A 142,853-nucleotide genomic window follows, 5' to 3' on the forward strand; every position below is an offset into this window, starting at 1 on the left:
AGAAAGAAAGAAAGAAAGACAAACTGGGATTAGTGACACAGTCCCACCTGTAACTGAAGCACTTGGCGGTGGAGTCAAGAGGATAACGAGTTCAAAGTCATCTTCAACTATCTATGGAAGTTCACGGCCAGCCTTGTGATTTCCAGAGGAAACAATGACACTCTTCAAAGAGATTCTGTTAGGAGTCCGAGAATTTGAATCAACACCAAGGATGTTTCCCTTCCTAGACAGGTAACAGGTGGGAAACAGGCACAACAACTGTGGAAAGCAGGCACAATGACTGATAGTTTCTCACCCAATGCAGGCACATCCCGGAACAAGCATCTCGTCCTTCTTCAGACGGTGTTTCATCTCTACAAGCATCGTTTGCTTGCACTGTGCATTTATAATATTTAAATTTAATTTAATGTAATGCAGATGTCAACTTGAGGATTGACATCAAGAAGGTAACAATGACCAATCATATATTGCTCGTCAAATATGTCTAAGGACCGGTGCTCCGCAGTCTAGAATTAGCCTCAGAAGGAGGAGGCATGCTCAGAATGGCCATTGGCTAACATGACTTGAGCATGACCCCCCAGAGGGAGCAGTTGAAGAACCAGGGCTTGGAGTTGAGCAGAATCTGATGGATCTTGGACGCATGTGCAGGGCTTGGCTGTCAGACACAGCTTTTCTAACCAGCTCAGAAGTATTTCAGCAACATGGCAGCTACATCACTGGCTCCTGGCCGAGAACTACCTTGGGATTAAATGCTTAAATGTCAACTCGAGGATTGAAATCAAGAAGGTGACCATGACCTTGAGATTCTTTATGCCCAATCATCACCCATTCGACCTGTATCTCAGGGATAGTAGGTGCTAAACATGAGAGAACAAAACGGCATGACTAACACGCATTAAAAATCACACTGCTGACATTTCCTACGTGTCATTTCCAATGGTTTCTCAACATCCTTCAGAAGTGCTGTTCAAACTCTGTGATCTTCGAGATTGCGTTTAGATCCGTAATGTCTCACCCTGGGCTAACACTGAGATTAGTGTTTGGTGGGAAGTGGCACATCTGCTGGGGACCCAACTCTGGCAGCTGCTGCCACCTGTAAAGACCCCATATGACGGTCACACAGCTTTTCTGAGCAGCTCCGGCTGTTCTCTTGGTACAGATGTAGAAGGACGCTTTGGGTCTTCCTTGGGACTGCACTCTGCTTCCGTTTCCTATGTGTGGATGTTAGGTTCCAAGGAAAGGCCCCTATCCTGCTTCAGGAGTGTAGAGCCCACTGTGACTGTTACCCAGCCCTGGGCAGTCTTGGCTTGTATAAGAGAGTTGGCTCAACACAGCCGGAGGGAGCACACCAGTAAGCAGTGTTCATCCATGGTCTCTACTCCAGGTTCCTGTCCCGAGTTCCCTCAGTGATAGACTATTATCTAGAAATGTAAGATAAAACAAACCCTTTGCTCCCCAGGTTGCTTTTGGTTAAAATATTTTAACTCATCGATAGGAAACAGAATAGAACAAAGCCCCTTTATTAAGTTACTGAAAACCAAGATCCCAGGCACAACTGTACATGATTTTAAGAAGAAAACCGATTATATTAAAATATGTCAAAATGTTAACATTTTTTTCTATAATAGTATATTGCTTCTTTATTGATATACATCAAGATCTGGCAGAGTGGCTACCTAATAACAACTGTAATTTGAAACATCCGCAACAACCAACTTTTCTGGAGAAAATAATATTTCCTACTGATAACTGGGTTGTTGATACATAGTCTCCTGATTTTGTGGTTTGCTGTCTTCAATCATAAGGAAAAAACTGCTAAGCTAAATGTCAGAGGGTAATAAAAAAATGGTTCACCAAAATGTACACTGTTTGTTCTCAGCCAAATTCTGAGTGTCCCTGAAACAAGTTTTTCTATCCTAACATAAACATGTCTCAAAAGCCAACACCTCCCTGGAAAGCCCCACCCCATGCCCGAGAGACTCAAGCCTTCAAGCCACCCACGTGGACCTCTAGCTGTCTCTATCTATGTAGGACATCTGGGGTAAGAAAAGGGGACAATAGTTGAGCTCCAGGGCCCAATATAGAAAGATTCAGCGTTCCCTACCTAGGGGTTCTTCCCACCAAATCTGAGTTGACTTTTTTTTTTTTTAACCTTATCAGCAAAGAGAAACCCACTTCTAGGATTGAATGAAACAGATGGGTGTGCTTTTAAGTAGTACAGCATTACGGAAGTGTGTACCAGCGCAATGTTTTCTGCGCTTGGGTCCCTAGGGAGCCAGCAAGAATGCAGCATCAACCCAACCCCAAGAGCTGGGCACAGTTAGGCGCGTCTTGAACCCTTGGAGAATGGATAAGTCTTTGCAAGTCAGCCTCAAGGCTCGGAGAACTGCTGGCTTCAGGAACCTCGGCCGGCCTTTCAATGACAGGTAGGAAGACTCAGTCAGCCTTGCGGGGCTCCGGGACGCTTCCGGGCAGGTGGCGGGAAGGTGGGAGGGCTGTGGCCGGCGCGCCCCTGTGAGGCGGGGCCGGCGAGGAAGGTGCGTGTGGCGGGCGGGGCCTAGGGAGGGGTGGGGCGGGGCGGGGCGGGGCTGGAGTCCCCGTCACTCGATAAAACGCCGGAGAGTCTCCAGAGAACAACGGGCTCATTGAGCGGCTGCTAGCTACGGGCGTGGGGGAGCTGCCCGACAGAGAGCGCGAGCCGGCCGGGGGTGGGGCCGCGCGCAAGGGCGACCCAGGCCAAGTGGCCACAGCAGCGCGCCAGGGAGCCCGGCCCCGGCCCGGAGCCCGCGCGCACAGAGGCCGCAGCAGCTCCGCGGGTCCCTCCCACCGCGCGCGCCCATGGCGGTCGCCAGCCAGTTGTGCTTGCTCTACCTGTCCGCAGGGCTTCTGGCCCGGCTGAGCACAGCTTTCAACCTGGATACCCGGGAGGACAACGTGATCCGGAAATCGGGGGATCCCGGGAGCCTCTTCGGCTTCTCGCTCGCCATGCACTGGCAGTTGCAGCCGGAGGACAAGCGGCTGTGAGTTCCCCGACTCTTCCCATCCCCACCGGGGCGCCACGCCGCGCCAGAGAGAGCGAGGGCGCGCCCTGCTGCCGCCCGTCCCGCGTGCCCAGAGCTATCCGCCGGCTGGCGGGGCTCGGCTTTGCTCTGCCTGGCTCTGCTTTGCCCTGCCCTGCCCTGCCCTGCCTTCCCTTGCCTTGCCCTGCCCTGTGGGCTCGCACTTCTTCTTCGGCCCAAGACTTTTGAGATCCGGGCTCGCTGCGCCCTGCACTCGGCGCCTCCGAGAAGCGAGGAGAGCCGAAGGGACAGACCCCGGGCCAGGCCCCGGGAGACTTGTGTCTCCTCCTCCCCCGAAGTGTTTTCCGCCGTTCTCCACTCCGGGTTTAGTTTGCAGGGACCCCGGCAGGTGGCACGCTTTGCTGAGCCTCACGTGTGCGCCTGGGATAGTGGTGGGACGTAGGGTTGCGGGAAGTCTTTCAGGGAGATGCAGGCCTTTCTCAAACTCTTCGGCCGTCTGGTGCCCTCCCCGGTTCGCGCGCCGCGTGGAAGTTGGGAAACCACTTTTCGCTCTCCTGTGTGACTTTCCCTGCAGAGTGAGCTCTCCTGCAGGAGATTCTTTCACATGCTTCTTTAAAAGCACCTGTTCCTCAGAATTACTAGATCAGCTGTGAAAACAGGCTTGTTGGAGTCGGTGTGCTAGCTCCCCCTCCCAGCTCAGAGCCGCAACATCCAAGGATCCTCGGCCCCAGTGCTGGGTGGGTCCCACGGAGGAGTTAGAGCAAAGTGCTCCTTCTGAGAAGTGACTTAGAAAAGAAGGTTTGGAGGTGACAGTCAACCCACAAGTGCTTCTTCCAGGAGAAAGCAGCCGGCTCTCCCTTTTAAACAGTGTTGGCTCCCACATGACCCAGTTCTTTGATCAGGAAAGATTTTCTGGAGCTTAGTCGCCCAGTCACAGTGGGGCTACATTCTTGATCCATGCTCATTCCCACAACAAAAGGTCCTCCTCCCCACCCAGGCCTTGAGTTGAACCCAGGTCCTTCCAGGACCAACAGGCCGGAGAGAACAGAGTGCAGCCCAGGGGAAAGGAGAGGCCAGAATGATTTTAAACTGGAGAAAACCCCCATTTCGGCCATTTAACAACTTTAGGGTTTGGTATATTGTGGACTTCAGAATCTTAAGGTCAGATTTTTCTGATAACACCAGCTAGGTGAAGCAGAAGTCTACTGTGGGTGGGGTCGTCCCAGGCCGGGAGGGGACCTGACTTTGCAGGCCTGGGCAGCCTCTGCATTCTCCCGAAAATAATTGTTGGTCAGCTGTAAACCTGAAAGTGAGAGTTGGTTTTTGTCAACTCAAAGGGATGACATTTCAAGTCTCACACCCTATGTGAGAGACACACACATTTACCCGCAGAGGATTTGAATTTACTTCTGTAGCAGTGACTGTGGGCCGACAGAGGGAAAGCATTCTTGCCTTTAGCATTCTGTCAGTATCAGAGACTACAGAGACTGGCTTCCTGGACAGACATTGTAATGGGGGAAAACTGAGGCAAGAAATGTCCTGGGGACAGTGATTTCAAATTGTGCCTTTAGCCAGGAATCTCTGTTGTCATTAAGGCAAGCTAAAACTTGTCACGACTCCAGGGCGTCTTTTCTCTTACAACTGTTCCAGGTCCTCCCGAGATGAAGGCCTTTCTTTAAAAAAAAAAAAAAAAAGTTTATAGAGCACTGTTTCTCAACCTGTGGGTCGTGTCCCTTTCACAGGGATCGAATATCGGATACCCTGCATATCTGATATCTATATTATGATTTATAAGAGTAGCAATATTAGTTATGAAGTAGCAATGGAATAATTTTGTGGTGGGGGTCACCACAGCATGAAGAGCTGTATTAAAGGGTTACATCATTAGGAGTGATTTGAGCCACTGCCATAGAAGCTGACAGATGGGAGCAGACTCCTCAGATGAGTAGAGACCCAGCAAGGGATCCTGTGTCCCACCCTAGGACCCAGAGGCAGAATCTATCCCAGGAGTCTGTGGGGCTCACCTTGTCTTAAATTCTCCCAGGTTCAAGAATAGCATTGATCATCTCAGGAGAGTCAGCTTGCACAGCCCACATCAAGCCCATTGCTTCCCTTTACAGAGAAGGATGTGGGTCTAAGTGACAGCCAGTGAGACTGATGGGACTCTGATTCTCATTTGCTTTGAGCTGTGGTTTCTTCCCCTGTAAAATGGAGGTGTTTCTGCTGAATTGGGTTGTTGTGGAGATTAACAGAACATACAACCTGCTCAGTGTCTGCCTGGCATGGACACCTGCTGGTTAAATGGAAGCTGTCGATGGTGAGGAAGTTAAAAGTAGAATCTCTAGCCCGTAGTGTTAGATGCCGGGCGCCATACAGGTGTTGTAAGCATTTTGTGATTCTAAAACCGCCTCGTATTAAAACCGAAGGCTCTTGTTTTAAATTAATACCCTAAACTCTTCGGTCACGTTTATGAACTCCAAAGCCACGTAACTTTACTCAGCCTTACGATTCGTTGCAGGATCAAACTTGTAGAACATCTGACTTCGAGGCAGAAGATATGTGGGCCCATTAGATAAATGCACAGCTACAGAGAACCTACCATAACATAAGGGTTTGGCTCTTTTCCTTTTCTTTCTTTCTATGTATTTATTTATTTTGGATTTTAAACTTTCTATAATGCCATCTATATATTCAGGAACACCTTTAGTTAAGATTCTATAGGAAAGAATACGGTGTCTGAGAGCCCCAAGACACACTGGGTGTTGCTGAACCTTTGGGGACTGTCACATTGGATTAGATACTTTAAAATTTCCAGGTTTCCTGAGATAAATTACATAAGACTCCAGCAATTATTAAGCAGACAGATGAGTGACTGGGGTTGGGGATAAGCACTTTAATCCTCCGGTCTAGGTGGGGCCCAGTCATCTCCATGGAAGCTATGTGGTGATGACTGAATAAAATCTATCCTGTGACTCACTCACCTGGCTCTCTTCTGGGAAAGAGTGGATCTCTGTATGATCACCTGGGAGGAGGTGCGTTCATGGAGCAAGGCCTGCTTCACTCCTGATCCCCATTTCCTCCTTTCAGTCCTTAGGTCTCCTCACTATTCTCTAAGAGCGTCCCAGGTCTACTGTTACTTTTGTTCTCCCTTGGTATTGATCGTTGGTTTTACTCAGTCTTGTGATATAGCTAGAGATCACCTAGTCCCTTTGTCCCCTTTGTAGATGGGGAGACAGAAGCTGAAGGTCATGAAATGCCTTTCCTGAAGTCTTACAGCTACTTAAGCGGAATCTTAATCAAAGTCAGGTTATGAAGGTGGCATTTCTGGCTTGTGTTATGCCATTCGTAAGAGGAAACAGCAGAAACGACCTTCAGATGGGGAAGAATTGGCAAGCCACTGAGTTGGAAATGTATTCTAGTGTGTGGATTCATTGAACTGCCTCCCATGTAGGTCAGGGCTATCTATTTAAGTATCGGTACACAGACTCTCTTCCTATTTACCCCTATTCCAACTGGCTATGGATCAAGCTCCTCCTAACTGAATGACTGTGACCGCCTCTGTCCGGGGGTCAGAGGCAGTGCACCTAGGCATTTGCTTCCTTGAGCTCATTCCCTCCAACAGAGTGAGTGCCATGTGGCTTGGGGCCATCTTCTAAGAACCGCTGTGTCACCTTGAGTCCCCAGAGTAGGGAGAAGAAACCACAGTCGTCAAGGAGACTTAGAGAAAATAGTAGGAACAATACATTTCCATTTAAGATTCTATGGTACGTGGCCCCCAAAACCTGGATTTAACATATTTCTGAGACCAATATAGCAATGAGTTCTGTGCTTTAATTAGGAACAGTGGAGCCAAAACAAATAATATTTGCTTCCAGGTGCGCACAGAACATTGGTTTGCGCTGAGTCAGCCCATCTTAAAAAAAAAAAAAAAAAAAATCCCAAGAACTATTCTACCCTAGAGCAATTTCTTCATCTCTTGAATGTGGGCAGCACATGTCTGGCCGTTCTGAGGTTTAAGCTTTATTCATCTTGAGGGGATGATGTAATCTCTAACTGGGCTATAGGTTCTGTGAGGGCCCTCTTTGCCAGACAGCACCTATCTGTGTCCTCCAAATACAAAGGAGTCAAACCATACTCAGTTTAACTTGTGAAATCAGCTATTCTTGCTAAATGTGGCGGGGGCTGAGGAGGGCGGCGCCCTGCCATGCCATTCCTTGCTCAGGGGTCTGGGTCTGCAGTCCCTAGGGAAAGGGAAGCTATAGGCGTGTAGGCGTGATGCAAGGAGACAAGGGGGTTCTTGGTTTTCCAGTTTAGTGACCAAGTCCTCAGCTAAGAGGTTTTTTTTTTTTTTTTGTCAGTGATTTTTTTTCCTAAAGATAGATTTATTTATTTATTTATTTATTTATTTATTTATTTATTTATTTCATGTATATGAGTACGCTGCTGTCCTTGACACGCCAGACGAGGGCATCGGATCCCATTGCAGATGCAGATGGTTGTGAGCCACCATGTGGTTGCTGGGAATTGAACTCATGATCTTCGGAAGAGCAGCCAGTGCTCTTAACCACTGAGCCCTCTCTCCAGCCCTTCTTCTTCTAATTACGCATGTCTTTTGCCCTGAAGGCCGGCATTAGAGCTTAACCTCTGAAGACAAGCTGCCCTGAGCTATAGTGGTTACACAGAATTTCCTAAGTTGCCTGGTTGTATGAGTCTAGCCAGAGACAGAACTAGAATCAAGCTCCTGAAAATAACTGGGGAACCAAATGGGAATGCATGCAGGGGGGTACTTGGGAATTGATAGTGAGGAGAGGAAAGTGGTCTTGTGTAGATAGATGTTTTTTGCAACCTACTTTTAATAGGATTCAACCTTTCCTCTAGCCCACCACCAGCAGAAGTAGTAAAAGAGAAAGGTTGACATCATCCTACAATTAGGATATGGGGGAAGCAGACCTATTTAGCAATAGTTCTTTGGAGGAGAGCTCAGCCTTCTTGGGCAGCAGTTCTCCCTTAGCCAACACTAAATACGATTCAGCGGCTGCAGACCAGTCCTCTAGGCAGGCAGACACCAGGCAAGCTGTAGTTCAATCCTGAAGAAACCAGTAGGCTCACCAACTGGCCTAAGGAGAGGCTGCAGAGGCAGCAAGAGGCAGCAGGAACCTCACTTGGGTGAGTTTCTCTCAATGGCGGTGTTACCACAAGTTGAGCTCAACAATGCTATGCAGTACATGCGTGTCTTTAGCAAAGAATAGCAAGGCGGAACAAACCAAAGTTCAGTGCTCGTCTCCCACTGTCTGTGAGGTCATATTTATACTCCTTCATTAAGCGTCCTTTCACCAGTGTCTGCTTCAGGAAAAGAACCTTCCATGTGTTTGCTTTAGCAAGACATCCTTTCACCTGTGTGCCCCAGCAAACCACCATTTGCCATAACTAACTTCCCAAAGAACTAGAAGTTTCCATTTAATTCTTGGTTATGTGTAACTTATTAGGTGCACTGTTAACTACCTGTTTAATCTTTTGGGGGCCCAAGAGTCAGAGAATGGGAGTCTTGGGGTTGGTTAACACTGCTCTGGGGCTCTGAGATGAGTGGGAAGACTGTGTACTATGAGGATGGGGTATGTGGCCAGCTGGGTCCTCACTGTATCTTCCTCGTGGGTTTGGGTACAGCCCTAGAGTCAAATAACTTGATCATTAGTGGTTCTTCAATGTCTGGTCATCAGGGTGACTCCTGGGGGGCTCTTCCATATAAAGTAGTCTCCTGAGATTGTCCCAGATCAGTGGCATCAATTTCCATACCTGTGACCCCAGATTCTGCTCCCACAGAGCTCTGGGTTTGAACTAGAGACACATCCCTTGTGTGTTTGAAGGTAGTTTGTGAGGTGCTGGAGAAGAACAGAGCCTGGGGCTGGTTGGAATCATCCTGTTCTGTCCTTCGCTACCATGGCCTTGTGTAGGATTTTAACCTTTCTCTCTCATAAGGGCAAGGACAGTCTTAGGCACCTTACATCAGTTTTGGGCAGAGGAAACATCGCGTTTGTTAAATAAACCTGGAAACCCAGGTGAGTGTGGCAGCTTGGTCTTAGTCCTACCTCTGGGGGGAGAGCGTGCATCCTTTTGGCTTTGATTTGGCTCGAGTTGATGGAGTTGATGTGTTCATTCCCCTTTCCCTCTGTTCAGCAGTTACTATGCACTGGACGGACTGTTTTCCTCACAAGTGCTGTCTTGTAGCCGTGATGCCGTCAATAAATCCCTGTGAGGTCTCAGTCCTCCTAGGAGACAAGTGGGCAGATGTGTGGGAAGGCATGAAGGGCTCCAGCACAGCCAGGTGACTGCAGAGAACACCCTCGGAGAGCAACAGGGCTGGGCTCATTAGGATTGCCGGCCGTCTGATGGCCAGGATTTGTCACACCTCCGACTGTGAATGCCCCTCCCTATTTGGGGTGGGGGTCCTGAGCCATTTACACCCTTCTTGCCAGTGCTGATTTGTGTTTCAGAGTCCCTCACGTTTATCGAACATTGATAGGAAGGAACTTGCGCAAATGGTGCATCTAATTGTTGTCAACGCAAGGTTGAAGGATGCATGGGAAGGTGAGGAAGCTGCATTTTCTGAGGTTTGTTAACCTGGAATTTGGCATTTTCGAGCAGCGATCTCTTAGAACTTAGAGGCTGATTGTGAGTGAGTTAACAACAGGGGCAGGTAGCTGGGCCCAGTTCCTACTCAGTCCCTGTCCGCCTAATGGCAGGATGTGATAACTAGCATTTCACCCAGTCCGGGTCTTCTGTCATCATAAGAAAGGGAAGATATTCAAATCTACATGGTGATCCTGTGCTGATGTGTTCCAAGGATATCGGCTTTCATGGGAGCAGACCCTCCCCACATCACCCTCACCTGTGTCCTAGTGTCTGACTCTCTGGTCATGTCGTTAAATCCCCAACAGACAGGAGCCGTTTCTAAACCTTCACATGGGCAGACTGCTGAGAAAACGTTCTAATCCATTAGGAAGTTAATTAACCTAGGACGTTAATTAAGAAAGAAAACTGCTCTGCTCTCAGGGTGTAGAGAGAGGGACCACTGGAGATGTGTGTAGAGGGCCAGAGGGGGTAGGCCCAGGAGGGCTGTTCTCGTGCTTATCTATCAACCGGGTGGCTATATTTTCATGTCCTACCATCTGAAACTTCAGAAAAGGCAAACAACCCCACATCAGACACAGTACAGGAAAAACGCTTCAGAGAGAAATGCACCTTTGAGAGTAGAAGGGAAAGCAATCCGTAGGTAATTTTAGAAGGATGGCTAGGCGAGCTACGTGGAGAGCAGACACTGAAGGAAGCACAGGGTTGCCCGTTTACCAAATCTGCTTGCCGATACCCACGTCACGTCACGACACGACGTCAAGACTGTTTCTCCTCGCTGACAACCCTATTCACTGGTGCTTGGATTGTCTTCATTATCTGAGCACTGACTGTCACACAGACATGATAAGCACCTCAGACCCAGAGGGGATGTTGTTACTCTAAGACTCCTCAGCCAACTACCTGCTTTGCCTTTCTCTTCAGGACATGCTGTCTTCCATTAAGAGCAGCCTTTATGTTTCTTCTAACTCATGATATGAAGTGAAGTAGAGGCCCTCAATCACGTGACTTAGAGGCAGATGTGTGGAATGTGGGTTGAGTATGAGGCTCCTCTGTTAATGCTTTTGCTGAAGCGAAGCCTCCCTGCTGCTGATAAATCTGTCAGATGTTGGCCTAACCTATTGCTAATAGGGTATACAGTGCTTGTTTCTGTAGAACAAAGGTGTCAAAGCAATTTTCCAAAACTACCAAGGGACCGAAGGTAGAGAGGAGAAAACTTTGGACCTTGGGGCATTTACCATCCACACTGTACCATTCGTGAGCCTGGAAATACAGAGATGGGTCTGACCCTTCAGAGCCCTTCTAGAGAGGCTCAAGAGCAGAAGTGTTTCCAGAAGTGGATACTCCAGAGGTCAGCAGAGCGCCTCTTAGAGATCTGAGAGGCATCCTGATACCAAGGACCTTGGTAAGGTCATCTCAGATTCCTGTGAGATAAGGCTGCCTAGGAAGAAAAGCCTTTTTGAATGCCTGCACTGTGTTTACAAAGGGCCCAGGCTGCTGCTGAGAAAGAATTGTGGGGCTGAAGAGCCATCCTACCACTCAGAGAGTGCACTCAAGAGGGAAGCAGGAGAGAGGTTGGTCCAGCTCTCTTACACACACACACACACACACACACACAGAGTCACCATACCTCTGGCTTAGCAGAAGACTGAAGAAATTTTTCAGTGCCCCAGGATAAGAAAATGAGGTCATGTGTGTGTGTGTGTGTGTGTGTGTGTGTGTGTGTGTGTGTGTGTGTGTGTGTTGAGTATCATAGGTATCATCAGAATGGAATATGTTCTGGACCTGTCAGAGTAATCATGGCCAACCCATGCTGGTTTTTCTATAGCTGTGAATCATGGACTAGAAAGTCACTACAAACTTAGTATATACCAGGCACTGTTCTAGTAATGGAGCTGCTCCAGACAAATGCCCCTGTCCATCTTCTGCTGGAGAAGATAAACAATAGACAACACAAGAAGGTGTTTTATGGTAGGCAGCAACACAAGATAGAGTGGAGAAAGGGGGTTAGGAGTGGGGATGGGGTAGGGAATGGTGGCAGTAGGTTAGTCAGGCATAACTTCACTGAAGCAGATGTTAGAAAGAATAGCTTGGGAGTGTGGAGGTGGGGAGTGGGAGAGAAAGGCAAGAGGCCCATGCCTGGCATGTTCAGGAAAAGCCAGGCGAACACGAGTCTGCTTGGAAGCCTGTCTCGGGGCTTCAGGAATCGATCTATTCTTGTGAAGTAGGAGGCCATTCAGCACTGTGAGGAAGGTTTTAAATGATCATCTCTGGCTGCTGCCTTGAGTAAGGTCTCGGTGAGATAGAGGATGAAGAAGGGCGTGGCCGCACGCCGCTGTAATCCCAGCTCTTAGGGGGTGGAAGCAGGAGCTTCTGTATGGTTCAGAGGGAGCCTGGGCTACATTGATCCTGATTCAAAACGACAAAAAGAACAAAAATGGAAAGAAATGGTACTGATTAGGAGGGCTCTGAAATAATACACGAGAGATGACAGTTCGGACCCGCCTATTAGCAGTGAAAACAGAGAGCTGGAGCTGACCAGAGTGCTACATCCCTGAACTCTAGCACTCAGGAGACTGAGGTAAGAGGATTGCCAAGTTGCAGTCAGCTTGGGCTGCATAGCAAGGAAACAAAAACAAGTGGATAGCTTCTCCCTTTGAGTTGAGAGTCCAGTCAGCAGGGTTCCATGTGGACAGAATGTGAGTAGAGGCACAGATTGGGAGAGACTGTACCCCAGGTTTGTGAGCAGATGGGAGAATGCGGTGATGAAAAGGTGTGGGGAAGACAGAGGGATGGATTTGCGGGTCAGTACAGGAGCTGTGTTGGGTTTGAGATCTCTAGACAAGCACATGTAGTTATGGGTAAGCAGTTGAGTGAATTTGAAGTTCAGGTGCAAGATTTTGGTGGTGGGCGGCTAGAGCAGGTCTGAGAGACCTGGGTGACTGAGGTTTGCTGTACAGGAGAGCAGAGCCCCGTAGCCTCAGGGAAATGGCATCAGAGAGGCTTTTGTTTGTTTTGTTTTGAGATCATTAGAGTGTGCAGGTTTGCTGAGGAAGGTTCAGAAGGAAAGGAAAGTTAATGAGGGAGAGCAGATTGCAGCTGTGAGGCCTGCCAGCAGGGGGTCGCTCTGTGATTGGGGGACTTGGCCTTGTAATTGGAACACCTGTGGCTCCTTGCAGTAAGAAAGGAAAGGAGAGTGAAAGGCAAAGGGGCAGGTAGGTGGAAAGGGGTCTGGGAGGCATGGGATTTCTCCTCGGGCCCATGAGCCTGGGTTACTCGATACTTAATAGGGAAGCTTGTCTGGTGTGTTGTCAACTCGATACAGACCTAGACATATGTGGGAAGAAGTCTCAATTGAGAGATGGCCTCCGTCATCAGATTGTCTTATAGGCAAGTTTGTAGGACATTTTCTTGGCTAATGACTCACGAGGGAAGGTCCTCCCTGTGGGCAGGGCCACCTGTGGCCAGGTGGCCCAGGTTTGTATAAGAAAGAAGGCTCAGTGAGCCTTGTTTCTCCATAGTTCCTGCCTCCAGGTTTCTGCCGAGAGTTCTTGCCCTCTGTTATGGACTACAACCATAAACTGAAAGAGACCCTCGAGTTACTTTTGGCCATGGTCATCATCACAGCAGTAGAAGGCAAACTAGGACCCTGGTAAGAGTTAGCCCATGTTGTAGAGGCTGATGGGACACTGACTCAGTTCTAGCGCCTTGACTTTCTGTTGGTCTCTCTCGACTTCTTCATCCATCACTTGTAGTCCTGGTCATGTTGCCTCTAGGGTTGTGAATACTGGAGTTCTTCATAGAGGTTCTCTCCTATCCAGTGAACACCAGTCTTGTATTTCCCTTAAAGTTTAGATGTAGTCCTTCTACGGGGGAGGCCTTGGGGATGAGGCTAAAGGTTATGTTGCCTGGGTAGGGTTATAGTTAGAGTTCACAGGCAGATGGAACCTCCTCAGTGTCTGCCATGGAGGGAATATAGGCTTCGAAAGATGGAGAAATAGGGACAGGTTAAACATGTTTGCAGGTCTTCATTTCCCTATGCTATATTTGACTTACAGAGAGAGACTCATTTGAGGTGTAGGGAGAACTCCTCCTGAATGGAGGTGGCTGTAGCTAGAGAGTTCTGGCACTGTACAGTCTCCATGGTTCCTTCAAGCTGAGGTGGTACCAGGATGTACAATGGTAGTCACATACCTTGCGTTGTAGAAGTGAGTATGGTAACCCTTTGTGACCAGGCCAGTCCGGGCCTTGCTTCCTGGGCTACGTGGCCCAGTTGGTAATCAATTTACCCAACACTCACTGCTGCTTAGCACATTGAAAACCTCCCCTGTCCCCTTGCGGGAGCTGACTGCATGCATACTGTTCTTTTAAAATGGCTTGTGACCTTGTTGAGCTGCCAGAGAGGTGGAAAATGAGGACGAACCAGCACTTTGGTTCTGTCTTGCAATAATTTTCTTTTATTTTCCAAGACAGGGTTCTACTGTGTATTCCTGGATGTCCGGGAACTTTCTCTGTAGACCAGGCTGGCCTCAAATGCCAGAGACTTGCCTGACTCTGCCTCCTGAATACTGGGATTAAAGGCATGGCCACCACACCCAGCCTCCTGCTGTCATTTTGAACCTCTTTATTGAAACGGGCCATTAGTAATCCAATAAGAGATCATGTCTTTGAATTACGTAATGAATAATCAGGATATGGCATCCATTCTCCTGGGTCCAACACAAGATATGGAAACGTCTTCCTGAAGTGGCATGCTGGTTTGTTGGTTTGAAGTTTTTAAACCCAGTATCCTTAAAGTGCAGGATGGACTGTGTGAATTTTTAAATGGGAAACGTAAAGCTTTTAGTGTCACTTCCAGCTCCTGACCGTCATTCTCTGCTGTTAACCACACATGTTCACCTGTCCTCACCGTTGGGTCATTGAGTGTTTTCCTGAAATGATTTCAGATGCACTGGCCAGTGTAACCTTTTTCTGAAGACAGATGGAGAAGACCCCTCCCCCAAAGCCAGTGAGTGGCAGGAGGCAGTAATGAGCCGTAAAGTTAGGTGCCTGAGGCCTCATCCATCTGACCCACTGCCTGCCTTCTGATGGAATAGCCAATCTTGAGAATTAAATGTAGGCTTTATAATCAGACCTTTAGAGTGATATCTTAGTTCTTAAAATGTCCCCACATGGCGGCCTAGAACGGAGCGCAGGCGCACAGGCTACTCGCCTTTTCTTTCCTCTGCTGATTGGCAGAATTCCGAGCAGCCATGGCACTTTGCTGAGTCGCAGAATTTCCTCAGGCTCACACTGGTCCAGCCTCTGCTAGTGTGGAGTGTTTGCACAGAAGAGAACACTCACCATTTCCTTGCCCTGGCCAAATCCCTTGTGTATGGAAGTACTCTGAAAATGTCTCCTGGGCGTATATGTCACTCTTAACTTGTGACCCTAGAAAGAGCAGGTATTTCTAGGGCGCTTTGAGTTGATTTAATTCCTTATAAACGTCCATGGCTCCTAGAAAGTAGGAGTGGAATGACAGATCTTTCCAATGGGCCTCATACGCGTGTTAAAAGGATAAAATGAACCTCATGACTAAAAGTTTCTCACCTTAACTCTCTTAAGTACAGTTTGGTAGTGTCGAGTATATTCACGCTGTTGTATACTTCATGTGTATTTGGGTGGGCACGCACGCACGCATGCGCACACACACACACACACACACACACACACACACACACACACACACGGTGTATGTATACATGCAGATGTGTGCGTAAAGAACAGAAGTTGCTGTGGGGGTCTTCCGTTCCTTTCTACCTTATGTTTTGGGTCAAGGTCTTACTGAACCTGGAGTTGACCATTTAATCCAGACTAGCGAGCCATAAGGAGCTGTCTGTCTCTATTCCCCCACTACCGCTGGTGTTGCTGGAATGCACAGTACCTGGCTTTTATGTGCGTGCTGGGTATCGGGACTCAGGTCCTCATGATTGAGCAGTAAGCACTTTACCTGCTGAGCTGTCTCCCAGCTCCTCCACCCTGGTACTTTTTGTACCAAGTGTTTAGAGATGACGAATGACCACAAGGACCATAAGGTATTAGCAAGCTAAACTTTAATTCAGGATAGGGTGTCGAATTACTTATCTGCTACTGTGTCCAACATAGTGGCCGTGCAGTTCCACCTAATAATACCTTTATAGTAGAAGTTGGAATTCAATCTCATACTTGATAATGTGTCCCGCCTAATTGATAATGGTACTGGTTGGATTGTGTGTCTGGCCCTTCCTGTGGAGGACACCGGCGTCCTTTGAGAAACTAGAAGATTATGTCTCGACAGGTTTTTAATTGTGTTGAAGAAAAAATTGCATTGATTAAAAAAACCTAGCCACCTTAGCAGCTGGTTGGTCATATCTTGCCGCCATGCCTTCCTAGCTCTTGGTGGCTTTGAAATGAAACTGAGAGTACATTTAGTTGCACACTCAGTGTTAAGCTATGCAATGTGACAGGGACAAACTTAGGGGGTCAGAGGTTGAGAGAAAGTACCTATTTCTTCAGGGTTCTAGCAGCTGTCTCTCAATAAGGCATCTTTAGATTGTCTAGCAAGCGCTTTTCTTACTCACCAGCCCCACCCTACTTCCTGTAGGCTGTGTTCATTTATTACCTGGGAGGAGCTTTCTTTCTTTATCCGTTGGTTCTCCTGGGCTGATTTCTCAGAAGCTGTTGGACTCTGTCAGGAAGAACATCAAGGATTCCGAATGGGAGGAACTCTGAAGATGGGCTGGGCTCAGGCTTTTCTGTGTTTTCTTAGAACCTTGACTTGGAGTTTGACACTTGTTGCTCCTTAGAAATGAAAATGTAGCTTCAGATACATTGAAGCCCAAGGTGCAAGGCCCGGGTGTCCTGTTGTACGCTGAGCAGACATGTCCTAGTACTGTTACCTGATAATGCTTTGAGGAAAGCTTGTTGCCATGAGAATTATTTACCACCCGCACAAGTTGTGGGTGAACTTGGGGTCTGCTCTAAAATGGAATCACCGCCCTTATGAAGAAATGGAGGCCTACAGCTTTTCGAAGTCGTCATCATAGTTTCCGACAGAACTGTTCCCACAACCTCCTTTGCATTCAGTCTCAGGAATGGGATGACAGATTTTGGGGATGATTCTTATGCCCTACTTAAAATGATAAAATGAACCTTATGACAGTAGGAATTGTACTTCCCACTCAGGCCCCTCCCCACCCTCAGCCCTCAGCAGAGGCACACTGAACCTCTGTGCCCTGCCTTTATAACGTGTCACTGTACATTTAAGCAGATCTGCGCAAGCCCCAATAAACTTCTCTCTCCTTGAGAGTTGTGGGGTGACAGGCGTTTCCTACTTAGGAGGTAGGCTTGGATTTGCCTTAGGATGAGGAATGCAGAAGTCCCAAGTGTGTCTGTCCTGTTGGTCCCATGCCCTCTGATACCTTTCTGATCAGGGAGTCCTCCCCTCCCCACATAGCTTTAGATTAGATCAAAGGTGAGGCCTGACTCAGAAGCTGACTCACTCTGTGCTCAGTAAAGTCAGCTCCTCCTATGGGAAGTGATGACCCAGGCAGCTTGGGCAGTATCCATGGTTTTCAAAGACAACTTTAGGACTCCACAGAAAAGTACTTGCCAAGCTTTGGCTACAAAAACTAGAGCTCCATGAATTGCCTGACTCTCCTATAAGGGGGAGGTGAGAGACGAGGACCTTGTGTCAAATGTTCATCCACAGTTTAGCTGCTCCCCAGAGTGCTACTGCCCCCCCCCCCGACTCACTCAGAAGTGAGCTCCTCTCTCCAGTGCTGGGTTGTGCTGTGCCACATTTGACTGTGGTACAGCATCGGGACGCCTGCCTCTTAAAGCACCAGCATTTATTTTCTCAGTATCTTTCAAACTGTGCTTTGCATGTGTGCTTCATTGTTAGGGCCAGGCTGTCAGCGCACAGTGCCTGTGCAGAGTAGGGCCGTGTTTACATGCGCTTAGTGGGTTGTCATGCCTCTGGGATGGCCCATAAGAATTAATCTGTGACCTTTTTTTTTTGCCTGGAGCTGACTTAATGGAGATGGCAAGTATAAGCCTGTCTTATTCAATTATAAGGTTTACCTCCCTCCACGGCCTGTGCTATTTTCTTTATAAGATTTCCAGCGACTCTGTGTCTGTTGACAGACAGTATATTTTAAATTACATTTTTTTTTAATGCATCCTAGTTGTATGGTACAAAGAGTTTGTAAAGTGAAAGTCACACTCTCATGCTTGGTGTATAGCCACCCTGCTGGTCCTAGAGGCAGCCATTGTTTTACCAGTTTCCTGTAAAGGAAAAATCAAAACAAAACAAAACAAAAAACATGGTTTGGATGTGGTTTGTCCCCAATGGTACTTGTATTAAGAGTGTGGCCCTCTGCAGGGCAATCAGGCATTATTTCACTTGGGTCACTACGGTCCCCACTAAAGCGTTTAGATCACTTCACACGATCTGTGTCAATATCTAGCCAACAGTACATACGCTCTTGGACCTCCCTAAGTATTTCTGATTATGGTCTTGCTCTACCTGACTGTTACGGTACAGATGACAAGGTGCAGGCTTTCTGGAAATAGTAGCTATTACAGGCGTGTACCACATTATCTCAGTAATAATAGGCCCACGGACAACTAACCCAGGATATATGAGTGAGTAGTACTAGGTGTGAAGATACGGGAGTGCTTCCATTCCAGTAAATATTGCTCTGGACAGCTCGAGTGTCCCTCTGCACGGCTGTGTCCACTCCGCATGGGAAACTCTGACCCCCACCACCCAGGGGCTAAGGGGAAATCATCTGTCTGCAGTAGGTAGCCTCTGTGCTGGCTAACCGGTTCCTAAACCACTCTGGTGCCTGAATACTTTGTAACTATCCAAGTGCGGTAGAGTAGTAAGCAGTGTAATTGTTTAGATGACTTTATTTGGTGTTTGTCACACTGGCGGAGAGTTTAAATCTGCTCAAGTTTCTGGTCACAGCATTCTACTTCTAGATCTAGGTTTAAGAGAAAGAGACCCAGCTGGGGGTGTAGCCTAGTGGCAGAGCGTTTGCCTACTGTGTGCAAGGCCTGATACTCAGCATAGCAAAAAAGAAAAATCCCCCAAACCCTCTTGAGTTTTCTATTTTACTGGGTGCCTTCCTGGTCTACCAAAGCTTGAGTATCTGGTCTCTGGTATTGGGACTCACTATCTAGTCATCCCATCACCGGAGGCTCACACATACTATCCAAGATGGTAGTGTGTATGTTCCCGGCAGGGGGTGACAGAAACAGAGAACAAAGCTAGAGGTGTGTGCCCACCATGCCACCTCTTAAGGAAGGCTCTCAGAAGCAGTCATGGACGCCTCATAGCAGGACCCAGTGTGGCCTGCCCAGTGGGAAAGGGGGCTTAGAGGATTTGCCCTCTGGGCAAGCTATGTCCAGCTAGAAGCCTTCTGCCATGGAAAAAGAGGGAGTCTGTACTTGGCATGGGCCGGCGGCCCCTGGCAGCGCTGCTAACTGAATTGCTTCTGTTATCACAGTTAGAAAATAAGCTATGTGGCCCCATTAATTTCCTTTTTAAAACACTGAAAAATATGGATTTCCTAAGCTTCTAAAAGGTAGTAAGGCGGATATGGCACTCAGCTGGCTGTGGGCGTGTTAGATATAATTTTATCTCTTCCTGGTTTTTATTAAAAACATTTTACTGAAAAACGATGAAACTTAGTTATTTTCTCCTTTGCAAGTGAAATATGATCTGTTGTCAACATCTACTAGGAAAACTTGATTAACACTGATCGTCTTGCTCCTGTGAAGAAATGTCCCGGTCATTACATACTTGGACATAAAATACTACAAATGATAAGTAGTTATAAATGACATATTCCCTTAGTTGAAGTTTGCTAGGCTGCCGCCATGTGTCAGAGTGAAGGCCACGGTACAGCTTTCCAGGTTGGTTCCTTGAAAGGAAAATTCAGAGACTGGGCTCATGTAAAAGACCAGTGTGATCTGAGGACTGAAAAGTCAGGCATCTGATCTCTCACAAGTCTAGGACATGATTCAATTCCACATTTGACGGGCTCTGGCAGCCACTCTGTGAACCTGAAATCCCTGTTGCCTGGAGACAGTCCTTACAATCCTATCTTCCCTTTTCTGAAGTCAGAGTTTTGATCTCCGCCCTTGGAAGGTGTCTTGCCGTTCTGAGTTGACTTTGTCATCTAGGAACACACTTTCCAATGATCAGTTTATTATTTTTAATAAAGTGATAAATAAGCTAATAAGCAAATGAATAGTTTTTAAGGGGACTAGTTTTAGATTTACACTTTGACGTTTGTGTTGAGTGGAAGTGGAATTCTTGCCCCCTTTAAATATGGGCTGGAGAGATGGCTCAGCGGTTAAGAGCACTGACTGCTCTACCAGAGGTCCTGAGTTCAAATCCCAGCAACCACCTGGTGGCTCACAACCATCTGTAATGAGATCTGATGCCCTCTTCTGGTGTGTCTGAAGACAGCTACAGTGTACTTATATATAATAAATAAACAAATTTTTAAATATGGCTAGTGTTTATTCTGACTTTCTTATATCTTGGTATCCCTGAGAGGTGACAAAAGTCCTGATTGTCAGGAGATAAGAAGCAAGTGTTGGTGGCCCAAGGTCACATCAAAAACAGAGGTAGAGCCAGAACTCTGTCCCCCCAGCCACGCTTCCATTTTAGTCTGACCACTTGCACAGACATTCCATTAATTGTGAGTCAGTGGCATGTGAGTCATTAATTGTGCGTGGTGTGAAAGCCCACCCCGGTGTGAGGTAGAGGTTTCTGACTGCCGAGTTGGGTATTATAGTTCATAGAAACAGGTTTGGCCTTGAGTGACCCTTTCGTCTGAGCTCCATTTCTGTTAGTCAGAGACATGCCTGTAGGAAACCGCAGGTCAGGTAAGAACTAGAACCCGCAGGCTTAGTTGGTACACGTGTTCCATGGTCACCGGCACCTGGGGCTAGTTCCAGCATGCTTTTCCAGAGAGAAGGGGAAAGGCTCTTAATTTTTGAAAAGGCCACTACCAAATTACTGGTCTTGTGATCTAGTTAAAGGCAACAGGCAATTTCTTGGAGCTCCTGGTGAGAATTAAGCACTTAGTAGGCCTTAATTATAATCGCCTCTGGTAAATAAATATTAATCGGGATTTTTGGAGTGATGCTGTCAAACCAAACAAAAAGTAGACTAGGGATTTAGTGGTTCGGCACACGATGTGACTGCTGGGGAGTGCTGGGCACAGTGTTGTTTATCCAGCCGTGTGACTGGGTAGGTTCTTGTCCTCTTTAACCTCAGGTCCACCTCAGGGAAGTGGGAGGTACTGGTGGTGTCCACTGGGTCAGAGCAGAGTGCTGATTGCCTTCCAGGAGCATGGACAGGATAGCTCGAGTTGTTAGCGCCCGGAATAGCTTATTGCCCTTGTTTGGTGGTGGTCTGCTTGTTCTTGGTGGGTGGTTTCTGGTGTCTGGAATGGAGGTCGTGACTTATCAGCTTCTGCGGAAACGTGAAAACCTGGTAGAGGTGAACAGATTTGCTGTTCCACAAGAGCTCATACTTGTCCAACTGGATCAGCCAGTTAACATGGTTAAAAACAGCTTTTTTTTTTCCCTTCTCCTTTTCTGGTTTTAATTGCTGTTTTGGGCTCTAGAGGTTATTAAAAAACTGGGCCCAGATTCCTGCCCTCAAGGAGGTGATCGTGAGTTAAGTTGGGGTGGGGAGATGCTAGAGCTCACATTGAGAAGATGGGGTGTGAAAGGCAGACTCACCGGTAAGGCCTGCACCCTGGGGGTGGTTAGAAGAAGCAGTTCCCGTGTGTGTATTGGGGGTGCTGGATATCCGGAATCAAGCAGAGGTTCACTGCTTGGGTGTGCCTAGGAATTGAAGAGAGCAGGGTGCCTAGGGTGGATGGCAGGGTGTGGTTCCAACGAGGAGGGATGGCTCCCAGTTGTAGCTGGAAGGGGGTGGCTCAGCAGGAAGAGCCTTGGGCTTGAAGACCTACCCATGTCAGGAATGTCTGAGTCTTGGGTCCTTTATCTGTCAGACGGAGATGTCTGTCCTCCAGCTGCTTAGAGATGCTCCGATAAGAATGTATGTGATGCTCGAATGCTGTACAGATGTGGATAGTTGGTGCATTATTTGGGCTTTCTGCCAGCCATACCTAGAAAAGTCACAGAGATGCATGTGCCTACATTGATCTTGGATGCCAAGGAGATGCTCAGGGCCACCCTGGGTGCTGTATTCAGGGACGAGAGTTCCTGCATCGGGTAGCTGATGGCACTCTAGTACAGGAAAGATGGATGATGTCATCTCAGTACTGGGAAGGGTGGCATGATTTATTTATTCAACAGGAAGATGTAGGGGAGGGGTGGGGAGAGACTGGCCAGAGCCATGCAGGAGGGATCCTCTGAGGAGGGGTACTGGATTTGTCCTGAGGTATCCAAAGGCATTTCTCACAAAGCTGAGAACTGAGAATAAATGAAGTGGTCCACAAAGAAGCAGTGCTCACCTCAGGTCCTTGGAGCTGCAAGGGCAGAAGGGCTGCTTGCTTACAGACTCCTTGAAGCCCCCGTGGAAGCCTTTAGAGGACTGAACAGATCAGTAATATTACATAACTAGGCATAGGAAGAACAAGGCTTCTTCATGGGTGTTGGGCTGGGGTTAGGGCAAAGGTGAGGACAAACGGACTAGTTCAAACCATTCTGCTAAAGTCCAGGTATGACCTTCGGGTAGCTCGGATCTCTGTCATAGCAAATCAACCAATGAGAAGGAGCCAGATACTGTGTCAAGCGCAGTCTGTACTGATAGAGGGGAAGTGAGTTAATTGAATTGGGTTATGAGGTCAAATTGAACTCACTTGTAAGTGAAGGATGGATCTGTAGGTCTCGCCTCTTTTCAGATGGGGCACAGTAGGAATGATCAAAGTGGGCGTGATATTCTCATGACAGCCATCGAGGCTTTGCGTTAGAGAAGGGGACACAGGATGAATAGGTTTGTTTCTCTGTTACCAATTGAAGCAGCCGCAGTGAAGCCATGCCCTGACAGTGCTTGCTCTTAATGCCACCTTCAGCGGGGTTCCCCACTGGCCACCAGGGTTCCCCACTGGCCACCAGGTCATGTTTTGTTTTTGGGGGTGGGGAGGTTTGCCACTACTCCCGAGCTGCAGCAAACACCTAATACGCTACTGTTCCCCTTTTCTTTTTTTAATGGATTAATTTATTTGATTTTGTGCCATAAACTGCACTGAATGGTCTTTCTGTAAGCAAAAGGCAGCGTTTTAGATAACAGAAAAGTTAAACAGAGTTAAAGCCAAAAAATGTAGAATAGGCCTTGCTACTTCTATGAACTATTGCCTGTAGCAGACCAGCTTTTCCCAGTGCTGAGACAGTGAAGAGATAGTGAAGTGTGTGTGTGTGTGTGTGTGTGTGTGTGTGTGTGTGTGTGTGTGTGTGTCCCGCCAGTGTTTAAGCATAGTCACACAACCATAATCTAGACAAAACCGGCCTTTACTAGGTTTTGAGGTGGGATTCCCCATCCTTGGGAAAAGGGAGGCATTTTCATAAAGGTTTCTCAGAGTTTTACAATCTGCCAATTACCAAACCTGGACTTTGTTCTAATTGTGTAACTTACTTGGTTTAGTTCGCTCTTGATTGAGCGTCCTTTGGGTACCGGACCCTCAGCTGAGTGGCATGTTTGGCTTCTGGAGGACTTGTGCTGAGGGAGGTCAGTGGGCAAAGTTGTCCCTGGTTATTGCAAATGAAGGACAGGCAAATGAGAAAGCAGAGGCAGGCACAGGACAGATTACGCAGAGAACTGGAAGCTGTGGGAGGAGCCAGGGCAGAGGTCTGGGGCTAGCAGAAAGCTGTTGGCTGCTGGAGTGTGAGGCAAGCCCCTGAGGTTGGAGTACAGAGTGAGGGCAGGCTCAATCTGAAGCATGCCCTTTAGAAGTGCCCAGCCCGGAATGTTTGTTTTGTTTGTTATTTTTAAAATCAGAGTGAATCTGGGAAAGGGACCATTTTGGATTCCCTGCTGCACCCAGGCCGGTAGAATGATCTCTACAGTGTCCATATCCTGGCTCTTCGAGACCGTGAATATGCTCTGTTAAATGCCTTTCGGATTAGCAGTCAGGGAAATGATGCAGATGGGTTCAGGGATTGCAGGGACGGACCTTCATGATGGGGCAGATGGGGGCAAAAAAGATTTGGAACTGCTGATGCTACAAATGGAGGGGCCATCAGGCTAGGAGGGTGGCAGCGTAGGAAACAGAAAGGGCAAGACAGGTGTGCTTCAGGCCACTTAGCCCTTGGCAACTTGTTACAGCCCTGTAGAAAACAGACTCCTAGACAACTCAGTGTTTCCTTGAGTACGTGGGGTAGCCTGACTCATGCCAAGGGTGGCAAGTGGGGTTAGGTAGAGCTGTGTGCCACCTCTAACAGTGTTCATCACACCAGAGGACAGCATTGGCTTTTCCCTGGAGGAAAACCCAAGTTTTGCCAATATGCATGCATTTAGTTCCTCTGAAGCTGTCTCGAAACGATTTCTTAGGGCTGATAAAGCAGGACACCCCAAATGGGATAATGTTCGCTGGAGTGTGGCCCTGTGCCATTGGATATGCTTCTGCGAGTGCAGAGTCCTCGAATGTAATTTCAGACCACCAAATAGACAGTCACCAAAATGGGAGAGATGGTGACTTTGTAGCCCATTTAAAAATGAGAAATCTGGGGCTGGAGAGATGACTCAGTGGTTAAGAGCACTGACTGCTCTTCCAGAGGTCCTGAGTTCAATTCCCAGCAACCACATGGTGGCTCACAACCATCTGTAATGAGATCTGATGTCCTCCTCTGGTGAGTCTGAAGACAGCGACAGTGTACTTATATATAATAAATAAATCTTAAAAAAAAGAGAGAAATCTAGATTAAAAAAACATGACCATGTGTATAAATGAAATGTGTATATATGTATATGGTGTGTATATGTATATGTGCAATACACACACACATATTGCAGTAATTATTAAAAAAAGGATGGCAACCTTTTATCCCACGCTAGTGACAGCACCCATAGGGCCACATGGCACTGCGGGGTATCTTTATCTCAGTGGCCCCACGCTGCCCCCAGATCAGAGCGGTCTGCAAGACATTCCAGTGTGGCACCTGGCCATGCTGCTCCCTGGAGTGAGTTCCGGCACCGGAGGGCCATATGGAACTAACCATAATTTATCTCTGGTTAGTATCTCTCCCGGCGACTTTCTTCTATCTGTGAACTCTCTGGTTCCAGCTACCAGGGCTCTAGAAGTCCAGCAGGGGGCTGGCCTATTGTGGCTCCCTGCCACGGACTCTGTCCACACTCCCAACAACCACCCCCTGGTAGTTAAAGTATAAACACCCAACTACCCGGTGAAGGCATGACTCAATAAGCTGTAATTTATCGATCAGGTTTATATGTTAAATTCGCAATCCACAATACACCCACACAATAAACTCACAACCAATTGATAAAGATATAAACCGCCCACCTAGATAAGATAAATCTACCTATAGAAATCCATCCCATAAGAAATATACATAACTACCTAGGGCCATTGAAGATCACCCGGATCTGGGTCGTCCTTCTCCAACTCCTTCTTAATTCCCCTCCTCCTTCCCGCCTTACAAAAGCTTTGTCCCCACCTTACCTTTTACTGTCCAATCATGAGCCTTGACCTAATTTGTGGCAGCCTTCACCTCCATATAGACATCAACCTACACACACACACACACACACACACACACACACACACACACACACACACACACACAGGGAAGCAGAAAGGGGACTATTTGGAGGGAGGAAAGGGACCCAGGAATAGGGATAGGAAATTATGGGGGAAAACATGACAAGGTAAAGCGATGTATACGTGACAATGTTAGCATGAAACCAGTTATAACATTAAAAATAACTTAAAAGTAATGTGAGCTGTGAGTCCAACAGCCAGTGCAGGGGTGCATGGCTTGGTGTGGGCAAGCTTTAGTGGCTCCATTATTTCTCCCTGGGTAAGGAAGGCCTTGGGAGGGAGGAGCAGCGGAGTAAATTAATTTTAGAGAGGTGAGTAAAGGCCACATTTCCCATTGATCTGATTAGGCTAGTGTACATACTGACAATGCCCAGAGGTTGGTGAAGAATGGGGCCATTTTGTTAGCCACTGGTCCTTCTCTCACTGGACTCCTGAAGAGCCCCAGTTGAGGAGAAGTGGGGTTACTTGTAAGGTTGGTGGAGCTTTAGTGGCTAGAGATTACCCATGAGGAAGCCTGGCCATAGGACTCCTGGGCAAAGCTAGCTCTCCAGGGCCTGTGCACCAAGGACAAATGCCACCACACAGCGTAGCATGTGTTTGGTGCTCACTGTGGAGTAGATGCTGCATGGAGCACATTCAGCCAGCTTTATGTCTGAGGCTGGGTTAACTATCACTAGTCTTCAACCTAGGACTTTTCTAATGGGGGGCGGGGGTGTTGAGCTTTCAGGCAACAGGTGAGAGCAAGGCCTGCCCTGGTGAAACCTAGGCTACAGCCAGTTCATGCTACAGCAGAACTCTTTCGTGGGATAGTGTGGGGATGCAAAGTGAACTCAATACAAGGTGGCCTGAGTGGAAAGGTATAGTGCTTCCCCCACCCCTTCCTAACACACCTGCCCACAGTTGGGGAGGTCATAGAAACGTCTTGGAAAGATGTTTTCCTTTTGCCCCTGAATAGCTGCAGCCTGGTCAAAGGAAGAGGATGGTCTGCTCTCTAACCACCCTCCCTGACACCAGACATGATAACGTAAGAGAGGACTGGGAATGAGGAGTCAGAATCTGTGAATGCCAGATGTCACCATCCTTCCCCCTTCTATGCAAGGTTTAGCTACTAGTGGTTAACAGAGAAAACCCCTGTCATTTTACTAAGAGTGGCTGCAGGAGGAGCGTATCCTGTACCAAGAGCCATCTCTTCAGTTTGTTTGTTGCCACAGGCATTAGTGACTGATGGCCAGCTAGGCTGCTCTTCCCATGATGGCTTGATGGGTCCTGGAGGAAGTGTGACCGGTATCAGCAAAGCTTCACTGCACATCAAGAATGCCTCTAGCTCCTGGACACTGTAGAGCAGGGCTTTCTGGAAGCTTCTGGGCATGCAGCTTGGGTTTTGTTGTCTTGTTGCCCCCAGGACCATGGTTGAGCATCGAGATCTGACCCTTGAGTCTCTGCACCCTGTGGGTAGTACCTCTAAGTCCTACTACACTTAATTTTATATATCAGTCTGACTGATGCCGGATGAACTTCTAGGTTCTCTCTGGTGATCTTCAACTTTATGAGAATCTGGGGTGGTAGCCATGATGTAATGGCAGCCGGCATAAGTGTGGGTAGCCAATGGCTGATACTCACGGAATAGGAGATGGCCAAACAAGGGGTCTTAGAGAGGTAAGAAGGGCCAAAGAACAAAACCTAAATGTTCTTGTGATGCACTTTATACTAGCAGCATTAAAGTGGGTGGAGGAAAGCAATGGAAAAGGTAAAAAAAGAAAGAAAGAAAGAAAAGAAAAGCCTCTAGAAGCACAAAGGGAGCCTCAGGAGAATGTGTAGATGGAACACACAGAATTTTGAGGACATACCAAATGCACAAAATAGAGTTATGTAAAAAGCACACTTAGAAGAGAATGAGTTTCCAGGGGTTTGCAGACATGACTGCAGAATTATAAGATGTCTGTAGAAGAACTGGAAATTAAGTTGGACGCTACCCAAACCACAGAGAAGAGAAGAACATACGAGAAAAATGTTGATTACCCCAAGTATCCAACACCTAAGAAGCAGGGATTCCAGAAAGAGACTGGGAGAGGAGGCTGCCTCAAATGGTCTGTGTGTGATAGGAGGCATGTCCTGGGAGGGGTGAATGTGTTCTTCAGAGTGTGAGCGAGAACTCACGTATTGATAAAGGCTTCTATACAGATCAAGGCATTCCAGGATGTCTGGGATAAAGTGGGGAGTAGAAGAGCCACCCTCAAAGGAACGCAGGTCTGGATGTCAGCACTGCCGTCAGGGTTCTCAGGAGGTGAGTTGAATGCCTTGACTCCCCCTGAGGTGAGAGCAAATAAAGACAGTCTATATACTCAGGCTTGGCTTATCCGTCACCTACTGTTAGGACAGTAAGAGAACCCAACTAAGAGGAAAGCATGGGCCCCCAGGTCAGAGCATATCACCCTAGTGTAGCAGTGAAGGGAGGTCGAGCACAGCCTATAGAGCAGGCCTAGCTGCCTGACAGGTAAACAGGAGTCTAAGCCAGAGCCAGGTCTTGATCTAATCTAATCTAATACAAAGGATGGTTGGGAGTTTAAGAGTCAAGACAAAGTGCAATGAAACCAGAAATGAAAGGCAGTAGAAACACTAGGGAAAACAAAGGTCACGGTTTCAACATGAATCCCACCACACGATAGAACCCGAGGGAAGCAAGTGTGTTTGACCTCAACATTAAAGACAACTTCTTTTGAGGAAACTGACATCTAATTCTGGTACCAGTCCTCGATCCATTGATTGTTGGCTTAGACTTTCCTCCAAACCTTTATTTAGGGTTCTTAAACTCTTCAACCTCCCTTCTAAGTCACTGACCAGAGATAGGGGAGAAGAAAGAAGGTTAATAAGAAAAGGGGGTTGTGGACCTGTTTAGTAGTAGTTCTTTGGGATGGGCAATTCCACTCATTGTTGTCAAAATACCAGCAGTCCAGTCCAGTAGCAAACACCAAACATGAATCAGTAGAGGACACTCGATCCAGCAGAAACTGCAAGGCTCCTCTGAATTGGCTTGAGTCAATGGAAGGAGCCAGAATCGGCTGGAATATACCACAAGAAGTTCTTTGGTGCATTTCTCTCTACAAAGTGAAGACGAGTGAAGCAGCCAGACCTAAGTGGTGTGCTGCGTCCCAATGCAAGAGTGACCCCTCACTGATTATTGGGGTTCCATGCATCATGCACCCTCTCCAGCTTCCACTCAAGCAAAACATCACACGCCCTCTCATGTGTCTGCTTCAGCAAAGCATCCTCTCACTGAATAATGCTTACATACCTGGGACTGTGATAGAGAGAGAGAGAGAGCGAGCACAAATTGTGGTTAACAAAAGGCAACTTAGCTCTGAGTGTGTATGAAAGAATGGAAGGTGGCACAGTAAGACTTGGGACAGTGAAGAGGAACATCTGGGAGGAAGGGTCAAAATGTGTGCAGCTTCATCTCACTCATTGAGGAATTGACATTTTTATCAAATGTTGAAAAGAAAATAGTTCGGGAATTTAAAAACGTAGCCTAGCCGATATGACCCAAAGCAGCGAGTGGCTTGTTGGCTTCCCCTTCTGATGATAGGGCCAACATTGGTTAATTAAGAAATATCACAATCTATAATTAAAGAGAAGTTAAGCCTAGAATAAGTAAGAGAGTTGCCTCGTTTCTGTAGCCTGGGGTGAGTCTAGAATCTGTTACTTCTACCCTAAGTTCTTTTTTTTTTTTTTTTTTTTTTTCTTACCATTGTTATTATTATTATTATTTTTTTACTAAAAAATTAGATAAGAGTTTGAGGATGGCTTCAGATGTCAGAGCGACAGTTGCCTGGGTAATGCCATGGTCCTGGTTTTTCAGGTCTTCATTCAAATGAACCCAGAAGACCATGTTTTAAATTAAGCAATAATAGCGCCCTTGTTCTAATGAAGCAATGGTTCACATTTGCCACGACAGAGTAGCTAGAGGCACACTCTTTAATCCTGAAGGAAATGAGTTACTGCCAAAGACAATGAAGCAAAGCTGCTATTGTCTTTAAGGTTTAGAGAGAGCGACCGTGCTGAGGACATTTGATTGAAATAGCTGTGCAAAAGTCTGAGCGGCTGTTGGGGCGATGTGCAAATGTGAGTGGCGGTGTGGCTCACTCAGTGGATTTTAGGATCACCTGTTCAGACCATGGCAGTGAGTCCAGAGCCCTCAGCCTGTAATTAGGGTCTCCTTTGAAGACCTCAATTTACATCTCACTCTAAGTGACTGCCATGTTTTTTTGACATTGCTTTTCACTGTGACAGTGTTTATTTCTTGCTGCTAAAGATGCGGTAGTTTTGCAGGTCCTGAGTCATTTTTTATTTATTTATTTTTTTGTCTGTGTGTACAATGGGTACCATGTGTGCCTAGTATCTGTGGAGGTTAGAAGAGGGCTTGGATCCCCTAGAACTGAAGTTATGGATGGTTGTGAGCCACCAATCTGGGTGCTGGGGACCAAACATGGGGCCCACTGGAAGAGCAGCTCTGTTAACTACTGAGCCATCTCCTCAGCCTCTCGTGTCTTATTATCTTGAAATATTTTCCAAAATGTTGAAATCTTCAGGGAGTGATTCCAGCACAACTTTGCAACTCGGTGGAAGGTGACCATGGTGGCTCAACTCTAGTCCAGCCCTGGGGGTGCTGAGGGAAGAAAGATGGTGAATTAGAGGAAATTCCTGCCTCAGAAATCCTACCCCCCCCCAAAAAAAACCTCTCAATATAGGAAAAATAATAAAACTCAGTAGAAGTAGCTGTCTAGTGGCTCTGGGGCAAGCAGTTGAAAAGTAGCTTTTCCTAGTGCCAACCTCAAGACACTTGCCCTGAGTTTGTAGTCTCTCCTTTGGATCTGAGATGGGAACAGGTTTTTGGATGCAGTTCTGTTCATTTCCACTACTTCCGTCCCTACAAGGCCTGACTCACTTCCCACTCCCACCCCAGACTGTCTGTCCCAATGCAAAGCTGCTGCTGTAGTTCAGGCTTCTGCTTTAGAGCTCGGTGGTACACACCTTCATCCCAGGCAGAGGGGAGCGGGTCTCTGAGTTCAAGGCCAGCCTGACACACTAGACAGGGAAACCCTGTCTCAGGGAGAGAGAGAGAGAGGGACACAGACAGAGATGTCTCCGAGAGAGAGAGAGAGACAGAGAGACAGAGAGACAGAGAGACAGAGAGAGACAGACAGTCGGTCACACAGAGAGACAGAGACAGTCAGTTGTGAGAGTATGGCGGCAGCAGCAGAGAGACAGAGTGGCATGATACCAGCACCCCTGGTCCTTGGAGTTGATCTGGTGCCCACAAAGCAAGCAGTAATGCACATTGAGCACCTGGTTCCCTCACTAAACCCGTCTGGGCAGCCGGGCGCCCAGCCCTTCCTGTGAGGAACCAGGAGGAAGCTTCGGATTTATACAAAAGCCAGATTTTGGCACGAGTTTTGAGGGGTTGGTTGGAATGGGCTATTCTTCCGGTACCTACAGGCACCTGGCAGCTCAAAAGTCAACGTGTGTTTAGCATTTAACCTACGCCGTGACCTAAAATGACTTAGATTAGAAGTAGACGGTTGCCCCCGGTGTCGATGTTTGCATACTGGCCTAGTTTTGCTCTTTTATTTGTTCTTCACAGACATAGCCTGAGCTAATGGACTGTGACGTTTTATGTTTAAGGCCCAAGCGGGATTAAGAGCCTTTTTGCTAATCTCTGAACCAGGGCAACTGAGAATGGTGCCCCCGACAGTTGCTGAGTGTTGGGGCGACTTTACTCATCTGTTTCTGGGACCTGTATTGTATTGGATTAGCGCCGTGTATCCTTGAAATGTAGAGCGGTGCAGAAGGCGCCCTCTGCTGGCAGGCGGCTCTCTTGTAGCCGCCCACTCCTGCAGCTGCCCAGGGATTCGCTAGTGCGGATCCCCTCCCTCCCTCCCAGGATGCATCCGAAATGGGGATAGAACGCTTAAGAACCTGTGCGGACAAAGCCCGGGATAGGCACCCTTTCAACTGGCATTCTCCTCCATAGATGAGTGTTTCTTATTTTGTGGTATCTCTCTAGATTTGTTTTTTTTTTTCCCTGACAGCCCTGCTCCTTCCTTTATTCTACGCAGTCCACTTCCTTCTCTGTCCAACGCGTGTCCCATTCCAGGGATGGGAGGAGAAAAGGGTTAGAGAAAGCCCTCACCTCTGAAGACCTACGGCTGTGCATGGAGTAACCTCCATAGTCTGTTCTTTAAACATGTGTGTGTGTGTATGCGCGCGCCATGCCTCATGTGTGTTGGTGCCCGTGGAAACTAGATAAGGGCTTTGATCCCCCGGGAGCTGGAGTTAATAGGCATTGGACTTGGTGCCGGACTCTGAACTTTGCTCCTCTGGGGAAGAACAGGCAGTGCACTAACCACTGAGTCATCCCTCCAGCCTCTGCACAGCTGTTCATGTTGCAGGAAACCTTGGAGTGCCTATCCCATGCAGGGACCCAGAAAGGCTCAAGAGATGGCTGCATCCTGAGGCTCTGTGGGCCTCCTCTCCTGCCTCTCCCCTGAGCCAGTCTTCTCACCAGGCTGTCCACCTCCAACCCCACTCACCCACATCTGCTATCTCAGTGCTTCTCAACCTCTCGGTCGTGACCCCTTCAGGGGTCAAACAACCCTTTCACCTGGTTCAAATGTCAGATATTTACATTATGGCTCCTAACAGTGGCACATTTATGATTATGAAGTAGCAGCAAAGATGTTATGGTTGAGGGGTCACCATAACATGAGGAACCTTACCAAAGGGTCGGGGCATTAGGAAGGTTGAAACCCACTGCCGAGCTCCTGCCCGGGAAGCAAAGCCAGTCTTGCCTGTTCTGTGCTGCCTTTCCTATGTCGGCTCTGCTGTCATTTCCTGGTGACCCTCTCCACAAAGCACTTGCTCAGTGATAACTCTCCCTCCAAGTCCTTTTATGAGCTACTTAGGGATCGGGTAAAAACTCCAGGAGTTTTAAGAGGTGGAAGCTACCTGGGAGGCCATCCCTTATGCTTCCTGTGGGCAATGTTTGTTGAAGGAGTAAGCGGCTGAAGGAGGAGCCTGGTAAACAGGAAGCAGCCTGCCACTCTTAGCAGCCTCCTTGGGTGTGTGTAAGAGGAAGTGGTTAGAGAGGAGGGAGGGAAAGCTGTCTAGGCTGTCTGAACTGCCCTTTGAACGGCCTCTTGGCAGTTGGTTACCTTTACTGGCTCCAGTTGGGCCTGCTGGGAGTCAGTCTTAAATCTGTCAGTAGGCCAGCAGTTCTCATGTCAGTGTGCCATTGTTATAGGTTGGCTCCTCTGCTAAACGTTTTAAGTGCTGAGTTTTGTTTCTTGGGGAGCCTTCATTATGCAGGGACAGAGACACACTGTTGTAGGTAATCTTTGTACTGACTGGCACCTAGCTGTGAGGTCCCAAGGCTTCATAATTAACCTCTGTCAAGGCCTCTGTTTCCTCAAATCAGAGGGTGCAGGTTCTTTAGCTTCTGTTTACCTAGGGTTCAGCTCATTGCTTGGTTCTCCAGCACCCAGCACAGGGTCCATATCACATCGGCCAAGCATCTAAACCCCTTCAATGCATATTCTAGGCCAGCTCGACTCTCAGGTATTGTGAGCTCCTGCAGGGACAGGACTTGGATACCTGGCCTATGCAGACCCCTGCAGCCTGGCTTCCCTATACCCCCATTGATTGAGGAATTTGCGGGGATGGGGGGATTGCTTCCCTAAGTCTCCACTTCAGTTCTGTTGTCCTGGTGTGTGGGGGTTCATTGTTTCCAGGGTAGACTGGGAGAGAGATGTGGGCAGTGCCAACTGCCCCAGGCGGGTGGGGGTGGGGGTGGGGCCGTTCCTCTGGGAGGAAGAGCAGCCACTGTCTCCTTGGAAGCCACCATTGTGCTCCTGTTTCTTCTGAGCAGATGTGTTTCCCTTCCCTCTTGTTGCACCTGCAGCCGCACATCCGTAAGGGTATTGACTTTTTTTTAAAACGGGGATCCATTCCAGCAAGGAAAAGGTGGGGGGATGTTAGATAATGTTGTTGTTGTTTTTTTTTCCCCCGTCGTTGTAGTTGTTGTTGTTATTGTTGTTCCGTTTGCACCTGACTCTGCAGGCTTCTTGCCGCCCAGTGTGCCTTGCTCTCCCTTCAGAGGGTTTATTGTTTGTTCTCAGCTGTTTTTCCATTTCCAGAAGCAAGGTATCAAAGCTCTGGCCTCCACTTCTCTGTGTGGTCTGCTCTGTGTTCTTTCTCTCTGTCTCTTGTATTGTTTGTTTCTTAGTCAAGCTGACCCTAGAGGTTGTAAACCATGTGACAAGTCAGCCCCTCTGCTGGTGAAACCAGAACTCTGAGATCATGAGTTAGGCTTAGGAGCGGCTCCACAGGGAAAGTCTGCGGTGGAGTCTCACATCTTTTGTGGGAGACTGGTTGATAGGGAGGAGCTTGTGTCACGAACCAGTGAGACAGAACATGGCTTAGTGCACTTAAAATGAATGCAGATTCCCCTTGTCAGATCCTCAATAGAACTGAAGAAGAAGAAGAAAAAGGGAAGAGGTGAATTGTGTCATAGGCAGGAGTGGGATTCTAAATCTGGATACACTGTTGCAAAGTGTCCCCTGGAGGATACCTGTCTTAGTCAGGGTTTCTATTCCTGCACAAACATCAGGACCACCAAGCAAGTTGGGGAGGAAAGGGTTTATTTAGCTTACACTTCCACGTTGCTGTTCATCACCAAAGGAAGTCAGCGCTGGAACTCAAGCAGGAGCTGATGCAGAGGCCTTGGAGGGATGTTAACATGCTGGCTTGCTTCCCCTGGCTTGCTCAGCTTGCTTTCTTATAGAACCCAAGACCACCAGCCCAGGGATGGCAGCACCCACAATGGACGAGGCCCTCTCCATCTTCTACCGGCCCCTTCATCACTAATTGAGAAAATGCCTTACAGCTGGATCTCATGGAGGCATTTCCTCAAGGGAGACTCCTTTCTCTGTGTTAGCTCCAGCTTGTGTCAAGTTGACACACAAAACCAGCCAGTACAATACCTAAGTGGGGTCCAGCTTTGGAAACGGGTGTGCCTACCAGACAGGACATGAGGGTTGCTTCCCTCCCAAAGTTGGGAGAGCGAATTGTTCTGTTGAGTCTCGTGATCCATGCTTGTTCTAGGAAGTGTGTCTTCAGATACCATAATTGCACCCAGCTCCTCTGGGAGGGACAGGCCCACTCCCCCTCTGTTTGGTACCGGGTGTCAATTTGCCTTAGCTGTGAGGCCTGTGGGGCCTTTGTTCTCTTCCACCCCTCAGCAGCTGGAGGATTGCTGGGCTGCATGGCAGAGAAGGGTGCCCAAAGCTGTGGGTTCTGGCTAGACGTTTAAAGTATGTAACGTTCAAGTCTCTAAATTCTTGCTCTTTTGTCACCAGGTTGCTTGTGGGGGCGCCTCGGGCAGAAGCACTTCCGCTGCAGAAGGCGAACAGAACAGGGGGCCTGTACAGCTGTGACATCACCTCCCGGGGACCTTGCACACGGATTGTATTTGATAATGATGGTGCGTTCTGCCCTCGCTGTTCATTTGGCCAGCCTGTCTGTGCCGTGCTTCAGGTGCTACCAGACAGGACAGGAGACACAAGCATTTATTCCTGCAGAGACGGCCACTTTTAATTCAGGCTGGACTGTTTATTTGTCCTGAAAATACTTGCTGCTTCTGTTTAATCCCGGTTAAACTAAAATGATGTGTTTATGTTGCCACCTAGTGGTCTGTTGAGACTGTTGCAAAATTGAATTCACAGCTGTGAAGAAGCATCAAGCAATTCGAGGGTTGGGGGGAGTCACATCACTTGCTTGTTAAAGTATTTGGGGGGAAGCCAGGTGGTGGTGGCGCACACCTTTAATCCCAGGATGCAGGAGGCAGAGGCAGGTGGATTTCTGTACGTTTGAGGCTAGCCTGGTCAACAGAGAAGTTCCAGGGTAGCCAGAACTCTGTTATACAGGCAATCGGTCTCAAAAACAAACAAACAAACAAACAAACAGGGAGAAAGACTATTTTGTTTACTTTTCTTTGTTATTTATTTTATTCGTATATTTACTTTGTTTGTCTGTTTTTGTGATATCAGGACTACCCAGTGTCTTGTGTATCCCTATTCAAGTACCCTAGCATCAGTTTTCATCTCTGGCCCTGAAAAACTTTGAGAATGGGTCAGCATGGATCAAATCTCCCCTATAGGCTGAGATACATGAATTGATAAGCTAGGGTGCAGCCAAAATAATTTTCAAAAATCTTCAGGAGGGACATTGGTGACTTGACTGCGTGTATGTCAGTGTGAAGGTGTCAGATCCCTTGGAACAGGAGTTACATACAGTTGTAAGCCACCATGTGGGTGCTGGGAATTGAACCCAGGTCCTCTGGAAGAGCAGTCGGGGCTCTTAACCACTGAGCCATCTCTCTAGCTTCCAAAAGGGTCTTCTAAGCTCCAGAACCGTACCCAGCTAAAGCTGCCACCTCTGAAAGGCAAGCTTATTTCCCTTTCATTTTAATATCCCATTTTACGAAGCCTCTGGGTGGCTGGAAGTGGAGTCCAAACGTGCCGCCAGCTACTTCACCTGATTTCCAGTAGGCTGGGCAGAGCCATTAGTGTTCTGAGAAGCTTGAAGGAAACCAAACTTGATTATTGGCCTAAGCAGACAGGCAGGCTTGTGTTCACATTTTGTATCCTTTAGGGATAACGTGTTGTTACTGATTAGGAAATGCTACTCGGTAACTTCAGAAAACTTACAAATACACAGATACATGCAAAGAGAACAAAGGCAAAACGTCACTAATCTTGGTATCTAGATAGCACCTTAACTTTTTTATTCTCATTAAGGAAGGCACAAATATGGGCTATGTGGTCGATTTAAGTTGATAATGAAATGATCAATGCTGATGTTTCTGTGCCTTCTCTCTCCAGTTAAGACAATAATTGAGTCTGTTCTATAAAACACTGAGGAATGAACAGAGAAATACCCACTCTGTTGGTTTAGACACTGTATGTTACAATGCTGTAACAGAGGCATCTGTCTCTCAGTCACACAAGTTTCAAACGTCTCAGGTATAGAGTTTTTATAAAAGATTCAGGCAACTGTGTCTCTGTGTCCTTGACAGAGAATCAGTGTTCTGGATTAACCGAGTTTCCTGTTCTTAGGTTTTTGTTACCCGGTGTGTCTGTGTAGGCTTTCGGTCACTCAGGCACCCTAACCGTCTGTCTGTGTTACCCATGTTCTTCCACAGCTGATCCTATGTCAGAAAGCAAGGAAGACCAGTGGATGGGAGTCACTGTCCAGAGTCAAGGTCCAGGGGGCAAAGTGGTGGTAAGTGTGGAAAAGCGCTCCGTCCTCAGTGTTAGCTGGTTATGGGCTCACCGCAGTGGACACCAAGCTCCTGCCTCCGTTTACCTTTTAGCAAGAAACACCCTGCTCTAACACTGGGCCTGATGCCTAGAATGAGCCAAAATTTCGAGTCTCCTATGATGCCTGGTAGACTACGAAATGGTTGTGCAATCTGTGTGTCTTTAAAATATCCAGATCCAAAGAACTTACTTAACATTTTTTGAACATCCCGAAAACTGGCTGCTCTTCAGACACAAACAAAGAAAAAAAGCAAAGCCAAAAGCCACCATTTCTGCCCTAGGAACCCGTCGAGGTTTTAGAGACAAAAGTTCTGTGCGGGAATGATCGTGGATAAAAACATCGCTTTAACTTTTACCCCTAACCTCTTCGGGTGGAAGGCAGCTCGTTGAGTAGACTGGTCTGGGAGCAGGTGAGGCTGGAATAGGGTGAACCCTGTGTCTTTCACAGTCCAGTTGCTCTAATAAAGTTTGTACAGAAGCAGTGAGAATCTGAGTGAACACTGAGTACACCTCAGGGGCCCGGGACAGAATATAGACTGGGCTTCCTGTAACTAACCCAGACTGGTTTCCATGGAGGGTAATGGTGGAGACCCTGTAGAAAACGGAGAGTATTCTGTCCTTCTGGACCAGGTAATTCTGCCTTTTAGTGATAGGGAACAGTCTGAGAGCATAGAATACAAACTGGGACTCAACTGCCAGGAAGGAGATGGTACCAGGAGAAAGAGAACACCTTTGCTTTCGCTGTGTTTGCTTTATCTCCTAAGAAAATGCCGTCCATGCTTCTGTGAGGACGTAGTTATTTACAGCCACTCAAAGCCAATTAAATTAAGATGGTGTTGCCCGTGATTCTGTGGCAGGTGAATTTACAGACGAATTGCCTGTGGATATGAACTGGTGTTTTAATACTTGGAATGGGGCTTTGTTCTCTAAGAGTAAGGCAGAAGCCCTGGGTCTTGTCTTGTTAATGGCCTCTTGGGGTGGGGGGTGATTGGTGTGCTCTGGGATCCTCTCCCAGGATGAGGACACATTTAATCATCTTATTTAGAACCATCCTTTTTATTAGTGCTCAGCGATCCGGTTCTGTCAAGTTTTTAAAAAAGATTTATTTATCTGTGTTATGTATGAGTACACCGTCTTTGTCTTCAGACATAACCAGAAGAGGCCATCAGATCCCACTACAGATGGTTGTAAGCCACCGGGTGGTGGCTGGGGATTGAACTCAGGACCTCTGGAAGAGCAGTTTAGATGGTGCTCTAAACCGCTGAGCCATCTCTCCAGCCCCCCGGTTCTGTCACGTTTTAAATAACAGGCTTTACCATTTGTACTCGTTGGCAGACGTGTGCTCATCGATACGAGAAACGGCAGCACGTCAACACGAAGCAGGAGTCCCGGGACATCTTCGGAAGATGTTACGTCCTGAGTCAGAATCTCAGAATTGAGGATGATATGGATGGAGGAGACTGGAGTTTCTGTGATGGCCGATTGAGGGGCCATGAAAAATTTGGCTCTTGTCAGCAAGGAGTAGCGGCTACTTTCACTAAAGACTTTCATTACATTGTTTTCGGAGCCCCGGGGACTTACAACTGGAAAGGTATGGCCTCTGTATTTACAGATACACGGCAGCAGTGAAGTTTCTATCATATGCCCCATGCTTTAGTTCATTTTAAATGGGCTGTTAGGTGTTTATGGAAGCGGGTAGAATATTAAAACAAAATCTCTACTGTGGATTTTTAACAGTAACACAAATATTTTAGGGTTGGGGGTTTTTCTTCTGTCTGTGAAAGTTGTTACTCTTTTTCTGTAAGAATGTTAACAGTTAATTGGGTTTGGTTTTTGTTGTTGGTTTTTTCTTTTTGTTTTGTTTTGCCGTTTTATGTTTGTTACTTGAAAGGTAAAACTGTTCACAAAGACCTGTGTTAACCTGGATGTTCCATTGTATATTATCTTAGAAGGTCATGGTCTGCTAATAGCATGGGAAGCTAAAAGAGCAGGTGACTGGCAGATGGGGGATTTTAAGGCAAAAATTGGAGGCAATTTGAGGCAATGCTGGTTGGAGGTATTATATTATGGTGAGAAAAGGAGACACTGGAAGGGGCAGGAATGACCCATGGTTCTGATCACATTGAGTCTGGTGGATTCCTTTAATAAACATCAGTTTCTCTGGAAAACTTAGGAGTAGAACAAACTGCTGTATAATAAGGCAGCCTAGCCGCAATCCACAATGATGAGAACTACATCTGGTTTGGGAATAAAACATTTCGAGAAATAAAAATAAATCATAGTATTTCCATAAGCCAGGAAAAGTTTACTACGTGGAAGGTTGAGGCCTGAAAATCAAAAATCCAAGGCTTGCCCTGGCACTTTCTGAAGATCCTGACTCAGAATAAAGCGTGTGGGCAGGAGTTGGGTAGGAGCTGGGAGATGGCCCAGTGCTTAAGAGCACATACCAGCCTTGCAGAGAACCCAGGCTTAGTTCCCAGCACCTGCATCGGGCAGCTCACAACTGCCTGTAACTACACACACACACACACACACACACACACTCCTAGTTCCAACCGTTATTAAAAGTGGTCCTTGAGCCTCATGTATGTCATTCTTTATGACACTGGAGAGTCATTCCCTTTGTCTGTGAAGGAATCTTTCATAGACCCAAACCCATCCAGCTGTTTGACCTCACTGAAAGAACACTTCGTATCCAGAAATACATTTGTATCTAGAAGTACATTTGTATCTAGGAGTACATTTATCCAGAAATACATTTGTATCTAGAAATAGTCTTATTTTGTTAGGAGCAGATGGCCATGATAGTGTAAAACAGGACAATAAAAACACCAGTTAGGTCCATTTTAATTCCTGGAAAATATATCTTCTGACTTACCAACTCTGACTTAAAATGTTAATTTTTTTGTGATTTGGGCTTAATAGAGTGAAGTATTTTTAAGGATTGTAGAATCTCCTAAAGATGAAATTTTTGTTAAGGCAGTTTGAAGAGGAGATGGATATCTTAATTTCACTTCACACTACAGAAAAGGAGACTTTGATAGACAATTATAGGAAACAAAATAATTTATTCCAAGTTCAAATCAGCCATTAGTTTCCCATGCGATTTTTGTTGACTAAACAAACATTCCATTTTTCATCTAGCTTCTTGGTGTTATAAAGATAGTTTATTAGAATGCATGGGTGATTTTTTAAGATTCTTAGAACAATTTTTTTTTTCATATAAAGACATGGTCGCTGGGTGGTGGTGGTGCACACCTTTAATCCCAGCATGTACCAGTGTTAAATCTAATTTTTGCTACTTAAGTGATCTTACCTTTTGACTTACATTTCTTTGAAAATGAACCATCTGAAAGCCAGGCACGGTGGTAAACACCTTTAACATCAGCATTCAGAAGAGGCAGGCAGATCTCTGAGTTTGAGGCCAGCCTGGTCTACAGAGTGAGTTCCAGGACAACCAAGACTACACAGAGAAGCCTTGTCTCAAAACCCTACTACCACCATCAAAAAAAGAAAAGAAAAAAAAAAAAAAAAGAAAAACTTGTATAACCATGTTGAAGAATCTTAAACATCACCTCTTCATTCTTTGTCTCTCCTTCTACATTTCTCTTTCTGTTCTCCCTGACAACATGAGGGATGTTTGTTAGAACCATCTGTTTTATTTTGCCTCATCTTTATTTTATTTTATTTTATTTTATTTTATTTTATTTTATTTTATTTTTTGTTGTTGTTTTCCATTTCATTCCTTTAGGGATCGTTCGTGTAGAACAAAAGAATAACACTTTTTTTGACATGAACATCTTTGAAGATGGGCCCTATGAAGTTGGTGGAGAGACTGATCATGACGAAAGTCTCGTGCCCGTTCCTGCTAACAGTTATCTAGGTAGGAGCAAGCAGAGGTACCACACCTGTCTCCTCAGACTCGGGGTGACTCTCCTTCTGAGGGCCCGTAGCCTTGGGAATGGGCTAGGGGAGCCAGGGGCCTTGTTGCATTTGCTTCAGCTTGACATAGTGTGCTCATGGGAAAGCGGGCTGCCTGCTGACTGACTCCTCTGGTCTGAGCTTCCGCAAAGTGGGCAGAATCTGCCATCACCCCAAAATCATGCTCTCTCGCATTTGGAAGGGAGCTGTGTTTGCTGAGTTGATGGTAGCCTGTGTAACCTGCAGCAGGCCCTTCTTGAAGCCATGAGGAAATATCTGGGTGTTCAGGGTAGGCCAAGTGGTTCTTCCTCGGCCTTCAGGGCCTCTTTTAGACAAACACTTAAGAGCTCCACTCACAAAGTTACTTTTAAGTGGCAGGTCAGGACTTCCAGATCCTCCTTTGGTGATTGCCATTCTCTGAGGCCTGGCCCTGCGACTGGAGTGAGGCTCCATGTCAGAGGGCCCTGTGGGTGGCACAGGGCTCCCCAGATGAGGCCAACCAGGACCCGCTAACGCAGCTTGGAGAACACCCAGATTGTGTCTAAGTGCCAATTCCTTAACTCCTGAGGCTTGTTTGCATTACTAATGGTGTCCTAAATTATTCCTGCACATTATGGTAATTACACAAAGGCTTTTAAAAGCTTTAATTCTTGGTGTGAGTTGACATAAAGAATAATTACTGTACATTTCTTGGAAAAATGTAAAAAATCTTCTAGAGCTACATAGTAACCTATTTTTAAAAAAGTGATGGGTGGGGGAATACACACATTCTAGAGATATTACTGGAACAATGGAAGGTTTTAAAACAGAGGAAAAAAGCTGCTATGAATAAGTAAATACATCTAAACAGTATGCTAGAGTAAACATACATGTAAGCTATTCTAATTGTGCAAATACACAATTTTTAAAGTAACAGTACTGTTACTTTAAAAAAAAAAAAACCCTTACTGATTCATACACCATTCCCACCCCCTGTACAAACTAGATAAGACAGCATCAAAGAGAACGTTTATAGCAGCAGGTTATAAAACACCTGTCCTATGAGTCAGATGCTATGGTCAGTGCTTTACATACCTACAATATTATTAAAGATTGTTGTCGCCCCTCCCTGTGTTTACTGAGGGAGCTTAATTTTCTACCTCAAGGTCACGCCATTCATAATTTCCCAAGCAAGGGGGAAATACTCAGGAAAATGATGAATCCAGATGGCGGCTGGATATCGGCTGGTGCATGAGGTCTGTTAGTGGCCTTGTGGAACAAGACATTGAACTATGGTCTTCAAGGAAAATAACAGCAAACTAATAGTTGCCATGGGCATATATTAGGCAGCAAGCTCTCTTTAGGGATGTGTGATATTTAGGGATTATTTTTTGATGGGGTACATCTAATATTACTTGTTTTGGTAAACAACCCAACAGCTTGGTCCTTCAGATGCCCCTGGGGTTTATAAACACAGCCCCTGGTAGAACGTAGGGGGATATGAACCACTTTGTTTTTTTGTTCTCAGACACCTTTGCCTCCTTCGGAATGGGCTTCCTCAAAAGTAGAAGTCTGAGAAAGAAGTCAAATGTATATATATGCTGGTCTGTGAGGTTTCTCATTTTAAAAGATCAGAGGGTGTCGGGGGCAGTGATCCGCCTGAGCCTGTACCAGCTAGCAAGGAGCGCCACTTGTCGGAGGGACACGGTGCCCCGGTCTGGCCTCTCACCAAGCTTAATGGTTTTTCTCCAATCTCTCCTATGCCATGCACGTGACCAGGCCTGCTGTTTTTGACCAGCCTTTCTTATACAGACCCCGATCAGTTTGTTTATAAAACACGGCCTCCCAGGGAGCGGCCTGACACGTCCCCTGATGTGATGATGAATAGCTACTTAGGTTTGTGACCTGAGATGACAAATGAATTGCCTTGCTCGTGGTCATTTAAAAATTGTTTTTGGTCCATACAGAGCATAAATCCTCTTATTTTCTCTCCCATTTCAAGTGAAACACATACGAAAAGCATGCTCGACTTGCCAGGTGGTTTTCAGCGCTGGGTTCAGCTGTGTCTTCCCCGCTCTGAACTTGGGGCTCATCATATTTTCAGTTCACCTCACAATTTGAGAACTGCAACAGTAGTGGTGATGCTTTTGGTAAATAAAACCCAGCAAAAACCTTAACAAGGTTATGCTGCACCGGCCACTTTCGTAGAGGGAGATGGATCCGTTTGAAGAGTTTTGGCAATGGGTAGTTTGTTCTATCTGCTTTCCTAGCAAACCTCGGTGCCACCCGGAGTGCTGCTTCGTGCATTATAATTGGGCATTCCAATGCGGTGTACCCATTGAACAGTATGTCACTGATCCAGGTGACAGCTTACTCACCTCTACTGTTGATGCGAGGTTCTCAAATGACTGAATCACCATGCATGGTTTGTTTGCATGTTTGTGCCTGAGAACTGACTTGGTCCAAAGTAATGAGATGCTACCTATGATGTGTTAGCAGTGTCAGCATTCGCTCTTGCCTGATTACCAACTAGACGGAAAAGCATAGATGCTGTTCATGTAAGTCACTGGTCAGCGAAGAACCCTGTAACGTACTGAGCATGTGACGTAGCATTCCCAGGGGACTTCAGTATCTAGCTTTCTCTTTCTTTGTCATAGTTTTAATATCAAAATAGGATTTGAATTGATTTTTTTAAAGAGTTTTTTTACTCTTTCTTAGTCTATGTATGTATTTCTTTTATGTGAGTACACTGTCGCTGTCTTCAGACACAGCAGAAGAGGGCATTAGATCCCATTATAGATGTGAGCCACCATGTGGTTGCTGGGAATTGAACTCAGGACCTCTGGAAGAGCAGTCAGTGCTCTTGACCCCTGAGCCATCTCTCCAGCCTCTTGAATTGATTCTTAAGATGGTTGAATAGTTCACAATTCAAGCTATACAAGTGCTAAATAGCGTAAAACTTTTTTAAAAGTCTTAACATCTATAGAAAGCAGTACAAGTGCTATAGCACTTTGCTTTTGACCTGTCAAGTCCTTTAGCACTGTGACCCCTGTAGTAAATGTAGACGTAGATGGGAGGTTGTGTGGAGAGGTGTGTGGGGATCCAGAGGGAAATGTTATTTACCACGTTGGTATCCTCCTAATGTTCAGGGTTGATATGAGTCTATTGTTTTTCTAGGCTTTTCTCTGGACTCAGGGAAGGGTATTGTTTCTAAAGATGACATCACTTTTGTATCTGGTGCTCCAAGAGCCAATCACAGTGGGGCTGTAGTTTTGCTAAAAAGAGACATGAAGTCCGCACATCTTCTCCTTGAGTATATATTTGATGGTGAAGGCCTGGCTTCTTCATTTGGCTATGACGTGGCGGTGGTGGACCTCAATGCAGATGGGTAAGCGGATCTTTGTTACTATGTCCAGCTAATGTTGCTGGTGACTGGCTTCTAGAGGACTATGGGTTAGTTGGTTTAAAAAAAAAATGCCTTGGGTGTTAGGGATTTAGCTCAGTGGTAGAGCGCTTGCCTAGCAAGCGCAAGGCCCTGGGTTCGGTCCCCAGCTCCGAAAAAAAAAAAAAAAATGCCTTACTATCCTGTCCCGTCTTCATCATTGATTGACAGCTGACGTTCATCGCCCCCACCCCCACCCTTGTGACACAGAATAATGACCTTTTAAAAGTTACACTTTCACTTGAGTTCACTTGGGGAATCATAGTTTCTTAAAGATTTAAATTTGGAGAAGAAATCACTTAGGGAACGGCATCAGCTACGTGACGGTCTATGGTTTCTTGCGCGGGAAGGGGGCAGCTGTTGAGCATCCCGAGTGTCTCACAGAAAGTTGGAAGTGGTGACCGTCACTGCCTAGAGGACTCCTAGTTCTTGAGGCCAGCTAGAAATGGTAATGGAATGGCAGATCCTTTCTGGAAGTGCTCCTGTACTGTGCCTCTGACTCGAGGGACTGCCTTTAAATCGCTACCCTCACCATTTCCTTGGCCTATCACAGATCTTCTGTTCGGTATTTTGATTGATGACACGTGAGTCCCTGAATGGAGGCTCTCTCTGTTGTGCTGTATTCCTTGGAGCCTATATTGGTAGTAATTTCCCTATGCCTTTTGGCACCTTAGCAGTGGTCCCTAGCTCTCCCCTTTGCTGTGTTTTAGGTGGCAAGACATCGTTATCGGAGCACCACAGTACTTTGACAGGGATGGCGAAGTCGGGGGTGCGGTGTACGTCTACATTAACCAGCAAGGCAGATGGAGTAATGTGAAGCCAATTCGTCTAAATGGGACCAAAGACTCGATGTTTGGAATCGCAGTGAAAAATATCGGCGATATTAATCAAGATGGCTATCCGGGTGGGTGATAGGTTATGAAGCGGTTACCATTCGTAGAAAGTGGGTGTGCCTAATGAGCACTCACAGCATCTTACTTTAAGACGCTGCAGTATTATTTTAAATAATAACTTTTTTTTAAATGTGATGTCAATAGATATTGCTGTTGGAGCTCCCTATGACGATCTGGGGAAGGTTTTTATCTATCATGGATCCCCGACTGGCATAATTACCAAGCCAACACAGGTAACCAGATGATCTCTTTAAAATAGTGTCAGCCTTTTGCCTGTATGTAGCTTTAGGTAAATCTTCAGACACATTTCAGTTTCAAGTATTCAATAGTGTGAATTTAAAAATATATATTTATTTATTTTACTTCTAATTATGTGTATGAGAGAGAGGAGGGAAGGGAGAAGGGGGAGAAGGGAAGAGGGGAGAGATGGGTAATGGGAGGGAATACTCAGGAGTCTGGGGTGTCAGATCCCCTGGAACTAGAGCTGCAGGTGGTTGTGAACCTCCTGGGGTGGGGAAGGTGGGGAAGAATAATACTGGGGTCCTCTGTCCTCTGGATGGACAGTCTGTGCTCTTTTTTTTTTTTTTTTCTTTTCTTTTTTTCGGAGCTGGGGACCGAACCCAGGGCCTTGTGCGTGCTAGGCAAGCGCTCTACCACTGAGCTAAATCCCTAACCCCCAGTCTGTGCTCTTAACCACTGAGCCATCCCTCAAGCCCGGGGCCAACTGCACAGTATCCCTGGAAGAAGGCTCTGACACACTCACACAGAGGCGGTGACCTGCTTGTTTTAAAAGGTCTCAGCTAAGTTAGGAAATCAGGGTAACCCAGAGTGAAGACCGTTCGACCCAGAGAGCGGGAGGAGGTGACCTGTACTGCTTCCCTTAGCAGTGTGCTTGAACAGGATTGAAACAAATAGAACATCGTAATTACACAGAGAATTCAGACCCCAAAGGTTCTAACTTGTTCTGAATATACGATTCGGGGGGAGGGAGGGCAGTTAGAGTTGGTATTAAACTACACTGATTAACTTAATAAACAAACCAGGCTTTTATCCTTTGGAATACTGGGTGACTCAGATGGCTTTGGTGAAACAAATCACATGGATCTGTACACCTGTAACGTAATATAATAATTATGTTCATCAGCTTTTGTTCTAAATGAACTTTATCTTGTTCTCTCTCTGTTTTCTTTGTTACTGCTGGTGGTGATGGGGACCCCAGTCCCCGCTCTGTCCGCCCTGGGGAAGTGCTGTACCACGGAGCTTCCTCTCTATCGCCTTTGTGTTTTTCTCTCAGGTGTAGCGAGGCAGCTCAGTTAGTGGCCCAGTGTTCATTCTAATGCCTGTGCGTTCCAGGTTCTTGAGGGTACAACGCCTTTCTTCGGCTACTCAATCGCTGGGAACATGGACCTGGACAGGAATTCCTACCCTGACGTTGCTGTGGGTTCCCTCTCAGACTCAGTAACTATTTTCAGGTGTGTGTTGCCGTTGACTTTGGTTAAACAAGCTTCAAAATGATCTTACTCTGTTGTTTTTGTTTATTCATTTTTACCTATTTATCGAGGCAAAGGCTTGTATAAATTTGAAGGTTTTTTTTTTTTTTTGGACGGGATATAATAGTAAATGATAAAAATTATATAATTTCTTGCTAATACTGAACTGACTTGGAGTAAAAATGTGTCGGAATTAATGGAAAGTGTTGCTTCCTAAATATATCTTTAAAACCTTTCTTTGAGTCTCGGGATATGACTCTGGCTTCAAGTCACTTGCCTGGCACCGCTGGGCAGGCGTAGCGGCCCCTCCTGTAATTCCAGCGCCTCCTGTAATTCCAGCCCTGGAACGGATTCCTGGAACTAGCTGGCTAGTAGCACTAGCCTTTAGGTAGCTCTAGGTTTAATTGAAAGTGTAATCAAGGAATCTCTGGGTTACTCTGAGTCCACACCGAGCAGGTGTCGAGCTGTAGGAAGCCTCAGGGGTAGGGAAGTGCAGTCCGAGGGCTGGACACAGCCAGAGCTGGTGTGGTGGGTCCCCACAAGGAGGCCGGGGTGGTCGGATTCTCAGGCTCTTGGGCACCCAGGCACTGCTGGGATGCTACAGAAGAGCTGAGAACGGAGTGAGGGCCCAAGGGGCTGGGCAACTGCAGGCTGCAGGCTTGGTGGTGGAGGTGGCTTTCTTCAGATTAGACTGCAGCTCTGTAGGCGAAGGCCTCCCCTGTGGCTCCCCATAGCGGATCCCAATGAAAAGAGGCGGTCTGTAGTTTTAAGGCATTTATTGTCGTGGTGGAAAGTAGATGATTAAAACTGAGAACCCCACTTCTCAGAGTGGGCTTGAGATTAAATAACCTTTTGCCGGGAGGAGTGTCTAGGAAGGACAGGTTATTGGCTAAACCTCCAGGCCTTTAGGTACCTCATTATAATGGAGATCTGTCTTGAGCCTACGTGACCTGTGGGGCTTGGAGCGTTGCCCTTATGTGACTGGTGGTCACAAATCTATGGAGGGCTGAATGCTAGTAACCGGCTTGTTTTCCTGAGAGTCAGGCAAAATGCCTACCGTTCCTTTCAAGGTCACAGGGGTTTCACACCTCCTCAACCAGGAACCAGGGAGCCTTTTATGGTCCCACAGGCAATAAGGTGCAGTGTAGTGTCCCGTCGTGGGCTCAGAGTTGCCACTCCCCTATGGGTGTACAGGTAGGCTCTGCAACTAAAATATCATCTTCCTCCAAAAATGCCCCAGGAGAAGAAACCCACCATAGGATACTTTCATGGGGTGAGATGTGCTCTTGATGTGCTGCCCAGGCTGGTCCTGAACTCCTCAGCTCAGACAATCCTCCAGCCTGAACCTCCCAAGTATCTTTGAAATTAGCCATGTGACAGATAAGCCAATCAGTGTTGCCTTGTGCATGAAAAGACACACTTTCTGTTGTGCTTATGCGCCGTGTCCCGTAGGTGTTACGTGTTTTAAAAGACGGAAATTAAAGCAGACTCACAGCCAAGTGTGTTCAAATATTTTGAAACGTACGTCCTAATGAACAAATTAATACTATGATATGTAAAACCCTGGATGGCAACTTATTTAAAAATGCATGAATAAGTACAATAAGTAAAAAGATACAGTGTGCTGTCAAAACTCAAGAGTGCATCTAGTCAGTGTCCTGGAAATCCACAGCTGTCTGAATGTATGATAGGATAAGGTCACTAGGAAACGTGGGGAGATGGGGTATGTAGGAGTAGTCAGTGCTCCTGGTGCCTGCCTTCCCGGCGAATGGGCTTGCACCCTCTCCAGCTACCAATAGATAGATTCCAGAGGGTTGAGATAGCTATCTGGGGTTTGGAGAGCATTTTCCTATTAAAAACAAGCTCCCCAGGGACCTGGCTGGATCCTCATGGTAGTGAAACGATATACTCACTCTTCGTTCTGGAGGGAGCAGTGAAGGTGAGAGGCGAGCCAGACTCTTCCCATCCTGCCCCTCTCCCTCCATGCACAGCCACCAGGTGCTGGTGCTCCTTGTGCCTATGACAGGCTCAAGCCAAAGTCTCTGCTGTCGTCTTCTGTCTACACCAGAGCCAGAGAAGAGCATAAGGGAGAAAGCTGTTTTCAGGTGAAGAGCAGAACCGAAGGGTAGGACTTAGAGTATCGTTTGCGGGTTTGAAGCACAGCAGAGAGGAGGAATGGTTAAGGGTTCACGTTTCTGTTTGCAGAGATACTGTGGGGCTTTGTTAAAGACAGAGTCTAACTATGTGCCCACGATGGCCTCAGCCTCCCAACGGCCGAGATACCAGATGTGTGCCACCATACCCAGATGCTAATCTGTTCTTAAGGTGGAGAATGGAAGATTCCAACACACAGGGAAAACACCTGTTAGCAGCCACATGTTAGGTGTCTCAGTAGAAATCTTTGGAGGTTATTAAAATTATTTTTCATTAAAACATGTGCATTCACCTCCCCCCAATTGTGTCTTCCCAGCTGTGGTGGGGTGATCCTCTTGAACTGTGGGCCAGCATACGTTGCTCGGGTTGCTTTTGTCGTGTTACTTTATCCCAGTAATGGATAAAGTGACAAATGCTCATAGCCTGACATAGAAGCCCACAAATGCCGAGAATTAATTTGGAAAGATGTGGAAGGCACACAGGGGAAAAGGAAGGTGCATGTTTGTATTAGCTAGGGTTCCTTAGAGAAGCAGCACCAATGGGAGGAATGTGTCTATGTTAAGGAATTCATTAAGTCAGCTTACACTGCAACAGCAACAGTAGCTGAATCACACATGAGGCTGGGGACCCGGAAGTTGCTCTGTCCTTGAGGCTGGGGCTCCCTGCGTCCCATGGTAGCTGTCACTCACTAGGAAGGGGAAAAAAGGGGGAAAAATATGCAGTTAAAACGCATGTATTACCGTACTCCAGTGAATAGCTTTTCCCAGAAAGACAGATGTAGTGAATACTGGCCTAAGTGTAGACAAAGGCACTGCTTACATTGGTGAGAACTGTCCTGGAAACAGTGTGGAGGTTGTTTCTTTAAAGAAAGTAAAAGGAGCTACCTATGACCCAGCAGATACATCAGCTAAGGAAGTGAACGTTGCAAGAGATTCCCACAATTCCATGTTTATTAATTACAGCATTTCTGGGAACAACCTAAGCGTCAGCTGATGGATAAAGACAATGTGCGTATGCACAGTGGGGACACAGTTCAGCTATTAAAACAAAGTCCTGTCATCCTATGGTGCGATGGGGTTAGACACTGTGTTAAGTGAAACAAGCCAGGCACGGAAAGACAGTGTCACATGATCTCACTCACGGGTGCAATCTAAAATCCCTGAACAACAGTTCAGCTGGGTGTGGGGGCTGGGAGGGAGAGGAGGAGGAGAGGTGGATCGGTGCGTATCGAGTTGCAGACAGGGTCTCACTGACTGGCCTTGAACTTGTATAGTTCAGGAAGTCTTCAAATTTGCAGTCCTGCTTCAGCTTCTCAGGTGCTGGAATTGCAAACTTGTGCCATTATGCCTGGCTCTTTTGTATACTTTTATATGTGTATGTATCAGTTTTTGGAAACTAAATAAAACAAAGTAATTTGTTTATCTATGTAGTGAGGCAGAGTCTTGTTAGCTGGCCTGGAACTCCATATGTAGGCTAGACTAGCCTGGAGTTTACAACATCCTTCCAGCCTCTGCTTCCTGAGGCTTTGAACACACATGTTCATGGAAGCTCTGCTGCTGGGGATTTATCCATAAGTAAACTCAAGCGTAAACGGATTTCTGTACAGTGTTGTTAGCATGGCTGCTGGTGATGGTTGATTACATAGAGGCCATTACATTGTCATAGTTAAGCATCACAACAGGTAATGAATCATATTTATATGTTAGGACAAATTCCCTCCCCCAAATGTTAATGAATGAGACATACTTCCACAAAGAACAGTTAATGTAAAAAAAAAAAAACTCGTATTTGAGAATATATTTTTATATTTGACAGTAGGCGGTATTCGTAACAGAAACAGATAACATGTCTGAAAAGAACATGCACGATCACTGGGGTTGAGAGTGTGTTTAATGGAAAAGTATTTGCTTGAAGACATTGCATGCATTAGTCTGGTTTTTAAATATAGTACAGTCTTAGTACTATAATATTGTTTATACCCATTAGTTGATTGGTTCCCATAGTAGGGGAAGAAGTCAAAACTACACACATCTTTCTTCTGTGGTTTTAAAGAGGCAGGGCTGTTGCAAATACTGCCTGATGTGTGAATGACTCAAAAGATAACAAAAGGCCTCGGTGGGTTTTCACTCTTGTTTACAGATCCCGGCCAGTGATTAACATTCTGAAAACTGTCACAGTGACTCCTAGCAGAATTGACCTCCGCCAGAAATCCATGTGTGGGTCACCTAGCGGGATATGGTGAGTCCCTCTTGTAATTCTGGGGGCCAGCTCAGTTCTCAGCTTTGTGATGACTTGTTTGACCTGACGAGCCACTGAGAAGGTGTGCTGGTGAAGGGTGTGCTGGACAAAGGGGTGAGCCGAGATGCTGTCCGGTGGACATATTGTTTACTCACCAGTGGGCAGTGGGGACACTGGAGGGCTGGGGACAGGGTGGGGTCTTCCACTGCTACAGTGCATCTTTTAAGAAATATGTGTTTGATTTTATGCAGCCTCAAGGTTAAAGCCTGTTTTGAATATACTGCGAAGCCCTCCGGTTATAACCCTCCAATATGTAAGTGCCCAGTGCATTAAAAAACAAAACGTTTTCTCTCTGCCAGGTTGAAAGTTCCGTATAAATAACAGGAAAACAAAACTGCAATGGCCAAAGTGAACTTGTGAAGTCTTGTCTAGAGGATGAAGTCTGTCTGTGGTCTCCCCTTTAATCAGGCGGGCAAGGCATGAGGAGGGAAGGGAGGCTCTCCACTTGGTCCCCATTGAATTTTCCAGAGCAGATGGTCTGGGACGGAATGCCTTGGGAAAACACTTGTCTGCTGTCACAACAGCTTCTTCCTTTCAGTCTCTGAAAAGCGCTGTGGAAAATTGGTTGTGCGGTCGTGTGAGGTGGTGGGAGGCAGTTGTGGAAAGATAGCTCTGGGAGCCAGAACGCAGCTGCAGCTGGCACACGGGCCAAGTTAACCAGCCTCGCTGCCCCTCCCACAGAGGCTGCTGCCCCATCATCCAAGCTGTGCTCAGTACAGGACCTTGAGGGCCTGAAGGCTTGTCCAAAGGAGCAGAGACCTGGCTGCTGCTTCTGGCTTCAGCTCTGGCTGACTCACAGCAAAGGACAAGTCCTTGGCCCTTGGGTTTAATTTTCCTGTCAGTTAAAACGATGCCCCTAAGTCATCATGGTCTAGGGTTATGAAGCTGATCAAGGAGAAAACCAAATGGAAGGACTTTGTCTTTTAAATGATTCCCTTCCTTTCTCTGGTACTCAGTGCAGGGTTTGCATTGGTGCATATGTGCATTTGAGTGTGTGCGTGTGTGTGTGTACATGCATGTACTTACATGATGAACAGCATGTGCATGCATGTGTAAGTATGTGTGCACATGTGTGTGGAAGTGAGAATCATCTGCAGGTGTTTTCTATAATTGCTGGCTGTCCAGTTTTATTTTTTGAGATGGATCTCTTATTGAAAGTGAGGCTCGTTGCTTTAGGAAAGCTGGCTGCGGGTGAGCCCAGGGCTGGGCTGATGGGCACAGTCTGCCATTCTTTCTTGGATTTTCAGATGGGCTCTGGGGATCCAAACGTATGTCCTAAGGATTATACAGTAGACACTTTGTGATCGGAGCCATCCCCACCTCCCTGGTACTGAGGTGGCGGGCATGTCACTGTGCCTGACTTTAAAATCAATACTCTGGAGATTTAGCTGGTCCTCATTTCTCATGTTTTCTTGGCACTTTACAAACTGAGCCATTTACCCAACCCCCTGTTGTATGTTTTCTAATGATAAGCAAACACACACCTTCTTCACCTCGATGCTTTTTACCTGCGTTTGTAATGAACTCAAGAAATGAAAATAAACTCGATTCTCGTGCTGGGAGAAGGACTGAGAAAACATTTTTGTTCCTGTTTCCCCCCTTAAACCATTGTTTGAGAATAGGTGTCAGATCTCACTGGTGTGCTCCATCCAACAACTGCCTTTATAGAGAGAGTTACAAGCTTTCTCCTAGCCCTACTGCAACATCTGATACTATGTGTGTATCTTTTATAGTATGCAGCCACTCCATTACCTGGGTGTTCGTTGATGCCTGTGATGGGTGGACCACTTCACTCGGAGGAACTCTCTCATTATACTTCCACAGTAATAGGAACTTTACAGCGAAGTAAACTGCAGAAGTGTAATACACTCAGAATCATATCCCAGTATCCCACAAGTAGGCTTACTGTTGGACCGTGATATTTTAGCTTGGCCGTCCTCTTGTGGGACGTCACATACAGATATTTATATATAATTGAGCCTTAATGAGTTTTCTTGGCTTGATCCTCAGAAGGTCAGCACAGGTGACCTGCAAGGATTTTAAGATGATGTGAGTTGTCTGGAGGTTACGGAAGGTCAGCGTGGGTCTGGTAGATTAACGGTTTTAATGCACCCACACCCTCCTGTACTTTTGCCACGAGGGGCACTCAGCGTGGGCGCTTTCATCTCTGGTTCATTGTGAAGTTTGCAGGTCAGTGATAAATGGATGATGTCAAGGCTGCAGAAGGCCAACAAGAAGCATTCCGTTTGGCAGCCGTGACATTTAACAATATCTCAGATGGACAGAGAAATTGCTATTGAAACTGTCAGTGCTTCTACATTTTGGTCTTACCTATATGAATACGTTTCCGGTGCAAAGATTACATCACACTGTGTGTGCACATGCACATGCATCAGTCACACCCTGCATAGGGTGGCATGGGGCCAGGCACTTCATTTCATCCACCTGTCCTGTAGATATTTTCATCAAGTGTTGTAGTAGTTGGTGGTGAACAAGAATGATGCAGTCTTTGTCCTTAGTTTCTCTACACTGTGGAGGACAGGAAGTCTCAGTGCAGTAGTCTCTGAGGGTTTGGAGGCAGAATTTTCTCAGTGACTCAGGAGGAGCCATGCAGGCTTTTTGGATAAAGTCTGGGTCAAGATCTGAAGAGGGATTAGGGTTTAGTTAGGCAGAGCTGGGGAGGGTAGAGAGGAGCAGGAGAGGGACCAGGGCAGAGGGGGAAGGACAGTGAGAACTGGCCCCCAAGCTTCAGTATAAAGCAGTCAGCTTTTGTGTGTCAGGTAGAGACTTAGAGCTGTGGATGCTGCTGACCCTTGCTATGTGGTTTTGAACTTCCGTTCCAATGCTTACGAAGAGGACATTCACACACAGCCTCATGGGCAGGAGTGTAGGTAGCTCCCTTAGTAGAGTGCTTGCCTAGTGTGTACAAAGTCCTGGTGTAACTCTAGCATCGGTTCGACTCCAGCACTGTATAAAACCAGGTGCGATGGTGCGTGCCTGTAACTCTAGCACCCAGGAAGTGCAGGAAGGAGAAATGGTTCCAGGCAACCAGGGCTACATGAGATCTGTTTCAAACAAGCAACAAACCCTCAACAAGATCTCTTTCACCCTAGCATGAATGGTAGAATGCTTGCTGTCTCCATTTTCTGGAACAGAGTTTTTCCTGGAGGCTGTTTCCTGTGCCTGACCTCCTGTGCACGTTCCTGTGCACGCTCCTGTGCTTGCTCCTTTGCACACTCCTGTGCACGCTCCCGTGCACGCTCCTGTGCTTTCTTTCCTCTGACGGTTTTAGCAAGTGCTTAATGAATGTAAGTGATTGAAGTACTGGCCCATGAGAAGCATAATTAGTGACCCAGTGAAGAATGCATTCCAGAGTCCAGAAGTGAGCTTCTGACGGTCCAGATCCTGGCCTGCCTCCAAGCTGCATAATCCGAGGCACTGAGCAGCCAACCACCTCTGCTGCAGGCTACAGACTTACGTATGAAAGCTGGGTTATGCTAAACACCTGGCTTCCAGCTACTGAAAGAAATGTCAGTCCAATTTGTCTGTCTGTCATCTATCATCTGTCTATCTATCATCCGTCTGTCATCTATCATCTGTCTATTGTCTGTCTGTCTGTCTATCTCTCATCTATCTATCCACCTTTCTGTTTTTCCAGACAGACTCACACTGTAGCTGAAGCTAGCTGTGATTTCTTGGCAGTCCTTCCTTTTGTTCCCAGGTGTCTCTGTAAAATGCAAATACCAACCAGCTCAGCTTGTAGGAGCCTGCTTTCTCAGACACCTTTTCAAATAGCAAAGACCCAAGGTCGTGGAGGACAGGCTGAAAGAGTCCTGAGGCAGGAACATTGGCTATTTCCAGTTATCTTTAGTACTCTTTGAGTTCCTGAAATTCAGCCAGAAAGTGATTGGTTCCTAGCTTCAGCAGAAGAAGGTTCTAGCTTGTTCTCGAGCTCCCCCAGGTGGTCCAGTGAGAATTTAACTTTAAAATAGTAACAGCGTTGGGAAGAAACAGTTGGATTAAACACCTCAAAGGTCCCCAAATTCTGAGAAGCAAAGGTTATGGGGCAGAGCGCTGTAAAAGAACTCATGTTATCTGTTGCTCAGGGGGTGTGTAGATGCCCTTTAAGCTAACACCATTTTGTTCATCCCAACCTAGCAATTTTGGGTATTCTTGAAGCTGAAAAAGAAAGAAGAAAGTCAGGGTTGTCGTCAAGAGTTCAGTTTCGAAACCAAGGTTCTGAGCCAAAGTATACTCAGAAGCTGACCCTGAACAGGCAGAAGCAGCGGGCATGCATGGAGGAGACGCTCTGGCTGCAGGTGAGTGTGTGGCACCCGACCAGGGCTCGGGTGTCGGGGGGACGCTTGGTTCCTAAACAGCACCCTTCATCTCTGCGCTGTCATCGTTTTGGAGGTCCGTTCGCATTTGAGCACACTGACTGTGTCACTGCACCCTTTGCAGGAAAACATCAGAGACAAGCTGCGCCCCATCCCCATCACGGCTTCTGTGGAGATCGAGGAGCCCAGCTCTCGGCGGCGGGTGAATTCACTTCCGGAAGTTCTTCCCATCTTGAATTCAAATGAAGCCAAAACAGTGCAGACAGATGTGAGCTTCTTGGCTTTCTCTTTTGCCAGTGTTGGGTTTGTTTTGCAGGCCACTTCCTGTGGCAGGTATGAATGGCCGTGTGTGTGCTTTTAATCCCAGCACTCAGAGGCAGAGGCTGGAGGATCTCTGTGAGGTCAAGGTCAGTGTGATTTACACAGCAAATTTCAGACCAACCAGGGTGCAAGGTGAGACCTTAAGAAAAAAATAATCAACAAAAACACTTCTTATTTCTATACACATAATTGGCCTCTGAGAAGTTGTCTCTCAAATTGGCAGTGAAGAATAAAAACCTAAGATGGATTTTGGGGATCAGAATTTCTTTTTCTTCATTGTTTTCTTCATTGTTTTTGGCCCCTGGTCCTTACCGAGACTATAATTAACCAAACTTCATTCTCCTGTAGTTGACATACTTTATTCTACCACTGAGAACAACACAGTATGATACGTGTCTATTATTAAAATTAAGGAATAGTAAAACTTAGCAAAGCAAAAAAAAACCAATCACAATGAAATACTTCAGTGTCTAATGCAGCTTGGTCATTATAGGAACATGTATTCCGTGGCCTGCTGGATATGTCGTATGATATGGGATCTGTGCACTAGGACAGAGTAGAAATGAGCCTAGTGAAGTATGACATCTTGATCTGGCATTGTTGTTATTACTGCTGTTGTTGTTGTCATCGTCGTCATCATATTTTTATTTTATTTTGAGACAGGATTTCTCTGTGTAGCCCTGGCTGTCCTAGAACTTGCTCTGTAGACCAGGCTGGCCTCGAACTCAGGCCCACCTTCCTCTTCCTCCTCCTGAGTACTGGGATTAAAGGCATGTGCCTCCACAGCCTGGCTATCAACTAGCGTCATCTTGGTCACTGTCTTGGTGCTGGGAATTATACCCAGGGCCTCCCAAATGCTTAGCACGTTTGCTGTGATACCACGCGCTAGCTGTCAAGATCCAGTTCGTGGATGCAGATGTGGCTGAGTAGGTAGAGTGCTTGCCTGGCATGCACAAAGCCTTGACTTCATCCCCAGCACCACATAAAAATGGCAAGGTGGTCCATGCCTGTAATGCCCACACGTGGGAGGTAGAGACAGGAGGACCGGAAATGCAGGGCCATCTTTGACTATCTAGCAACTTTAAGGCCTGCCTAGGCTACCTGACACCCTGTCTTCATAAAAACCAAAACCAAACCGAAACAACAACAACGACAACAAAAGTCCAGCTACTGCTGAAATGGTAACTGAGGCCCCGGTACAGTTCCTTACCCTTAGCTTTGAAAAAGAACTCACTGCTTTCAGTCTAACACTACCCTTTGTTGGTTGTTTGGTCACCAGTTAGGATTAGTTATGTTTTTCTACCCTGCGTGTCTTGTGATGTGTGATACACTGTTACTGTGTTACTAGTTCTTGTGCACATTCCCAGCTCCTGAGCCAAGTTAAACATAACAGGAAGAGGAGAACTTGTTCCTAATTGGGTTTTCCTCATCTGTGCAATGGGCTCAGAAGGATAGGGTCTCTGTCGAATGTTGTGAGGGTTAAATGAGTTAAAATATTTAACTCACTTCAGGGAGCATAGGGCCGTGATACTGAAACAGCTCCCCTTCAAGTGCTCCCCTATGTGAGACCATGATGAGACCAAGCCAGAATGAAAAGTGTCTTGTGTAAAGCCACACAGCCCAGCAGGTGTCAGAGGTGGGTTTGGAGCTCAGATTCCCAGTGGCTTGGTAGGGGCTTATGCTGTGCTGCACCCCACCGCCTTGACCTGGTCAATGTCACTTTGATAGAGCAGGACCCAGGCTGTTTGACAAAGGAGGGTAAAAGACCACAGGGAAGCAGACTGTGGAGACCTTTAGAAACTTACATCTTTGCGTTTGCTTCCCTCCAGGTCCACTTCTTAAAGGAAGGATGTGGAGACGACAATGTCTGTAACAGCAACCTTAAGCTAGAGTATAAATTTGGTACCCGAGAAGGAAATCAAGACAAATTCTCTTACCTTCCAATGTAAGAATCACAAGCAGAAGTAATAGACCTCTAGACTTTGGTTACAAAAGGAACCGAACGTGGGTTGATTGTCTCTTTCTCTTCCTTTTTAATAGTCAGAAAGGCATCCCAGAATTAGTCCTAAAAGATCAGAAAGATATAGCTCTGGAAATAACGGTGACCAACGGCCCTTCTGATCCAAGGAATCCCCGGAAAGATGGTGATGATGCCCACGAAGCCAAACTCATCGCAACATTTCCAGACACCCTGACATATTCCGCCTACAGAGAGCTGAGGGCTTTCCCTGTAAGTGTTTCTGAGGAAGCAGCAGGGAGGGAAAGACCAGTATCACAGAGCACAGGAACAGACCATGACCCCAAAGCCTTTTCTACCATAGGAGAAGCAGCTGAGCTGTGTTGCCAACCAGAATGGCTCCCAAGCTGACTGTGAGCTCGGAAATCCTTTCAAGAGAAATTCCAGTGTAGGTGATGCCTCCACGCCCTGCTTTACTGTTCCGAACACCAGTGCTGTGCCCAGAGGCCCAGCCCTGGGTAACAACTCTTCACATGTATTTTTCAGGTTACTTTTTATCTGATTTTAAGTACCACCGAGGTCACCTTTGACACCACAGATCTGGATATTAATCTGAAGTTGGAAACGTAAGAGTTACTTCAACCCTTCCATTCTTACTTCGGGAGAACCCTAGAGCTGCTGAATTAGCGCTGATCTAACTCATAAAAGAAATGTAATTGTAATGAGAAAGCTGACTGTTCAAATAAAACCCCATTGTTTCCCCTTTCATTTTCAGAACAAGCAATCAGGATAATTTGGCTCCAATTACAGCGAAAGCAAAAGTGGTTATTGAATTGCTTTTATCGGTCTCTGGGTAAGTGTTGTGTTTGGCATAACAAATCAATGTTTGAAAGAACCATTTATAATTCTCACTGAAACGGGTGTTTTTTTAATTTGACAGAGTCGCTAAGCCTTCGCAGGTGTATTTTGGAGGTACAGTTGTTGGTGAGCAGGCCATGAAGTCTGAAGATGAAGTAGGAAGTTTAATAGAGTATGAATTCAGGGTAAGGTCGATCCATCGGTCCCAGACACGATGTCGACATGTCATTTTAATCAATGATCAGTCGCAAACATCTTAAGGAAACACTCAGTTGAAAATGTTTGCCTGTTTTGAGACAGTAGAAACTTTATCCTCCCAAGTAAAGAGTAGTAACTTTTGGGAGTTGTAATGTGCATGCAGTATGGACAAGAAGTAACCCTTAAAATTTCTTTTCCCTCAGAGTCTATAGAACAGAAAAAGTTCTAAGTTAATTTGTAGTTGACCTCAGAATGTGCAATTCATTTCTTTCTTTGTTAGAAAGTCATCTTTCTGGTGCTCTTGTCTGAAGGAATAGTCCCATTTACTTCCCTCTTGCAGGCCCAATTTTGTGGTGGTGGGAGGAGACTTGGTATCTGCCAGCAAAGGAGACAGATAGATGGCGGGCTCAGGGTGGGCACCCACAGCGACTCCGGGTCCAGTTTAACACACTGAACTTGGACTTAGGTGAGCATGGTGCAGATTGAGTTCCTGAAATGCTGGTGGGCATTGAGCTTAAAGCCCGAAATGGCAAGAGTGGACATGTCCCTAACCCAGCACGCTAAAGAGGCACGGTCTCTCAAGGAATGCTGGCTGACATGAGCTCTGCAGTCTGTCAGACGGGGATTAGAACTCTGCTCAGTAGTACAGGCAGGCCACTCCTGCCTGCTCACTCTGGACCCCTGTTGTACAAAGCTGCTCAGCTCCCAGCACTGGCTCTGAGCTGTCATGCGGTTCCCCATGGCCTTCCCTATGTGGCTGATGGCAGAGACAACTTCATTTGCACAGTAGGGAGGCTTTCCAGAAGTGGGGTTACGGGTGCCTTGGCCGTAGCAGAGGCTCTGTCCTCTGCTCACTGACGAGTTCACACGTGCACCCAGGGCTTTCCTCGTGTTGACAGGAACATGCCGTAGCACCTGCACTGTGGAGTTTGTGACATAAGATACTCATGGATTGAGCTAGCATTCCTTCCTCTTTGACCATTTCCCCCTCCTGTTTTTATGACAAGAGTCTTCTAAGTACAGCTGTCTATTTTGCACACTCCATTCCTGATCCATTGGCGGGATTTGTAGGATTATGCCGGGTATTGAGCCTGTAGGCAGTAGGAAGCACTACTTAACTTTGCCTTAAAAGGATGATATTGTAGCGCTGTATGTTGTTTCCTGACAGGTGATTAACTTGGGTAAACCTCTTAAAAACCTCGGCACGGCAACCCTGAATATCCAGTGGCCCAAGGAGATTAGCAATGGCAAATGGTTGCTTTATTTGATGAAGGTCGAGTCCAAAGGTTTGGAGCAGGTTGTCTGTGAACCACACAATGAAATAAACTTCCTCAAGCTGAAGGTATGTTGACGGGTTGACGTGTTTCCTGCGCGTCCCCCTCCCTCACCTCCACCTCCACCCCCACCCCCACCCCAGAGACTTGACTCTGCTAGGGAAGCCGCACTGTGGCGTGTTGACTTTTTTTCTGTGGGTGTCACAGTTTTCTCATCATAACTGAGTAAGCCAGTCAGACTAAGGTGTTTCTGCTGATGCACGACCATTATGGAACACCCACTTGTCCACTTGTTGAGATGAAGGATGCTTCCTAAAGTGTTACGACCCAATAAGCTATGTAAGGAGAACATCCCCTGGGAACGAAGCAGTGGACGTAAATTGCACAGAGCGTTAGGAAGGCACTGCCGAGGCCTTTGTACCGAGGCAGATGACCTTGAACACTTTGATTCTTACTAATAGTAAGTGTTCATAGCGTCCCTTACTGTGTGACACTACCAGACTGAGCACTGTGTGTATTCTCTTGAGAAAAATTTGAGATCGTTTTTACTGTCCCCTACCCCACAATGACTCCATTGTCCATGGATGGCTATCACTTGTCTTTTAGATTCTCAGGGGGTTGGCTATTGTTTGGGGTCTTGGGGTTATTGTTTTGTGACAAGGTTTCTCTGTGTTGCCCTGGCTGTCCTGGAACTCACCACGCTGGCCTCAAACTCAGAGATCCCTCTGTCTCTGTCTCCCAGGGGCTGGGATTAAAGGCATGCACCATGGTGCCTGGCTTGGCTGTTTTTGAGGCAGATCTTATATAGCTCAGGCTGACCTTGAACCTTTACATCTTGATCCTCCAACCACTACCTCCCAAGTACTGGTATTACAGCGTGTGCTGTTACACCCGTACATGCTAGGCCATGCATGCTAGGCTCAAATCCAGGGCTTCATGCATTCTAGGCACACATCCTGCCAATTCAGCTGCATCTCCAGCCCTCTTATTTTAAATTCTGAAGTGACTGGGTATTATGGGAGCTTACAGCATGCTCCTTGACTCACCGACATTGAGAAACGTAATGACCTGTTATTTCTATTCTTACATTACATGCTGACTGTCCCTTTGCAGCAATTGTAAATCCAAAATGCTCTAAACATTGCTAATAAGAGAGACTCGGCTTGCATACGGAGGACATGATGTTAAAAGTTCTTATCTGTTTTAGTTTTCAATGCTCCTCTCTGAGTTGATCATACAAAGGGTCTTGTGCTTTCTTATTGTCCTTCATGGGTTTCCTCATTCCATATGTGCTGTCTCCTCTGGCAGACACTGAGTGCTGGGGTGGGGTAGGTCTGGTCTCAGTAGACTAACAGTTTGATGTACTTGTGGTTGAGTGGAGAAACAAGATCAGAGGAGGTATCTTTTTCTTTTTCTGAGTTTCAGTATCACACTAGGAAAAACTACTTAAATAAACAGACTTGTGAGTCCCCATTGATGAACTTAAAATGGCCGTAATACTTGCTGGTTTTACCTTTTCTCTGCTTTTGATGGTGGGAGGGAAGATGGGATGGTTAATGGTGGTAGCCTTGGCAGACCCTGAGACACTAAGCACACCTAGAGGGTGTTTAGCCTCCAGCCATGCCTGTGAAGGATTATTTTGATAATGATTCTTGAGGTGGGAAGACCCACCCTTAGAGTCGCTGGCACCAATCCCTGGTCTGGGATCCTGGACGTATGGAAAGGAGAAAGTTAGCCAAGCATTCATTACTCCCTGCTTCTCGACTGTGGATGCCATGTGACCAGCTGCCTTCAGCTCCTTACCTTCCTCCACCATGATGGAACCTTGAAGCAAAACAAGCCCCTTGTCTTAGTTAGGGTTTTACTGCTGTGAACAGACACCATGACCAAGGCAACTCTTAAGAAGACAGCATTTAATTGGGGCTGGCTTACAGGTTCAGAGGTTCAGTGCATTATCACCAAGGTAGGAACATGACAGCATCCAGGCAGGCCTGGTGCAGGAGGAGCTGAGAGTTCTACATCTTCATTTGAGGGTTGCTAGCAGAATGTTGGCTTGCAGGCAGCTAGGACAAGGGTATTAAAGCCCATACCCACAAGGCCACACCTACTCCAAGAAGGCCACACCTCCCAACAGTGCCACTCCCTGGGCCAAGCGTACACAAACCATCACACCTCTTATGTCAGGGTGTCTTATCACAGGACAGGAAAAGAAGCATGAGAAGGTGAATACTCTCGTAGTGCCCCATGCTAGAACAAACCGTAGCTCCTAACCATTGCCCGGCCTCCATGCCTGTGGGCTGCTGGCACTGAAGTGGGCCACACAGTGGGGGAGAGGACTGAATAATACCGATGCTATAAATTTGGCTTTGTTTGGGAGGCTTATGTAACAGGCAGATGTACATAGCACTTGTCTGTTTTGGATATCACTTTTAGGAGTCTCACAACTCAAGAAAGAAGCGGGAACTTCCTGAAAAACAGATAGACGACAGCAGGACGTTTTCTCTATTTTCCGAAAGAAAATACCAGACCCTCGTGAGTATTTTTCCAGGCCGTGGATGTGCCCTGTGCGAACAAGGGATGGCTTCCCAGAAGCGTGGGTTCTGACCACCAGTCTCCTCTTTAGAACTGCAGCGTCAACGTGAGGTGTGTGAACATCAGGTGTCCACTGCGAGGGCTGGACAGCAAGGCCTCTCTCGTTCTACGCTCCAGGCTGTGGAACAGCACGTTTCTAGAGGTGTGGCTCTACCTCCTGGAGGAATTTGCTACTGCCAATGGCAGGGCATTTGTCAGTTTCCTAACACTTCTCTCGTCGCCCGTAGGAATATTCCAAACTGAACTACTTGGACATCCTCGTGAGGGCGTCCATAGATGTGACGGCCGCCGCTCAGAATATCAAGCTCCCTCACGCGGGCACTCAGGTGAGATCTGGTTCCCTCAGGGCCGGCCACTTTGCTACACCATGGCTACGACCTGAGGTCATCTTCTTTGGTACTCATACCCCTCAGGTCCTGTTGCTCCTTAAGGGACGGTTTGAGGTTCTGTCGTTTGAGGTTGTATTTTAATAGAATTGTTGAAAGTAAAACAATTAACCCACGCCAAGCCTGATAATGCAGGTGTGTTAATAACCTGGCTACTCAGGAAGCTAAGACGGTCACTAGTTTAGTCTGTGCGGATTCCAGAGTGAGGTCAAGGCTCGTCTGGGTAATTTAGTGGGGCCCTGTTCCAAAATAAAATGTTTAAAGGGGGCATGTGGCTCATGCCTCCTGCCACCACCCTAGGTTCAATCCCAAGTGCTACATGCACACACACACACACACACACACACACCCAATAAACACACACACACACACACACACACACACACACACACACACACACACACACACACACACACACACCCATAAAAGCCCAGAGTCCTCCATTCAGCAGAGCTGTGGTCAGGATGAGAGCCGGGGAGCCATGCAATGGACGAATAGCTTACAGGCCAGTAGAAAGTGAAGTCAGCCCATCCCTGCAGCTGCAGCCATTCTCAGAAGGCCTGTGCTATGTGTGGCCAATGGTGGTTACTAGAAAAGATAATTCTCTATACATCAGGGATCGGGAAACCAATCACAGTGTCTCACATCTACAATCTTAGCACTTGGAAGGCTGAAGCAGGAGAATTGCTGCAAGTCTGAGGGAGCCTGGGAATCCCAGTGAATCCCAGGTTAAGACAGACTACAGTGAGACCCTATCTCAAAATCCCTGTGAATGAATGAATGAATGAATGAATCAATCAATCAATCAGTCAATCAGTCTAGAATTGATTTTTGTAAACTAAGTCCCTGGTGTTTCCTTTGGAACAACTTTTGGCCTCTCCAATGATAGAGAGAACTGTCCTGTCTCCTTGGACACCTTCAGAAGGAAGGTTGTCTCACCCTAACTGTCAGGTGACCAGCCAGTCACAGACCAGATCCCAGGTCTCAAGTAGAAGGCAGTAGAATTGAAGGCCTGACGTCAAGTCTGGTTGCCTGTTCATTCACAAAGGAAAATCCTTATCTTGGGCACTTTGGAGATGGAGTCTGAATGGTCCTGCCTTCTAGCCTTTTATCTAGAACCCATTTCTTTTGAAAATGAAGACATTTTCTTATGACTGGTCTTCCAGGACCTCCCATTTTCTGTGATTTCTGGGCTACAGTAGCTCAGGACCCATGCTGGACGGACTTCCTTGTATGCTGAAGGTGCCGTGTTTGAGCCTGAATATTGGAGCCTCAGGATGGCGTCTTCCTCAATCCCCTGACTTCCTCTGGGTTACGCTTTCATTCTCATCTCAGGTCTTGCATCCTTTCTAGTCTGAAGATCATTTTCTTTGTCAGTAGACACAAAATAGATTGTGTAATTCAGTCTTTTAAAAATCGAATCCTGCTTTTTTTTTTTTTAAGGAGGAAAACTAAAATTCTGTTTACTAATGGACTGATTTCAAGAGTTCAGTGTTTGCCACTCACTAAGACACTTTTAAATTTAGGCAGTGTCATAACAAGTAAAATCAGAAACCACACCATGGAGCCAGGTAAAATGATTGTGTTTTGACATCAGTTAAATTAAATCCACATGGCAGGCAGCACCTGTTAAAACACACGGGTGTCTTCCCTGTACTCCTGTGCCAGAAGTGAAAACGAGTAAAGTTTAGTGTCAAGAATTTCGATGTAATCCGAGAAAAAAGGGACTGTGTATGTGTGTGCGTGTGTCTCCGTTTTATTCCTAAAAATCTATAGGGAATATCCAAGCTTCTTGCCTGCTAAAGCTAGAAGAAATTGTAATAGGTGGAAGTCAGTACGGCATTCTTCCGGGCAATGAGATATTCGTTCTAGGGGTTTCAAATTCAAAGAACTTCAGACATGTGCTGTCTTAGTTAGGGTTTTGCTGTTGTGAACAGACACCATGACCAAGGCAACTCTTGTAAGGACATTTCATTGGGGCTGGCTTACAGGGCCAGAGGGTCAGTCCATTACCATCAAGGCAGGAACATGGCAGGCATGGTGCAGGCAGAGCTGAGAGTTGTACGTCTGCATCTGAAGGCTGCTAGCAGAATACTGACCTCCAGGCAGCTAGGAGGAGGGTCTTAAAGCCCACACCCACAGTGACACACCTGCTCCATCAGGGCTACACCTTCTAATAGTGCCACTCCCTGGGCTGAGCATATGCAAACCATCACACGTGTGCTTTTAGAAGATGGGCTTATATGTGCATGGGGTGCATAGTGCCTTTGATACTAAGTTTTATAAAAGTTGTGACAATCCCTTTGCTAGGTGATTTATACTGTTGTTCAGTAAGAGGGGGCTTTACAATGTAAATTGGGGTACATGTTTTGACAGTTGGCAAGCTGACGTAGCCTCTGTACTGCTCACTGTACCAGTAGAGTATGAACCCTTTCTGCCTTTGGCACACGGTGAATGAGACACCTATAGAAAGCCACTCCCATGAAAATGCATAAAGCTTAATGACTCCAAAGGGGAAAGTTATTAAGAACTGTAAAGCCTTGTAGACATTTCTATTCAGTACAAATCGCTGAGAAGACATTTTAGGTTTGGGGGTAAGCATTTTTGATGGGTGTTTGCCAGTGATCACATGCTTAGACTATGTTACTCATTGCTACAGCTTGAGTCTGCATTACACCTGAAGGAACCTACTTTGTCCATACATATTGTTTTAAGAGCATGGTAACAAGTCATTTTAGGAAATTGTGTTGTTACGAGGGTGTTTAGTTTGATAGCCCAGGGGGGAAAAAAAAATGAATGTCTCCCTTTTGTTACGAAGCTCACCCCCCTATTTCACAGTGTCTTTGGAATCTGGGCTTTGTAGAACAATTTCACCCAAACCTACCCTTTCCTTTCCACTGCTGAAAATTGCCTAAAAGTGTGATCCTTCTCAAAAGGATGCAGGTTGAAGGCTGGAGGTAGAACTTGGAGGTAGAACATGTTTACTAAGCATGTGGGACAGCAAGATTTAAAAACAACAACAAAACCAAACCAGTTAGCTGCTGATAGCTGTTCAGACTCAAAAGGGAATTATGGGTACATCATTGTATAGTTTTCTCTACTTTTCTTTAAAACACACACACATATACACACACACACACACACTTTAAGAGTTGCATTAGAAATACAGCCCAGGCCTTCCCAGGCTCTGGGTAAGGTCTTCAGAGAGAGAGACCATTGAAGCAGTATTCTGTTGTGAGAAATGGCTGTCAAAGGAAGTGAATTGTCTGTCCTTAACACTTCATTCAGAACATGTACACAAGAGCAGAGTTGAGCAGAACAGCAGCCATCAGTGCCCACTGTGTGAGCTAGCATCTGGTTTATAGTGGCCTCTATGTGCCCACTGTGTGAACATCTGGTTTATAGTGACCTCTCTTGTGTGCCCTGCAGGTTCGAGTGACGGTGTTCCCCTCAAAGACGGTAGCTCAGTATTCAGGGATAGCGTGGTGGATCATCCTCCTGGCTGTGCTTGCCGGGATTCTGATGCTGGCTCTATTAGTGTTTTTACTGTGGAAGGTAAGTCATGTTTGTCACTTTTGAGTTTGGGATGTAAATTTCATGTTTTTTTATAGACGAGGATTCATATTGATATGTTTGTAGTTTCTTTTTTTATTATTTCTCTTTTTCCCAACATTTTCAAATATTTATTTATTTATTTACTTATTTAATGTATGGGAGTATACTGCTCTCTTCATGCACACCAGAAGAGGGAATCAGATCTCATTACAGATGGTTGTGAGCCACCATGTGGTTGCTGGGAATTGAACCCAGGACCTCTGGAAGAACAGCCAGTGCTCTTAACTGCTGAGCCATCTCTGCAGCCCCCTTTTTCAACATTTTATCATAAAATTATGGCAAATCTGGGAGACTTTTTACAAGGATTACCCACACATCTACATAATAATTTACATTTAAAGATTACTTGTGTGTAAAAAGTTTCTTAAAATACATTTAATGCCTCACATATAATTCAGCTTGTTTGATAAGTGACAGTTTGAATTTTACTACTTTATTTAGCATTCTCTGTATCTAAGATCAAACCCTAAATCTAAGCCAAAGTGACAGATAACAGTTCGATCCGAATATAAATTCCTGCTAATTCCCCCTTCCGTAAAAGCCCTCATGTCAGCCACGGGGAATCACCACCCGCACCTCTAGATTAGCAGTAGGAAAAGATGGCAGAATAATCCTCCATCTCATGGTTTCTCGCATGTAACAAACATGGAGAACATCCAGGCTCAGTGTGGTGTTCCTCATTAGACCCCGATCTTCTGACTGCACAGCGCGAGATAATCTCTCCCTGCTTCCTCCCCATGAAGAGTCTGTACCATCAAAAGAGTGTGTAGGAAATAGTTATGAGCATCGGTCAATAGATTACAGCCTCTGTAGGTCTCATGTGAGTCCCAGGGAGTAATGGAGGTCTATTGTCCTTATGGGCAGTACCGGATTACAGAAATGTCTGGGAACTGACATCTTGATGACTGACTTGGTAGAACCTGATATGATGTGAGGAGACGATATTTACAGCCTAACGATTTGGCTTCATGAATTGCAGTGCCATTACGTGTAGAGTGCTTCCCGGTGTGTCTGTCTATTCCAGAAGGTTTGTTTGGGGTGAAGTAAGAATGTGATAGGGTCAGACCACCCTTTTCCTCCCAGCGTGTCCTAGAGTATGGCAGATAAAGGATACTCCTGAGTTCTGTTTTGAGTGAGTCTACCCCTGCCCCGCACCATTCTTCCAAACAACTTCCCCTTTGCCAGGCTGAGATACTCTGAGGCTTGGCATCCGTCCATACCAGTAGCCTTCCTGATACACGGATTCTTTAATGTTGTGTTCAGCTATATCTCAAGCAGTAGGTTTCTTCGTCAAATACAGCCAATGAGTATTAGGGCTCTTGGTATAATTACTTGGTGTTAAAAACTAATTGGGGGTTTTGATACTGGTGGGTGTTCTTGTATTCTCTGGAAGAGGCTACAAGGCCAGTCTTTTCCCAGAGCAGATCTTATTAGCGGTCTTGAATCCTTGGGTAGTCATGACAGTAGATGCAGAGTTAGGATACTTGAGCTGTGTACAATTTTGGGCAAATCCTTTCATTCCCCTGGATCTCAGCTGTTTAATAATTGGATCCGACTAAGTGATCTCATTGGCTTCTTTGACGTTCTAATTTCCAGACCCTGAAGTAGATTCTAAAATGATCGGATACCTTCCTCAACCTCCACATGGAAATCAGTCTTACTGTTTCATATTCTTCTCTATAAAAATTATTCATATTTAAAACAAAGAATTTAAGGATCAGAAAGGATTCTAGGGTTTAAGAATGTAGCTTATCAGTAAAGCTTTACACTCTGTGTTAGGCTCTGGCTTCAGTCCCCAGCATTGCGGAGGGATGCTGGGTAAGCTATACAGTCAGCAGTCTTTAACCTGAGCTTGTCCATCTACATCAGTGTCAAAGGCTACTGGGGAGCTCCACTCTAACCAGAGGAATCCTGGCTTTATCTCTTTCATAAATGCTGCCTTTTGCACAGGAGTCCTTTTAGAAGTAAAGGACAAAAGTCCTCAGGGATCTTAGGACTATTCATTTTGCCTGGCACTGGTGGCACATGCCTTTAATCCCTGCACTGGGGAGACAGGCAGTCGGATCTCTGAGTTCAAGGCCCACTGGTCTACAGAGAGTTCCAGGGCTGCCAGGGCTACACAGAGAAACCCTGTCAAAAAAAAAAAAAAAAGAAAAAAGAAACGAATCTTCATTCTGGTTTACTTTTCTTCCTGCCCTATTTACTAGTTCTTGTGACTACAACGTGTGTTCGCTATGTATCACCCTGACAGCCACAGCCACAAGTACACAGGAGATAGGCTAAGTCACCGTATCCCAGTACAGCGATCTGTAATGTGGAATTGTCCTAGAGCGGCAGCATCCCGTGATCGCCAGGAGTCACCTTTGCCTGGTGCAGTGGAAGAGCTGCATTTTCAATTTAAATTTGTCTCAGCTTGAGTAACCATGTACAGTCGGTAGCTCCCACCTTGCAATAGGCAGATGTAGATTTTTTTTTTCCTTTATGAGTTGCTAGACTGGGAGGCACAATTTCGCCAGGAGATTTATTTAGCTGTATTAGTTAGGATTTTGCCGCTGTGAAGAGACACCACAATCAAGGCAGCTCTTTTAAGGACAGCATTTAATTGGGGCTGGCTTACAGGTTCAGAGGTTCAGTCCATTATCATCAAGCACGACAGCATCCAGGCAGGCAGGGTGCAGGGGGGGCTGAGAGTTATTCATCTTGTTCTGAAGGCTACTAGAGGAAGACTGGCTTCCAGGCAGCTAGGAAGAGGGTCTCCAAGCCTACCCTCACTGTGTCACACCTATTCCTACAGGGCCACACCTCCTAATTATTTCCATTCGCTGGGCCAGGCATATTCAAACCACCACACTGACCGAGTTGTATTTCAAAAGTTAGCTCCACAGCCTGTGAAACCGATGAAAGTGAATAGGAAAATTCCCCACTGTTGAATGAAGGGAGCAAGAGCAGAGAGTGGAATCACACTTTTATGCTCATCTAGAGTGACCTAAACGGAGGACCATGAGTTCCTCATGCTTAAGGGTTGCATGGTGGTTCAGAATCCAGGGGAAATGACAGCAGTTACTCTTCCGTTGGAATTTATTCTGTGATTCACACTAGCAGTTGGTCCAGAGGTACCCAGCAGACAGTGTTGTTCCATAAAATTTAACTGCAGAAGCAGATAAACACACCGTATTTATGTTTTATTTTGGCTTTACTGAATCTTACGGGCTTTGTTTCCCGTCGTTCGTCTCACTAGACTGCAGACGTGACTGTTCTGACGTTTTAGAGTCCATCCTGCTAGGAAAAAAAATCACCTGAAGTTCCAGCCAGATGTGCATGTATTTTTTTCCTTTTAGGATGACCCTAAGATTTCTGCTGTAAATAGAAAAGCCAATTAGTCAGTGTGTGTCGTCTTTATGTAGGAACACCGAGTGACAGACACTGTTAAATGCTGGCACAGGGTGACGGCGAAGTGGCTGTTCCCTTAGGTTAAAGTCTGAGGTGCTCTTTTCTTTAGCTTTCAAACCCAAAGCTGTAAAATTGACTAAATGCCTTGCTTCCTTGTAGTGTGGTTTCTTCAAGAGAAATAAGAAAGATCATTACGATGCCACCTACCACAAGGCTGAGATCCACACTCAGCCGTCTGATAAAGAGAGGCTTACTTCCGATGCATAGTATTGATCTACTTCCCTAATTGGTAATTGATCAATGTTTTTCATCGCTAGCTGTGGGACCTGCTGTGGTTGTGGTGGCTAACTTAAGAATGACAGCTTTTGCTGTGTCTGTCCCATTAACAGTTGTTTCCAAGTGTCTTGCCTTGCTTGGATTTATTTTATTTTATTTATTTATTTATTTATTTATTTATTTATATTATTTTTACTTGAGAGCTCAGTTGTGGTTGTTTTGTTGTTGTTGTTGCACAAAGAGTCTTCTGTGGCAGGTGAGTTATTTTGTGCTCTTGTTGAACAACACCCCAGCTATGAAGGCAGCCACGCTGGCTTGTCTGATTAGGTTTTTAAGAGAGTCGTTGCCAGCCAGTTTGCCAGCCATGTGTTCCTAACGTCGTGTCCCGCTCGGAATTTTCAAAAGCGCATGAGAAATCGGCCCAGATTTCTTGTTCGTCTTGGAACTTCCCAGGGACAGAGGCTTTGTCCACTGCCTGCTTAGCCTGCTGCATGTGGGAGAGCTTGTGTGTCTCCTGGGAAGAGGCTCTCTTCTTCTGTCTTCGTTGTCATCCTTGCTCCAGGCTTGGGGTGCTTTTTACTGCGACTTGGACGTGGTCCTGCGCTGCTAAGTATGTGTCTTCCTTTTCCTCTCTATCTCTTCTGGGCCAAAGCCATTACAACAAAGTCATTGTCGGCACATGGGCTTCTTGAGTATTTCAGGACGTGGCCCTTTGCCCAAGTGACCATCATCAGCAGGCAAAAAAATTCCAACACCCAAGTGCCAGGGTGGTTTCTATTTCGACATGTTGTAATGGCGTTTGACTGGGTTTCACATGCATAGCCCCTTTATTCCACCTTGGCTCTCAGCTGATTTTAAGTTCATATTTTTCTCCTTTGATTTGTTAAACCCATGGAAACAGGAATTGTTGGCAGTTCCCCTTTCTTTTCTATGGGCAAGAGGGATTTCAGTTGTTGCTACAGTTCCTTTCCGTGGCATTGACCCAGTGATCCCAACGTGGCCATTTTGATTTCACATTTCCAACTGTGTTTCCTTCTGTTTTTAAATGGGACAGACAATAGTCATATTTTATAATAAGTATATTGGCTTTTTCTGCATTGAATTACAAATGAGACCATAGAGAAATGGCCTAAACAAAACTCTTGGAATTGTGATTTTTGCCTTGCCTTGTGGCAATTTTATAACACAACATTCTCCAATATACTTACAATATTCGTGTTGCTGTCACAAAATAAGGACATTAACTGAGCATTCTACATAGATCCCACTTCTGAACTGCATTTTTAAATTTGAATAGACTCCTTTAAAAAAGAAAAAAATGTAAATTCTTGTTTATAAGTTTTAAAAATCCGCTTCAAAAATTTTAGGCATATTTTTAAAATGCACTTTGGTTTAGTTTTTTTTTTTTTTTAAGTAAATAAGTTTTAATAATTTGGCTTCTTTACTTCCCCTCCCTTTCAAAAGTCCGCCCCCCTTTCTTTCCTTCCTGTTTTTAAAGGAAGAGGAGAAACTGGGGAGTGCTCTACAATTCAGTGTGGTGATGCTGTCCTTGAGTCCCATGAGATTCATGACTGACTGATTCATGATGTTACTATACAACACAATTACTTTGTAACTCATTAACAAAACTGCTAAATTGGAACCACGGCAGTGTGAGTCTACCTGGTGGCACAGGATGTAAAGCCCAGGGAAGAGAGACTCGTCTTAAAGGGACCTGTTAGAACGTGGCATACCAAATAGTGTTTGTAAAATTACTTGTGATCTGATGTACAGTTTATTCATGGGCGAGAAATAGAAAGTAATTTTTTCTTCACACCCTTAGAGGGATGCCCTTAGACTGATCATGGTATGCACAGGCCTAATATCGAGGGGAGCTTCAGACTGGGAGGATGATGAGTTTGAGGCAGACCTTGGCTACACCGCAAGGTCCAGTTTCTTCCACACAAATACAAGATGTTTTATAACAATCTAGTGATAGGAAATTTTGATCTTTTACTTATAGGGTGGGTTTTATTTTCCCTCTTAAAGCACTGTTTCACAAAATGCTTAAATTGCTAGTCAAGAATTAGAGCGGAAGCTGTTCTGCCAGGTCCACATCCATTCTCCCTGCTTATCCCACTGGCTACTTTCTTTTATTTAAAGGAAACAGTGTCTTTTCTGAGCACTCGGGAGGTAGACCTAGCTGCACGAGTGCTTACACGTTCTGCTGTAGTGCACCCGGTGTTCAGATTAACTAACTTCCGTCTCGTTTTTTTCTGCCCCCACCCCCACCCCCTCCCAGTGTGGATTCTTTAAGCGCTCTAGGTACGATGACAGTGTTCCCCGATACCACGCGGTGCGGATTCGGAAAGAAGAGCGAGAGATCAACGACGAGAAACACACTGATAACCCCGAAAAAAAGTGGCCCCCGAAGTGGAATGAAAACGAAAGTTACTCATAGAGGAGGGTGTAGGAAAGAAAGCCTCACTGCCCAAAGCCCCCCTTATTTTTCCCAGCTCAGAAATCCAGGTGACTTCAAAGCCTGCTCAGCGCCCCGTATATGAGACTGACCACACCCAGGACGGACCTACAGTTTCAACTGTGGATATTGTTACACCTCAGGCTCCTGTTTTGCACAGCCCAAGTTTAAGACTAGTAGAGTGGATTTTTCTTTAACTGCCTTAATTTAACTTTCCGGATTGCCTTGGTTTTTGATGTGGCTGATTTCCACATGCTGGGGCAGGGCCTGCCCATCTGCATTCCCGGGACGTTCTCTCCCCACCATCATCTGTGCTAACAGAGTGGCCATCCCAGCCTGCTCCCACAGCATCCTTCTCATAAGACTGGAGACCCTGCAAGATGATGTCCCTTGGCTCAAGACTCTGCCAATGGATAGCTTTGCCTCTATTGAAAGTTCTGTCTTAAATTAAATATGCAGTAGAAGGTGGTGTTACCCTTTGGCCTTCTCTCTCCATTTCCTAGAAGTGAGGACCCTTGCTGATGCCAAATGCACACAGGTTCCTGTCTCCCTTGTCACTAAGGCACAGGTTCGACAGACTTGAATGCTAGTTACATTTGTTTGTATATGATATTTATTTTTTCTTCAAGCCATCTTGCTGTTGACTAGTAGGCCAAAGATGCTTCAGGTTGGTTTAAGCAATGAGAAGAGAACCTGGGAGGTCGTTTTTTTGTTCTGACCTTAATTATTTACTGCAAAAAGAAAAAGTTCTTTATTGACATGCAAGGGTTGTTTGAATAACTTAAACTCACCTGTAAATGATACCATCTCCTTTCTGGCAGGCCCTCCCCCCAACCCAGAAAGTCTGACGAAGGGGGGGTTGACTGTAAGACGTTTCGTCCTTCCCCAGCGTTGGGTGTATGGTTTTGAGCCCTGTGTGGAACTTCTGAACTTCGTGCTGTAACTTTCACAACTCTTAGAGGTGAGCGTGCTCACTGAACTCTAGGGTCTGTGTGCTCAATGCTGCCAACACTGTGTATTCAGGACCTGACGCGAGTACCCATGTGGATCCAGACCAATCCAGTGTGAGACTACTGAAGAGCATCTGTCGCCAAAACAGCTGTACCAGACAGACGGAATGCCACGCACGGCACCTAGCTTCTTAAATATCATTGGACCCATTCAACCAGCAAGCCCCATGTTTGCTTTTTTTCCTAATCGTTCACCGAATCTAAATTCCTCCAGGTGACTTGTGACTACTACGATAAGACTTTTAGGCCTGGAGCAGGAGGTTTAGCTCATAGCTAACGTGCTTGCCTAGCATGCCTGGGCCCGCCTTGGTTGATAGGAGGGGGAAAACAATTATTTTTTTTATATATAGTCAACAGAGATTGAATATATTATCAAAACTTTTTTTAAATTGTGCTTTACAATCATTAAGTTATATGGAAGGCAACCGCGAGCTGGTGTTAATTGGTTTGGATAAGCAATTCTCTATCTTATTTTAAAACTTGGTCTCAAGTAACCCAGGCTGGCCTTGAACTCCTTATGTGGCTTGGGATAGTTTTGAACTTCCGATCCCCATGCCTCCCCACCCCAGGGCTGTGATTGCAGGTTTGTGCTTGGGACTGAACCCCAGGCTTTGTGCATGCCAGGCCAGCACTCTGCGGCGACCAAGCTAGATCCCAGCCACTTCTCCATCTTTTAAAAGAACAAAACATTGCTAAATGTGCCACCGTTGCTTTGAGTTTTAATTCTTTTTTTTTTTTTTTCTTTCATAAAACATTACAACCTTAAGATATTAAAGACTTTCATTCTGGTCCTACTTCTGCTTTTTTCACTCAAAAAATGGTCTTACAAATGATGCCTTGTTTACAAAAGTTCTCTACCACAGGTTCTAGTAGTGTGTAAAGTGTCAGTTTCTTGCTTGGGTATCTTGGAGCCTAGCACACTGGCTTTAAAGGACACAGCCAGGAAGCTGATATCTTGACAGTGTTTGTAGACCTTTGTTATAAAAAAATGAATGTCCTGGTAAGGGTTAGGAGGGAGTTCAACAACAAGGAAACAAGAATGTTGTGCTGTTTTGAGTTTAGAGTTGTTTAAAATGTCATCTCAAGTCAAGTCACTGGTCTGTTTGCATTTGATAGGTTTTTATACTAACTAGCATTGTAAAATTATTTCATAATTAGAAAACACCTGTGGATATTTGTATAAAAGTGTGAAATAAATTTTTTTTATGAAAGTGCTCATCGCTTGTTAACACAGCACTATGTATGTGAAACCACAATCTAAGATGATACATGACAACCCGAGTTACCTTTCTTTGTATTTCAGCAGCCAAAGTAAAGCTTTCAATGTTTGTTCAGCGTCCCATATACTTTCCGAGCAGCGAAAGAAACCTAAAGTGATACAGTGTAAATGTGGTTAAAGGGTTTTCCTTTTATTTATTCTAGTGCGTACACTTGTGTGGGCACAGAGCACATGCTGAGGTCAGAGAACAGCTTTTGGGAGTTGGCTCTTTCTCTCCATGTGCTACCCAACTTCAAGCTTGGGTCCTTGGGCTTGGTGGCAGGACCTACTGAGCCGTCTTACTGGCCTCCTGAGTTGTTTGAAGATGTCGCGGTTTTTTTGTTTGTTTGTATTTAATCTTCTTTTGAATCTCTTATTTACCTGCTGGCAATAGGTGAGCATTTTTTTTAAAGAAGACATAGAAATATAGTCTTACAGGTGGTTTATTCACAATACCTAGAAAATGGGAACCGTCTCTTTTCATTGATACTCTGCTTCAAAGACTCAAACACGGTAAGGTTTTTGTTGTTTGCTTTTTTTTTTTTTTTTTTTTTATTTTATTCATATGAGTGCACTGTCGCTGTCTTCAGACACACCAGAAGAGGGCATCAGATCCCATTACAGATGGCTGTGAGCCACCATGTGGTTGCTGGGAATTGAACTCAGGACCTCAGGAAGAGCAGTCAGTGCTCTTAAGCGCTGAGCCATCTCTCCAGCCCTGTTGTTTGCTTTTGCAGTGATACTGTGGCTTAAAAAATGAAGATTCGTATAGCCAAGTTGCTTCTACATGGAGACTGTGAGACTACATGAGACTAATCCAGCTAGGATGGGATATTAGGTTAATACCTGGTTTGTGACAGAATCCACCCGTCAGAAAATACTTCTCTTCAGTAGGCCATTTCATTTAGAATTAATCAGTTTTCTATAACTTCTCTAGCTAGATTATCAAATCATAAGAAAATTAAGTGCGTAGGTAGTGTCTAGACAATGTAGCACACTCTGACACAAATACATTTCCCATCTGGCACATGTTGTGTGCCTGCTACATTGAGTAACTTTTCTGTAACCATTGTTACATATTGAGTCTTGCCCTTCTTGGTTCTTTGAAAACAAACAGGTACTGCTGCCCAATGAAACATGTCACTGGTACCCCGAATGACTTAGGTCAGTGTCTTTTCATAGCTTCAATTCACATATCCATTCTGTGGCTATTCCATACTTAACTACTACAGCAACAGGCAGCCATCACAGTCATTGAGTCCACCCTTAGTTGTGCTTTCTCTAAAAGTTTGATACAGGTGACATGGAACAGAAGTTCTGCTGCCAGAAGTCACACAGGAATGCCCATGAACAATGGTGGTATTTCAGGGGTCTCTGCCACAGAGGGATTCATAAAGGAAATGTTGCAAGCAGGGATGCTTTATTCCTGTCACAAATTGCTTGCCCCAAATGTCAGGGGTCACACACAGCCATGGTTTATGCTTTGCCCTGTGGCTAAGTATTAATATTCCAGAATGTGAGGAGAATGTGGGTGGGAGGTGCTTTCAACTCTCTCCAGATCAGGAAAGCAGGACTAAGATCAGCCTTCTTAAGGAAATGTCTTAATGGGACACCCACTGAAGGACAGTAGGAGGAGAGAGTGGGGAATTGAGAGAGAGTGGGGTTTTAAAGGAAGAGTGAAATGGTGAGGTCCTGGCTAATGTGTTCTCAGGACTAGGATGACAAATTACCCATGCAGCATAAAAAATAATCTAAAGGCAGTTCCTGAAGACCAAAGGGTCGCCAGCGGGGAGGTAGGGGGAGGGGTGGAAGGGGGTTGGGACGAAGAAACAGCGTTCAGAGAGTTGAGACTAGACTTAACGAATGTCAGAGGTGGCTTCCAAAAGCTAGTAGGAGGCTATCCTTCCCTCCAGTCCTGATTATGGTCAGATACAAAAAGCCTACTTTGGTGTCTGCTAATGCCTCCCCAGGGGTGGGGGTGGAGATGGCTGATCTAGATGCCTGAATGTAGGAGTTCCCCTTTGCGAATTTAATTTCTTACGTTTATTTAGTTGTATGTCTGTATATACGTGAGGGGTCATGTGTATGCCACAGCACCAGTGTGAAGAAGTGGCAGGAGTTCTACCACGTGGTCCCCAGAAACTGAGGTAATCAGGCTTGGGGCCAAGCACCTTTACCCCTATGCCATCTGGCTCCACCCCCACCCCCTTAATTTTATTGTTGTGTGTGTGTGTGTGTGTGTGTGTGTGTGTGTGTGTGTGTGTGTGTGGAGTTACAGTTGGCATGAGCCACATGATAGGAGTGCTAGAACAGATCCCACACTTCCTCTATGGGCTGCTGGCCCCTTAAAAACAATTGTTTATTTGTAGGGGGTGCCCCTGATTAGGATCTGAGGCCAACTCTGTAGGGGTGTTGGCCACAGACCTCATCTAGAGGAAAATTCATGAGGGGATGGATCCATGGCTAAGTACTCCGAACATAAGCTTTTAAATGAAACCAAACTGAAAAGCCCAGATGGAGAAAGCCGGGTCCAGCCTAGCGCCTCTGCAGGCCAGGCGCTCGCTTGAAGGGCACGGCAGAGCACAGTGATTACTCAGGAGTGGAGGAGTCAAGTGTAATTTTGTAGCCGTGAACAAAGCTTAAGTGCCTCCTCTTGCTGCCCTGGCCTGATGCATCTTAGTCCTCTGCCGGGGGAGGAAACAGTTTCTCTATCCATCTGGAACATCTGCCCCAAGTCCTCACCTATAGGATCAGAATGTGCTGCTTTTGTTACATTAGAGCCTGGCAGGTAAGTGTTCAATTCACCAATAATTAGATTGAGGTGGGTGTTCTATTAAGGTTCATCATTTGCCAGCTGGAAGTTTGTACGTGTGTGTGTGTGTGTGTGTGTGTGTACATATACACACACGTATGTATATACACACATACACACATGAATGTTAAATTTGGTTCTTGGAAACATATAAATAACATTCTGGCTCTGGCCTTTCTAAAGGACCTTTTTAAATTCTTTATTACCCACCCCCATACCTATTTTTCTGGTGATCAAACTATGTAGCCTGGTCTGGCCTCAACTCCTAAATTTAAAGAGGTTTTTTTTTTCTCCTGACACTGAGATGGGTGGTATTAGCCAGATACGGTGACACTCCTTTAATCTCAGCACTCAGGTGGGTCTATTGAGTCCCAGGCCAAACTCAACTATTTAAAAATTCCAAACAAGCCAGGGCTACATAGGAAGACCTTGTCTCAAAAGATATAGCATTAATAAGATTAGGAGAACTGTTTTGTTTGTGTTTTGAGACAGGGTCTCACAGAGCCAGGTTGGCATTGACTTTACTAGGTAGCTCATGGTGACATGAACTGATGATCACCCTGTCTCCACCTTCCTAAATTAGTAGAACTAAAAGCTTGAGTGAAGACAATGACAGTTGAATTGTGGGCTCACAATTTCTGGATGAATCTTTTTTAAAAACTTTTTAAATTTATTTATCTCAAATATGTGTGTACACTGTCACTGTCTTTAGACACAGCAGAAGAGGGCATCAGATCCCGTTACAGATAGTTGGGAGCCACCATGTGGTTGCTGGGAATTGAACTCAGGACCTCTGGGAGAGCCGTCAGTGCTCTTAACCACTGAGCCATCTCCCAAGTCCTGTTTCTGGATGAATCTTAAACTTGCCCTAAGAGTAATCCATTCTAAGTTCAGCCACAGTGAAGACTGCCTTAAAGATCACCAAGTGGCCTGTGTGTAGTCGGTCTTCTGCCCATGGAATAAAAGTGCCTCTCGTTTGTGGTAACTTCTTTCTGTACCTGGCTAAGCAGCTAGAGATGCCATCCTCAATGCAGACAAGTGGTGTTAGCTAAGAGCACAGAGCTGGGGCAAGTCAGCTTCACCTCTTTAACGTGACCCTGTGGGGGTGTAGTCAGGTCTGGGCTCTTGTTCCTCCATCTATAAAATAGAGAATTCCTTTCAGCAGTACTTAACAGGGAGGAAGGGCAACCCTTTGGACGTGCTTATTAACATGACCTAATTTTTACTTAGCACTTTTTATGGTGCAGAGTTAAAACGTTTACGTAGGAAGAGAGCAAGGGAGGGCATCCCTTTTCAGATGGGGAAACACTGCTAACTTTTTATATCTAAAACCTTCTGTCTTCTCATTATCAACCCACGATTTACTGTTGAGTGTTGTCAATTACAACTCAAAAACCCAAGTGCCCTCCTCTAGTTAAAATTACACTTGAGCCAGTGTGGTGGTCCATGACTTTAATCCCAGCTCCCTAAGAGGCTGAGGCAAGAGGCTCTCTTTAGTCTGGGAATTCAAGGCCATCCTGAGCAACATAAGGGAAAAAAAAAATCTAAAAAAAAAAAAAAATGTAATTGAGCCTCTTTAATGTACCTGTCACTGGGAGCTTAAATATCAGCATTGACTTTGCCGTTGGGAGAATGGCTATAATGTGGGTCTGGGCTAGGGTGTGGGGTACGCATTAATGTCAGTGGGCCAGGATAATTGAGCAGGCATGCTGGGTTGCCACAGCTGATCCTTCCTGCTTTCTTTTTTCTGAATAGAAATGTACAAAAAAATATTTTTTTGCATGCTTGTTGAGTTTCCTTTTCTTTAATGGACTAGAGAGATGATCAGTGGCTAAGAACACCTGCTGTTCTTGTAGAGGACCCAGGTTTGGTTGTCTAGAATCTATATAGTGGCTCATAACCACTTATAACTCTAGTTCCAGGAGATCTTAGCATGGCCTCTGAGGGCGTCAGACAATGTAACACACATACATACATGCAGACAAGACATTCATACACGTATAAAGTCTTTCAAAGAATCCTTTTATATTGAAAGTACTCTTTAAGGTTTAGTTTTTATGAATGTGTTTTTGTGAGAGTCTATCACAGGAGTGCCCTCTTGAGGCTAGAGGACAGCGTCTCCTAAATAGCGTTCCCTCACCCGATGTGGGTGCTGGGTCCTCTGGATGAGCAGCTAGCACTCCTGACACTTAACCCCGAGTCAAGGACCTTTAAACATTGGGTCTCTTTGCTCTGTCTTAATAGCACGGCCTAAGGAAGTTCCTGTGAATTACAGAAATAAGCAGCTAGGGACTGTTACTGTTTGAACGCACACACACAGTGCTCTGAGCTGGTGTGTCTGGATACTTGGCCTTCAGCTGCTGATGCCGTTCCAAGGGTTGTGAAAACTTGAGGATGTGGAGCCTGGCTCCACTTGGGACATGCCCGGGTGATTATATCTGCCCATTGTTTCTGTCTGCCACCGTGTGCGGAAGCTGCTACTGTATGTTGTCACTGCTTCAAACTCAGCCACTGCATCTTGCCTCTGATGCCCTGGTGGCCATGGTGGCCTGTGACTGTCAGAAACCTGTCAGGTATGGCCACAGCAATGAGCAAAGTAATTAATAAAGAGCTTAATGAAAGGGAGGAAATTAACATCCTTGCAAACAAAACATTGGATGGACAAGAGCGTTTACATGGCCAAAAGCTTAAGGGTTTGCGAGTGTCTGTGGTTTTCTTTCTTGTTGCTGCTGTTTCTTTTTGAGACACAGTCAGACTGTAATTCAGGCTGGTCATAAACTGATTATATAAGCCAGACTAGCATTGAGTTTGTGATCGTTGGACCCCTGAGAGCTGAGATTATAAGCACACACCGCACTGGGTCCAACTTGAACTTGGATAGTATAGATAAGACAAAATACAGGGGCTGGAGAGATGGCTCAGCGGTTAAGAGCACCCGACTGCTCTTACAGAGGTCCTGAGTTCAATTCCCAGCAACCACATGGTGGCTCACAAACATCTATAAAGAGATCCGATGCCCTCTTCTGGTGTGTCTGAAGACAGATACAGTGTACTCATATATAATAAATGAATAGGTAAGACAAAATACTCCTGAGTGATTGGGTTGGAATGGATAGACTCCTGATTAAAAAGGTAGACTAGTAAGGGAAAAAAACCAAACTTATTAGAATGTATATTCCATATGTATATGTGAGAAATGAACTGCAGTTTCACTTGTATACACACACACACACCATGGTACTTGCAATACAGAAAATGAAAGTTGGACAGAAAACTGGCATTCTCAAGGACATGTAACAGCGTATTAACAACAAGAAGCAGTAAATTTTTTCAGAAGAATAGGAAAAAGGCTTTGAGTCTGGAGGTAGCAATTGTGCAGAGCAAATGAGAAACAGAGAAAGTCCAGTTAGTAAAGCTTGTGAACAGAACCCCCGGGGAACGCCTCCAAGCTGGTAAGACAGGAAGACTCCGTATGCTGATTAAGGGCTAGAATGTGGAGACTTGGGATGTGGCAGACCGAGCCAGTTACCCTGAGCGAGAGTCTTTATTCACATATGTGTGGCCTCAGATGGAAACCCAACCTTTACGTCCGTGTCTTCCTTGACCCCTCCCCCCAGTTCGCCTTTTGTTGCTATTATAAACACTATGATCAGCAGCAACTTTGGGATGGAAAGACTTAACATGGCTTACATGACCTCATCATAGTCTATTGCTGAGGGAAGCCAAGGCAAATTTAAGCAAGGCAGGATCTGGAGATAGGAACTGAAGCAGAGGCCATGGGGAAATGCCGAGTAAATCAGTAAAGGCTTGCTCAGTCTGCTTTCTAATATACCCCAGGACCAGGAGGTCCCGTATATGCCCAGGGTGCCCTGTATGACCTTACAGGACATTGGCAAAACTTTGGAACCTGTTATTACATTTAGCCTCTAGCCTCCACCACCTTAGAAAACTATCTCTTGCAATCTGAGATTTTTCTACTCTGCTCTGGCCCTCTTGTCCGAAGTGCTCATTAACACACTCAGTAAGTACACTGATTTATGGCTTTCTTTTGTCCTAGAACTATGAAATTTTATATAGCGGCTGTCACAGAGGAGTACTTTACTCGGGGCACGGTAAATCCATGTTCTAGACCTTGAAAGCTCATAGTTGGCTCAGAATAAACAAACTCTTGCTCCCTTTGGGTCAAAGTTGTGTTTTATGTTCATACCTTTGTTCTCCCTTGGAGAAGGCGAAGGGAGCCATGGCTTTGAGATCCGTTCCTCCTTAGGCAAATACATGGATGGTGCATCACTTTCTTCCATTCAACACTCTATCATTTTATGGGGAAGCATATTCTAGCCTTACACTCTTTCATAATTCATAACTCTGCAGATTTTTTTTTGACCCCGTGGAGAAACATTCTAGTCCTACATGCTAGGTAATTCAGACCTCAGTAGATTTCACCCCGACGCTGTGAGACACAGGAAGGGAAAAGGCCGCGCCTTCTGAGTTAAGGTCTGAGAGAGCAGGCAGGTTCACCATGGAGGTTGGCAAACAGTTGTGTGTTGAAAGGAGAGTGAGGTGATTGAGCAGAAGTAGGACGCCCAGAGCAGCAGGGATAGCATGCTTAGGCATTTGGTCAGTATCCGAAGAAGAAATGAAAAGGAAAATGAAAAGTTATGGCTTTTGAGTTAGAGTGAGGAAAAGCAGGCAGGCTCAGCAGTGCCATATGGCAGAAGCTCTGGAAGCAGCTGCCTCACGGGAGGAGCGTCTTCAAAGTATGAGTACACTACCTCCCTGTCTTAGTCAGGGCTTCTATTCCTGCACAAACATCATGACCAAGAAGCAAGTTGGGGAGGAAAGGATTTATTTAGCTTACACTTCCACATTGCTATTCAGCATCAAAGGAAGTCAGGACTGGAACTCAAGATCAGGAAGCAGGAGCTGATGCAGAGGCCGTGGAGGGATGTTACTTACTGGCTTGCTTCCCCTGGCTTGCTTAGCTTGCTCTCTGATAGAACCCAAGACCACCAGCCCAGGGATAGCAGCACTTACAAAGAACCCTACCCCCTTGATCACTAGTTGAGAAAATGCCTTACAGCTGGGTCTCATGGAGGCATTTCCTCAAGGGAGGCTCCTTTCTCTGTGATAACTCCCGCTTGTGTCAAGTTGACACACAGACCTAGCCAGTACACTCCCTAAGGGGATTTTTTTTTTCCTTTTTTCCATCTCCTTAGCTGTCTTCAGGTGAATCAGCCTTCCTATGGGGTCTGACTATTGACCAGGTAATAGAGAGGCACCACTGAATTAACTCTTTTTTTTTTTTTTTTTTCCCTTTTTTTCGGAGCTGGGGACCGAACCCAGGGCCTTGCGTTTGCTAGGCAAGCGCTCTACCACTGAGCTAAATCCCCAACCCCCTGAATTAACTCTTAAAGGAGACAGTAGTATGTCATGTCTCTACCCAGGGCAAGAGGTAGAACTAAGATTTCCATTTTACCAGGTAGCCTTCCCTTCCTTAGCCTCAACAAAGCCCTAGTACTTCCTTTTTTTTTTTTTTTTTTTTTTTCCTATAGTATAAAGGGCAATTGTAGTAGAGCTTCCCTTTCTAGTTTCACCAGGAAAACAGGAGGTGAGGTCCATTTACAGTGGCCTCCAGGGCTACTTCTGTATCAAAGGTAAGGTGAACTCAAATTCTTAGGCCATGGGCAATCTTAGTGGCTCAGGATAAACTTCATATATTTTTTGGATTTTTTTTTTATTATTATTTTGTTTTTTTTTTTTTTTTTTTTTTTTGGTTCTTTTTTTTTTTTGGACTGGGGACCGAACCCAGGGCCTTTTTTTTATTAAATTATTTTGGTATTTTTGAGATGGGATCTCACTGCTGTTAATTAAATCCCCCCTGAAAAAGAAATGCCGCCCCCCACCCCGCCCTCGTTAAAGCACTCTACAAAAGTTGATTGGTTTGAACTACAGTGATGGGAGAGGGTGGAAATTGCAGGTCCAGAGCCAAAGACCTTGAGGTTTTGTTTTGTTTCTTTGTTTTCAAGACAGGATTTTTCTGTGTAGCCCTGGCTGGGATTAAGGGCAGGCACCCCCTCCCCCCAAGTCCCCTCACCAGCCTGCTACCCTTCTGATTATTGAGCTATTTTTTTAGCCCCCCCAAATAGCTACTTAATTTCCACCTCCAAGTGTAATATGATATCCAGTGACTAATTCCAATCTTTTTGGAACACAGGAACAGACCTCCCAACTTCTACCCACTCTAAATCTACACAGTGTCCTTAGCCAGCATCTGAGAGAGGCCTGAAGCAGAGGTTTTCCCATCTTTGTCTAACCTACCTTCCAGACAATTACAGTAAAGCATTTTTTTTTTCTTTTCTTTTTTTCGGAGCTGGGGACCGAACCCAGGGCCTTGCGCTTGCTAGGCAAGTGCTCTACCACTGAGCTAAATCCCCAACCCCACAGTAAAGCATTTTTAAAATTCCTTTTTATGTCATGTGCATTGTTGTTTTTGCCTGCATGGGTATCTGTGTGACGGTGTCAGATCCCCTGGAACTGATGGTTAATGTGGGAGGGGCCAGCTCACTGGGGGCATTACCGCCCGTGGGCTGGTGATATAGGGAAAATAGGCTGAGCAATTCATGAGGAACAAGCCAGTAAGCCGCACCCTTCTAATGGCCTCTGTATCAGCTCCCCTCGCGATGCACTGTGATGCAGATGTGAAAGCTGAAATAAGCCCTTTCCTCCCCACATTGCAATGGAAGCCCTAAGTCCATCCATCAGCCAACCAAAACCCAACCCAGGATAAACAGCAAGACAAAGGGTAGGCCTGGTCCAGAAAAATAACTACCAATTAACCTTTAGCTAGAGACTCCCCCCTGGAATTAACCGAATAGGGCGGTATTCCACGTTAATCAATATCTTCTTGCTTTCTGTCTTTTTTTGGAGCCTGGAGCCGCGTGTTTAATGGAGCTGTCCAATACATAATTGTTACCAGCTCAAGTTTTACATTTGCAATGTGCCCAACCTTACAGCGTATTCGTTTTTATTTTTTAAATTGAATGTATTTACTTATTTACCTTTTTATTTGTGTGTGTGCGTGTGTGTGTGTGCACACATGCAGGCGCACATGCAACACACGTGAGAAGGGCCGGAGGATAACTCTCAGGGGTCAGTTGTCTCCTTTCACGAAGTGGATCCTGCGGATTCATCAAAGTTGACAGCAAGGACCAGTACTGAGTGTTGTGCTTGCCCCGCAAATCATCTCTTCCCAGTACCAATCCCAGTGTCTAAATTCAGAGTCCACAGTGTCTATGACCAGCTGTAAATTCTTATTATCCCTCTGCCTCCCTACACTTAGACTCATGTGCATGTTTGTCCCTAATGGCTCCAATTCTTAGGGGTTAATTCATCTTTTTTCTTCTCAATATCTATGAAGGCATAAAAGATCTAGTTTCAACAACTGATTTATTTTTAAACTACTCAATATGGACATTAAAGGACTGCTCATAGTCCTGGGTAGTGGTTTACACATCTAGTTCCAGGTCAGCCAAGGTTACATAGAAGGTGTCTCTAAAACCAAAACAAAAGGACTGCACACTACAGAACGGCCCATCTGCTGACCTTTGTCTTCCTTTGTTCCCCTTTGCTTAGAGAAGTGGATTCTTCTCGGGGCTGGCTTTCTGTAGACTTGCAGTTTGTATGCCGGAAGCAGTGGGGGATAGGGGTTAGGAATCTCCCCTCCTGCTTCAAAGTACTTTCTCCAAATAAAGAACATTGTTTCCAAAGCCAGGTGTTTAGAAGTCCTTGTTTTTAATCCCAGCTGGAGCAGGTGAATCTCGGTGAGTTGGAGGCCAGCCTGGTCTACAAAGTGAAAGCCAGGACAGTTGGACCACATAGTGAGACTCTTGTCTCAAAAACAAAACAAAATAAAACAAAAATAACGTTTCCCCTAAAACAAATCCTGATCACCATGCACTCTGGGTTTTCCTGTAAAGGAGAGTGCAGGGGTGAAATGCTAGATATCCTATAAGGCAAAAGGTCCCAGAGACTTGACTGTCTTCAAACAGTTACACAACTCTGTAAACTGTAGACAAACATACAGCAAATCGCGCTGTTGGCGGAGGGACCACCCTTGCTGCTTCCCAGCAAAAGCCAATTGTACAGCTTCCGCAAGTTTTCCTGTATTATCTGTTGTTTGACTTTTCTTTTTCTTTTTCTTTTTTTTTTTCCGGAGCTGGGGACCGAACCCATTGACTTTATCTTAAGTCTTTGGATTGGCCCTACAGTTTGTTGTTTTCTAGTGCTCTCCTTTAATTTGTGAGTAAATAAAAGTTTTGACACATGGTCATTTATTTCTGCATGTTCTTAATTCTTATCCTTTTCCTTGAGAACGATCTCTCTAGTGAATTAAGCAGGAGTCTCAGGCAGGAAGTGACGGCATACTCAGAAGGGAAATGGAATAGGAGTTGGTGAAGGGACTATTTTTAGGGGTGTGAGTTCAGCCAGTGGGGAACTGTGGCCACACTAGAGGAACACAAAGGCGGCCAGCAGGGAGGGGCAGGGGAATAAATGACCTTTCTCTCCTTTTGTACTCTCAGCCTGATGAAGCCAGAGGGCACTGGAGACAGGGCGATAGTGTTAAACTTGTTTTCCACTGCTTCCCTGACACTTTTCTACTAAACCCGTCCTTCATGCATCATAAATTCTTGGTGAATTTAGAGTGTGGTTCAAGTCTGCTAAATTAAGGGGGAGAGGAATTATAAATATGGACCAGACATTACGGCGTATGCCATTAATCTCAGCATTCAGAAGACAGATGCAGGTGAATCTCTCAGTTGGAAGTCAGCGGGAGATCATACATAGTGAGATGCTGTCTCAAAATAAATAAATAAATAATAGAATTTTTTAAAAAAAGGATTATGTATAACGTCCCACATAGATGAGTAACACAGCTCTTTTTTTAAATGTCCTCTGCAGCACTAGGACAGCTTAAATTAGAAGCAAAAAGGTAAGAAAGATGAAGGGACAGGGAGAAGGGGCCGGGGGAGGGGTGGGGAGAGAACATTTGACAGACTCTGTATGATCTTCCATGCTCATTCTCTGTATGTGTGGTGGAAGCTTAAAGAATCTGCTTTGGAGAAGAGAAACCGCACTTCATAAAACACGGGATGGGGCTGGTGCAATGGGAAGATGGGTAGAAGCTGTCTCCAGGCTGTTGTGGGTTCCCCAAGATCTGGTTGCTCCCAGATGAGTGAATTCTCCTGTACACAGGCCTTTGCTGTGTAAACCTTGCTCCCCAATTAAAGCGATTGGTTAAATAAAAGTGGCTACAGCCAATTACTGGAAAGAATGGAGGTAGGCGGTGCTTCAGGGACTGGGCTGGGGGTCTCAGGTAGAGGGAGAATGAGAGAAAGAAGGAGAAAGAAGACGGAGAGAACAGGAGGTCTCCATTAGGCCAGGAGAACATGGCCGAGGGAGAAAAGTGCATTCTGAGGACAAACTGCAGCCCAGGAGAAATGCAAATAGCAAGTAACTTGTGGAGCACAGCTGGGAAATAGCCAGCCTAGCATAGAAACTTAAACTATGGACAATCGCCCAGGAATTGTGCTAAAGTTGATTAAATAAATCAATAGGACTATGTTTCGATTATTGGGGGCGGGGGGGGGGCTGACCAGGTCATCTTAATAACTAATAGTTATTAATAGCATTTACAACAATACCAGTTAAGGGCCCACTACTGGAGGGAGATGAACCATGCTGTGCCTGATCTAGCAGAAAGATCTGGAGCTCAAGGAATGATCTAGAAAGAAGAGGAAGAAGAAAGGAGGTAGCGAGAGAGATTGAAGTTAAAGTAGCGGAAATGGCCAGCCATGGTGGTACACACCTTTAGCTCAGCACTTGGGAGGCAGAAACAGGCAGAGTTCTGTGAATTTGAGGTCAGCCTGGGCTGCATAGTGAGTTCCAGGCTGGCCAGAGATATAGAGTGAGACCCTGTCTTAAAAAAAATTTTTTTTTTAATAGAAATGGATGGGAGGAGCAGGAAAGAAGGCTAGGTGGTTAAGAGTACTGGTTGCTCTTGCAGAGGACCAGGGCTTGGTCCCACCACCAACATGGACCCTCATGATTATCCAGAACTTTCATTCTGGGAGACTTGATGCCCTCATCTGACAGACACAGGCACTCACATGATACACATACATAGATACAGGCAAAACACTTATACACATAATAAAACAAAATAACCTTTAAAAGATGGATAGAAGGCCATCTGAATGTTTACTATTCAACTTTAAATTATTTTCTACGGAGTCTCTGGCACATCATCTATGTGAATAGTTTTCATAAAATCCTAATAATGAGATGCCTTCTATCAGCCCTTTAGTAAGGCCTGGGCATTGTGTAAACATGTATGGTGATACTATGTATGCTACAGTAACTTATGAAGGCATTTGTTGTACTTTCCTAGTATCATATTGATACTTAGTGTCTTAGGGATTTACTGCTGTGCACAGACACCATGACCAATACAAGTCTTATAAAGGACAACATTTAATTGGGGCTGGCTTACAGGTTCAGAGGTTCAGTCCATTATCATCGAGGCAGGAGCAGGGTGGAGTCCAGGCAGCCATGACGAGGGAAGAGCAGAGAGTTCTACATCTTCATCTGAAGGCAGACAGGAAAATACTGGTTTCCAAGCAGCTAGGATGAAGGTCTTAAAGCCCACACCCACATTGACACACCTACTCCAATGAGGGCCACACCTACTCCAACAGAGCCACACCTTCTAATAGTGCCACTCCCTGAGCTGAGCATATACAAACCATCACAATTAGAGAAAGTAAGACAGTCACACAAGGAAGGGCATATGGCTGACACAGCACAGTCAAGACATTAATCAGGAACCTAGCTAGGCTCTTTTCATTACACTACACTACTTTCCCACAGTCTCCCAGGGCCATCCTTATAGAACTGTTTTCTAGACTCCTAGCTAAGGGTCACTGATAAGAGCCCTCCCTCCACTGTGCCCATCTCAGTGAAATGATTGTGTAACCAACACCAGTTTTCCATGTTGAATCATGTCTGCTACTGTATAGTTTCCAACTGCTTTTGGCGTCACCTAGAACAAACTTAGTTTGTTCATACAACAAACTCTACTACATTTGACAGTATGGTGTTGTAGGATACCTGGATTTATTGCCCCAAATATGTTCCCTTTGGCAGAGGCATTAGTTTGAGCTAGAAGCCACTGAAGAAAAGCAGGAGACAGAGGAACAGCTATAAAAATAGCTTATTTCGTTAAGGATATTTCAATTTATAATGACTTGTCATTTCTCTAAACAATCATTTCACTGTACTATGTTGGAGATATTATATGCTGAGATTCAAGGCCACTTTTTGAAAATTATCATTCCCCGGCTATACACCACACATATATGAAATAAGCATCTTTCTCTTGTTCATCTATCTTTCTTTCTTTACAGGATCTGATCCAACGAAGGACTTAATGTTAGAGTAGCCATAAAGACCCATTAAGAGAAAGACTCCGTCTGGTCAAGGAGATAGAATCTCTGACCTGGGTGAGATCTAACACTGCAATTGGGCCGTGTCAATCGCCTGGCCAAGGACTCTTAGAAAAGTGGATTCACCGTAAGCTATGCTAAAGAGAGGAAAGCAATATTTTTCCTCTAATGAGATACTGGACTTTTCCTTCCCAGAATTCCTCCTTCCTCAACCCAGTCCCTACAAACCAACCACCACGAGGTAGTAGGTCAGAGTCAGAAAGGCACAATTTCCTCCCCATCCCCCCTTCATCCTCCTTCCTCTTTGATGCTGGCCAGAACCTAAGTATGCTTTTCCCTGATACTTTGGGCTTCCTTACCCTTTTCTTTAAGGTCTCCCTTCCCACCCTGACCTCCATCTGACCTTCATGTCAGTAACTGGAACAGCAAGGGTTTTTGATTTTTTTTTTTTCTCTACTCCATTCTCCTCCTCCAGGCAGTGCTGAGATGCACAGCTTGTTGACCCTGGAGTGTTTCGGCTTTTGTTTTTAAATTCTAATAAAATTATCCTTGAGCTCTTAAATTCTTTTATAAATGAGACTTAAGAACCCCAAGAGGAGACCATAATTTCTACTAGATACTGGAGGAAAAACTATTTTTCTTTCTCTATAGTCAAAACCACCTGCTTTTGTTTCCAGGTGGACAATCCCCCCCACCCCTTTGTGCTACACAGCTTGTTGGATACAAAGTAACAGCTTACTTAAAGGGACTTTCACCTAATTTCTCTCTCTCTCTCTCTCTCTCTCTCTCTCTCTCTCTCTCTCTCTCTCTCTCTCTCTCTCTCTCTCTCGGGCAGGTATTTGTCTGTTTTAAGATAGGAGTCTATGAATCACAGGCTGGCATGACTTCGGAGGATTGACTTTAAACTTCTGACTTCCCACACTGTCACCTCCACTTGCAGGTCGCTGAGATTATAAACTTGGGCCAACAGTGTTTTGTGTTTGCGGGGGTTTGTTTTTGTTTTTTCCTTCCTTGTTCTAGGAATGAAACCCAGGGTTTAGGACAGGAGCTACATCCCATAATGTATGTGTTTTTACAAAACCCAAGAGTGACCAGCACGGAGCTGTGATGTCGTTCTCTGTGTACTTTACAGAACTGATAAGCTTCTCGAGAAACACCACGTGGTAGGGTAGCTTTCTTGCACCTAAGACACAGCAAATTTTAGGGTAGTTGGATGGGGACGTTACAGTGTTCAGAAGATGTGATTTCTTTTTGTGGGAATAGATGTTAAATATGCTCTAATCCTACATTCACTATTTCTGTACATCGAAAAGACGGAGCAAAGATTCTGACTTAAGATAATGAGTTAACAGGACAGAGAGTGAAGAGTTTTTAAGTATGGTGGCAATATTGTTTGCAGAAAGTGCGGGGACTGTCGTGCTGTGGAATTCTTTAGAGCCACATCCCCAAGTTCAACTCTTGTGCCACTGTTTGGCTGCACCTGCAAATCAAGGGCTTGCATGATCAAGGGTGTTTCGAGGACAGGCTCACTGCCAAGGACCCCCGCACAGTCTAGCGTTTTTTCGGCTGAGACTGGGAGGGCGGAGGAAGTACGAAAGATAGGGTGCGAAGGGTTGCGACACAGCCCAAGCTGGACCCTACGATCCGGGCTCCCAGGAAATAAGCAAAGCTTCACGGCGTCCTATCCCCTGGCCACTTGCTCCGGGTGGTTTGAGGCCCCACCCCACAAAGCTGGGCACCGCTCCCCTCTTTTCTTTCCCCGCCTCTGTCCTCCCCGGGCTCCGCTCACATGGGCGTGTCTTCAGTAAGGGGCGGTGGCTAGCGCTCCCCTTTTGTCCGCCTCCGTGCTCTTGGGGCTCCTCCTGCGGGGGCGTGGCTCCAGCGAGGGGGCGGTGGCCCCGGCGCTGACAGCAGCTCCCCGCCTCCGCGGCCGGCCGCGGCCCGCCACGTCCCGCACGTAGAGCCCGGGCAGCGGCATAGAGCGGCAGGTTGGCGCCGGGAGCCCCGGCTCCTCCGGCGGGGCTCGGTATGAGGCTGGCAAGGCTGCTGCGGGGCGGCACGAGCGTCAGGCCGCTCTGTGCCGTCCCCTGCGCCAGCCGTAGTCTGGCCTCGGACTCGGCCTCGGGCTCCGGGCCGGCGTCGGAGAGCGGCGTTCCGGGCCAGGTGGACTTCTATGCGCGCTTCTCGCCGTCGCCACTCTCCATGAAGCAGTTCCTGGACTTCGGTGAGGGCGGCCGCCCGGCCGTCGGGCCTTCGTGCGCGGGCTCCGTCCGCCCAGGCGCACCCCTCCTCCCTCGTGTCGCCTCCCCTGTGTCTTAGGTGCTTCCTTCCTCCCCGGAGGGTGCGGGCGCTGGCAGGCTGGGCACGTAACCGGGGCATGCGACTATAGTGTGCAAAAAAAAAACAAAGCAGGGGGCCCGCGGGCTGCAACCTTGCGCGCACGTGCGTAGGTGCGCGCTTGGGGACCGGGTGTCTTCCGGGAAGCCTTGCTCAGGTTCGAGGCCAGAGCTCCCACTGCTTTAAGGGTGGCATTCTGTAGAGGCGAAATCAGTGCCAGCACAGCGAGATCATTTGGAGTGGCGTGATGGCAGGAAAACAAGTTACTACTGGCCCAGTGCTTTCCTCACCAGTGTTTCCACCAAAAGCAAATTCGTTTCAACAGCAGTCTCAAGCACGTGTAAAGTGCATGGTCTTGGCTGTGTGTAACAGATTGCAGAAGGAACTGCAGAATTAGGCCTTTGACTTTTGTCTTCTCTTCAGGAGTAGTGAGGGGGAAAGAAAAATGCTTTAACATAAACTCTTAATATTGAAATCCGAAAGTTCTAGAATAGAAAAAGTTATCTAATGGGTCGTGCTGTCAGGTTCTAACATGGTTAGCCAGCATGAGAGATTAGTGGTGTGGCTAGGCACTTTATCTTATAGTTTGCAGTGACAGGTGCTTTTCCTTGTATTTCTTTAGTAAGGGAATATGAAAGGCCCCCGTTTTGTTGTTTTGTGTGTGTATGTGTTTTGCTTTCATTTATAAATGCCTATACTGGGGTGTTGTGGCATAGCAGTGTTCACCTTGTTCATGGATACACTATTAAACTCTGACAAGATGCTTTCCTTAATGATACTGCTACTGTTGACAAGATAGTTTCTGCTAAGGTTCCAACATCTGCAAGATTGAATTGGTTTCAAATGGATTGCTGAAATGTGACTTTTTAGTTCAAGTGAAGGTGCTTGCCAGGGGATATTCTGCCAAACATCTGGAGGAAGGGGCAGGTGATTTTCCCCGGAATCAGATAGCTGACTAGGTCCCACTTGATGGCTGCTGACGTGGTGTAGATGGTCTTTGCTCGCCTTCTATTGCTTGAAAACCTCTGTACTGACTGTTCTGGAGGTTAGTATTTGTGTCCAGTCAATCTTGACCTACTTGGGTCAGAATTTCTTTGTTTTTTTCTTTTTTTGGTTTTTCTAGACAAGGTTTCTCTGTAGGTTTGACCTGGAACTCACTCTGTGGATCAGCTTGGCTTTGAACTCACAGAGATCCACCTGCCTCTGCCTCCCAAGTGCTGGGAATAAAGACAAGTGCCACCATACCACTTCCCAGCAGGAGTCAGAATTTCTAAAGGCAGCATATAGAATGGTCTTTTCCCAGTTCCCTTCACAGGCCCTGAGAATTATACAGACACATTCAGTTACCTGAACTCTAAGATGGATGGATAGTAATCGTGAAGTATGACAAAGTACCTACATGTTGTACTGAGTAGTTGGAATTTCAGGAATTGGCAGGTCATTCTGGAATCAGGGTTATAGACGACCGGTTAGCTCAACTGGGCCTGGATATATCTTTGTTTCTTAGTCCTTCCTCTTACTATGGTAAATCTACCGTTATGGCTCTGCCAAGTGACTCCCTTCTTTTCTAATTCCTGATTGCTTGTGCCTTCTACTTACTGCCTTTCACTGTGCTTGCTTTCAGGGTCAGTAAATGCTTGTGAAAAGACCTCGTTCATGTTTCTTCGACAAGAGTTGCCTGTTAGATTGGCAAATATAATGAAAGAAATAAGCCTCCTTCCCGATAATCTTCTCAGGACCCCATCCGTACAGCTGGTACAAAGTTGGTAAGAGTCCATCGTTTTGTTTTTGTTTTTGTTTTTGTTTTTTTGAGATACGCTTTCTCTGTGTAGCCCTGGCTGTTCTGGGACTCACTGTGTAGACCAGGCTAGCTTCAAACTCAAAAGATCTGCCTACCTTCTGCCTTTGGAGTGCTGGGATTAAAGGCGTACACTCCCCAATGCTCAGCAGTATTTACCTTGTGTTCATATTTAGTGTTTATAGTTTCAGAGGCTTTGTGGAGTCTGTCCAAGGTTAAAGAAAATACTTCCACATATTTATTATTTATTCATTTGATTTTTTTTTTTTTTTTTTTTGAGTCAAAGTCTCATTATGTAGCTCTGGCTGGTCTGGAACTCACTATGTAGACCATGTTATCCTCATATTCAGAGAGGTCCACTTATTTCTGTCTCCATCTTCCTAGTGTTAGGATTGAGTGACTTATTTGAGATAGGGTCTCACTATGTATCTCTGGCTAACCTGGAACTTTATGTAGACTAGACTGGTCTCAAACTTAAAGAGATCTGCTAGACTTCTTCCTAGTGCTGAGATTAAAGGTGTGTGTCTAAGAATAGATTTACCACATGTGTGCAGGGGTCTGTGGCAGCCAGAAGAGGGCGCTAGATCCCTTGGAACTAGAGTTATAGGCAGTTTCTAGCTGCCCATTGCAGGTGGTGGGAATCCAATCTGAGTCCTCTTTGAGAGTAGCAAGTGCTCTTAACTATTGGACCACCTCTTTTGTCCTGCGTATACCCTTAAGTAGAATCTGAAGGCAGTCGAAACACCCCTCTGCTCTGTGTGTATCTTGTCTTCTTAATACTGTACTTCTTGGTTAAAATCTCTTGTTTTTAGGAAAACACATCAGGCCTGAGCTGAAGTATTGATACTAAATTTAAGATGTATGTTACTGTATCTGCAAGAGTGTTATATTCTAATGGAAAGTAGCGACTATTTGTTGATGGCTAGATACTTAATATACACATTTCTTTTTATTCTTTCAACCATGCTAGGTAGGTGTTATTAACTCCTATCACTGGTGACAAAGCTAAGACATGATATAGTCTTTGTCCAGGTGTGAGCCCAGACACTGGAGCCCTGGGTTTCCGTCCTGGATGAGTCTGTCTCTCTTACACCCTGGTGTTTGAGAATGGTGGCCTGCATCCAGGGCTGCACGTACCTTATTATAAAGTGAGTTTATTCTGGTGAAGTACATCTTTTTCTAAATTAGAAAGGTTAGGGGATGGAGATGTAGTTGGTAGAATGGTTGCTGGCACGTACTAGGTTCTGGCTTCAACCCCTAGCACTGCATCAGCCAGGGGAAGTGGTACACACCTGTCATCCCAGCACCCTTGGGAAGTGGAGGCAGAAGAATCAGAAATTAAAGGTCACCCTTGGTTACATAGCAAGTTCTAGGCCAGACTCATCTATGTGAGATCCTGTTGCAAGCAATAGAACGATCACAAAAGTTACAACTTTTCTGCTCCTTAGAAACATCTGTATTAATGAGTTCAGCCAGATGATGTAGTGTGCACACAGTTCTGCACTGGCCAGTTTTTAGTAACATCTGTATTAACAAGTTCCATGTGATGATGTAGTATGAACGTAAGTCCTGCATCGATCAGTTCTTTTGTAACATCTGTGTTAACAAGTTCAGCTTTTCCCTTTTAAAAATAGAAGTTATTGTAATTACCTGGAAACTGTAATTTTTGCCGAAGTAATAAGGTTTTTAAATTTAAAAAAGTTTTTTATGTGTAAGGGGGTTTTGCCTGGTTGTGTATCTGTGCACCAAAGGTGTGCCTGGTGCCTGTGGAGGCCAGACAGAGGTATCAGATACCCTGGATCTTGAGTTACAGATGGTTGTGAGCTGACATAGGGGTGCCGAAAACTGAACCCAGGTCCTCTGGATGAGCAGGGAGTTCTCTTAGCCACTGAGCGTCTTTTCAGCCTTATAATAAAAGTTTTAACTGTATGCATATTTTTTATGTGGTCACCTGTTCGTTTTTTTTTTTTTTCTTTTCTTTTTTTTTTTCCGGGGCTGGGGACCGAACCCAGGACCTTGCGCTTCCTAGGTAAGCGCTCTACCAACCCCAAGTCCCCAACCCCGTGGTCACCTGTTTGTATCCTTTATTTCTACTATTTATTTATTTTGAGACCGTCCTGCCTTCACCTCCCTAGTGCTGGGATTACAGGCCTGTGCCACCACAGCCTGCTTGTTAATTTTAAAGTGTTACTAACTTTATTTTAAATTTCATTTTACAAATTGTTTATGTGTGTGTCTGTGTGAGAGAGTACTCATGTGCTTGGATCCTCGTGGTGGTTAGAGAACAGTTTTGCAAGAGTCAGCCCTCTCATTCTACCATATGGTCCCAGGAATTACATTTTGTTAGTAGCTGGGGGACTGGTGCCTTTACCCATGAAGCCATCTTTCTGGTGCTCAGTCCTTGTTAGTTTGAGACCCTGTCTTGTGCAGGCCTGTGTGTCAGTGGACACACAGGCCAGCATGGAGAGCTCAGTGCACATGGGCTGACATGGAGCTTGCAGAGATTCTCTTGCTCTACTTCTTTGGAAGTGGGATCGCAGGAATTGCTACCGTGTCTAATGCCTGTGTCCAGGTCAAAGCCGCTTTCTTCAGGTTTTTGAAACAGGGGCTCACTGTATATTCCTGACTAGATTTGAACTTACTCTGCAGTCCAGGCTGACCTTGAGCTCACAGAGACCCACCTTCCTCCTCTGCCTTCCCAGTGCTGGAATTAAAAGTGTGAGCCACCGTGCCAGAGAGAAAAGGGTTAAACAAAATTTTTGTTTGTATGCATGGCCAGGGTCAAGTATGAAGTGGGAAAAAAATGTAACTGCAAAACATTTCCTGATTATGATTCCTGCAGACGCTGGTTTTCTCTTTGTAGGTATTATAGTTTGTGAGAAATGCTGATCAAACATTAATTTGAAAAATAAACAAGGGGGCTAGAGAGCCAGAGCTCAGAAGTTAAGAGTGCTTACCACTGTGTTCTGTTCCTAGCACCCATAGTGGGTGGCTCTGTCACCTGTAACTCTAGCTGCAAGGGATCCAGCACCCTCCTCTGGACTCTGAGAACTCCGGTACTCACATGTTCCCCCAACACACAAGTGCACATAATTAAAAATAAGTCATGATAAGAAGAAGACAAACAAGGGCTTGGAAAGTTGGCTCAGAGATTAAGAGTGTTTACTGCTCTTCCAGAGGACCAAGGTCACGCCAGCCATAGCTGCCTGTAACTCCAGCTCCAGGGCATTGGTCATGCTCTTCTGGTCTCTGAGGGAATACACATATACCCATTCACATGCGTGTAGACAGACAGACAGACAGACACACACACACACACACACACACACACACGGAGAGAGAGAGAGAGAGAGAGAGAGAGAGAGAGAGAGAGAGAGAGAGAGAGAAAGAAAGAAAGAAATTAAAAGAAAATATTAAGATGTAGAAGAATGACTATTGTGTGTTGGTCCCCAGAGGCTAGTTAGTTCATGTATGGAGCCACTGCAAATGTAGTTATGTGAGGAAAGTGGGTTAGAAAGTATCATGGGATACTTAGGAGAGAATGCAATCTTCTCATTCCTTAGAATTCTTCGTTTGAACTAGCTCAGCCCGTTTTTTGAAATCTGATCTCGTCTGTATAAGGGTAGGAATTTAAATATTCCCTAAAGACTACTTTTTCTTGCCAGTGAAGATTAATTTCAGGCTAAAGCAGGGTGGCAGCTATGAGAATCACTGGACTTTTGAATGCAGCGAGGCCTCTCTGGGCGGTGTGAGGCGCTCTCACGCACACATGCAGCATTTGGACTGTAGAGAAGATGACTGGATGACTGCGAATGTGTTTGCAGCTCCAGCCTGTGCTGCCCTAGTGTTTGTCTGTATGATGTTGAGAAAGTCATTTGGCCTTCCTCATTTCGTCCTGAAGAAGAGATCTCCTACCTTAAATTGTTGGGTGAATTAAAAACTTACATTTTAATTACTTTTGTGTTTTGTTCAGTGTATGGCAGGTTATAGGCTTCCAGTAAGTACTTGTTGATTGGACCAAAATATCTAAAGTTAAAGTTTTTAAAACATATGCTTTTTTTTTCAAGCTAGATTCTTAGAGCAAGGTATACCCTTAATTGCTGTGACTTGGACAAGCGTATATCCATGATCACAGTTAGTAGTAGTGGTTCAGTTCTCATGATGAAGTCTTTATAATCTGATTCAAAAACTCGTACGGTTTAGAGCATAAATCTCCATCTTTTCACTCACACTTGACCTGCTGATCTATGGTTCTGTGTGTTTTGAGGGACAAGTGCTGAGTAAACGCCAAGCCACACCCTCCTGGCCTTATCTGTGCTTTTTGGTTTTGAGACAGGGTTTCACTATTTAATTCTAGTTGTCCTGGAACCCACTATGTGACTAGGCTGGCTTTGAACTTGCAGACATCTATCTGCTTGCCTCTCAAGTGCTGAGGCTAAAGGTGTGTGCTACCATGCCCAGTGATTTTTTTAATGGTAAAATATGCATGCTCCTTCTCCCCCTTCTTTCTTTAAGTCTCTCTCTCTTGCATGTGTGTGTGTGTGTGTGTGTGTGTGTGTGTGTGTGTGTGTCTGTCTGTCTGTCTGTCTGTCTATGTCTATATGGTTTTATGTAATGTGTCTGGCTGCCCACAGAGACCAGGAGAGGGTATTGTGTCCCCTGGAGCTGGATTCATTGATGGTTGTAAGCCGTCCTCTGTGAGTTCTGGGAACTGAACTTGTGCTGTCTAGAAGAGCAGAAAGTGCTCTTAACCAATGAGCTGTCTTTCCAGCCTGAAAATAGGTACTTCTTATGCACCTAGTACTTCACTCATGTGGTAGGTGTAAAGCTCCTGTTTGAGGACCGGTATGTAGCTCAGCTGATGGAGCATTTGCTCGCACTCACAAAGCCCAGATTTGACCCCTAGGGCAGCTTGAATCTGGGCTTGGTGTTGTGTCTGGCTCCCATGAGACCCTGTCTGAAAAATAAGAAAAGAAACAGTCCTGCTTCAACTATAATTTCTAGGAGTATTCTAAATTTAAAATTATAATATATTAAAAGTAACCCTTTGTGCTTATTTTACAGTATGAGTAAACTCAGCTCTCTGGGTTGATTTTAGGTATATCCAAAGCCTTCAGGAGCTACTTGACTTTAAGGACAAGAGTGCTGAGGATGCTAAAACTATTTATGAGTAAGTATCATTGTATGGTCCTATTCTCAGTACAACTTTATATCCTTTAAAAATAACTTACTTAGGGCTAGAGAGATGGCTCAGCGGTTAAGAGCACGGACTGCTCTTCCAGAGGTCCTGAGTTCAGTTCCCAGCAACCACATGGTGGCTTACAACCATCTGTAATGAGATCTGATGCCCTCTTCTGGTGTGCATGAAGACAGCAACAGTGTATTCACATACATAAAATAAATAAATAAAAAATAATAACTTACTTAATTTCATTTTATATGCATTGGTGTGAGGGAACTGGAGTTACAGACAGTTGCGAGCCACCATGTGGTTGCTGGGCATTGAACCCAGGTCCTCTGGAAGAGCAGCCAGTGCTCTTAACCACTGAGCCATCTCTCCAGCCTCCAATTTTTTATTTTTTAAACACCACCACACAAATTTGGTTACCTTACTTTGCTATTGGTCCACTTTAAGGAAACTGATGAGCACTGAGGTGTCTTTTCCTGTACCACATAGTTACCGTATCCATGTACAGCGATCCACACAGGTACTGAGGACATCAAGACAGTATAAACCAGGGAGCTGGACTGGATGTAAACCGCGCTACACGGCCCTCTCTATTGTAAGACAGTTCAAATGTGATGACCAGGAGAAATCTAGGTGTTACCTGGATGCCTCTCGGTCTGTTAACCTGGGGAGGGCAGGCCAGTTGCAGACGGATAGACAGCTACCGGTACCTCACTGCTCGTTCGTATGTGCATGTGCTACCTGGATAGTCGGAAGTTCTCTAGTTTTAAACAAAAGTTTGCTGGGCAGTAGTGGTGTACACTTTTAATCCCAGCACTTTGGGAGGCAGAGGCAGGAGGATCTCTACAAGTTTGAGGCTAGCCTGGTTTATAGAGTGAGTTCCAAAAGACAGCCAAGGCTGTAACAGAGAAACCCTGTCTTTAAAAACAAAACAAAAACAAAAAAAGAGTTCACAAGTCTGGATTTTTCATGTAAGGTCTCTAATTTTGAAATAGCAACTGCTTATCCTCCTTTTGTTATATAGAAGGGGTATAAAAAAAAATCTCTGGTTTCTATGGTCTGCGATTTATAAGATAATGTAAATCCTGTACCCAATTTCATAATATGCCAGAGTTGATAAACCCAATTAATTACTTAGGGAGTTATCTGCTTGTAATGAGTGATGTTCAGAATATAAAGACCACTGCTGTCAGAAACTGACTTTCTTTTTTTTTTTAAGGAGGAGGTGCTATTTTTGTTTCTTTTTTTTTTTTTTTTTTTTTTTGTTCTTTTTTTTTTTGAGCTGGGGACCTAACCCAGGGCCTTGCCTTCCTAGGCAAGCGCTCTACCACTGAGCTAAATCCCAACCCCTTTTGTTTTTGGTTTTTAAAGGGAATGTCAGTACTGCACTTTTCAAACATGGTTTTGGTTCGAAAGTAATTCATCACATGTTCACTCCCTAGGTGAGTGATATCATTTAGTTGTTTAAAGCAACTCTACTGAGAGAGTGCATTTATACACAAAGATGGTTCATAGCTTGGGGTCTTGTAGCTAGTAATAGGCCTAGGAACACTGCAAGAGGTAAACTGTAGAATATTCTATGACTGCTACTGTAGAACCCTTAGAAGACCATCGTCACTGAGAGCTGAGCCTAGGATATAAAAATTCATGCGTATGCAGGCTCCTGTGGGTTTGTGTGGAGGCCTGAGGACAGCCTTGGGTATCAGCCTCTTGCCTTAGCAGGTCAGTTAGGCTAGACTGGCCAGTGAACTCAGTAGTCCTATCTGTTTCTCCAGCACTGAGGTTACAGATGTTTGCCACCACACTTGACATGGTGAGCGTGTGCATGGTGAACTCAGGTCATTATGCTTGTGGGACAAGCACTTTAGCAACTGCTCTGTCTCCCCAAACCAGCTTTTGTTTTCTGAGACAGGGTCTCCCATGTGGCCCAGGCTTTGGTGGAAACCACTGTGTGGTCCAGTCTGGCTTCTGGTCCACAGTGAGTTGCCTGCTTCTGCCTCTGCCTGGCGTTACAGGTGAGTCACTGTGCCCTGCTCAACAGGTTTCGTTCTAAAGAGAGGAACAGGAAGGTAAGTGAGGAGGGGACTGGGATATTGGGGTGTTTTTGAAAAAAAAATTTAAAATTATGTTTTGTCTTAATGGCTTGGTGTTGAAGTTTATTCCCAAGTAAGAATCCCAAAAGCGGGGAAATCACTGGAGCTAATGGCAGTCAAGCTGGTGCTTGAGGAAAGCGCTCTTTCAGAAGCGTGAATCCCGATGACTGGTCAGGAGATTGGCTTGCTGCGTGCATCACAATGGAGACTTCTGTCTGTTTTCTTATTCCCCAAATTGACAAAAGCAAGAAGGCAGTATGAATTGAAAATCTCTTTTAATCCAATAGTTTTCTTTTTCTCATCCACTTCGGGGGTTTTTTTTGTTTTTTTTTTTTTTTAAGACAGGGTTTCTCTGTGTAGCCCTGGTTATCCTGGAACTCTGTAGACCAGGCTGGCCTCAAACTCAGAGCTCCCCTGCTTCTGCCTCCCCGAGAGCTGAGATTAAAAGTGTGCACCCCCATCGCCCAGCTTCTCACCCACAATATAAATTCAGGGCGAACGAAATCAAGAGTTCTTCTTTTGATTTTCTGTTCCGAGCGGCTTCTTTTCTCTGAGCTCTAGGGAAGAGATCCACAGCCAACTTTCTTGGCTTGATTCTCAGCTTGATTCCTTAGGGGGTGTTTCCCTAGAAACAAGGAACTTTTCTTAGGCGGTGCGGTGCGTCTCTGGAATGCCGTCCTCGTCCTCGTTAGCGAGCCTCAGATGCTTAGGTGATGCTGGATAAGGGGACTCCACACTGTAGTATGGCTTAGGTAATACTGGATAAGGGAAACTCACGCCGTCCACAGTAGTATGTAGTGTTACAGGAATCCAAAAATTAGGTAAGTTTTATTTTTTGGGCTCCTTGTACCTTGTGGGTTGTGTGTATCTTACGAGTTGAAATGAATTTAAACAAGCGTGGGAGAAAGCCTTCAGTGGCTCTCCTTTCTCTGAAGGAGGAGGGCTTTCTGTGGCTGCGGCTTGTATCTTAGTATTGAAGTCACTTGTCAACATCTTTGGCCGTTCTGACCGAGAGGCTTGTTTAGATTCACAGACACAGTGATAAGGATCAGAAACCGGCACAATGATGTCATCCCCACCATGGCCCAGGGTGTGACTGAATACAAGGAGAGCTTCGGGGTGGATCCTGTCACCAGCCAAAATGTTCAGTACTTTTTGGATCGGTTCTACATGAGTCGCATCTCAATTAGAATGCTACTCAACCAGCACTGTAAGTGTCCCGAGCTTGAAAGAAGTGGCTAATTGATATGTGCAGCGAGCGCTCTTTAAGTTTATCTAGAAAATGTCCCTTTAGAGTGAGCATCACTGCTCTTCAAAGGCATCTTCATTGACCGTAAAATGCCGTCTTTACTCTTAGGGGAAATATTCGTTCTACTGTTTAGTTCTATTTAGATCTGGAAGGGGTGTTAGGCAAATGTGCTGACTTGGTTTGGTTCTTCCCTTTTGATAGCTTTATTGTTTGGTGGAAAAGGAAGTCCATCTCATCGAAAACACATTGGAAGCATAAATCCAAACTGCGATGTAGTCGAGGTTATTAAAGGTAAGTGCCTCTGTCCTTTGTAGCAGGATGTGGCGGCGTCAGAGAGCTGAGCCATGTTCCTGCCCTCAGGACTCTTGCTGTATCAGGAGAGAGAAATGTTAGGAGCAAGTGCTAGGTTTGGAAGTCACTTCGTGACATTAGTTATGCAGGACGTAAGGTGAATGTCTTCCCAGGAGAACTCTTCGTTAGTAAAGTTTTACACATTAGTAAGTGTGTTTATCTGTTTTTGCTTCAAAAATTCAAAGCTTTCCCCATCCTCCCTAAAAAAGGGCCATTGAGATAGCTCAGTTTGTGAAGACTTAGATCCTAAATTTGATCCCCAGAACTCACCTAGTTGGCAGGAGAGAACTAACTATTGAAAGTTGTCCCTTTGGTCTCCATACATGTCTCTTGGCATGCACAGACCCACAGATGTACACACATACACAGTAAATAAATGCAGTAAAATGCTCAGGTTCTGACTTTGTCCTTTCCAGTTCCTAACCCAAAGCATGGAAATTCATAACAGTTGGATGTGCATCTTTTCAAGCATGTTTGTTTGTGTTTTCAGACAGCATTTTCTCTGTGTAGCTGTGACTCTGTAGACCGGGCTGGCCTTCAACTCACAGAGCTCCACCCACCTCTGCCTCCTGAGGGCTGGGATTTCGTGTGCTGCCACCGATGGGCTCCTTTCAAGCATTATTTATTGACATAACATGCATATCTATGTATACATTGTTTTACAGTTTTTGTTATTTTTAAATTTTTAAAAGATGTTTATAGGTGTCTTGCCTGTATTTGTCTATACCTTATGGGCATACCTAGTTGCTCTCCGAGGCTAGAAGAAGGGGGGGGGGTCTCCTGGAACTAAAACTACAGATGGTTGTGAGCCACCATGTGGATACTGAGAATTGAACCCAGGTCCTCTGCAAAAGCAGCCTGTGCTGGGTTTTTGTTATTTTTCCTGGCAGCAGTGTTTTCCCATGGGTCTCTGACTGTCCTGGAAGACGCTATGGAAGCCACTTGCCTCTGTCTCTTGAGTGCTGGTTTTTTTTTTTTTTTTAAGATTTATTTATTTTTATTTATCTGAGTACACCGTAGCTGTCTTCAGACACACCAGAAGAGGGCATCAGGTCGCATTACAGATGATTGTGAGCCACCCCGTGGTTGCTGGGAATTGAACTCAGGACCTCAGGAAAAGCAATCAGTGCTCTTAACTGATGCGCCAGCCCCGAGTGAGTGCTGGGTTTAAAGGTGTAAATTGCCATGCTCAGCTAGCAGCTTGTGTTGAGTCTACTCTCCAATCACTGGGTTTTTTGTTTTGTTTTGTTTTGCTTTTAGAAAATGGAGTGCCTCACACATTTTGCTGCAAACTCATAGCTGCTTTAGAGTGGCTCTTTCGAATAGATCAGAGTGCTAGCCTATCCTTCTTGTAATATTTACCTAGGCTGTTCTCATTTTCCCTTCTTGTTACTCAGAGTGAACACGCATGGTGACGTTTGCTAGTGTAAGGCAAGAATCAGAATTGACAGGCAGGGTAGTACACGCACATCCTTGATCCTAGCACTCAAGAGGTAGGGGCTTGGGAGTTAGATCAGACCAGTGTGTTTACATAGTAAGGCTGTTACCTCAACAGCAATAAATCCTAGAATTAAAAACATTTTTTAGGCATTTAAATTCTTAATGCTTCCCCCCAAAAAAGGTATCAAACAATAGATAAAAATGTAGACTTCTAGATCCCTGATTCTTTCTAAGATGTCTCAAAGACAAATACATATGCAAATATATATATTTAATGTATGTAGCAATCTCTTTAGCCTGTTGTTTCTTTTGCTTTGTTTATGGTATGTTTCTCCATGCTGATGTGTTTAAGTTTCTGTGGCCCTTTCTGTCATTATCCTGCTTTGCGATGTAACAGGCCTTCCCTCGCTAAGACCATTTAGGTATGTTTTCTTCCACAGAGAGTTGTAAATTTTCATTCGTCTGTACTGTTGGCCTCTTGTTGGGTAAGACAGAAGTACATTTCTTTAATGCGTCTTTGTTTTGTTTGATCCACACCAGATGGCTATGAGAATGCGAGACGGCTTTGTGATTTGTATTACGTTAACTCTCCTGAACTAGAACTTGAAGAACTAAATGGTAAGCTTGCCTAGGGGGCGCCTGTCCTAAGTAATGGGTGTTTTGACGGCCAAGGAGCAAGTCGAGATTTGCTTGAACGGTAAAGGGCTCTTCCATCAACTCCATCACTAAGTGTGAAGCCAGAAAAGTCAAGAGTGCAACGCATAGCCACACTTACAGAGTTTAGTTTGAATATTTTGCTCTCTTGTTTTGGTTCTCTCTCTCTTTTTTTTTTAACTGATAATTTTGATTCTTTGCTATTTTCTTCAGAGACAGAAAGAAATACTAAGAAAATTTTAATTTTTTTGTATACAGCTCCTAGTAGCAAAGTTTGTCTTTCTTCAACTTCCTGAATTGTAAGTCAGTTTTTATCGTTGAAGGCAGAAGGCTGGCATGTGAAAGACAGAGGAGGCCTCTCACCTTTCTGAGCAGCTCTGATGGTCTCCACCTTTGGATAAAGAGTTCAGAGTTTTGGACAGAGACTGAGAATGGTCGTTTGACAAGGAAAACCTCTCCCGGGTTAAGATAATCCTTTGAGAAGGTGGTGGGAAGAAAAATGTTTTAATAGGCTTGAACTAAGCCACTTTCTGAACCTCCGAATCTGAGTAGTGGGCGCGTACCCAGTTGAGGTAACGTGGTTTCTTCGGATGGTACCACCCAGTCAGTAAGAATCTCGTGCCCCAGGTGAGAGGTTAGAGGCCTGCGCTGTGTGTGCAGCGTCCAGATTCCCCACTCCTGTTTCCAAGTGGGAGCTTCTCAGAGGACAGTTTCGTTTACTGCTAAACTGTTTTCTGTTGGTCAGAGTACTCTGAAAGGATGGTGTCTTAGACCGCCTTGTTCTCCTAGAGGTCTTTATTATACAAACCTCTTGGGGAATGATGCTAGCGCTTTTTTTTTTTTTTTTTTTAATTTTGCTTTTTTTTTTTAATCCAGTGTTATATCCATAGAAATGTCTGAAATAAAATAAATAATGTTCTACCCAGGTGAAACATATTTTTTCCTAAGATATCCATCTTGGGAAGTGCAATCCTACCTGAAGATTGAATTCTTCTAAGACTTGCTGTCCTAGAGAGGCATGGGAGTGTGGGTGGTGAACCTCTCACACCAGAGTGTGAGGAATGGCTTCTTGTCCCTGTCATCCGTGAGTGTGAGTCCAGAGCTCAAACTCTTAAGACAGTGAAGAAGTGGGGTGAGAGGATCCCCCCACCCGTAGCACCCCCCCTCAGCTGCTAATGTTCGCTTCACGTCACTCCACAGTTTATTCTTAAGAATGCTTTGAGCGCGTCTCTCCGTACTTTCATATGTTTCTCTTCTGCTCTGTAGCGAAATCACCAGGACAGCCAATACAAGTGGTTTATGTTCCGTCCCATCTCTATCACATGGTGTTTGAACTGTTCAAGGTGTGTAAAATAGTATCGCGTAACACTTACCAGTCCTTCCCTGAGCTTAGGATCTACTCTGAAAACCGTATTCCTTTGGGCTTCTATTTCATGATGATTACCATTTTATGTGAGTATTATACACTGTGCTGGAAGTGAGCCTTCCGTCTGATCAGATGGTGCCTCCGTACAGACCCGGGAGCCAGAAAGACCTGGAGTTGAATAAAGATTCGGCTGCTTAGTGTGTAACCTTGGGCAAGTGACTCAACTGCTCTGAACCGCATTTGAAGCTAGGGTAATACAATTTGTGAACATTGGGAAAGATGTATTGAGTGGCCATTAGAACAGAGCACGCTACAGGTGCTTGGGAAATTTATATTCATATTTTCATGAACCAACATAATATACAATTGTATTTCCCAGCTTCCTACCCCCGAGCCAGTCCCACTTACACGCCTTTGTTGGTGTGTTTCTTAGGAGGTTGTCGGTAGTGGACTTGGAGAGCTATTTATAACCTTTGGAGAACTCAGTAGAGGCTGCTGGTGGTGCTGAGAGCTGCTCTCCCTGCCACTGGGGCACTTGCTAGTGTGGTTGGTTCCTGCAGTAGAAATGACTCTCCTAGGTCAGCAGCTCCTCAGCCTCCTCCCTTAGCTCCTCAGCCTCCAGCCAGCAGCAGATGGGAGGAGGAGGAGGGGATGCTTCCTGTGGGATGATGCACAGTGACACTAGGCTGGCCGGGTGTATGGCACACACCTGGGACTGTAATGCCAGCACCTCTGAGGTGAAGGCAGGAGGGGTGCAAGCACTCTAGACCCCCTGAGCGGCATAGAAAGACCCTGGCTCAAGATCCAGAAGGAAAGGAAGATCGAGAACAACGTACTGAGACCCAGGAGACTAAGGAAGTAAGGGCGGTAGGACTCGCTTTCCTTTGACGAGTGAAGAACGCCTGTATAGCACCGACATTAATCTATCAGAGTGGCTGAAAAGCACTTGCCCCCTAATGTGCTTGAACCTTTCCCCTTGAAATTTCAGTCTTGTAAAGATTCTACCCTCTAGTACTTAATAAAACGTAATGTAAGCTGTGACATACTTATCTAATGCCTGTGACAGTGGCTTTTGTCTGGAACTTAGTATTAAACCGAGGGAAACAAGGGTAGCCAGTCTCCCTCCTCAGATCTCAGGTCTGCTCAGTCCTTAGCGGCCAGGGGTCACTCTCTAATCCCACGCCCAGTCCCAGCTTCCCCTGGCTTCATCGGTTCCTGTTCCATTGTCACATGTCCTGGTTATTAGCCCGTGCTTAGGTAAGTCAGGTTTCGTGCCTTTTAGAAATATGCATAATATGTATAAATACTTTTAGTTTCAAACCAATGATAAGGGAAACTTAAAATGCACATAATGTATATATTTCAAAATTATAAGTAGTTGCTTTAAAAAAAAAAAAAAAACCTATGCTTTAATGTAACCCTGATGTATTTCAGAATGCAATGAGGGCCACCATGGAGCACCATGCAGACAAAGGCGTTTATCCCCCGATTCAAGTTCACGTCACACTGGGGGAGGAGGATTTGACTGTGAAGGTAATTTCTTTAAAAGAAATGGATGTGTAGGCATGTAAAAATAATATAATGTGTCTAATTTCCGTAATACGTGATTTATTCTCAAGGGAAAGAATTTCAGTCAACTAGATAATAAGCACTTTGCCTTGTTTATCTGGCAAATTATAGAATTATCTTCTGAGTCTGTTTCTATTCTGGTCCTTAATCCAGATGATTTGGGTTGAAGGAACACCTGGAGACAAACTTTGATCAGTGAAAACCTTAAGTCTTTGAGCACATTGAGTGTGATGGAGAACATTAGTCTTACCGCGGTTCCATCTGCTCTGTTCTGTTCTCAGCAGAGCGTCTTAGCACAGGAAAGTGTAGGTACAGTATACCTGTGGGAACTGAGGGTCAGTGAGGAGCCCAGGGTCACATGGGGAATAGAAGCTGCAGACACCAGGATGCGACCCTCAGACGCACTGCTCAGCCTTACGGCATACCTGCTGTGATAGTGAAGTTTGCTTAGAGCAAATGTGCTTCTTCTAAAATAACCAGGTGGCATAGAGAATGTAAAAGTCGCCCGTCCTTTCTGGCCACATAGGTATGATGCTCACTGTTTGTCTTCTCTGTTCTGTTCCTACTGAACTTCTGAGGGGTGTTCTGGCGTGAAGACTTTACACTGTCTCTCGGAGATGGCTGCTAGAGGCTTAGTAGCTTGAGTGTAGCAGTGGGCACTTGTCCCTTTCCTGCCCAGCCCCAAGCGCACCTGCCCTCCTCCTTCTTTTCTCAGTCTTGGTTTCATACATGGAATTATAGGCTACAAATAATGATTTCGGGTTCTGGAGGCACCTGGTGCTCCTGTCTCTGGTCAGTTTCAGTGAGTTTTAATGTCTGATAAGTTCTTGGTTGCCCCAGTAGGGTTTGAATACACCTGCCTTTATAGTCTAATTCAGTCGGGTAAATTTAGCATGGCACCCTTTCCAATGTCAGGAATAAATTGTTTGTCAGTGCACTCACTACGTGGGTGGTGCCCTTCACTCGCCATCCTTAAAATAATCTCTCAGGGCAAGGCACAGTCTGAAAAAGCCATTGTTTCTCACGACATGGAGTAACTTAGGGCAGGGTGTAGCCTGATCTCAGTCAGGTAGGGTTGAGGGCTTAGGGTCTTCTGGGGGCTTTCCTGGGTGGGAGCATAGACCTCCAGTACAGCCTTCCAGATTCCCAGGGTTGAGCTTTTCAAAGCCCTGTGGCCATCTTATTCCCTCACTGTCCTACTTACCTCTTTGCTTGGCCTGTTATTTATTTTAGTTCATCCATGTCCTTGTGGCCCTCAGGGTAATAATCCATGGGTCTGGAGAGAGTGGCTCAGAGGTTAAGAGCAGTGGCTGCTTGTCTTGGTTTGGGTTTTATTGCTGTGAAGAGACACCGTGACCATGGCAACTCTACTAAAGGCAATTATTTAATTGGTGCTGGCTTACAGTGTCAGAGGTTTAGTCCATTGTCATCATGGTGGGAAGCATGGCGGCGTGCAGGCCAGCTTGCTGGTTCTGGGGGAGCCAAGAGTTCTACATCTTTATCCAAAGACGGAGCTTGAGCAGAGGACTTCAGACCCGCCCACACAGTGACACACTTCCTCTAACAAGGCCACATCCATTCCAACAAGACCACACCTCGTTATAGTGCCACTTCTAGTGGGTCAAGCATATTCAAACCACCACACTGTTCTTCCAGAGGACCAGGATTCAATTCCCAGCACCCACGTGGCAGCTCACAACCATCTGTATAACTCCAGTCCATCACATAGACAGACATGCAAGCAAAACACCAGTAAACAGAAAACAAAATTGAAAAAAAAATTTTTTTTTTCTAAGAAAAGTATTTCATTACTTCTGATCGTTTCAGACGTAATAGCGGTAGGGTGCTGCGGAACTCAAAATTCAGCAAATGCGAGCCTTCTGAGTGGCTGTCAGTGCCTGCTACTGCCCATCACTGGCGGGGGGTGGGGACTAGGGGGGCTGGAAGCAAGACTAGCTAGCTGTTAAGTATCTGGAATACATGCCTCTCAGTTGCTTCATTTTCGGGGGTTCTGACAAAGCGTTTGCCTTTTTCTTGGTGCTGTACTGGAGCAGTGAGTGTGGAGACGCCCTTTCTTTGCTATTTTGGCAGGCGACATTCAGGTTGTCCTGAGAAGAGCCTGAGGTTCCAAAGGTTGTCTGCAGTTGCTCTTCCTTTCCTCCTCCTTTGTACGATTGGTTTTAGCTGTCAGTTTTTTGTTTGTTTTGTTTCTTGTTTTTTAACTGAAGCTCTTAGATCTTTTTCTGGATCGTGCTCTGGAACTCACTGTGATGTTAGTCCACGTGGACCTTTCTTTTTCTCTGGGACTTCTGGATTCACTTGTCTTATTTTCTTCTGTTGCTTCTCCTGTTCCCCCTGGGGAAAGCCGCTTGAAAGAGAAGGGGTTTGTTTTGGCGCATCGTTAAAGGGTACAGAACATGATGTTGGGGAAGGACCTCCATAGTCAGGAAGTAGCCGTGATACTGGGGTTCAGGTAGCCTTCTCTCTTGCAGGCTAGCCCCAGACCATGGAGTGTTAGCAGCCACTTTAGCATGGGTCTTTCTACCTCAATTATCCTAATCAAGATAATCAGGCATTGCCAGAAGTAATCTAATCTAGATCCCCACCCCCCAATGGCATAACTAGAGGTAGTGTATCTAGACAAGCCCAGAGACTGTCTTCTAGGTGAGTCTAGATCCTTTTAGGTTGATAGTCAGCCGATATTAACCCATCATCTCAGCTTCCTCGGGAGTGAGTTTCTCCTAGCAGCATGGGTTGGAGGGGTCGCTGTCAGGTCAGCAGGCCCAGCATCAACCACCGTTGTCTGTTGAGCCATCTCACTGGCCCCTTCTTTGACTACAGACTCTCAGCACTTCTACTGAATTTTTATTTCCAGTGATTTTTTAGATTCTTTTAAGAATTTTTAAAAATTACTCCTTACAGTATTCTGTTCTGGCTCTCCTGTCACTTTGAAGGTAGTAATTATAATTAATCTATTTATTTGAAGTTATAATTTATTTATTTCCTATTTTCGTGTTTCCTTATACTGTCTCCTTGGGATTTCTGGGTTTTTTGTTTGTTTGTTTGTTTGTTTGTTTTTTGTTTTTATTGACTGTTTATTCAAATGAGTGTGACGCACAAATAAATACATAGCAGTTGGACACATTTGCTGTAGGGGTCATACGAAGTATGCAAACTGAAATCATTCTCAGGTTGTGTATTTTATTTTTTGCTTGAGTGTTTTGTTTGCGTGTATATTTATGCACCATGTGTGTGCCTGGTACCCACAGAGTTCGGAGGAGGGTGCTGGACCCCCTGGAACTGGAATAGTGGGTAGTTGTGACCCACCATGTGGGTGCTGGGAACCCAACCTAGGTCTTCTACAAGAGCAGCGAGTGCTCTGAACTGGGGCCATCTCTCCAGCTTCATTTAAAAACACCAAGACAGACAGGAGAGGGTTCCTTTCCTCTGGGCCTGGAGTCACATGAATTGGCCCAGGGACTCCGTGTTGGGGGAACAGGAAGTTGGGGGTCAGGTAGGGGCTGTGGATGGTGGCGGCAGCTCTTGGCTAGATGCTGTGAGTGGTGGTTGTGCTCTGAGGTGAGCTGGCACTTTGCTTCCCAGCCTTCTCGGACAGCACTTAACTCTTCCGGGTCTTTCCTTGGCACAGGCTCAGGTTCACGGTTATCTCAGTCAGTCTCCTGTTTCATTACAATCTCTCTCAGTGGAGTTGCCTAAGTGTACCCACCAACATACCTCCCTCTCTCCCCATCCCTGGAGGACTCAGAGCTCTTGGTAATCTATTAAATAGTCTTAGAAACCTCCCCGAGTGTTTATATAACCCCCCACATCTGTATCATGTTGACTGCAAAGCAGAGGCTATTCGTCAGGTCTAGCCATGACCCCTGGCTTAGATTACCCGTCAGCCTCTAGTGACATGCCACCCCTCACAGTCCTTTCTGCTCAGCTCCATGTTTTCTTCAGACTGACAGGAATGGCCTCTCATTCCGTACATGCCACAGAGTTGTAGTCCATGGCTAGACAGCTAGTCTGTTGCCAGAAGGTTAATAAAGGGAATTAGGAAATATTTACTTACCTACCTTTTAATGATGCATGCATGCTGTGTGTGTGTGTGTGTGTGTGTGTGTGTGTGTGTGTGTGTGTGTGTGTGTGTGTGTGTGTGTGTGTGTGTGTGTGTGTGTGTGTGTGTGTGTGTGTGTGTGTGTGTAAGTGCAGGTCTGATCATTTGGGGTCCGAGGCCAACTTTGGATGCCAGTCTTCATCATGTACCTTCTTTGAGACAGGCTCTCTTTGTTTTTGCTACCGTGTGAGCCAAGCTAGCTGGCCTGCAGTCCTGCCTCTGCCTCCGTCTTACCTCAGAAGCTCTGGGGTTGCTAGCAGTACTACTCTACACTTAGATTTATTCCACGTGTTCTCGTATATCCGCGTACTGGGTGCATGCCTGGTGCCCATGGATATAAGAAGAGGGTATCAGATTCTCTGAAATTTGAGTATGAATGGTTCTGAGCCACCACGTGTGGGTGCTCAGAACTGAACCTGGGTCCTCAGCAACAAGTGTGCTTAACCTCTGAGCCATCTCCAGCACCCCTCCCTTCTTTATCCTAATCACTTAGGGTTTCCAGTGCACCCTCACTTCTTACCGGGGAAGTGTAGCCAAACATTGAACTGATCATCCCAGAGGGTTTTAATTCATTGTACTAAAATAATTCCACAGGCCTTTGAATTCACAGCCATGAGCAGTTTAAAGCATAATTCTAAACACAGGTTCTTTAGAAAGTCCTTCCATGCTTCGATACTTAGTTCTAGCTAGATACTTAGTTCGATGCTTAGTTCTAGCTGTGTGTGAGGCAGAGCTTCACATGATATATCTCACAGCAAAATTTTCAACTTTGAAAATCAAAATAGGGGCTGGGGAGATGGCTCAGCAGTTAAGAGCACCGGCTGCTCTTCTAAAGCTTCTGAGTTCAATTCCCAGCAACCACGTGGTGACTCACAACCATCAGTAATGGGGTCTGATGCCCTCTTCTGGTGTGTCCGAAGAAAGCTATTTATATACATAAAGTAAATAAATCTTAAAAAAAAGAAAAGAAAAAGAAAATCACAGTACGGCTCTGAGTGTAGCTTCTAGTATGTGGGAGGTGCTTGGTCCAGTGCCTCATACCCTTAGAAAATGAAAGCAGCTATATAATTCTTAGTATGTTTCTAGTATATATACATTATCATCTTAAACAATATATGAAATCTCAACTATAAGCCATTTATATTACAACTTTTTGTATCTTTTATTTACACTATTATTATGTGTATGCTAAGAGCTAACATCAACTTAGGTCTATGACAGAAGGGATATCTATAGTAAATTAGAATATAGGCTAAGAAGGTAGACTATACTAACTATATAGGAAAACAATAAAAATAATGGGTAAGTTAATTACTAATTCAATCTACTATGTGGTTACTTGGTTTGAAAAATGACAGAATAGGAAAGATGTGCTTCCTTTAACTCACTAGAAGGTTGTCTGGGATCCTGTGTTGCAAAGTTGCATTTATTTGTTGTGTCTGCATGTGTTGCACAGGTGTGGAGGTCAGAGGTGGCACAGGGTGATGCTCATTCCCTTATGTGCACTTCCGGGATTGATGTGCACTTCTGGGACTGATGTGCACTTCTGGGACTGATGTGCACTTTTGGGACTGATGTGCACTTCTGGGACTGATGTGCACTTCTGGGACTGATGTGCACTTTTGGGACTGATGTGCACTTCTGGGACTGATGTGCACTTCTGAGACTGATGTGCACTTCTGGGACTGATGTGCACTTCTGGGACTGATGTGCACTTCCAGGATTGATCAGGTCCTTCAGCTCAGTGCTTTTACCATTGGGTCATCTCGTGGCCCTTAGTTTTGTTTCACTGAGACAGAATGCACAAGCTAGTCTCTAATTATGGCAATCCTCCTGCCTCGGCCTCCTGTATGCTGAGATTGCAGATGTGTAGCACCACCTGCAGTTTAAAGAAAGAGACTCTATTATTTTAGTTTATCTGTACGTGCCTGTGGGTTACGTTTATACGGTGCCCGTGGAGGCCAGAAGAAGGTGTCAGATCCCCTGGAACTGGAGTTGTTTATGGTTTTGAGCCACCATGTAGGAGCCAGGAACAAAACCCAGGCCTTTGCAAGAACAGTCAGCGCTCGTCACTGCAGAGCCATCTCTCCAGCCCATTTCCCACTTCTGTTTGATAATATATCTGCAGAGTTAGCATCGTGAGTGTTTCTGACTTGTTTTTTGTTGGCTATTTTTTGTAGACCTCTCTCTTGCTAATACATAAGAGTGTTGTACAGAACATTTAAATGACTACATGGCGTTCTGCTTTAGAATGCACTTTCTGTAGCCTCTGTGTGGGTTACTCTCTGCTTTTTCTTAAATCCATGGTGGGCATTCTCATGGGTACTTCACCTACTCTAGTTGTTTTTAGGATAAACTTAAGATGCAGCACTGATGTGTCTAGTATCTTTGCTCTTTTAAAATTTTATTCCGGTTATCATATTACTGCTTACCAGGAAGGGTTAACCTTGTGTTAGCTACACCATTGAGGGCAGTGTTCACATTTGCAGCTTGGATTTCCAAAAGCAGCGTTCTCCCCACAGTCGTCTTTAAGTCACGATACCGTACCGTGTGGGACCTGGTCACAGTTTGATCCTTTCTCCTCTTAGATGAGTGACCGGGGAGGTGGTGTTCCGCTGAGGAAGATCGACAGACTCTTCAACTACATGTACTCAACTGCACCCCGGCCTCGTGTTGAGACGTCCCGTGCGGTGCCCCTGGTATGTGACACAGAAAGACTGTGGTGACCGTCAGCCACCATCAGAATGTGGCTTCCCCAAAGTCACTTAAGTCAATTTCACAGGAGCTCACAAGGAAGGAAAATGCTTCAAAACTTTAGGGGCAAATACTTCTATCTGAATTTAAAGAGCCCTGGGATTAATTTTTAATTGAAACAGGCACAAGACAGATGATAGTTTTTCTGGTACTCTTGGTCATGACATCACAAGCAGTCTCTTCTGTGGCAAACCATATGTATCCGTCTATTTCAGTATGAAGACTCCCTGTGGATTGAACCAGTCATCAGCCATCACTGACTTAACTTGATGTTTTCCTTCAAGTACTTGTATCTAGAAAGACCTCATTGGCAGATAGAACTGAAGGTCTCCTCTCTCTCTTTATTTGTGTTCTTCAGTTCACCCGAGGTTGCCTCCAATGCCCTGGTATTAAAGGCATATGCCACAGTGCCCAATTTGTTTACATTTTTATTTTTATTTTTGTTTGTAAGTGTATGAGTGTTTTGGTTGCAGCTCAGCCCTAGGGCAGGAGAAAGCTGGAAATTGTGTCATTGACTTGGAAGGCCACCTAGAAACGGTGGACTATAAAATAATTAGTACTAGCATGATGGTTCCATGAGAAGAATGCCGCCTTCTAACACGGACGGCATCATTTGATCCCCACATCCCAGGGTGGCAGAAGAGAGCCAGCTCCTGGAAGAGGTCCTCACTTCCACACACAGAACACTATGCACACATACCTGCACTCATAAACACACCAATAATAATAATATAAAAAAAAAATCAGTGGGAGAAAAGGCCAGAGCCTACGCATGTTAGTGACTCTTCGGTTCGCATAAACATGCTGTGAGGAGTACCACCCAAAGCATGGCTCGGGGATGGGAGCCATTTTTACCTCTTCCCAAGTGTCTGTAGAATTTCCTAGGTAAAGAAGGACCAGATACTGGAAACAGGTTGAACAAAGACCCAGTCCTGGGTTTAAGGAAATCGGTGAAGGAGATCGGCTCCACTAGACAGGAGAGCAGGCAGAGACCTGATCTTGTCTTGGATGTTCTTTTTAGAAGCTTGGCTCTTTCTCTCTGAGGTGGGGGAGTCCTGGTATGCTTTGAAGATTTTGGAGCAGGGAAGTGATCTGTCAGTGAGAATAAGAAAGCGACTATCACAGATTATTTCCAGGTTCAGAACAAAGGCTGGGCATCCATGGTGTGAAGTCCTGAGATTCCCGTCTATTGTTAGTAAAGCTGCCACAAGACATTTTCTCGTCCTGCTCCTAAATGAAACAGTGTGCTTTGTACGAAATTGCTGAAAGCTGTGTTGGGGAACCCTGGAGCAGGACAGCAAAGAAAAGCAAGACGCCTTCTTGGGACTACCACAGATCATGTTATAGACCGAGTAAAAGGCTCTGCGTCCACAGTTGGTGAACTAATGGGCTCAGCTAAACTGCAGCTTCATCCTTCCGCATGGCTGCGTTTTACAAGCTCTCTCAGCTGCACAGGCTGCCGATTTTGCCGTACTCAGTGGCATCTATCTTAGTTAAAAAAGTGTTTCAGTGTGTGGGTCTCTGAACAGGACTGTTTTCTCATCGAACAGGCTGGATTTGGTTACGGATTGCCCATATCACGCCTCTATGCACAGTACTTCCAGGGGGACCTAAAGCTGTATTCCTTAGAGGGCTACGGGACGGATGCTGTCATCTATATTAAGGTAACAACCAAAGCGTCTTGATATAATTGTGTTTATTTTTTATTTGTATAATTTTTTATTTGTACATGTGTGCATGTGTGTTTATGAGTTTATGTGGACCATACATTTGCAAGAACCCCCAAAAGGCCAGAAGTGGTCCTGGGGTCCCTGGAACTGGAGTTACAGGCAGTTGTGCAGTACCATGTAGGTGCTGGGAACTGAACCATGGGCTCTTTGTAGGAACAGCCAGTGCTTCGGCCCGCTAAACCGTCTCTTCAGCCTGTTAATCCAGCTTCTTTTAATGATAAGGAAGGTAGCAGTGAGAAAGTATAATGGGGCTTTACTAAACCTCGTGCTACTTAATAAATGTCGAGATATTTATATAGGAATGCACAGTTGGATAGGTGAGGGCAGTGGGAAAGCAGTAGAGAATCCTGAATGTACAAGAACGACCCTGGGCTCAGGCTACAGCACTGTAAAAAAGGAGTAAATTTAGTTTTAATGGGAAACACGACCAGTCATCAAGCTGCTCTTTTAAAAGAGTGGTTGTGTGTTGTTTATTTAGTGGGTGTATGTTCGTGGGTGTGCACTGCATGGGGTCAGAGGACAGCTTTCCAGAATCAGTTCTCTCCTTTCCCATGTGGGTTTGGAGATTAAACATGGGTCTTTTCCCCAGCCACCTAAAGTAGTTCCTTTAAACATGTTTGTTTGTTTGTGGGGGCATCAGCTGCGTGGAGATCAGATGGCAGCTCACTGGAGGTCTTTGCTCTGACCATGTGGGTCTTGGAGATTAAATTCAGATCATTAGGCTTGGCGGCCACATACTCAAATAAATCAATGGAATGAGAATATTATTTTTAAAAGTACTGGCTATGCGTTTGGTGCCTCCAGTTCCTGGCTCTGGCCACTAGATGGCACCTATCTTATAGGCTATGATCGAGCATTTTGTGAAAAAGTTTGCCTGAAAAGATTAAATTCTTCATAGTCATGTTATTATTTCCCCTAATATGTCATTGTGAGGAACTTAAATATGACCGTATCAACGTGATACACTAAATATAGTATCTTGGTCCATATTTAGACTGCTCAGAGCATGGAGGAGGTGGAAGGTTTTTCTGTTTGGGAAAAACCAGAACACAGGCATTATAGTGGAGTTATCACACCAAGTCACATTACAGACCCTGTTCAGCATCACCAGGAGGAAATTTCCAGTTCCATACTGTCAGCAGCGTCTTGGGGAATACCAGTGGCCTGTTGTCAAAATGCTGACAGTTCCTACTGTGGAGACAGTGACAGAAAGTTTGTCGCTGGGTCCCATTATTTACAGGAGACTGTAGGGCAGCGAGTGAATGGTTTTGTGTGGGAAACTGGGACCAAAGCTGGCTTTAATGGCAGGAGGAGAAAACACAGTACTGCTTAGTGATACAGCGTGTGCTTCATGTATGAGAGAGACCTCATGTGCAGTCTCCAGCCTGGGAACTGGAGAGCGAAGGGCCAAGAAACATGTAAAAGCCCAGATGCTTACTTAGACTGAGCTGTGTGTTTATTGATGCGAATATTGGTGCGTTCAGGTTTTAATTTTTATAGAAGATTATTTTATGTGTACAAGTGTTTTTCTTACATGTAAGCCTCTGTGCTTGCTACCTGTCTGCCTGCCTGGTGTGTGTGGACGTCAGAATAGGGCATCATCAGGTTTTCTGGCCTGGAGTTACAGGTAGTGGTGAGCCACCATGTGGGTGCCAGGAATTGAACCCGGGTCTTCTGCAACAAGTGCTAAGAACCACTTGAGCCATCTCCATTCCTTCATAGTAATGTTTTTTACAATACATTACTATGTAGTGAAAAAGAATGGCTTTCTTCTCATTAAATCTCTATATGGGTAGATATACTGATTTTTATACTCTTACACTTGACCATCTTCTTAAAGTGACTAACTCCCGGCTGTGTTTGCACTTTGCAAGAGATGTCCGTTCTGCTTGGGTCGACATTTCCAGGCTGGCTAGTAGATAACTGAAGCATCAAACCCAGTCACTAGGTTACTGGTTCCTCAGTTGTGAATAGCATATTCCTGATATATCCACCCTGAAAAGGGTGTGTGGTGAGTAGAACCCTGTCTACTTTGTAGTCGCCGTTTGCCACTGTATATTATGTCAGATTATGAATTCTTAAAAATGGCTGATTTCTCTCCAACCCCAGGCTCTGTCAACGGAGTCCATCGAAAGACTCCCTGTGTATAATAAAGCTGCCTGGAAGCATTACAGAACCAACCACGAGGCTGACGACTGGTGTGTACCCAGCAGAGAGCCGAAAGACATGACGACGTTCCGAAGCTCGTAACTGCACGTGGGACGCCCGGCAAAGCCAGATGTGGTTTTTGCCAAACTTGGAAGAGAGATGTATTTGGAACCACATTGTACCAAATATGTCATGTGTGATTTTTCACAATCAGTGTTTGCTAAAGCTCCTAAAGGATCAATTATAGCAACTTTATTCTGATATGTTTTGTTAATTGGGCGTGTTTTGTTTTTGTTTTTTTTTTTTGAACGCACATAATTTTGGTCAGCTTCCCTTGGTGTGGTATGGAGTGTGAAGTCCCTGGTTTCTGTAGGAAGCTCAGTGTTTCTTCCAGGTTTTCCTTTATGTCCGCTAGAAGCGCCTGAAGAACGTGGAGGAGCTGGTGAGCGGCCTCTCTGCTTTTGGAGTTCTGTCATCGGTGAGTGGTGACACCTAATCAGACGGTCGTCTTACCTCCCACGAAGCAGAACACAGCAGTCCGTTAGAAGCCACACAGATCGTCCGAGTGCTGAAATTAATTGATCATGGCGTCCTTTTATTGCAGTGGATCGTAACGACTGGCTCCCCACGGAGCAAAGCCCAGAGCATGAGTAGCGAGCTTCTAGTCAACGCAAGGGACTTTCTTTACAAACAGAGTCTCACTGGGTAGCCCCAGCTGCCTTGAGTTTACATCGCCCTTGGCGTCCTGAGAGCTGGGAAGGGTGTACCACCACATCTGGCTTAGAAGAGAAATGTCATCCCCAAAGCCAGCCACGTGCCAGCAGAGAATAAACTGGGAGGCACCAAGTGGCCAGACCGAGCCGGCTGACTGTTGAGATTTTCTGATTATCTGAGCTTTTGACGAGAGTGAGTTTCTCTGGGTCTGACCCAGGCACCCAGAGACTGAAGGTCAGAGATGAGGTGAGGCTCATGGCTGACTAGCTGGCTGGAAGTACACTCGGGAGTGAATCGTGACTGCTGTTGCCAGAGTGACAGACTGGATTGGGAAGCGTGGGTGCCCCATTTTCAGGTCAGGTTGCTACACTTCCAGGGGACATAATCTGACTCTCAGGCCTGGTGCAGTCTAAAGTGTTAGCAGCTGGGGGATGATGGTCACCACAAGAGGTCAGGTGACGAAGGCTCAGCCACCTTGGTTTTAAGTGGCGACTAAGGACATATACTTTTCTAAACTATCCAGGTTTTTTTTTTTTTTTTTTTTGAGCTGGGGACCGAACCCAGGGCCTTGCGCTTCCCTAGGTAAGCGCTCTACCGCTGAGCTAAATCCCCAGCCCCTATCCAGGTTTTTTTAATCAAAGAAAAGTCCGTTTATATTGATTACAGAATCCCTTTGCAGCTAGCTGTGTGGTGATTGAAAGTCTGCAACCAGTGCTTTGGTGTACTGATGGTATTTGTGTCGAAACAGAACTATGGAGCAGGTACGACAGCTCGGTTCTCTCTCGGTGACCCAAAGTCACACAGAATTGGAGCCACAGCCTGAGCTATCTCTGCTGATCACCATCCACTGTCTGGAATATTCTTACCTCTCTCTTAAGCGATGGAGAACTCCTTGGGAAACACGCTTCGCCACATACCTGGAGGGATCTGGGGGTTTGGTTTGGAAAACGTCGTGAGTTGAAACATGCCACTCTTGACAGGATTTACCCAATTATCACTCTGTGCCCCACAAATATATATACATATATAATACAAAAGCCAAGTCATGCAACATGGCACAGAAGAGGATTTTGATACCAAATGATAGGGACGTGTAGTCTGAGCTTGCTCCAGGGTGGCCAGGCCAGAATCCTTATGTGAGAGGTGAGGAGCCTGGAACTTGTGTCCTATTGGCCCAGGGCTTTTTAACTAATACTACCAAATGTTGGAAAATACACACCTTATCCCTGCTGTTCCTAATCGAGGACTTTGTAAGAAATAATAGACTCTGTTCACGAGTGACATTTATTCAGTGTATCGCACTTACTAGCTTTAAATTACATTTTACTGCAATGGTGAAATATTTTGGAATCTTTTGTACAACCGTCAATAAACGTACTATTTTTAATTTGTGAAATACTTTGCCCTCTCCAAGGAATTAAAAAACGCACCCCCCCCCAAGAGCTAAGAAAATGCTTTCAGACAGGAAGTAGAATTATTTGACTTCAGCTTCGTTTTAAGGTATAGCACCCTTTTGCTTTGTTGTTATGGTGATGGTTGGAACCTGAATGGGACAAAGCTCTGGGGGAGGCTTTTCAGAGTTGCTTTTAAAGATACCTTAAAGGGTTTTAGATTCGTAGGGTGAGCCATTTTGTCTGCTAGCATTTGTTCTGTGGTTCGGGGATAGGTATGAAAATAGGTTTGGCCATTGGGGAATGGACAGCAAGTGATTTTTATAAGCTGGGTAGTTAACGAGTGTGCCAGTGCATTGTAGGAAAGGGTTGTAAGACTATTTCACACTAATATCAAATGCTGGCTGGTTTTGGTGCCTTTATACTTAGTAAGGGTCAGTGTCTTACACTGTGAAGTTTCTACGCGAAGGCGTAGGAGCAGAATTCTACCGCACCGTAAGACATTTTTGTGGTTGACAGTAAAATGAACACATGGGTAGGCTTTTTCAAAGAATAAACTTGAGTCACTTAAGGATTTTGGAAATGCACTCATGTCTTTTAGACAGTGGTCCATTCATCAAGGCTCTGTATCTGTAAAGGTTCAAGAAGTTGTAGCTGTTGCCAGCCCAGTGGCTCAGCAGGTAAGCACAAGGTCGGCGAGCCTGGGGGTTAGGGTTGGAGGTCTCTCCTTGACACGTATGGTGGAAGGAGAGAAAGAACCAACTGCCCCGTTAGTGTCTTTGGATCTCCACATGTGCACTGTGCACATGAGCATCCCCTACACAGGCCACACTAATAAACCCCAGCTGTAGCTAGGCGCCTTGCACTCTCCTAGCACAGCGGTGTCTGAGGCAGGCTTCCACTGTCTGTAGCCTAATGAGGAAACCCCTAATGGGGTGTATGTGGTTTGACTCACCCTAGATTTTCTTTTTCTGATAAACTGCCAATGGTTGACATGTACTGGAGAACTGGTGGATAATTTTGAAAAGCTGTATGGATAAGTAAATTAATTGTCCACAGAAATAATTTCTGTACAGAGGGGTTTAACTTAACCAGCACTGCCTTCTACTTAACACTGGTGGAATCTCTAACTTAGGTAGTCAAGACAGAGGATGTGCTATCCCCCGTTGATAGCATGGACCTGCCATACCTTCCTTTCACTGTTTGAGCCAGTGGGGTCCAGCTGGCACATACCTGTAAGGGGATCTCTGAACTCAGGCCAGCCTGGTCAGCCTAGGGAGCTTCCGATTAGCCAAGGCTACGTATATAGACCCCGTGTGCCGAATGTTTTTAAGTCAACAAGGTCCCGAACAACTACAGAGGGAGGAAAAAGAATTGTCTGGTTCTGTGGCTAATTAGGGAGGAACCCCAGCCTTTGAGTTTATATCATCAGTTTTACAAGGAAATACAAAGTTTGAAAGGTCAGGGGGCTAGGATTAAATTTGGTTGTTTTTATTGAAAACTTCTCATTATATCTGACTACCTTGTGGTCTCAATACTATTATTAATTTTCTCACAGTCAAACCCAAGACACTAAAAAAAAAAAAAAGAATTAATGCTTTGTGAAGGAAAATGAATGTGTTCCTATTTTTCATAATCCTGGCATTCTTAAATTACTGTATCATTAGTTCTACTTTTGTGTTTGCAAAGAATTAAACATTGTATTGTCCACTTTTCTTTGCCTTCATATTTCTTTAGCATATTTTGATCATAGGTTTTAGTAGGAAAACACAGGAGTGTCTATTTTGTTAGCTTCCTAAGGCTTTTACTTGGTTGGGGATAAAGAGGCTTTCAACCCTAGTACCATACAAATCAGGCATGGCGGTCTATGCTGCTAACCCAGGGGTCTGTGTCTGTAATCCGGGTTACAGGGGAGGTGGAAGCAGGAAGGTCAGAAGTTCAAGGTTATCCTTGGCTATATAATGAGTTTGGAGTTAACTTGGGATATTTTAGACCCTGTCACTTACATCAGTGAATAGTGACAACTGTCTTTTTACTTCGCTAAGTTAGAGTTTTTTGAGCAAAATTTTCCTAGTAAGAGAAACTCATTGAGATTCTGGAAGTCCCTGCAGTTGTCATAGAGATGACAGTGGATGAGATTTAGAGCTGGGACTGAAATATTGCCTCTTGCTTATCAGAAAAATTGAAAAATGTTGAAAAGTTCTTTTAAAAATAGCACGTGAGCAGTACCGTTTAGGTTTGACTGAAACATAAAAAGCTACAGTATTCTCTATTATGGTTTTGTGCTAGGTGCCCTGTAATGGATGCTCTGGTGTATCGAACAAATCGTATAACAGTGTATGGAAGATTGTTAAACACTTAGCTATCCTGCTGTATGCAACTACAGCACAGTATGAAATTGCTTGTTTATTTTAAAGATGGAGGCTGTATTGTGCTGTATTTGAGATAGAGTGCAAAAGGCAAGCAGTTTTTTTTTTGTTTTTTGTTTTTGTTTTGTTTTGTTTTCCTACCACAGCATAAAGACCGCTGGTTTAATATGAACTGGTCAAACTCTTCTCCATGGCTCCAACGCCTTGTCTGTGGTAGGCAGTTATGTCTACCAAATGTGTAACGATGATTCATTTACCAGCACTACCCAGTCTCCATGATACCTCAAAACCGGTCAGGAAGCAGAGCAAGCAGTGCTAGTCACCAACAAGAGGAAAGGCAGGGGAAAGATTAAGTATGAAGAAGATGAGAAGAGTAGCCAACAGCGCTGTGAAGACGGTTGAAGTTCAGAGGAAGCAAGCACTCATTGGGTAGACATTAAAAACCATTTTGTTAGTAACAAGGAGGACATTTTTGGGGTCCCTTCTTGAATAGCATATACTTCAGACTCAACGAGTCAAGGGTTAGGCCCATTTCATGAGAACATGACGCTCAGTAGGAGGCCGACTAGACAACACAGGCCTATTGTCTACTGCGAGAAAGCTGGGGGATGCTAGAGCTTAATGAGAGAAAGCAGGAACCAGGTGTGCTAACACGCAGGCCGTTACCCACACTTCCTGGCAGGTGACAGGTGCAAAGATTTCTCTCTTAGAACTTAGTCATGGGGAGGAATGAGTGGGTAAAGTGCATCTGTGCAAGTACGAGGACCGGAGTTTGGCACCCAACTAAAATGAAAGAAAAGCTGGGTGTCACAGTGCACACCTGTAATTCTCATGCTGAGGGAGCAGATGCGGGAGGATCCCTTGGGCTGATGCCAGACTAGCTGACGGTTCAGTGAGAGACCTCACCTCAAAAGCAAGCTGGAGGTGGTAGAAAAAGGTACTACTGGCATCTACACTTGTGTGTGTAAGTGAGTATATCCATTACAGACTGACACTCTCTCTCTCTCTCTCTCTCTCTCTCTCTCACACACACACACACCACATGCAATCTCGTGCACACGCGTTATGCTTACAGTCTTATTGATCCCCTAATGTCTTGAAGGAGGTACTGAATGCTTATCTTGAAGGCGCTCACATATTTCTAGTGGCCTTTGATGCCTAAAAAGCCCTCTGTGTCTTACTTCCCCAGGACTGCTTGGCTGCTGGGGCACAGAGCATAACCTTACTGTGACCAGTTGGAAACCTTTGCCCAGGCAACACAAGAAAGATTCTGTACCTTCAGAAATCCTACCGTCCAGGGGCATTGTGGCTGCAAGGTCAGAATCCTGACATAGAAACAGCCTTGGTCCTGTAGCTCATGGCTGCAGTGAGGCCACACTCCTAAATATGGGTGCTCAGTGGTGGTGTATCTACCCCCCTTCTAAATGGAATCTAAATGGATTTGTTTATTATGCATCGCATTCTGCCTGCATGTATGCCTGCACTCCAGAAGAGGGCATCAGATTCCATTACAGAGGGTTGTAAGCCACTACGTGGTTGCTGGAAATTGAACTCAGGACCTTTGGAAGAGCAGCCAGTGCTCTTAACCACTGAGCCATCTCTCCAGCCCCCCAAAACTAGCTATTTTAAAATGTAATCCAAAACAAAAAGCATAACTCAAAGTTTATACTTTCAGGGACCATTTCTTTTATAATTTAATATTTATTTGGGTATATGTGCACACATGTTTGCGGAGGTCGGAAGACAGGAGTCAGTTTTCTCTCCACTGGGGCTCCCAGGGATTGAACTCCAGTTCTCAGGCTTGGTGGCAAACACCTTTACCCGCGGAGCCCTCTTGCTGTCTGCAGGGATGATTTCTGTGGTTTGGTGAGGTGTAGTTCAGTATGTCCACAACGGTGTACAACCATGCATCTACCTATTTCCAGAACAGACTCCATTGTCCCATCAACCCTGGACCATTGAGCAGGCTTGTTTCACTTTCCTTTCTTTTTCCCATGGCAATTTCTAGCAGAATCTAGTTCTGAGATTGCAGCCTTTTCTGCAGTAGCCTGTAGATGTAGGCTGTCCTAAATTATCTCTTGGATATACTTCCTCAAAGGAGTATTCTAAACCAGCCTAAGGTTATATGTATGTATGTGTGTGTGTGTGTGTGTATATATATATATGTATGTATGTATATATATGTATGTATATGTATGTATGTATATATATGTATGTATATATATATAATATATATATTTTAACCTGCTTATATTTTAAACTCCCCAAATTGAACATCCAATATGGAGACTTAATTTTTTTTTTTTTTGGTTCTTTTTTTCGGAGCTGGGGACCGAACCCAGGGCCTTGCGCTTCCTAGGCAAGCGCTCTACCACTGAGCTAAATCCCCAACCCCGAGACTTAATTTTTTAAAAAAATAAGACTTGGGTAACTGATAAAGTTCTTTTCCCAAACCAAGCTTGTCATGTTTTTTTTTTTTTTTCTATGACTTATTTTGTGCTCACTGAATGGGAGCCAGCCATCCCCAAACCTGTGTCTAACTAAAATAAGACTCATTGTCACGCAAAGTCACAGACTTTGCAGTGGCAGGGCTGGTAAGTCCCAGTGATCAGGTAGCGAGGTCTGGTCGACCCAGCAGGCATCAGGGGAGGAGGAGCAACCAGAGAACAATGATTGACAGCTGGCGTTTGGATTCTAAAACCTAACTGTTGTTTAGAGCATCCGGTGTGTACATGCTGAGGTGGTTCCTGAGCAATTACATAGAAGCAGATATATTAAGGATTTTTAATTATCCCTAATGAGCTCATAATGACTGTATACATTTATGAGATACATAATCAGCATAGGCTCTCCCAAGCATTTATACCTCCATTGTTTGGGGAACATTCAAACATCCTATTTTGAAGTCTATAACGTGTTATTACTCACAGTGGTCACCCTGTAGTGTAAAGCACACCAGGGCTTTTCTCAGCTCTCCGTGTGTTTTACCTCATCCCATCCTCTCCTGCCTCTTGCTACCCTAGTTCTGTGCTCTCAGATCAGCTGACTGAGCATCCGTAGGTGAGTGAGATCACCTACGGATCGTCTTTCTGTACCCAGCTTCCCCGTCCATCTGCATTACCACACTTGTAAGATTCTTAACACTTTGTAAAATTTTTATTATTTACTTTCATGTGCATGGATGTTTTACCTGCCTGTATCGTTTATGCCCCGTGTATGTATTGTGCCTACAGAGGTCCTAGGATTGGAGTTACAGACGGTTGTGAGCCATCACGTGAGCGCTGGGATTTGAACCCAGGTCCTTTGGAAGGGCAACGCTTCCTACTTCTGAGCCGTCTCTCCAGCCCCTGTGGATTTCAGTATTTTTAATGGATGAATGTGGGACAGTGAATGACCCTGGTTCCCAGTTGAGGAGGTTTGAAATTGCGGTGATCCTGAGGGACGGTAGGCATTTTGCCTGACTCTCAGGAAAACAAGCCGGTCACTAGCATTCAGCCCTCCATAGATTTGTGACCACCAGTCACTTAAGGGCAATGCTCCAAGCCCCACAGGTCAGGTAGGCTCAAGACAGATCTCCGTTATAATGAGGTACCTAAAGGCCTGGAGGTTTAGTCAATAACCTGTCCTTCCCAGACACTCCTCCCTGCAAAAGATTATTTAATCTCAGACCCACTCTGAGAAGTGGGATACGGGTTTTATTCATCCACCTTCAGCCATGACTGTAAATGCCTTGAAACCACGGACCACCTCTTTTCGGGATCCACAGTTGGGAGCCACAGAGAAGGCCATTGCCTATAAAGCTACTGTTCAATCTCCCAAAGAAAGCCTCCCTGTGTTCCCAGTGGTGGCAGCCAGCAAGCACCCACCACCACCGCAGTCAAGCCAACGACTCTCCCCAAGGGACCAGTCGGTGCTCTCCCTTTTCCCCCCTTGGCCCCAGGCTAGATCCAGCCCCTCGGGCCCCCACTCTGTTCTGACTGCCCAGCCTCCTAGCAGGCCTGGGGACTCCCCCGGAGCCAGCTCTGGCTGTGTCTGGTGCTCAGACCGCATTTCCCCATCCCTGGAGTGGCGCCCTGCAGCTTCCCATAGCCTGACACCTGCCTGGCAGTGGTGGTGGCCACAGTGGCGGTGGTGGCAGCGGTGGCGGCAGCAGCCGGGTAAGCACGGTCAAACTTACAGCGCCCTGCGGCCCTGCCTCCTCGAACGGTTCGAGCCTTGAGGTGGAGCGGACACGGAACCCCACTTAACCTTCCATTTTGTCTGTAATAAGTTTCCTTTTATCTCTTCATTACTGATGGGTACCTAAGTTGATTCCATCTCCCCGAAGAAACAATTTTTGGAAAAGAATCTATGTTTGTCATCAGCTTGTATTAATCCACGAAGTGTTGTTGAATTGTGTACAGTTTTTGTAGGGTAAGAAAAATCCGAGTAAGCCAGAGATTAATAGCAGAGTAGTTAATACTTAACTGAGGAGAACCTCACACAAAAGGATAAAAGATAAAATTTAAATTCCGATCATATTAAGTTTTACAATTGACTGCTGTTCATTGGGCCTTGTCTGCACAGAAGGGCAGGTCCAGATAGATTTTCCTATGACCGACTAGCTACTTGCAGCGTTCATCTTCCAATCTTTGTAATTTTCTCTCTGTTTCACTGTTTGGGCAACATCCTTCATGTTCTCATGAGTTAAGATGGGATCATTTTTACTGGAGATACCTAGAGCTTAGGGAAAAAATACTTATTCTTTAATGCTTAAACACAAAGTTTTGTTTACTTTATGTTATGTATGAGTGTTCTGTAGCACGTATACCTGCACACCAGAAGAGGGCATAAGTTCCTTTTACAGGTGGTCATGAACCGCCATGTGGGTGCTGGGAATTGAACTCAGGACCTCTGGAAGAACAGTCAGTGCTCTTAACCGCTGAGCCATCTCTCCAGCCCCTAAACTTAAACTTTTAAATGCTTACTTTATACTAGGTGTTATGAGACTCTGGGATACTAAAAGAGACAAGCATTGGGTCTGATGACATGGCATGTGGCTGTCACCTGGCTACCAGGAGGCCAAGGCAGGAGGATTGTTTGAATCTAGTTTGGGTAACATAGACTCTGTTTCCTAAACACAGACATGCATGTGTGCACACAAGCCCCACTCTCAGATGGCTTTTCTAGTTATGGAATTAAATGTCTCTCCTTGGCTGGACTCTATTTTTAATTAGAACATTCAGAGGCTCACAGATGATTGAGTATTTCCATAACCATATTTTATAATATTAAATTTATATGAACAAAATATAAGTCCAAATTTACAAAGATTACTGTGACTTTTTAGATTAGTCAAGACATTTTTTTTTTGCCACAGAACCTGTACTTAAAAAAGTCAGTGTAAGTTTTCATTATATAACATTTTCTTTCTTTCTTCCTCTCTTCCTTCCTTTCTTTATATTATTTATTATATGTTCATGTATCAGATCCCATTACAGATGGCTGTGAGCCACCATGTGGTTGCTGGGAATTGAACTCAGGACCTCTGGAAGAGCAGCCAGTGCCCCTAATCCCTGAGCTGTGTCTCCAGCCCTATATAGTATTTCCAACAAGGTTTGTTTTTTATTCTCCTCCCCACTTCTCCATCCCTGACCCCCCTTGCACTCTTCCACCTACCCATCCATAACTTTCTGCTTTCGTGGTTCCTGTGTTCTTGACCCCTCCCCCGCACTTAGCACTTCTCTTTCTCTTTCTTGATTTCCTTTCTACTTTCACAGCTACTCGCACACTCACACCCTGCTACGCACATCCATATGAATGTAGGCTAGATCTGTATATGATGAAGAACACACGATTTTTATCTTTCAGAGTTTGTTAATATGATTGTTTGAATACCTGCATCTTCTACAGCGGCAGCATGAGTCCTAGGCACCTTTGGAATAGCGCCTCATGGGTATCAGTAGATGGCAGCGTGCATCTCAGTCCAAGAGGGGTTTAGGATGGCGTTCTGCATGCATGCTAGAATGAGTGTGCATAGCTCCTAGAAAATTATTTTGAAGACTGGACAAGTCCAAATAGAGCTTCTGATTCTCCTTGGGTGGCTATTGGGTGCTTTGGCCAAGCACTTTTAAATTAATAAGGTGAAAGCCCTCATCACTTTTCCCATAAACTGGCTTTCCCTTTTAAGCCTGGGCATTCGATGTTAGACAAGGTGTCAATATGGCCCCATGACATTGATCATACTGCCTGTAACCTGTGATGAGGAGACCATTGTAGTCTGTGTAAGTAGAACCTGCGTGTTTATACAATCATCAAATCATCCAACAGTGCGTTTCCCAGCCACTGGTGAGCCACTAAGCACAATCCAAGTATTGAACATACAGAAAAAAATATCCTTGTCACATCTGATCTAAAGTAGTGTCTAGGATTTAAAAAAAAAAATGGAGCTGAGAGATGGCTTGGTACTTAAGACTACTTCCTGCTCTTCTGGAGAACTCAAGTTTGGTTCTTAACATCCATGTAGGGTGGCTTACAACCACCTGTAACAACAGCTCTGTGAGATCAGACACCATGTTCTGGACTCCATGGGAACTTGCACATATATGGGTTTACACACACACACACACACACACACACACACACACACACACACACGCACTCACTAACTCATTAAAAACAACCAAAAGTCTTCCAGGTTGCACTTGTTTCAGGAACTCTGCTAGGCCCATACAGAAAAGGCATGCTTTATTCTTTGAGACTATTTTCTTCTTCCCAGCAACTGTCCATTGGACTACTGACTTACCACTACCTTTCCTTAATTATTGCTGCTGCTCACCAACTACCTTGCTCCTTCCCCAGCACCAAGAGTTCAATATGCTTTCTTTATGATGTATTGCTGGAGTAATAGGACGCTAAACGAGATCCGCTAGATCCGTTTTAGCTGGGGGCTTCCCTGTGATGGTTAATTCTATTGCTCAACTTGACACCATCTAGAATCACCTAGGAGACAAGCACCTGGGTGTGCCAGTAAGGGAATTACTAGCCTGGGTTACCCAAGATGAGAACAGCTACCCTAAATGTGGGCAGCAGCACTGCACCTGCTGAGGCTTGGGCTGAATGAGGAGAGATGTTGGTGCAATACGACCAGCTCCCTCAAGCTGTCGGTGCAGCACCCCTCAAGATGGACCATCTCATCAAAGCATGAATGTTGGCGCCTGCACCGCCAGTGTGTGAATACCAGACGTAGGTCTGTGGGGTTGAAAGAAAACACGTACATGGGTCACCCGTTTTCAGAGAGTGCCACCAAAGCTTTACTGAGATCTCCTTATATACCTGAGGCAAAAGCCGTGGAAAACAACAAAGCAAGTGAAAATCCCCAACCAGGAAAACAGGAAAAGTCTGTGTGATGGAAAGTCCCAGGCCCAATCAGGAGCATAAACAACTTCTTAACAACAACAAACTGGAAGGGTGGGGAGGAAGGGTGCCATGGAAAGTCCCAGGCCGCAAATCAGGGGCTAAGAGCAGCTACCAAGGGTATGAACAACTTCTTGCTATAGCAGGCTAAAAGGCTCAGCGAGGGGAAAGGGAAACACCCCAAGGTAGGACCCAACACATGAACACAGGTAAATCTCTTCTTTAGGTTTTCTTGGGCCAGGTATTGTGTCCGAGCAGTGAGAAAAGTGACTAATATAGCCTCAGGTTTGCGAATGACTCAGAAGGTGCCAAGTGCCCCTATTTGGGGATATGAGCTCAGGGTGGAACCCAGGATCCCATAAGTACTAAGTACTACTTGATGTGTTTATAAAAAGATAAAGAGAGGGGGATATATTCTATGGAGGTGCGGGGGAAGAGTGTGCCTCAACGGGCGCATGCTGAGACATCCCTTCCTGCTAAGGGACCATCTGCATACATCCCTTCCTGCTAAGGGACCATCTGCATGACTGTATAGTATAGAATAGAGTTTATTCAGGGCATGCAGAGGGGAGTTAAGAGGGTAGTAGGTGGGGGGGGGAGAGAGAGAGAGAGAGAGAGAGAGAGAGAGAGAGAGAGAGAGGGAGAGAGAGAGAGGTTGTGATTTGCCCTGGAGATATCTGTATTTTGATGCTAATTCCTTTGCCGAAAGCACAGTTGCCTAGTACTGAGGACTTGGGTGACTTTATCAGTACCTTCTCCTATTTAATTTGTAAAATAAAGGTGAGAGCTTGAGATTTGGGCAGGAGAAGGGAAGTTGGAGGGGGAGGAGGAGAGGGAAGGAGTCGAGGAGAAGGAGGAAGAGGGAGCTGAAGACATGGCATGGCAGGGATTTCAGAGTTGGAGATAGTGAGGTGGTAGATCTGCCCAATCTAGGCATGAGCTGATCAACTCACATTAATCGAGTTGTGTTTTCTTTGTGTAGGCATATTCGGGTTGGAGAGGTTACCGCAACAAATTGGCGCCCAACGTGGTTTTGTGTGCTGCAGGATGAAAGAAGAGAAAGACAGCCCTGAAAAGATCCACACTCTGGGATGCTGAGATTCTGGGACCTTCCAGTCCAGCCCCGCGTTTGATTCTACCTCAACTACGTTGAAACCGCTTCTTTTAAAGACTTGCCTCCAGAACGTTTCCAGAATAGCTAGCTTGCCTATCCAGCCATTTAGACTGTCATAGTCAAGATGTCAGCTAAGCGATGAACTTTTTCAGCACACAGTGACTGGAAGGCAAATGATGCCAGTTAGCTCTACTTTGACAAAGCCAACTTTCCTAATTCCCCCTGGGCTACAGTAGGGAATTCTTTGCCCCACCTCAGCTGGAAGCAGACAAAGGAAGATCATCATCCCAGTTCCTTATGTTGGGGTGGATGGTTCTGGTTATTTTAAGAACTGTAGATATGTTTTCTTTTAAGGGATACTTTACAAATGTAGCTTTGGACAGGGAGGGAACTAGAGAGTTTAAACTTAGGGATTGCTACTTTACCTTTCTTCTTCTCTCTACTTTCTTCTTAGGGAAAAGGAAAAGGAGTGGGGAGAAAGGGAGAATATGGTAATACCGTAGAAGTTAGAGAAATAGACAAATAGGGATAGGTTAGCAAATTTACTCTTTTTTTTTTTTTAAAGACTTTATTTATTCCATGTATGTGGGTACACTGTCCTGTCTTCAGACACACCAGACGAGGGCATCGGATTCCATTACAGATGGTTGTGAGCCACCATGTGGTTGCTGGGAATTGAACTCAGGACCTCTGGAAGAGCAGTCAGAGCTCTTAACCACTGAGCCATCTCTCCAGCCCGCAAATTTACTCTTAAACAAAAATATTTTATAGTTTTATTTTACATTGATAGAAATCTTTGTAATTGATACAAAGTTGAAGTTGCAATCTTTACATAGGTATAGAATTCATTTTATACAAATGTAAGGCTTTCATTGTTACAATTTCTTATTGATTTAGAATTGAGATTAATATTGCTACTTTAATATAAGCATTGTGCCTATACAATACATTTAAGAATACAAGTCTTAGACCCAGTCCTATAACTGCTGTTGTACATTGTTTTTAGTTGATTAACCAATATGAGTTAAAGGACAGATAGCAAAGTCATGGTTCTGAGTCAGTTAAGGCTGTTTTTTGAGATACTTCAATTAGAAATGGCCAATGGTAGTCAATGCTTAACAGTTCAGAAATGTCTAATGTAGATAGAAAATCTTCAAAGGCATCAGAAATCCACAGAATATCACATTTATAGACATTTCTTTATTAAGATCATTTGACTAGAGACCTGTCTGCTTCTGACAGGATCCTTTCTTGGATTCTAAGAAGAAATTGGGCATCAGGGGAACTGCTCCAATTGTGGTGAGACAGCCACTGGGCAAAATTGCTTCAATTCATCTACAGACAAAATACTGTCCAGAAAAGGACAAATTATGCACAATAGTTGACTGATAAACTCTGCCAAGACAGGGTGATCAGCCCTTCAAAAATCTACATTACAAAGGTCTGTCAGATGATCTTGGGCCAGAAGGCTGAAGACTGATGCTTCAACATTTTGAGGAATGGGGGACTGTCCAGGTGACCAGCAGTCTCTATAAATTGGCTAAGCTTGGAAGCTATGTTTTGTGCTTCTCATATTTTCAGGTAATATTAATCATTCTTGCATTTCTGATGTGGTTGAAGACTGATAGTCTCATAGACAACCCAAACTATTTAGCATTGAGAAAGATAATAAATCTGAAAGGATGGTTTTTCAGGTGGCATACAATCTAAAACCAGGATATAAGTCAGGTATAGAATTATAGTGTTTTAGGATAGATTACAAGATGCTTTAGTTAATGGACAGATTGATGGACTGGGTGTTGAGTGTATCACATGTTTTATAAATTGTAGAATGGTAATAATTGTACTCAGTATATATATATATATATATATATATATATATATATATATATATGGTAAAAGACCTTTTAACTGGATAAAAAGGGGGAAATGTTGTGGTTTGCCCTGGAGTTATCTGTATTTTGATGCTAATTCCTCTGCCCCGAGCACAGCTGCCTAGTCAGAACTGAAGACTCAGGTGACCTTATCAGAACCTTCTCCCATTTAATTTGTAAAATAAAGAGAAGTTGGGGGGAAGGAAGGGAGAGAAGGGGTCGGAGGAGAAGGAGGAAAGGGGAGCTGAAGACATGGCATGGAAAGACCGCACGTTAGGAGGGATTTCAGAGCTGGGGAATAGGATAGTGTAGTGGTGGATCTGCCCAATCTAGGCGTGAGCTTGTGCTCATGTTAATCAAGTTGTGTTTTCTTTGTGAGGGCATATTTGGGTTGGAGAGGTTACTGCAACAGAGAAGAGAAGAGAAGAGAAGAGAAGAGAAGAGAAGAGAAGAGAAGAGAAGAGAAGAGAAGAGAAGAGAAGAGAAGAGAAGAGAAATAGGAGAGTAGGGGAGTAGTGGCCAGCCATGAGCATGTGGAGAGAAGCGGGGAAGGGAATGGGGAAAGAGGGGACAAAGGGGGAAGAGAAGAAGAGCAAGAGAGTGAGGAGGGGGCAAGCAACCCCTTTTATCCTGTCAGGCATACCTGACTGTTGCCAGGTAACTATGGTGTGGAGCATACCTGGCTGTTGCCAGGTAACTGTGGGAGTGGAGCTTAGAATGCTAACACTACACCACCACTGAGCTACATGCTCAGTCCTTATCCCTTAGTGAGAATTTGGACCACTCAGGCAGTACTCGTGAACCAGAACCCTGGAATCATCAAGCATCATGAAATAAAAACAAAACAAAACAAAAACAATGAAGTTTATAAGCCTGAGAAAGGAAAATCAGAGCCTTAGAGTTAAGACATTTGAAAAACTCCAAACAAAGCAAGGAACTCTCTTTAGTTCCTTTGGAAGAAGACAGCCAAGGGCTTAAATGACTCTGGTGAGAGAGAAATCAGGAAAGGCCCAAACTCCATTTTTATTGTGCCCTCTTTGGTAACCAACCTCCAACAGGAAAGAAAGGAGTAAAAGGAGAAGAGTTGTGAGACCCACAGCCCAAGATGTGCAAAGGTAGAAGAATTTCCCTCTATGACAGGTGATATTGGGTTTGAAACAGAAAAGGGGATTCTCAGGTTCGAAGCTCAGGTGTGAAGGTATCTTAGATTTGATGGGGCATTAAGGTGTTAGCTAAGGGGACAATCTCCATAGTCACACCCGAGAGTTATAGCTAGAAGGCCTGGAGGAAGACAGCCTGGGAGAGGCAGGAAGCTTCCTCAGTCGGGCTATAACTGAAGACTCACCTGCTCAAAGTTTCTGAGCTGGGACGTCTCTTTAGAAGGTGCACTGTATCCTTGCATCATCCAGTTATACACTGTCATGCCCTAGGAGGGTCATCAACATGGGTGATATAATTGGAAAAGTCAGCGGATATCCCCAGCAGCCACAGTGTTGACTAGTAGGAAGAATGCCGGATGGATATGGGCGGGCCCATCTTTGCATGGCTTCCCTCACGTCTGTGCTACTATCAGGCTGCAGGGAAACATTCTGCAGGGATGGCTGAGTTTGTATAACTGATACACGATTTTCATTGCTACCCCTGCGTTCCTTTCTGAGCGGGAGGAAATCCTTGACTCTTTCTCAGGAGCACTCTTGTCTGTGCTTGGCTTTCCAGACTCAGAGCAACTCCTTCCAGCGTCTGAGCAAATGCCCTTGCTCAGGGTGGAAGATGAAGGGAGGTGGGTGCCACAGGATCAGAGGGAACAGACAATGCTATCCAGAGCCACTTATCCCTCATATAATTTTTATGACCTGACTTCCCTTCAGGCCTAAGTTGTATATATATTTTTAATGTCTGAAGTTACATGCCTCAGATGTTTGAAAAATCATTTTCTTTGCCTTTCTACTGTAACATCCTTCCCCACGGCGATGGATGCACAGCTCCCATGAATGGAAGACAAAGAGTAAAAGAAATTCAGAGAAGGCACCTCAGATAGCATCTCAAAATATCCTGCCACAGTCGCACCCAAGGACACTAATGGACCTGGGGGCGGAAGCAATGGAATCTTGTGACAGTCTTTGATGGCTCATGGGAAATGGAAAGAGACCAGATGATCAAAGACAGGGAAAAGGTTCAGTGTTTTTCAAACACAGAAAAAGAGGGTGCTGCACATTGTAGGCAGGGAAAGCTCCAGAGAGAATTTGTCTATTTTCTGGTTTGTTTGTTTTATTAGTCTGTCTTGGAAAGAGGCCATTGAAAAGAAGCCCCTAGATGTTAGCAAAGAACATGAGTATCTCCTGAAATATAGTTATGGAAAAGACTCAAAGACGGGGAGAAGTCAAACGGGTTTGAGTGTGCAGTACAGTGAACTCGGAAAGACCACTGGACCTCACTCTCCAAGTCATTCCTGTTTTAGGGAGTGGAACCCTACAAGGGAACATTAGCATGGTTTGATCTCTGTGACATGTCCGTTAACACTGTTCCTTCTTTGCTTCATTGTCTCATGTTCGTGGTGGCCCACTCTTCTTCATGTCGTAAGCTCTGTTCTTTGTGGTACTACTGTATTCACCTGGCTTGCTCTTCAGTTCTGATGCCTTGATAGTCTCAGTGTGGTGCATGATCACAAACGTGGCAATATGGTGGGTTGGTTTCCTTTCCACAGGAAGGCAATTTAGAGGGATGTGTGTGTGTGTGTGTGTGTGTGTGTGTGTGTGTGTGTGTGTGTGTGTGAGAGAGAGAGAGAGAGAGAGAGAGAGAGAGAGAGGGTGTATATGCGCATGTGTGCAAGTATATGTGCCAGAGATCTGAAGAGGATGTCAGGGGTTCTGCTCTACCCCTCTGCATTATCCTCTAGAGTCAGCACTCCATTTAGAGAAAGGGAGCGAGACAAGACGAGTCCTAAGAATGCTCTTCGGTTCTGAGCAGCCATGATCCTACTTCTAGGAAAGGTAGACACCTTTCTCATTGCTTTTCTCATTTCTGGGATGAAACACAAGACAAAATGAACTTAGGGAAGTGTTTTAGTTAGGGTTTTACTGCTGTGAATAGACACCACGACCAAGGCAACTCTTATAAGGACAACATTTAATTGGGACTGGCTCACGGGTTCAGAGGCTCAGTCCATTTCATCAAGGTGGGAGCATGGCAGCATCCAGGCAGGCACGGTGCAGGAGGAGCTGAGGGAGAGTTCTACATCTTCATTTGCAGGCCTCTAAGAGAAGACTAACTCCCAGGCAGCTAAGACTAGGATATTAAAGCCCACGCCCACGGTGACACACCTATTTCAACAAAACCATACGTCCTAATAGTGCCACTCCCTGGTCCAGGCACATACACGCCATCACAGGAAGGAAAGGCCCGTCTTGGCTCCCTGTTACAGTCTGCCATGGTGGGAAGGCATGGAGGCTGCTGCTTGAGGCCCCTGACCACCTCATAGCTATGGTCAGCGGACCACAACGTGAAAGCAGAGAGCCACAGGGGAGGTGCTAGGCTCACCTCCTTTTTATCCACCCGGGGACCCTAGTGTTGGTATTCTGTCTAAGCTCCACCCCCACAGTTACCTGGCAACAGGCAGGTATGCTCCACCCCACAGTTACCTGGCAACAGGCAGGTATGCTCCACCCCACAGTTACCTGGCAACAGCCAGCTGTGCCTGGCACTATAAAAGGGGCTGCTTGCCCCCTCCTCATTCTCTTGCTCTCTCTTCTCTTGCTCTTGCCCTCTTGCTCTCTTCCCCTTTGTCCCTCTCTCCCCATTCCCCTCCCCCCTCCCCTCCACATGCTCACGGCCGGCCTTTACTCCTCTCCTCTTCTACCCTTCTTCTCTCATTAAACCTTTCCACGTGGAACCACGTTGGCCTGTTGTGTTTTGTCCGGACGCGAGCCGAGATTTCTACCCCAACACCTAGTCCATGGAACGATGCCGCCACGTGCAGGGTGGCTCTCCTTTCCACAGTCAAACCTCCCTGGAAGGACCTTCACAGACCCTCTCGGAGGTTTGTCTCCCATGTGATCCTAAAGCCTATCGAGTTGGCCGTAAAAATTAATCACCAGGAAAAGAAAGCGAAGAACCGAACCCAAGTCGGTTGTCACTTCCGCTACAAAGGTGTTTTATATGATTTAGAGAAGAAACTAGTGATTCGGAGAGAATTTTATAAAGGCTTATGAATATATTCGAAGTCGATTTTATGGCTCGTGGCCGGCAATATTAATGGAAACAATATTAATAAAAGGTATTCTTTGTAGTAATAAAAACCTGAAACAAGGACTCATCGATCATGTTTTACCAGTTTCTAAGGCAGTTAACTTTCCAGTGTAATTAAAGAGAAAGTAGACTTAAAAAAAAACAGACAAGTAGACTCTATCTTAAACTTAGCTGTCACTCGGTCTAGGGCAAAGACAAAGACGAACCAGTAGCAGTCAAGGGTAACACACCATGGGCACACTGGCATTACAAATGTGACATCCGAGGCCCGGTGACATGGCTCAGTTGGTAAAGGCACCTGCTTCCATGCCTGATGACCTTGAGTTCCGTCTGCAGAGCCCACCTCATGGAAGCAGAGGAGCTCCCCCCACAAGTTGTCCTCTGACCTCTACACAGGCACCATGGCGTGTGCTCACACACGAGTAAACGCACACATTCATAAATTGTTAACAGGAGTGCTCGTGTCTCCCTACTTGGTGGCAGAAGAGACAGATGCCGCCCAAGCACCAGTTTGAGGTTCAGTTGACTCCTCTTGCTTTTTACTCTTGCGAGATTCTAGCTCAAAGTTTGCTGAGGTAAAGCTTGTGCTAGCGTTGCCTGTGGCTCTGGCTCTGCACCACTTGCCCTGTGGGTGGCTACCAGAGTCCCCCGTGTTCCACTCAGAGATCCCTGCTCCCACACCACGTAGCTGCCCACCAAAGTCTCATCTTCCTTGTCTTCAGAGCTGCCTAAGCACCGTTTGCCAGGGAGAAGGGGTTGGCCAGGAACATGCAGACTCTACCTGATTCCCTGAGGTCAGAATTGTTTTGTTTTGTTTTGTTTTGTTTTGTTTTGTTTTTTCTTCAGGAATCATTAGGGATTTAAGGAGAAAGGTTGGGGAGAGCTCTCCTGGTATCACAAATACCACACTCTGTGGCGATGTGGTATTATACATTCTAAGAGAATGGACCTTTTGCTGGACCTCACAGCCCGGCTAATAGTACCCCTTGAGGTCATTTACCACTTGACACTGCTATCTTGCTTTGCACACAGCCTGTTTGCTTTTACCAGACTTTAAGAGAACAATGTAACAGTCACTCTTGCTATGCTTGGATTTCCCATGGAGTGAACTTTTACAACCTCAACGATGTATAGTTGAATCTTAAATTATGCATTCTTTCCAGCCCCTGACCGAAAGGACAATGCATGTGTGTTTGTGTGTGTGTGTGTCGTGAGAACCATTTTCTGAAAAGAGCAAATGGATGAAAGCAGCCATATAAAACGAGCGTCTGCCATAAATACTGAAAACAGCATATGGAACTTGCTTGGTAGTGTTTGCTTGTTTGTTACCGGGGTCAGTTGGGGTCAGTTGGAGCCAGTGACTTAATCCCTTGTAAAACTCTTAAAGATTTCTGTAATGATCCCTCATCCCTCCCCTGTTTGATGCTTCCTGCGTTGTTCGGTAAATACAGAGCAAAAGCCCTTTGTTAGGGACAGACGGTACAGATTAAGACAAGACAGCATTGAGGCAGGCACGCATCCAGACTCATGACAGACAGAAGGCAGAAGGAAGACACAGGAGAGAACTGGAGAATTCAAACTCCGTATGGCTTGCTCTCGGTTAAACTGCTTCAAGGGGACACCTCTAATTTCTCTGATGCAGCACAGAGACGCTTTAATGACCCCAGGTTTATGGCTGAGATGCTGAACCGGTGCAACACACCTTTTGAGTAGAAAAGCGGTGGGTCTCATCCTTTTTGATGTCAGGGAGAGAACATCCTTGGGACTCTGCCTGTGCAGAGGGGAACAGAACCAAGGAATGAGAAAGGATGACAGAGGCCTGACGTCATATTTGAATGCCTGCATTCGGCTGCAGTCAGACCCCTCTGAAGCCCAGGGCATTTCAGATTTCTAAAACAGTGAGTTCTTGTCTACTCATACTAGTGTATGTTCAGCGTTGCTTCGTGCAACCCAGGATCCTAGTTAATTAGGCAGGCCAGAGTTCCCTTTATGTAGTAGAAACGTAGCTTATCTGAAAGCTACGTTCAAAGAGCAAGAACCTTGGATCAGAGGAGCTCTTCATTTGCAACGTAAATGCGTAAACACTAAGTCTCCTGTTGCATTTTTTTTATTTATTTATAGAAGTCACTGCAGCAGGTTCACCATTTCTGAAGGAGAGGGCTGAGCTCCGAAGCTGTGTGAGACTTGGGGCTGATTTCGTGAGTTAAAGCAGGCTGCTGACTGTGACAGGCTCTGTGCTCTGATTTATTGCTGCCATGTGCTTCTCGGATGGTTCACATTCCAGCGAGAGGGATCTGGATTCTCTGCCTTGGGATCAGATAGGGGTTTGTGACACCTGAGTTTCTGGAGTATAATACAAGTGATGTGGGTGTCTGAGGCTGGGCTAGAAAAAGAATGCAACTTCTGGGCCAATGAGATGACTCAGTGGGTAAAGGGGCTTGCTGCCAAACCTGATGACCCTGAGTTTGATTCCTGGAACCTGCATAGTGCAGGGAGAAAACTGACTCTGGCCAACTGTCTTCTGGATTCATTTGCCATGTGTTTCCTTTGGCAAATATCTGATTGCATACGGCAATACCAGGTCTATCGAAATCTTGCAATTGCTCAAACCTATCCACAAGTCCAATATGCACTGTGTAAATCAAATGTTTATCTGCATGTTTATGCTATACCTATTTCCATAGCAACAGAGTAGAATTTACAAAATGGAATAGTTCACATATTTAATGGCACCCAAAATGTAGATTGCCTTTCTATCACCTTATTTCAACTGTACTTTTTCAGATTCTGTGTTTGCCTATTTGGCATCTATTTATCACAGAGGTAATTATATTAACTTTATTTTCCTTTCTTCTGTCGTTTTGGTGCCCTGACATTTAGGGTCATATGGATCTATGACTGTCCCAACCAGGGCTCAGTAGCTCCTCAACATCGTGAACATCTTTGATATGAGCCAACCATCTCTATTTAAGTAACTCTCACACATCCACCCTTTATCTTCCTGATATCCCAGAAACTTCCAGAACCACTTGGAGTTGGCAATACAGACCATGGAGCAAGCTCTCTCCTTACTCCTCTCTTTCTCACCAAGTCTGGTGCTTCCTTGTTGTATGAGTTACCCTTTATGGTTGCCATAATAAAACATTATGACCCAAAGCAGTTTGTGGAAAAGTTTATTTTGGCTTATGTTTTTTTGGGGAGCAGGGTCTGTAATGGGGAGGGAGGCATGATAGCAGGGGGCTGGAGCAGGAAGCTTAGGGCTCAGATTTCTGTCCATGCACAGGAAGCAGAGAGTAAAGTGGACACAGGGTGAGGTTATAGAGTCTCAAAGTCCTCCCACAGTGGACACTTCCTCCAACAAGGCCACACCTCTTAAAGGTTCCCATAACCTCCCTAAACAATGCCTCCACCCAGAGACCAAGTGTTCAAATCTCAAGTCTATGGGGCAGATTTCATAATGTAGCCATCACAGTTGTTGATCCTTAGTAACATGGCATACCTCTGTCTGTTGGGAAAACTGGGTGGGAGGCAAATTCTTCTTTCAATGACCTTGACCTCTCTGTGTCAGCATTGTATCACCTACAAAGTTTAAATCCCTGAGACTTCAAAGAGGACATACAGAAGAACACCTACTGTATTTGTGTACACACACACACACACACACACACACACACACACACACACACACGCATGCGTACACAAATCAAATGTAACTGGAGACAATGAAAAGCAAGCCTCCTCTCCACTTTAGTTTCCTGCAAGCACAGGTAAGGTAGCATGTAAACATGTAACAAGGAAGTGATATTGCAGGGTTCCCATGACCAGACCATGCTAGAAGTCTAGTATGGGTCCATACATCCAAATTAGGCCTGAGTCCAAAGATTTCTACATAAAGCCGCTCAGTTGTCTGCAAACATTTCTTGGTCCCCACTTTGACCAGTTGCTCTGCCCTTAGCCCACTAGCTGGCAGAGGGCCATTTACCATTGTGTATGGATGTCCCCACGCTCACACTGTCAGGGATCATTCATTCTGCTTATTTCCTACCCTGAGATATTCTTTGCATGTTGATCAATTCCAAAGGTTACACCATGCCCAATACAACCATTTAAAAATTGTTCTTTGGTCAAAATTAAATAAACATTGGGACATTTGTTCTAGGGAATCCTTTATTTTATTTTATTTTTTAGAAACTTTGTACCAACTGATAATTTCTGATGTTCCTCCACTTCATGTTTTCCTGCAGATTTCAATGTAATAGACTTTTTTTTTTTTTCTTTTTTCCGGAGCTGGGGACTGAACCTAGGGCCTTGCGCTTGCTAGGCAAGCGCTCTACCACTGAGCTAAATCCCCAACCCCAGTGTAATAGACTTTAAGAAGTAAATCTAAAGGTGAGTACTTTCATCCTAGTCTGTTCTCTTTTCTGCTTCTATAGACAGACTCTGTTTTTCTTTAAAATGGGAAAGAGAAAGGTGATAAAATCAACACTAAGTTGTAGAAAAGGATTCCTCGTGTGTGGCTGGTTTTCTTTATTGCTAACTGGATAAAACCCAACAAGTCCCAAGTCTGGTGGTGCGTGCCTTTAATCCCAGCACTCACACTCGGAAGTGGGTTCAAGGCCAGTCTGGTCTACATAGCAGGTTCCACCCAGGGCGACATAACAAGACCCTGTTTCAGAAGCAATCCTTCATTCGAGGAACTTGGGGTCAAATGACATTTTCAAGCATGATTCAAAAGAAGGAATGCCACAGACAGCCATGGTCTGAGGTGTCACTTCTCTTAAACACATTGATTCATGAAGAAAACAGTACTTATGGCCATGCATGGATTGCTTTGGGGTGTGCTACTCATTTATTGTCAAAACTAAATACACAAACACTAAATAAAAACTACCCACTGACTCACTTCACAGTCTTGTCTATGTATATTCCAAAAGCCATAATTCTTTCCTCTTAATGAAATGGTACAGGAGAAAATTGCTTTTTAGAAATCACTTACAGAGCTGGGTGTAGAAACTCACACCTGTAATCCCAGCACTTTAAACGTAGAGGCTGGGGGAGCTCCGAGAGTCCCACCCTAACCAAGGGCTGAGTAATGAGGTCTGTTTCTAAAACAAGATGACAAAAATCACTTACTGGATCCTATCACAAAATATTAACATGTAAATTATTATCTCTTTGGTGGAATAAATCTTATAGTAAAAAAAAAAAATCTATGTAAGGCTGGAGAGCTGGCTCAGTGGTTAAGAGCCCTGACTGCTCTCCCAGAGGTCCTGAGTTCAATTCCCAGCACCACATGGTGGCTCACAACCATCTGTAATGAGATCTGATGCCCTCTTCTGGTGTGTCTGAGGACAGCTACAGTATACTTATATATAAAAAAAATCTAAAAAAAGAAAGAAAAAAAATCTATGTAGTGACTATTTTCAATCTATGAAAGAGTCCTATTCAATACAAGATGTAGCACATAATTAGGCAATATTAATACTCAAATCTTATCACAAAATTTTGATATTTAGCTGTAATGTGAAATAATTTTATAAAAGCTATTTCAGCTCACTACTGTCGGCACCAGGAATACCCTTCATTTGTAAGTTGAAAAGACATCATGTTCTGAGGACAGTAGAGATAATTTCAATTTCTCTGTCCCTCATTAACTCAGTCTTTATCACATTCCATTTCTTCTCTCACCCTGGCCTTTCCCATCCCAGGGGTGGCCCCAGCAGGGAA

The 142,853-nt window shown here is 45.3% G+C and overlaps 2 protein-coding genes and 1 non-coding gene across 6 annotated transcripts; all 3 read left to right on the plus strand.

Annotated features, from left to right (window-relative positions):
- Positions 1-2,450: 2,450 nt before the first annotated feature.
- Positions 2,451-74,985, plus strand: Itga6 (integrin subunit alpha 6). Of its 2 annotated transcripts, XM_032903480.1 has the most exons (26): positions 2,451-3,020; positions 34,846-34,970; positions 36,690-36,769; positions 38,143-38,398; positions 40,559-40,690; positions 43,885-44,095; positions 44,860-45,053; positions 45,187-45,275; positions 46,396-46,514; positions 50,826-50,924; positions 51,176-51,237; positions 55,143-55,303; positions 55,446-55,589; positions 57,472-57,587; positions 57,683-57,872; positions 57,964-58,047; positions 58,146-58,225; positions 58,375-58,452; positions 58,540-58,642; positions 59,824-59,997; positions 62,363-62,461; positions 62,553-62,663; positions 62,749-62,847; positions 66,337-66,462; positions 70,072-70,201; positions 72,470-74,985. In XM_032903480.1, the coding sequence occupies exons 1-25, from the start codon at positions 2,839-2,841 to the stop codon at positions 70,177-70,179; spliced, it is 3,222 nt and encodes a 1,073-aa protein (XP_032759371.1). In that variant the 5' UTR covers positions 2,451-2,838; the 3' UTR covers positions 70,180-70,201; positions 72,470-74,985. The 2 variants fall into 2 exon arrangements, with proteins under 2 accessions (XP_032759371.1, XP_032759370.1); XM_032903479.1 differs by lacking the exon at positions 70,072-70,201.
- LOC116902537 lies at positions 62,142-62,255 on the plus strand. The gene has a single exon (XR_004388140.1). It is a non-coding gene; the product is annotated as a small nucleolar RNA SNORA42/SNORA80 family (small nucleolar RNA).
- A 16,154-nt stretch (positions 74,986-91,139) lies between the features above and the next one.
- Pdk1 (pyruvate dehydrogenase kinase 1) lies at positions 91,140-120,134 on the plus strand. 3 transcript variants are annotated; one of them, XR_004388004.1, is made up of 12 exons: positions 91,152-91,451; positions 93,189-93,330; positions 98,461-98,532; positions 101,669-101,853; positions 102,094-102,183; positions 104,224-104,301; positions 105,604-105,680; positions 107,138-107,236; positions 113,981-114,091; positions 115,697-115,810; positions 117,986-119,261; positions 119,364-120,134. XR_004388004.1 is itself a non-coding variant. In XM_032903481.1 (11 exons), exons 1-11 carry the CDS (start codon positions 91,256-91,258, stop codon positions 118,124-118,126), a joined length of 1,305 nt encoding a protein of 434 aa, XP_032759372.1. In that variant the 5' UTR covers positions 91,140-91,255; the 3' UTR covers positions 118,127-118,287. The 3 variants fall into 3 exon arrangements, 2 of the variants coding, with proteins under 2 accessions (XP_032759372.1, XP_032759373.1); XM_032903481.1 differs by lacking the exon at positions 119,364-120,134 and having other exon boundaries at positions 91,140-91,451; positions 117,986-118,287; XM_032903482.1 differs by lacking the exon at positions 119,364-120,134 and having other exon boundaries at positions 91,447-91,546; positions 117,986-118,285.
- The last annotated feature ends 22,719 nt before the right edge of the window (positions 120,135-142,853 follow it).

Source organism: Rattus rattus, chromosome 5 (assembly GCF_011064425.1).
Source record: "Rattus rattus isolate New Zealand chromosome 5, Rrattus_CSIRO_v1, whole genome shotgun sequence".
Taxonomy (NCBI): Eukaryota; Metazoa; Chordata; class Mammalia; order Rodentia; family Muridae; genus Rattus; species Rattus rattus.

Excerpts from the sequence above, each read along its gene's own strand:
- Itga6 (XM_032903479.1), top strand. The coding sequence starts at position 2,839 with ATGGCGGTCGCCAGCCAGTTGTGCTTGCTCTACCTGTCCGCAGGGCTT. Across the intron at positions 57,588-57,682 it reads AAATTCTCTTACCTTCCAAT|TCAGAAAGGCATCCCAGAAT; the intron begins GTAAGAATCACA and ends CCTTTTTAATAG. Across the intron at positions 66,463-72,469 it reads TAGTGTTTTTACTGTGGAAG|TGTGGATTCTTTAAGCGCTC; the intron begins GTAAGTCATGTT and ends ACCCCCTCCCAG.
- Pdk1 (XM_032903481.1), top strand. The coding sequence starts at position 91,256 with ATGAGGCTGGCAAGGCTGCTGCGGGGCGGCACGAGCGTCAGGCCGCTC. Across the intron at positions 104,302-105,603 it reads AGAACTTGAAGAACTAAATG|CGAAATCACCAGGACAGCCA; the intron begins GTAAGCTTGCCT and ends TCTGCTCTGTAG. Across the intron at positions 107,237-113,980 it reads AGGAGGATTTGACTGTGAAG|ATGAGTGACCGGGGAGGTGG; the intron begins GTAATTTCTTTA and ends TTCTCCTCTTAG.